A 139,209-nucleotide genomic window follows, 5' to 3' on the forward strand; every position below is an offset into this window, starting at 1 on the left:
TGCAGACTAATCCTTGACTATGTTACATGCCACAGCTGATCTTTGTCAGAGTTTGTAAGAGAAAATCTACAGATTGATGGCTCAGCTTTTTGGTTGTCTTCATTCTTTTTGGAAAACATTATTGTATTTTAGGTCTAGCTTAAACGGTAAAGCGTAACCTACAAGCTTAACCAGTTTTACATGTATCCAATGCACCACTCTCTGAAATAAAAGCTAAAATCAAGGTCAGGTAAGTAAGAGGAAGTTTTTCTTTTAAGGCAGTGAGAGATCCACATTTTGCCTAAAAAACAGTAGATGGTGCTTTCTTGGTGGTAGACAAAACATGGCTCTTATTTAATTATTCAAGGGCACATCTGCTTTTACTTATGGGTATTTTAAGAGTATGAACACCACCCACACTTTCTCAGGACGTTCTTGCAGAGTGCTGTTGTGGTTGCTTTAAATTCCTGTACTCAGAAACACAAATACACATCAAATACACCTCTTCTTCTTCTTCAGTTTTATAGAATCCAAATACAGAAAAGACAGATAATGTAAGATAATTGTAACTGTACCTTTCCAGGGAGGATGATCTGTTGATTATAGATACAGTATATGGACAATATAAGTAGAAAACCCTATACTTTGGGTTGCAGCTACTACTCTACTACTACTACTATTAATATTCTACCTTTAAGAGTGGGGAGGTGGGAGTAGAAGTTTGAGGAAGAGTTTAAATCATACAAATACATACAAATTAGAAAAATGACGTTAGTCAAGTCTGATCTGGATTATTTGGGATTTTTTTTATTAAATGAAGAAGAAAAAAATTCTGTCATGTGAAGAATGGTTTGAAATATTATTTTAATATTTGCAAAGACTATGGACTTCCAAATACTGACTTTGGTAATATATAAAAGTCTAAAAGCTTTGAATACATTACTATAAAGTGAAATAATAGCATTTATTTGATTAAGCTGAAGTGAAATACAGAAATATGAAGTTTAGTTCTTCAGGATTTTATTTTATGAATCCCTTTGAATAAAAAAAAACATGTAGATAACTCTCACAACTACCAAAATGTTACATTTAATATAGGTGAGTAGTGGTATTGCACTAATTACATGATAATAAATAGAGAAGTATCAACTAGAAAAGCATCTCTTCTTTTAATTTGTCTTTTAAAAGATTTTCCACACTTTGAAGCACAATCATTTGGATTGTACCCCTGAGATTTGATTTACAGTTAATATAAGATTCTCTTGTGGCACCATTAATGTTATCCTTTGCTACAGGACACCTGAGTCTTCAATCAGGTCAGTTATCTCCTCTGCAGTTCAATGAAACGTGATTAAATCGACTTCTCTGGAAGAGTATCGCGCCTATTTTCAGGCCATAATCACTACCTAAGAGGGTGTGTGTGTGTGTGTGTGTGTGTGTGTGTGTGTGTGTGTGTGTGTGTGTGTGTGTGTGTGTGAGAGAGAGAGAGAGAGAGAGAGAGAGAGAGAGAGAGATCAACACCATAGACTTGGACATCTGTTCTTAGCAGTAAACTTCTCACAGGAAATGTTTCCATATTCGTACCAGTTTGGGATATTTAAAAGATAATAACTTACTTGTTAGAGAGAGAATGAGGAGCACAAGAGCAGTGCTGGTAGTCATCTCCTTTCCGCTTCACTACGCTAAGTTGCTTCTTTGTAATGCCTGTCCTCTAAAAAATGTTTTAAATCAAATAAAAAAAGACCAGAAATATCTTGAATGTCAAAAGTGACAATTTAGCCCAACCTCGCGGCTTTCCCTATTACTTTTGTCCACACAGGTGCTTCAGGTGTTTTCTCCTTTGCTGGAAAACACGCAGAAACTTTGGCTGTTATGGTTTAAAAAATATATATATCACGTGTAAAAAGTGTCTATTTGCCAAAGGCAACATGATGGTCCTTTACTTCACAGCATCCTGCGGGAGTTGGGCAGCCCATTTTGCGCAGCCGCCTCAGCAAGCAACTCTCGATCCAAATCCAGTAGACTAGTCCACGATGGTGTCCAAAAAAAATCCACATTAAACGTGTTTTCTTTTTTAACTTAATCACCAATATTTGCCTTAAGTTTCTTTTGATGAAGCGCCGATAACTTGAAATTGGCGCAGTTGATGAGACTAGCGCGCATGCAGGCGGGACGCTTGCGCTACATTGACTCCTCGGGGTTAAACCTTGCAGTCAAAGTCCACAAAAAAATCAAGAGCGTTTTTTCCATCAAACTTCGAGGAGAAGCTACGATGAAAAAGCAGGAGGTCGGGGCTCGGAGGGGGAGGTGCGTGTCTCTCTGCTTGTGTGCTCCTCGCGCCTCGGACCGGAGCAGATACACACGTCACGGCGTGGACTTTTGTGCATCTGCCAGTCTCATCTAGATGGGCTCTTTTTCAGCCAGTGGCGCTTCCACAGCCTACTTTTCACAACACTGTGACTAACTAAACTTAAAGCGTTTAAAACCGTAAATCACCGCAAAGTGGCGACTGTAGACCCCATGTTAAAGAATCAAAGATGCAAATTTAAATGAGAAAATGCCATTCAAGTCAGATGAGCTCTGTCATTGTTTTGTACTGGCACACAGTCAGAGTGTAGACTAAACTCACAACCTGATATAGGTCAGACTGATGGAAGAAGACAGTCTACATGTAACGAACCTAGTGTTGCAGATAATCCAGCATTTAAGCTTCCTCTTTAGGTGGTCTGTAATGTATATAATAGTGTAGACATGGAGATCCTGGTCCTTTTAATCTAAGACAATATACATGTTAGGGTTTTATAACCATGATAATGTGTTACTAAAACGTGTCAGTATAGTCTGCAGCAGAAACACATTAGCGATGCAAATTATTTCTCACTGCAGCTTTGACATATGGCTGTGTGAAGACTTTCTTATCGACTCATAAATTCAAGTTAACATTATTTTACTTTAATTTTGCCTGTCCAAAAGGGGTTACCATGAGTTACAATGTTCTGGTGTTAAACAGACCATAATCATTTGTTTGATGGATGAATGTGACATTTTTAAAAAATAATATGGGATATAATGAGGAGAGTAATATAACCTGATGATTCAAGCTGATTTTGTAACTCAAAGAGGAGATAAGCCATTCCAGCTGACAGCACACCAGTGTGACTACACCACATCTTGATTTCTGCTGTGACATTCAGATGATAGATCGAAAGAAACACGTGGAGTAAACAAGCATGTTCCCTCTGACAGTTTTGACAGGTAGGATGATGGAAACTCTAGGTCCCCTTGCCACATTTTCTAAATCTTATGTCAGGAACCTTTGGATAACTTTTGACTCAGCTCTCACATTGCATGATCACGTTAGACTTGTGATTCTTGCTTTTATAAGAAACATTATTAGTCATGCTTTTGCTTCATCATTTACTTTTCTTAACAAAACCTCTTTGGAGCATCTGCAAGATATTCATAACGATCCTGCAAGGTTTTTAAAAGTCTTCTACTCACATGTCACACTGTTGCTAATTTAGTTGCACTGGCTCCCCATTAACTTAAGGCTCTACTTTTAAGATTCTGGATTTGACTTTTCGAGCTCTGAATGGACAAGCACCAGCATACATCAGCAAGCTTTTACACTGATACATCCCCAGCAGGTCCTGAGGTCATGTGGTCAGGATCTGCTGGGCATCATACAAGGTTGAGAACTAAAGGAGACGGACCTTTTGCAACAGTGGTCGCCAGACTCTGGAATCCTCCCCGTCTTTTTAAAAAATTTGATATTCTAGCATTTTTGTTATGAAGCACTTTGTGATATTTCGATTGAAAGCTGCTAGATAAATACAATTGTGTTTAATTCTATCAATAATTCAGGCTGATGGTGAATGGTTATTTTTTTCCTTTGTTTGCTTGCTTGTTTTACTGTTGATAGTTTTGTTGCTTTGTACCTGTGTGCCACATTTAATTTAAGTTGACTTTTGGACTGACATTTTGAATTTAGACTTCTGCATTAGTAAAATAAAGACTGGTATTTCTGGTACTCTCACACTCAGGTTTTGCCGGAGGTTTCTTCCTGTTAAAAAGGATGTTTTTTTTCTTCCCACTATTTAAACAAGTGCTTGCTCAAATGGGAGCCCATGTCTGTGGTTAACCTTAATGTCTGACCTCAGATAATACTCACATGTTAGTTTAGTACACGTGAATGTATTTTTATTGTTCATGTATTGTTCATGTGGCTATCACAGTAAAAGAATAATCACGTTGCAGCAATATTTAAAACAATGAAAGCCCGGGGTGGGAAAACAATCATATGAAGAAGTCATTAACATTCTGCTCCTCCTTTAGAAATGTATGCTTGTGTCTCATAAATAAACCACTGCAGATTCAGTGATTAACAACGTTATGATTGTTAATCACTGACTTGTCGTGGCGATTCTGGTCGTTTTTTTCCTTTTTGTATCTTTTTATAATCTCGAATTTTCAGCTAAGTTTGATACAAAGCATATGATTTTCTGAGTCCATAGTCCTTCCCACAATCCAGAAATATTCACGTTAAAAATAAAATGGAGAGATTTATCCAAGGTCTATCATTGATGCAGTTAGCATGTGCATAAATCCATCACAGCACAGGCCATATAACTAACACATTACTCCCTTACACGGCCCAGTGGAGATTTCAATCTGCTATAATGGAGGTGACTGTCTGCTTCAGTCAAGTTAACTGGCACAAGAGTGCCACGTTTTACAGCAATTCATAACATCCTTCCTCCCATGCTCTGCTGCTCCATCACTGCTTCTGTCTTACACAGGCAGATTTTAGGGTCATAAAAGTGCTAATAAGATATCTGAAAAAAATTATGTATTTACAGTAAAAGCACAATATTTATTAGAGGCAAAAATAAATCAAAATATTACACAAAGAATGAGTTACACTGTTAGTTTTACATTTTTATTCTTGGTTACTGTATGAGTGCACTGGGAAAGGATCTTCATATTCGTAAACAGACATCTGAGTGACGGCGAAGTTAGCCAGTGAAGAAACTAGTCAGACCATCAGTTTTAACCACTGATTAATAGGTTTATAATTATTTATTAACCAATAAGCTTTTTTCCTGTAATGACACCTTCTGGCCCATGTTAAATATCCCTTGGCGCCTCAGAACATATGAGACTCTAAACTGGACCAGTGATCAAAGGGAGCCTATATTGTGGTTATGATAACAAGAGAACAAGCAGAAAGGGGACTGTAAATACCTCCAGAGGTGTTTCCAAGTATATAACACTGACAAGATCCTAAAATAAAGTGGCTGTGGGAATGTGTTGTAGTACTATGAATGTTGTGTTCAGGAAAGAATCCATTTTCATAAAAGTGAGTCTGAGAGCCTTGGATGGAAGAGAAAAGTAGATTTGCTGAAATAACAATAATCAAACAAAGGTGAAAAGCCAATGAGTCTGGGACTGAGGTCTGAGGAAAGTAGGGTGTGGTTGTCTGGTTCACGGTCAAAACATTAGACCATTGTTTCTTGATGATTTTGTAATTTTTATGTCTACTAACACAAATGTTGTGTCTGAATATTACTGGACTGGTAGTTTTAGAGTTCAGTTCTCAATTGTGAGGAAGATGTTATTGGTGTCTTGCTGTTTTGTCACTAAATTTCTACATGGTGTCCAGATTCTTGATGTTTAAATCAATATTTTTAAAAAAGCAATAAAATAGAGAAATACTAATGTTATGTGAACATTTAAAAATCCAAAGAGACATGCATTATACATGCATTAATATGCTAATAATGCACAGCATGCTTAGACGTGATGGTATAAATTATGGGCAAGCACAACTATGAACACAATAAGAGTGAAAGCCCTGATATGTAACAAATATCACACAGCTTTGGTGTAAAGAAGGACATCAGATGCTTTTGTTTTTGTCCTTTTTAAATATGTGCTTACGTTAAACCTGATCCCACAAAATGTAATCAGCCCATTTGTATTTGATGAGATTTAAAGGCACATTCTTAAAATGTATCTATTTTCTTTACTGGCATGAAAGAGAAGGCGAAGAAGAAGAAGAAGATCCCAACAGTTCAAATATGAGAAAATAAACAAGAGGTTTGTTAAGCTATTTCATAAAACATCTATTAAAGATAAAAGAAAACATTCATCAAAAAAGAGAGTGTTGAAAATAGGCATACAAATTTGCATGCTTGTTTTGAGTGGGATATTTGTATTATTGATGTAATGAGCTACACCTGGGACTTAGGGGTAAATACCTATACATTTTAAATTATCTCACTTTAGTTGAAAGTAACTGTAAAAATAGAGAACCCAAATGATGTGTGCTCAAAGAAAACATCAAGCATTCTTTATTTGCCACATCAGCAAAACGTCATTATGCACCTTTGATAGAAACTTCCATAACCAGACATTGTAAAACAGTAAGTTTAATAGAGTAAATGGACATCAAACTATAAAACTTTAATTGTAAGCTTTAGTTAGGCCCAATTTTTTTGTTTGTTTTGGAATATCTGTCATCATATGTGGAACTTTTTCTTAAAAAACAATACTTCTGTTTTCCTTAAAATAATTTGCATTGCCACACAATCTAAACCAGCGAACATCACACAGTATTTTCTAGGTGTGGCTCCAGTGTCCTGTTCGGAAGCTTGCAATTTTTACCACCACTAGATGGCAATAGAGACTCAATAGATACTACAAAAACATTTAACGTGGAAATCCTGTAGTGTAAAGGGAAATCGTGTCATGTGACAAATGAGTCAATAATAAACATTTATTTCTGAGTTTCCCATAACAACAGTGTTACCCATAACAAGTCTACTAATTTATATGGAGGCTCATGTTAAGATTAACCTGCTTTACTGTGCAGTCCATGCTGTGGTACAAGAAAGGTAGTAACTTCTACAGGTATACCACCAGAGATCACAGAGTGGACTTTCAGAGGCCATTAGATTAGAGATTTAAAATTATTGCAAGTTTGTTCCAAAAACACACAACCTGTTTGTTTTATTATCCGATTCATCATTATTATATCATTATTTGTTGACATATTATGACATTTCACACATTTGTTGTTCCAGATGGTTTGCAAGGGAAAAAACGTTTTTAAAAGTTATTTTAAAATTCATAAATGTCCTAATATATCAATGTAATCAGAGAACAATACTTTTGTTTTTTAAATTTTTATATAGATATTTATTGAGATCAGCTGAAAACTATAGTAAATCAAGACAACACCTTCTATAAGAAATAAATGCCAATATGCGCATATATCTATCTCTATCTATCTATCTATCTATCTATCTATCTATCTATCTATCTATCTATCTATCTATCTATCTATCTATCTATATATATATTTTTTTTAAGGGATGTTCTTAAAATGTATAGATTATTATTATTTTTTATTTATATATATATATATATATAAATAAGAATAATTAACATAATTAATAAATAACCATGAATATCTGATTGTCTGCTTGGTGTAAGTAATAAAACATACATGTTTAAAGCTTGACAGAACCAGGTTTTTTGGCACCATATTTCTGAAAAAGAGTCAAGAAAACAACCATCATAGAAGATAAAAGCTATTAGTTGGTGTTTAGTGTTGAAGCACTTAAAAGAGAAAAGTGGTGCTTTAAAGTTATAATCTAAACCTTTGTTAAACATTAACACATATGTTACTTAAAAGAAAGCCTCACATATAGCTGCTTATGCAACTTAGAGTCACTGCAGGCTGGAGCCAAACAAATTTATTATTGCCAATAATAAACTGCCATTTATTATTGGATTATTGCCATGAGTTTTTTTTGTTGTTGTTTTTTTTAACAATACTGCATATAATGTTTATATAAAACTATGCGAAGGGAGAAAGGGCAAAAGTCCGCGAGAGTAGTTTTCTCCAACAGAAAACAGAAACTGCTTCAAATTTTAACTCTGAAATGTCTCAGGCACAAGCAAAGCATGACAAACTTTAGGACTGAGACATTTCAGAGTCAGGAGTTAACTTTCAGGAGTCTCAAACCCTTACAGCATCTGAGAAAAATATGGGCTTTTATTCTTAGTGGCAATGCTACCAAAACAATATGAAAACTATTACTAATGTTAACATATTAGAGAAGAAATGTGACTAACATTTCTAATCAGCAGATTTGATAGTATTTCCATAGATTCTGCTAAAACGCAATGCTGAGGTACAATGTCAATGTAATTTTATTTATAAATCACCAACTCAGAGCAAGAGTAATCTTAAATTGCTTTATAAAGACCTTATAATATTAGCAACATTAGAGAAAATCCCCTATAAGCAAAGACTTGGCAATGGTGGGAAAAAAAGAACTCCCTTTTAATAGGCCTGCAGCAAAACCAGGCTCAAGGAGGGTGAGTTGTCTGCCTAAACTGTTTGGGGGGTCAGAAGAAAGAAAAGAGAAGAGAGATGTGTTGTTGTGTGATGCTGTGTTTTCATTCCATCTCCTGTGCGACAGTGCAGCTCAACTTTCTTAGGATTGTCTGACGCTACACACACAACGCAAATAATGTTAGAAATGGTAACAACATTCCATTACACCAATATAATGTGGAATTATATAATGTAGCAGTTTCTTCCGTTTCTGTTCCTGGATCTATTGTGCGCCACGAAACACAGATTAAATTTGATTTTTTATTTCCATTATAGCTAGGCCAGCTGACCAATCACAACAGACTCCCCATTTCATCAAAGATGAGCAAAAACCAGTTGTTTCAGACAGAGGGTGAAAATGAGAGCTGCAGCAATGCACATTAAGAGAAAATTTATATTTGTTTGTTTTTATAAAGTTAAAGAAGTTTTTCTCAGATTAAAGGATTTGACTGACTGATCTAAATCATGCTAAACTGGAAAATGACACCTAAATAAATGCAAGAAAAGTAAGAGTTGGGAAGGATTCTGAGAAAACAAATTTTCTTCTTACCTTATTAGATCCAACAAGACATCCACTGTTGAGAAGGCTTCATCATCGTCATCATCAAAAACAGTGTCATCCCAGGCTTGATCACCACTACCAACAATATTCCTACAATATATAATAAGAGTTTTAACAGAGAAATAAATATTCTGCAGCAACAAAAACAATGCACTCTGCTTAAGCAGGTCTAAATTTATTAGTTTTGCCTCTGTAGACTATCATAGTGGATTGTAAATGAAACAATCAATATGGTGATCAATTACCTTATCTCAACCCAAAAGACCATGCTCTTCCATGACCATGTACAAAAACAGATATAACTTTTTACCTTTTGTAAAATTGATTGTTTGATTTATAATCCCCTGTGGTGGTGAACAGAGGCAAAAAAAATGTGTCATTGTCCCAAACATTATGGAGTGCACAGATATACAGATAATATTTTTGGGAAGTCTAATGCTTTAACATAGAAAAACAAAGGTCTTAAAAGATAAGCAAAGATTCCTGAAGCTAAAACAAAATTTCTCTTACCTACACCTACAGACAAAACAGTGGTTGAGACAAAGTATATTATCGCTCGTGCAGTGATTCTTCTGGATATGCCAACACTTACACCACAAACTCCTGTTAAAGACATGGTATAAAAATAATACAAAGAAAAAAAAGTCAAATTACTTTACAATACGGCTAAAGAAAATACAAACCATATAATACCTAAAAGAAGAAAAATAATACATTTTCCTGATCATAAATCTTTCTGTGTTGCGTCCACATTGAAACCACTGCAGTTTGTTTGATCAGTGAGCTGTGGAGTGATGTGTCTCAGACAACTGTCAAAATGTAGCTTTGTTAAAAATTTCATATAGGATTGTCATTATGTCAGTTTTCATTGTTAAATTTAAAACCGCAAGGAGAATTATTCTTAGATATATTTATTATTGATTTTTATCAGACATTTGACAAACAACCACTTTGGTCATTTAAAATCCAGGTGTAGAAAATGTGGGAGTTAATGTAATAGTTGGTAGGAAAAGTACTCATGGCTTATCCATAATCACACTTGACACAATGAGAGGAACAGTGACCAACTGAAGCATCCGCATCAGTATTTCTCCTGAGAAACCGATATACACTCAACAAAAATATAAACGCAACACCTTTGTTACTGCTCCCATTCCCCATGGGATGGACGTAGAGACCTAAAATTCATTCCAGATACACAATATAACCATCCCTCCCAAACAGTGGTCACAAATCAGTCCAAATGTGTGGTAGTGGGCACATCTGCTATATTGAGATAATCCATCCCACCTCACAGGTGTGCCACATCAGGATGCTGATCTGACATCATGAGTAGTGCACAGGTGTACCTCAGACTGCCCACAACAAAAGGCCAGCATACTCACCGGACATGTCACCCATTGAGCATGTTCGGGATGTGCTTGACCGGCGTATACGACAGCGTGTACCAGTTCCCACGAATATCCAACAACCTCGCACAGCCATTGAAGTGGAGTGGACCAACATTCCACAGGCCACAATTGACAATCTGATAGACTCCATGTGACGATGTGTTGCACTGCATGAGGCAAATGGTGGCCACACCAGATACTGACCGGTTCTGGGTCCCCAGACCCCCAATAGCGCAAAAGACTGCACATTCCAAGGTGGCCTTTTGTTGTGGGCAGTCTGAGGTACACCTGTGCACTACTCATGATGTCAGATCAGCATCCTGATGTGGTACACCTGTGAGGTGGGATGGATTATCTCAATATAGCAGATGTGCCCACTACCACACATTTGGACTGATTTGTGACCACTGTTTGGGAGGGATGGTTATATTGTGTATCTGGAATGAATTTTAGGTCTCTACGTCCATCCCATGGGGAATGGGAGCAGTAACAAAGGTGTTGCGTTTATATTTTTGTTGAGTGTAGATTCTTTGAAACTTTGTCAGCTTGGCGTAGGTCCTCAAAATTGCACCCATACCTACACCTTTGAGATACAGCAATACAGTTGGATCCATAAGCAATTGGACAATGTCACAATTTTTGTAATTGTCTCTTTATATAACACAACACTGAATTTTAAATCAAACAACCAAAATTCAGAGTTTCAGATTTAAATCAATAGGTTTCAGAAAGTTTTTTTTTTAATTCATTAACTAGGAATTACAGTAAGTTTTATACGTAGCCCCCATTTTCAGAGGCTCAAACATAATTGAATATTTGACTGAAAAGCTGTTTTCATGGTCAGGTGAGGCCTGTTCCCATATTATCCCATGAAAAATTAATCATATAAAAGATCTGGAGTTGATTCCAAGTGGTTACTTTGTATTTGGTATTTTTTCACTTGAACTCTCAATACAAGGTCCAAAGAGATGCCGATGCAAGTGAAGGAGGTCATCACTAGGTTTATAACCCAAATGAAATTAAAGAGGTAGCAAAAACTTTATAAAGTGAGATAAAGAAACTGTTTATTCTTTAATGGCCAAGTCAGTCAGCCAATCTCCACCCACCCAGTTAATGAAGGCAAAACTAAAGGGAGAGAGATCCACAAACAAGCAGCAACTGAAAGGCCTGCAGTAAAGGCCTGGCAGACCTCAGGGATACATTAGCTACATCATCCAAGTAAAAAAAAAAGTCTTTATATTTGTAGTTATGTTCATTTGTGGACAGCATGGTGTTGTGGGGGTTAGCACTGTTGCCTTATAGCACAAAAGCGCTGAGTTCGACGCCAGTATCTGTATGGAGTTTGCATGCTCTCCCTATGTTTGTGTGGGTCCTCTCCAGGTACCCCAGTTTCTTCCAAAAAACTTGCTGTTTGTGGGGTTAGGTTAACTGGTGATTCTAAATTGCCCATAGGTGTGGATCTCAGTGTAAATTGTTTCCCGCCTCTCTGTGTTAGCATTGCATCAGATTGGCAGGGTTTATGCTGAATTTTGTCCTATGGTAGCTGGGGAAGGCTCCAACCCCTGTGACCCTGATAAGGATAAGTGGAAGAGAATGAAGTGGTGTTAGTTTTTCCAACTTTTTATTTTACTTCTGATGCTCTGAGAATAAGAGATTTTCTTTAAAACTGCCTGTAATTCCTAAATAGTTAAAGCTTTTCTAAAAGCTGTTTGTTTGTTACAAATCAGACTTTTTCAGTCTTTGGTATAATATGATGGATAAAAATCAGGCACAATCCACGATTTCATCAATTTGAATGTCCGAACCTCCGCTGTACTTTAAAGCTAGCAGGTAGACACACATTGTTGTACCTCTCTCCTGGCCTCTATCATACATACTGACAAAAATTAATCCAAAACCTCACATTTTGATTCATACCACCATACAACCTGTTGTCACAAAGTTTCTGTTCAGTTCTTGTGTAATTTGGCATAAATTAACTTTTTGTCCCATGTTCCTTCCCTTAATAATGAGTTGTTTACAACCACCATTTCTGAAGAGACCTTGGCACACAGTATTTTTGCTTCTTCAGAACATAATGTTCAGATGCTGTTAATTTGCTGTAAATAGCTGCACCAACTATCTTTTCCCCTCCACTTCTACAGTTTTCAGTTTATTGATCATCCACATAATGGCTCTAGTTTTCTAAAGTCATCAATGTAGCTCATACAGGTTCATAAAGCTTGGGTTTTATTCAATGACTGAAGAAAACAGAATAATGTCATCATGGGCTATGTGCACGTTAAAGTGTCACAATTTTTGCTGCTTACACTGATTTGGTGGTCACAACCAAATCCTAAGCTATGTAGATCTTTTGAGTTTCACAAGAAATGTGTGGCTACAAAACAAAATGTGATCATTTATGTAAGCCTCCTTACTAAACCTATGATTGCAAGATAGAACACCAGGTGAAAAAATTAGATAGAGAGAAAAGGTGAATACATAAATCCACAAGAACGAATTCTAGCTTTGTTTTACACCCTTATTATGGTATTTACAATAAAGGAACTGTGTTCGTTGCACTCAAATAGCCCTTAACATGCCAAATGCCACATTTGTCATCTGCAGTCTCCTGTGTTCATTTTTTTAAAGTTTTATATTCTTATTAAAACGTAAATTCTCATAGCATTAACCCCCTGCATATATAAAGAGCCCACACAATCTTGCTCATCATCCCACATTTAATGGGTTGAAGTTTGATTAGCTTAATTCACTGTTAGTTAACAGTTAACACCCATAACTTCCAAAATCAACTTCAAATCAAGGAATGAACTAAATCCACTCTAAAAGAATTTAAGGTGCATTAAAACCCAAAGCCTGTTTGAAATATTTTTAAGCCCCCGTTTTCTTCCTGCTAAGGCTATACATTATTACTGTTTTAGTAAAATTTAACAAGTACCAAAATTAGCATTATATTAGCTCAATTGCTAACTGCTTTATTACTTGTATTTAAAAGTACTGTTAAAGTTTTTTTGCTAGTGTTCTCAAAATAACTTCAACCGGAATGTTCAAATTCAGTTCGGCTTTAATTATTTATTTTATAAAGCCAGTGTATAGAAGTGACCTCAAGATACTTCATATCATAAGTCAAAGACCCATTATAAACTTCGGGATTTAGCATACTGTAGGAAAATTAATAGCCAGCTAGCATTAGCTTTGTCCATGTACAGTTTATGGCCATAAATGGTCAACAGCTGTCGCTATCATTAATTGCAGTAATTAAATAACCGTTTTCACTTACCCAGGAAAACACCTGTCAGACTTAAAAGGGTTAACACATTTCTTCTGTGGATACAAGAATGCCAGCACTTTCCGCAAAAGCTTAGGATGCACTCCATTTTCTTATTTTTTGTAAAGAGGAAACAAATCAGCCAAAATAGTCAACTGATGTCACACCGAACAGGAGCGTAGATGGTGAAAGTACTTGAGTTACTTTGACCACCCTTCAAATAAGCTGTGTACAGCTAGTGCAGCTAGTTTGAAGCTAGTGCTCACAAATATGTAGACCTTATAGCCGTTATAAGGTGTTCAGATGTTCATTAGATCCGGAGGTTTTTGTTTTTTGCTGTCGTTGTTTCTTTGTTTTTTAAATCCTCAAATTACTCGTGACTAGGGAGCAGTGGCGGTCCTAGCCTGTTTGGCGCCAGAGGAACACTCCCTCTTTTGCTCGTTTCTCCTCCTCTTCTTTTCTATTTTTTCTAAACTGAGCACCTGATGGCTTTGAACTTTTCTTGTCCATCTTCCATTGGTTTTAATTTTGGACTCCAGTATGAACACAAATCCCCCAACTCGAGGATCACCACAACATAACCTAACAGACCTACACCTTAGTTCACAGATTCACTTTGTCTTAGGTGTATTTCTGGGATTTCACACAACCCATGATTCAAATCATGAATACATAATGGGCTTGGATTTACAACATTAAGAACCCGTTCCACGGGTTGTCTATGAGACATTAAATCATCAAAATATAAATTTTAAATTGTTATTGATCCCTTTACCCCGAGTCCTAAAGTGTATATTTATTTTCTTACTCTTCTTATATTTATTGTTTGGTTACTTGCACTGCTGTAACTGGAGCCTCGTCGTCTCTCTATATACTGGACTGTATGTAGCGGAGATGACAATAAAGTTTACTTTGACTTCAGCAGCAAGCAGGCGCAACGAGGGCTCTCGCGCTCACTTTTCGCATATAGAATTTCGAAAAAAAAATCGGTCCAAATTGTAAGTGTGTATCATAATGTCTGGTGTTTTCTTGTTTGTTGTTTTGTTTTTATTTTGTTTTATTTTGAGAGTTAGTTATTAGATGCTGCTCCAGCCAGCCACAGAATCCCCCGCAGCCCTGCCCTCTCCTCCCTGTGCCGAAAGCACAGGAGCAAACGGAGGGCGCCCTTACTCCCAGGAAATGGGCAATAGAAAACCGATCGGTGCCTATGCCATTCCCAATATGCACTGGCTGATGTCGGGGCAGCATGAGTACGAGCAATTTTTTTATTTTTTTTTGCCGATGCCCGTGATGCCGCCCCCCACCACGATGCCGCCTCGGGCAACCGCCCGTGTCGCCCGTATCAAAAACCACTACTGCTAGGGAGACTCTTATAAAAGCAAAGAAATACAATTTTAAAAACCGTAGAAAAAGAAAAGAAATGTTTGTTGTTAATCCCAGGACCCTAGGACCAGATCCTTGCCCAAGCAAAGGTTTAAATTAACCCCCTGAAAAAAAGAAACTAACATTTCCAAGGCCAAGAAAGCACCGTCTATGGTAAATGTGAGAAGTCACGTGGCTCAGGCAGGAGGATTACCTGGATTGCAGAACTGCACTGCCACCAAGAGGATTGTTGTAAAAAGCACTTCACTTATGTGGACAGTTCATTGGAGATGATAATTTACAGGATGAAGGAAACAAAATGCTGAGGAAAGAGTAATGATACCACAGTGTTTTAGAAGAGCATGTTATACATTTATTATTGAACCAGCTTTTGAAATCCAAAAGACAGGGTAAGGGATTAAAAAAAAATCATTGCACTACTTAATAAAGTATTACTAGTAACAACTCTCATACAAAATGTACAAATGTTTGTTAAAAATTTCATTATCATCATCAACAGACCTTCAAACGATTTTGGTTACAGATATAATACATAATGAAACTACTATGACACCACTTTAATGAAAGTTTCATAGAGTTTAAAGGAATATATATCAAACAACCCAACAAATTGCATGGAAAATGAACAGATGTACACTAAGCATACTGGTTGTGCCATTTTCTGAAAAGACATAAATAGTGGGACTGAGGTAATTGCTAGTGTATCAAGCAACGAAAAACTGTCCAACAAAAAACGATTCTAAGACACAAAAGGGATGCGTACAGAAATGAAGAAGAAAAACATTGATTCCCATTGTTTAAATAAGAGTTGTTGTCTTTTTAAAAACGTCTGATAACACTAAAGAAGTGTTTTGGATAAACCAATGTTCTTTCCAGATTCTGGAAAGCAGAAATCCACTTTGAATTAATGTTTCCATCTGATGTGGCAACAGTGAAGAAATACGAGTTCTACCAGGAGAAAATCAGATTGGATAAAAAGGCATGTCAGATGGAAGACACTGCAGGTGCCGCACTGAACTTCCTCTTTACTTTTTATGGCCCATGTTAGCTTGTCATCTTAAAAATATTGACCATTCGGGATTTACATTTGAAAGCCTGATTTGTGCTTGAGGTTTATTAGTTATATCATGACTGATGATCATTATTAAGATACCGAGAATGAACACCTTTGGAAATAAACTGTGGGAATTTGAAAGAACTGATATATTGAGGGTGTAGTAAATACTGGAAAATGATGTTTGAAGAACATCTGTATTTTTTTATGCATTAATGCTTCTTTTTCTTAGAAAAGAGTGTGTATAGGTCATAAATCTACATATTAAAGTGCTGAAGTGAAAAATCCACCAGTGAACCAAAGTAGATTTAACGGTGACCTTATAAGACTCTTTAAACTTCTTCCCCGTGAGTGATGGGGAAAACACTGGAATCGCTACCTGCCAAAAGTATAGAAAGGTACCAAAAACAGACAGTCACATTTTAAATACCATATTCCCATTAAAATTATAATATACTGAGGATTGATGAAATTGTTGAGTTTTAATTAATTCAACCATATTTATCAAATATGTCTTGGAGGAGGAGCTTACTGAGCATGTTGAGATGTTGATAAATATATTTTCTGTTTTTTAAGGGGAAAAAACTAAACCTATACTTGTTTTAGAGAAGAAGGAACAGATGTAGATTCAAAGGTCTAATGTGTGGTTTAAAAAAGAAAGACGCACTGTCAGCTTCCCAAGAACCTTGGTTGTGAAGATCTGAAGTTACCCTTGACCTTCACTGGGTCTAAATCAATCTGAAGTAGAGTGGAAACAATTTAGGAAGTAAATGCACTGTACCACATAGGCTGCATAAATTCTACAGGAGGTGTAAAACTCACATCCCCACAAGTGAAAAGGCTCACACTGCTGAAAAAACACTCGCGCACAGACACTCGGATAGAGAAAATAAAGTGTATTTTTTCACTGTTCCAAAGTAGCTCACTCTTTGTCACACAGTGTACAGTATCTTTGTTTCACCCTATACAGACTGCTCAGAAACCAAGGAATGCAAGAATACACACAGAGAAATTAAACTGGCTCATTCTGCTGCACAATTATAATGAGTCTAGTTAAAAAGGTCAGTCTCTGCACACCAAAAGTGGGACTGCTTAATTATAACCAGAAGAACAATAACGAAAATATAATCTTTGGACTGCCAATTTCCCCCCTCAGTGTTTGTTAGTACAACTATACAGGTGGTTTTCAAATAAGCCTGTTCTTCTCTCCACTACCAGAACTTAACAGTTCACAATTCAGAAGGGTTCATAATGCCTTTTTTTTTTTTTAAATACATACATATATGTCCACCTGCACATGACACTGTGTCGTGGGTGTGTTTTTAAAGGCCATTTATAGTGAGCGTTAACCATCAGAAGAAGGCAGGGTAGCAGGGTCTAATAGTCCAAAAACGGAAGGCCTATGAAGTCCAGTGATGAAGTAAGCACGAGTCAGCAAAAAGTCTCCACACTTCTATAAATGCTGATCCCAGGTGAGAATTACCATTCAGTGTCTGGTGGGATAGAGTGAAGGATTAATGAGCACTGGTCCCAGTTATGTGTAAGCAAAGGCTTGTGGTAAAGGGGTAAGGAAGTTCACTGATTGGTTGGTGGATCCAACAGGGAGTCAGGGATTGTGGATATTTATAGGAGGTCACTCAGAGTCCCGTTGTACCTCAGAGGCATCGGCTCGACAGATAGGACAGGTCCTGTTAGCCTGGGAGAAAATTAAATAAAGAACCTAAATTATTAATGTACCAAATACAAACAGCGCAGCAAATAAAGTGTGTAATTTTTCTGTTTACTGAAGTGATTTACAAGTCAGGAGAATGCAGGCTGCTAGATATAAACACGAGTGAGGCAATATCTGTTTGGAAGTTCAGTTGTCAGTTATTTGCTGTGCCATGACTGCCCTGCCTGAGCTTCACAACCTCAGTGGAATTTATTACCGTTATCCTAATAAAAGAATGTCATCACTCACCTTAAGCCACTTGTCTACACACTTGGTGTGGAACTCGTGATTACAGGGTAATACTCTCAGAAGCTGGCGTGACTCGAAGTCACACATGCACACCACACACCTGAAAGACAAATGTTAGGAGCGTTTTTTACACATGGTCTTGGGCTAACATTTTAAATTGCGCAAACACCTGCAACTGCTCACAAAACAAAAGAAAATCCACGCAAAAAGGTACTCACAGTGTTTGCTCAGATTGATGGTTGTTGGGGTTGAACCTGTATGATGGAAGCTGTTCTATATCTGCTTTAGTTAGACCTCTGGGCTTGGCCTCTCCCAGACGCTCTGCGAGGTTCAACAGGGCCTGAAGATTTCGAAGATAAAGGACATGTTTACAAAAAAAAACAGTCATCATATTAACTGTCGCTTGATTCTACGATGCAGTATTTTCAAACAAAATGAAAAATGTGACAGCTCGACAGCAGTTTGTTCTACCTCGTAGTTCTCCACCTCTCCATCATCCACATCCAGTTCTAGACTGATAGCAGGGGCCACATTTGGAGGCATAGGAAGCACAGACCTGTGGTGGATGAAGAGCATGAAGAAGTTTAATACACTGCATTCATTACCATCCTGAGGTACACTCAAATCTCTTGCAAATTCAGCCACGTAGTTCCAACAGAATTTTTTTTAAGAAGGAACTTACAAGAAGTAAGGCAGGAAGCTGGGGTGGTAGGGAGACGGGGGTACTGCCTGTTGAGAACGGTAACGCCGGCTTGTGAATCGCCGAGGCATAAAGTGAGGATAGGGCTAAGACACAGCAAAAGAGATGGAAAAAATGTATTACACTATGGTTAAAATTTTCATGTTACAAAAATCCTACATTGTAACATAAATGAACATCTGATTTGACAAATCTACTCACCACTGTAAAAAGCTCCTGTGACAGGGGGTCGTGGTGTGAAAGGAACTGGAGCGGTGTTGAAGGCGCCAGAGCAGAGGGCGGCTGGTGGTGATGGTGGTGATGGTGGGCATAGCTGAAACCTCCACCCACTGAAAGCTGCTCTCCCAGAAGCTCAACCTCATTTTCAATCCTCTGTAAGGGCTGTGATTAAATGACGAAAGCATGCCAGGCGTTATGGCGGGTTAGACATGTTTGCTGTCCTATTTTTTTTTTCTTTGGAGATTTCAGCAAAATCACAAAACAGCATATTTTAATAACACAATTTATAACTGATGGCTTGACAGTTTAATTAATATTAAAAGTTGTAACTCCAATAATTCGACTACTCTTAAAGAGACACATTAAGACATGTAACATGTAAAATCTTAATATTTGTAACTTGAAGAAAAAAATAAAATGTACACGTCTTGTAATGTGGAATAAGAAACAGAAAAGAACACCAATTTACTCTATAACTTCTCATCTGTAGCTAAATAAAACACTTGGACAAATTAAACAAATATACTGGTCTAGTTTTAGCAACATTTCTTGTATTCTACCTTTAGTATAACAAACAGCAACAGCAACTTTGGGCAAATAACACACCTGTGTTTGACTAGCACTGACACTGTTTAAAGTCTTTATAAAACCGGATATAAGTCACTGCATGTATTGCACACAGCGATATAGGTCATTGCCAGTAAAGCTGATCACGTACCGAACGCGGCTGTTGTGTCTGGAAAGGCAGGAACTGTCCGGGTGTGGCGAGGTGGGGCGGGTGGTGAGACATGTGAGGTGGAGGGTGAAGCAGGAACTGAGGATCACTGGATAGCAGTGAGGGAAAGGCATAGGGCACCGGCAAATGTTGCACTGAACATGCCTGTATCATCTGGAAGAGAGTGGAAGAGAAGAGAGAAATAAAATGGTGGTCACTGTAATATGTAGTCTCACCACAAGGTGGCAGCCACAACTGAGAAAACTAACTAGTTTCCTCAAACAGGAAAGGTTTTGGCACACTTTTGTTGCTCACTTTAGTTTTCTTTTAAAGAAACTGCACAGAACAAAGTGTTTTATTTTTCAAATCAACAAAGAAACCCACACACTCCTACTAACTTTTACACTGTTTTATGCCTCTCACCGGGTGGTAGTGTTGTCCAGTGCTGAAGACCACGCTGCAGGCAGGGACCTGTTGTTGTGAGGAGCAGGTAGGTGGAAGATGCTGACTGCTACACAAAGGCGCTGTGAGACCGTGAGTAGGGACTGGGGTCACCGTGTAGGAGACAGGTACAGTGCCCTGCTGCAGCTGATGAGAAATCACACCAAAGTTGAAGTACAGCCTCTCTCTCTCTCTCACACACACACACACACACGCAGCTTTCTATCATTTTCCACAGAAAATAAAATATTTGCAGACTGACCTGTTCATGCAAATCCATTACCATGGCTCCTTGTTGCTGTTGCGTTGAATGATGCTGTTGCTGATGATGGTGGTGGTGATGGTGGTGAGTGGCCGGGTGCAGTAGTCGCGATGATAGGCTGGGGGGATGGAAAGCTCGAGGTTCCTCTGAACCTACTCCTCCACCCCCAGACGTAGGAGGCTGACTGTAGGCGCTGGGAGTGTGTGTTGGGTATGTCTGCGGAGTGGATGGATGGGGGTTGTGGTGGTAGTTTTCATCCTGGAGCTCGGATGGTGACAGACGAGATATGGGGCCTTGGGTGGGGGGGTGGTGATGAGGAGGCAGGTGGCGAGAGGGTCTGGAGAGACGGCCACGCTGACGTCTTGCTGGTGGACTAAAAAAGGGATAAATAACAGTTTTATATCACAGACCCTGAGGTAAGTTGTAATAGTGGAAGTGTAAAAATAAATAAATAAATAAATAAAAATCTGGAAACTGCCACCTTACCTGCGTCTGTGCCGGGCTGGAGTGAGGCATCTCTCTTGGTGGTAATGTGAGTGAGGATGAGACTGTCTCCGACTTTGGGGTCCTGATTCCCAGGGGCGGATGGGAGGAGAAGGGGTGGATGGTGGGGGTGCAGATGAGGTTAGCTGTTCCAAGACGGACTGACTGGACAGCCTCTGGCGCTTTGGACTGGGGCTTTCCTCACTCTGTAGAGGGAGGGGTGAAACACGGAGGAGGAAAGGGGAGAGGGGAGAAGAGGAGAGAGGGAATGGATATTGTGGTCAGTGACCCATGGAACTCATATCAAATAAATCAATTTCACCATGCTTTTCAGTCCCTCTAGCCTACAATCCATACCATCACATTAGACATTATGTTCCTTTGTGACTAACGGTACTTCCTGTATATTCCATGCGAGCTTACATACTTTGCATGCGTGCATCTGTGAAAGAAAGCATATTACACCACCAGCTCTCGAAGGCCCTGAGGGTTGAAAGTCACTTCCTCTTGGCGCGAGGAAATGCAAACAAAACAAGCACTCACAAGCCCATGTGCGAATTACGAGAACACTCCCTAAATTGGATAGCTTGACAAATTCTTTCTTGCGAAGTCAAAAAAAGTCAACGATACATACACAAAAACAGAGACATAGCTCAGTTTATTAGTCATCCAGGTTTAGACTGACTAATAAGTTATACACCGCTTCAATCCTACCAACTCATCTGTGAGTCACTTCACTTACTGTCAAACAGTGACTCGCACGCTTAGCACTTGGTGAGGCAAGAACACACACATATCCATGTGTCAGTTCTTAGTCACTCTTTTACGAGGACCTTTGCTGTGCTCTGAAGAACACATGGATTCTTTAAGAAACACCACACACACACACACACACACACACACACACACACACACACACACACACACACACACACACACACACACACACACACACACACTTCCCCATAGTTACCCTCTCAATGCTCCCCCCCCTTTCTACTTATTTGATCCCTGCTTCCAGCTCCCCTCTTCGTGGGAGAGACACGTTGTTAAAGTGTGATAAAAATGACTCAGCGGCTGTGACTTTTTAGCACACATACACACAGACACACACATACACAGCTCAGCAACCTTGAGAGCAGTGTGATAGCTAACAGGAAACAGCTGGAGAGCAGACTGCAGAAACTCACACACACACACGCACACAGTTATGGAAACGCCTGCAGACATGCGCAAATTCACATTCACACATGGGCAGCTGCCACCGTTTGAGTTCTACAGCCTATAAAGAACAATAGCTTCTGAAGTTCTTTAGAGGCAAACTCTGCTGTTCAAGAAAGAAAAAAAATGTTCAAAATGTATTCTGACTGCAGGCCCAAACAGAGTATACACTAATGGCTTGCCCATAATATTGAATGTGACCTGGGCTTGACAAGTTTATGGGAAAGGCAAACAATAACTACTACCAGGCAACAAGAATAACAAAAGAGTCATCTCCATACATCTCCATATGTTTAACAGAAATGGTGATGCAGGCCGCAGTTTTGAACTTAAATAGTTTGACCATAAATACAAATACCTTTAAAAAACAACAGTTTATTGGTCAGCTCCCTTTCATTAATCAGAATGTTGGTGATTCAACTCCTAGTCTGCATTAGGACTGCCACGATTAGTCAACTAGTCACGATTACGTGGACTATCAAAATCGTCGAAGACTAATTTAATAGTCGACGCATCGTTTGAAGCTTTGTAAGCTCCCAAAAGACGCAGGAATAAGTAGTAGGATTTAGGAGTGTAATAACAGACTGAAACAGAAGATGGCAGCACTGCATGTACAAGGATGCCAGCTGCCGTTAAACCCCGAAGAAGGAGAAGCGGTGTCCGGTATCGTAGCTGTGTCAGGAACCGCATCCTCTTGTGCCCGCATTTGTAGGCCGATTACGTTACAGCGACACGACGAAGACTGTCCAAATTTGAAGACTCCGACAAATGAGCCCTTCATTTCCCCAGATTTGAAGGATGGGTCCGGGTGTGTACTTCGTGGCCCAACCTATCCCAGAATTCATAGCACGGCCCAGCTTACTTTCCAACAATGGCGGCAGCTAGTTAGTTTTAATATTACTCTTGTTATACTTTCTGTGTCACAAAATAAACGTATGACATATTTTCAGGTGAGAATGTAGCTGTGTAAACTGCTCAGTTTATCAAGACACCACATATTTTCAAAAGCGCTCCAACGTTTTCGGAGACGTCTGTTACGATAGCTACTTTACTGTAATCACGCCTGGTAAAGTTAGTTCTTTACCATCCCTAGTTACAACAGTGTTTACAACAGTGTTTACAACAGTGTTTACAACAGTGTTTACAACAGTGTTTCTGCCTTTCATCACTGGAGGGCTGGTCTGTACAGTAAAAGCTGGTTAGCAGCTAGAAGCCAGGCTAGAGTAAACTTGTGCACACCGTCATGTTCAAATGCAGTCAATTGAAATCACATGTAGATGGTAACCTGTGTAATCTCCCCATTAAGCATATTTGTTATTTAGAATAGTCATTTCTTGAATATTACATAAACTGGTACCAATATATCAAAATTTTCTATTCTGCCCAGCCCCAACACTAACTATGGTTTCTTTAGTATTGCATGTACAATATTATATCAGCGGACTGGAAAGAAGGAAGGATATTTGATGAAAAAATATAGAAATAAAAAATAGAAATACAGAAATGAGTGTGACTTTGGTATTTGAATCTGTCCAATCAAAGGACTAGAGCAACGTGAGAGAATCAGGGCCCCAAATGAGTGAAAAAATGTGGATTTGGGTGTGCCTCTTCAATTTTTTATATGTCATGTGACTCACCATACACCTTATCATTTGGGTCCAAGATAAACAGAATACAAGCAAGTATGTTGTAACTTCTTTTGAAGCCATGTGATAGCTGAGCAAATCCTTTCCGCCTTATCCCCTGTTAAAATTCATTCAGAACTCTATTTTTAAGGGTTTTCTTCAACAGGTAAGGTGGAATGAACCAAACATTTTGAAAAATAAATACATGAATAAAATGGACAAGGTGCTTTGAGATGGCTTTTGCTTCAGTCTTGTTTTTGTATTACCGTACTACTCTGTAAGTCGTTTTCTAGAACACATCTCGTATTCGGTGCTGTAATGAATTCAGTTTATCTTCAAAGTACGAAATTTTCTTTCGTCAAACAGGCGAACTCGAAACAAACTAAACAAATAAAAATATGAGCCTTGACATGACGAGAAGACTAAGACTTCAGTCACACAAATATGTTTTCATTTTAAAACAAATCTCTGTACATACAAGCAGTGTTTTAGAGTTTTACAAATAATCTCTTGTCTGTACTAACAAGGCTATGAAGGCATATTAAAATGACGACACACATGCATGCTGGGCATGATTGTGACACTGTAAACAAGACAAAAGGGATTTTGGCTTATAGAAAAAACTACAATGAACGAAAAGCAAAAGGTACAAGAAGAAAGGACCTGGACCAAAGATGAGGAGTCGCAAAGCAAATATGACAATCTATTAAAGCAGTACCATAAGCATCATAAATTGGTACAGGAAGAAATGGCAATGGGGGGGAAAAATGCCCACACAAGAAGGATGAAATGCCAAGCTATAATGTTTTGACCCAAGTTAATTAGCAAACAAAGCTCAAACAGAAACGTAAGTCTTTTCTGCCTGCTGTCCAGGCTAAAACATAATCCCAGACTGTTTTTGAAACTAAAATCGGTGTTTTTAAATTCTTTTTTAGGATGGACACTTGGCATATATGAAGTACACATTAACAAATTAAACTTATTCCCACTGCTTTGCTTTTGAAACACATTTTTAATCACATTTAAAAGTCAGCAGATTCTTTCGGGAGACGCAACACAACATATGTTGAAGTTCAAGTTGGAATCGGAGTGAAACAGTGAGGATAGGTTATTTGTTACATAAGAAATGAAAAATAAGCTTTTCTCCATTTCATTTTATCAAAACCAGCAGAAGATACTACAATACACCCATTACGGCATTGGATGGAGGGCACTAGTGGTCCACCCCCACCCCACTTTGAGACACTAAGCTCCTCTCTTCCAACCCAACACCCCACAACCTCTCTACCAGCCTCGCCCCAACCCCAAAACCCTAGGGACATCTACTGTGCCCATTTTCATATCTAAGCCAGTCTCCTCTACTCCCCACCCTTCCGAATAACCTCCTACCATCCCCCCTTTCCTTCCATCAGATAATCTAAACCAATCTATGATCCTCTTCATGTGCCCCCTGCTTTTTCCCTGTCTGCCTGCCCTGTCCAAGACCCTTGCTTAAAACATGAGGCCAAAAAAGGTTCTTAGACAGGACATACACATCTTAACAAATGCAGACTATTGCCCATTACTATGAAAGTTTGATGGGCCTGTCTACCCACGTTAGAGGGAGGGGAGCACTGCCAGACAAAGGAGTGTGTGTGTGTGTGTGTGTGTGTGTGTGTGTGTGTGTGTGTGTGTGTGTGTGTGTGTGTGTGTGTGTGTGTGTGTCCTAAAGCAATGTGTTATAATGTGTCCTCATGTTCTAATTGAGTGCCCGAACTTGTGAACTTATACACAGACACACACATCTGGTCCAAAAACTAAAGCTAGAAAATATGAGAAGAAAACATTCTGACACAAACAAACTGACACACTGTGACAAACTGTGAATCCATCTATGGCTCACACACCCTCATATTCCTTCTCACAGCATCCACAGCATGTTCACAGACCAGAGTGGACAGACATCCTGAAGCAGAAGTGCAGACACACCCTTCCACATTCTCTTTCACCATGTCTACATTTGGGGTATGCATGTATCCACTCTCACCCACATACACATAGCAACTCTGGCCAACAGCTGTTATGGCTTCACTGTCTTTGCTGAGAACCAAAATAAAAGAGAGGCCCAGAGACTGCATGAAAATACAAACCTAAAAAAAATACAATAGAGACCGGGTTTCTCTTTCCTGCCATGAGAGTCTGTTCACGAATTTGCACACTGAGCAAATATGGTCATTTGCTTTTACAGATTCATTAATATTTTGCAGACATGCTCCCACTAGCACTCAAACACTTCTCCCTCCCCCACTTATTTTCTTTCCATCAACAAGATTTCAAAGCCCATTTTGTTTCCTCTGCCACTGTTCCTCCCTTCCTTCCCCTCCTTTCGCTTCTCTCACTCCAACCAAGTTCCACAGCTGGAGGTGAAATCATTAGCAATACCCCCTCCCTGTTTTTGGCCTCGCCTCTCTCCCTCCCCTCTTTTCCTCCAAGCTTTCTGCAACACCTTCCTCAGCATCCTGTCTCGCCTCTCCTCCTTTTTTTACCCGTTTTCCACTTCATCTGTTAGCTTTTAACACACAACTTCACTTGTGATGATGACTATCATTTACTCAAGTACACTTGTATACTGAAATATTATCAGTAGCACACACACAAACACACAAGGTTTTTGTTTTGTTTTTTTAAACTGGTAGCGCAAACATATAGTTTCTGAAACAAAAAGGATACGCACCCTTAGCAGAAAAGGGAAACTGTTTTTAGTGAAAACACTGCAAATAACGGAAAGCGGCTAAATGCAATATCCAGTAATCAGATTAATCTGCTGTAAACAACTGGACATCAGCTGGTTATTCAAAAGCATGGTATGGTATGCTTCATTACACAAAAGTAAACAACAAATACATGAAACGATGACAGCCTAACTATTTGTAAAGAATAAACTTAAACAACAATCTGCAGTCCTCTCTCACAGATGTATAATGTGCATACAGTTATGTACCACCTCTTAACATACTTTGGCATTTATGAAATGTAAAGCAGAGGCACTGCTGTTTGAGTTTCTCAAGGAGGCAATTGGAGGCAAATGTCTACACAAGAAGCCTCATTGCCTGCTGCTGAATACTAAACACCATCAAGCACTTCTCAGAGCTAAAGCTTCATCTCTGGGAGAGGGGTCATTAAACCAGTACATTTTAAAAGTTTTTCCATTTTCCAGAAATTCTGTGAAAACTTTAATAAATGTCTTTCTTACCTTATCGCTCTCCTCTCCATACGCATGGTCTGGGTGGCAGTGGTAGGACCCGCCAGAGGCTCCTGTACAAAGAAGGAAAGAACATGTAAGGCTTGCTACAAACCTTTCGAAATGAGTAGTTTTTCCTTATTATACCACTTTCAAGTCCATTTGAAGGTCACAATTGATGCCCCTGCATGGTCACAACAAATGGAGGGCACTCAGACATCCTTACTAAGCCATCTCTACACTCCTACGACTCTTTTTCCCCCACTCAGACCCTTTTGGATGCAAAAAAAACTACAGCAAAAAGTCTTAAATTGCCCAGAAATCGCCATCATCTCCGCTTGGTAAGTTTAACAAAATTGTATTTGAACAAGCATTATCAGGCCAGGCTAAAAAGTTTCTCTATGTATTTCTCATCCAAAAATACAGAAGCAGCTCATTTCCCTAAAAATACAACGCAAATAGGCATCAGTTTTTCTTATGTACACGGCCATGAAAGTTATTTTTTTTCTGTGGTGTACTGTGTATCATTTTACAATATAAACTACAACATAAAAGGAATACCTTTTGGCGTCATTGACATTATAGCCATCATTGTTTGGAGACCTCTATTATCTCCATTTAATCCCTTTGTTGTTATTATTCTAACCCAACTTAAGGCTTTATACACAGCAGCAAAAAACAATGACAACATGTTTGTTTGTGAGAACGCTTGCTGACCGTGTGTACGGCAAAAAAGTGACTGAAACACATATGGCATACTCTTGTCTCACATCAGAGGCAGTAGATGTAGGCACACATGCAAAAACACACACACACAAAATAAACACAGTAATCCTGGATTAGAGAAGCTTTCTGATGATACCGCCGCTTCCATCACAGCTAAGACTTTTACTCTTTTGTTTTTCAACAATCCTTTCATCTTTTTATTGTCTTTCCTATTTATTCTGGCTTTTATTTTTCCTTTGTCGTGGGGACGTCTCTCGTCTGAGACGTCCTCACCACAGATGGTGGCAGTGGTATACACACCAAGGATAAGCACTCCCAAGGGCACTCCAGACAAGACTACCTTTTCAATAAAAATGAACGAATCAAAAGTAAAAAGAAATAGATGCACAAAAAAAAATTACAAAGGTGTTTAAAAAGAGAATTTTTCACCTATCGGCTGTTTGTTTGTGGGATTTTTCCTGCTTACAGCCAGCCTCTTTGAAGAGAAGCTATGACTGACAACAAAGGGGGGGAAAAGACAGAAAGAGGCAGAGTGAGGTTTTCACAACTGAATTCCTCAGTCCTTAAAAAGCATTTCCTTTCATACTTCAATCCCTAGAGCAGGACAAATAAATGGATTGAAAAGGTTGAAGTAAGTAAAGCTTATATTAGTGTAGTGAAAACCAGGCTAAAAGGCTATTTCCACTGAGATGATTTGGGACAGAATACTGGTGAAGTATATTCAGGGAGCTCGCCGGCTGCATAGCGGCTCGTCTCTGCAACACTCATTCACTGATCACAATAGGCAAAAATCCAGCTCCCTCCCTGAATGTGGTCTCACTTGCACATTGTCAGAATCCTGTAAATTGACTCAGAAACGAGTCATTCAGTTAGAGTCACTCTATAGAGCACAACACAGAAGCTACAGAGCAGGTTTAAAATGTTGCAGTAACATCGTGTTCACTGTTGGACTAACAGACTGTGCACAATCTTGGTTCTGCTGTTAGGGCACCGAGAAAAGCCGAATGGTGGGATTTGCAGTATGAATTACAATGTGCGAGGAAATGGCAAATTCTTCGACAATATCTAGGACGTTTTAGACAGTACAAAACGGATTTCATGGACACTGAACTACTGTACGAAGGACTTTGTCACATGAACCTTCATTGGCAAGCCACGGACTCTGCAAAGGATGTGACCTTCTTGAATCACCTTTTCCGTGTCTTCAGTCATTTTCGCAAATCCAATGAAGTCCCCAACTTTTCTTGGCATGTGAGGAAGCAGTGGGGTTGAACGTTAAACTGTCTTTGCCCCACCAAGTAAAAAGTCTATGACAAAGAAATGAGTAATATAATCAGCTGCTACTCAAGTAAGTCTCCCATTATAAATAAAGATATAGATAAAGTCCAATTTTACTGTTTTGGACTACAGTTGGTGATGGTTAGTCTTATTCTGCTGTGGAGACTTCAATGAGATTGTTGCAGCAGCACATGAACCAGTTCTTCACCTGGTTTGAGTGGCCCTCCCAGCTCACAGCAATTTTCCAGGGTAAAACAGCACCAGTCCAAGATAGCAGAGTTGGTAGTCAGTTGGTGACAATGAGCATCTTCGGAGAATAATAATATCTTGGACTAAAACAAAAGCAGTCTGGCCAATGAAGCAGTCAGTGTACAACTACAAGAGGCTAGGGTTAGCTGGAAAAACAGCTAACCTGGTTAAAAGCATAATGAACCAGTATTTGTGAAGTAACATTTACATACATGTGGGAAAACAGCAATAGGCTGCAAAGTTTTCTAAACTTAACTTTCAGGTGATTTTGTGTTTAAAAGTGAATTTTGCATAGCTATCTGAACAAGAGGAAGTCGGACACAGTAAGATATTTTGTTGCTAGAATAATAAGTTCAACACACTGCATCATGATGGAGAATTGGGTTTTTTTGACAATTAAATATCTGCCGTGTGAAGCAGATGATATGAAAAACTATGACTCATAATACTAAAGACACAAAGTACTGCTTTAGAGCACCACAATTCATCTCTTGTCTCTTTGAAAGTCACAAAACAAACTTTTGAAAAAACTTTTAAAAAATGAACTGAGTGTGCAGTAACCATTTCCTGCTGTGTGAAATTTAAAAAGGTCTTATCTAAATGAAGGAAAAATGATTGCAAGCAATGCCAGCTTAAGTAACTATGTGGAGAATGAATAGTTTGCAGGCCCCGCCTTCCCCGTGGCTGCAGAAAATTGCCATCGACTTTAGTTGTTTGTTTCACGAAACCAGCACAACAATGTTGGCAGGAGAGGGTGAAGGAGGAGAGAGAACGAGAGAGAGAGAGAAGTGTGGGTGACAAGAAGAGGGCAAAAGGGAGGTGCAGAAGAAGAGGACAGGGCTGGAAACATGCATGAAAAGGTGAGACCACTGAGGAGGAAAGGGAGACAGGAACAGACACGGAGTGGAAGAAGAACGAGTGGAGGGAGAGAGAGAAAGAGAGAAGAGCCAGAGAGAGGGAACAGGGTGGGGGTTGTGGCTTCCCCTCTTGACTGCTATTGATTTTCTGTAAGCCTCAGAGTGCATCAGCTATTTCTATCCATTTCCTTCACCTCTCCCTCCCCTTCTCATCCCTCCCTCCCCCCCCTGCACTCAGCTCAGACACCCTCCTTACACATCCTCCTCCTCCTCACACTCTCCATCACTTCATCACCATCCCTCCCAGCCACCGATCTATTTCCCTATCTGCCGGCCTGTCTCCCTCCCATATATTCCTGAAGCTTTATCGCACGGCACCCACATTTCCTCTTCTTGCCCTATCGCACCATCTCTATCCATGATCTCCATCAGCCTCTCTCTTACCGTCTATCTTTATTCAACTACATCTTCCCGTTTCATGTCCAAATGGAAAAACACAGGAGAGAGTGGGTGAACAGAAATGATAGATGAAAGGATAGATGATAGATAAGCAAAAGGTTTACTTAACAAATCACCAGCTCAACAGTAACAACCAGCCACAGAAGGCTTGCTGCAGAACTTGTATGCATTTACATAGCATTCACAGAAAGCAAGCAAAACTGAACATATGTATATCACACACATACACACGCATATACACACCTCTCACATCACCCCGCCTCCTGAACACATGTCAGAGCACACTTCACACCCTAGCGCAAAGCAGTCAAGTAACAAGCTGATATCCAAGCTTAAAATAGGCGGGCATGTAACGCTTGCCCAACCATTACCTGCTTCACACGCGCTTCATGGCAAAAGAGTGTGTCACGTATAGAAATGGGACTGATTCTACCGTTCTCCCACTTCATTGTCCTCCTACATTTCCTTCCTCATTATCTTTCTCATTATCTTTTTTTGTGTGTTCTGCTGCAGTCCTTGAGGTTGCTCCTCCATCCTGCATTTCTTCTCAAGCCTGAAAATTTACATCCCACAGTCTGCAAGCGTGTGCAGGTGGTTGCACATAACATACTTGAGTGCGAACTTGTTGTGAATATGGGCAACAGTGAGTAACTCACACGTCTATGTTCTTTTTTGAAACCTCATCTCTGCATGCCTACATCAGAATATTATGTCGTGTATGTATAATAAATAGTGTTTGCTGAAGCATCTTTCAATGTTTTTGGACTTAAACTTTTGCCATGGTGAAGTTTGCATGCCTTTGTGTGTGTGTGTGTGTGTGTGTGTGTGTGTGTGTGTGTGTGTGTGTGTGTGTGTGTGTGTGTGTTTGTTTTACCAAAAGTCCAAAATAGCCACAAAAAAACCCCAAAACAGTTTAGAAGTTTAGAAGCATGTTTCTTTCAAATTACGAGTCACTGAGTTCAAATATTAATGTAATCCATTCAAAAATCAACATTGTTTATTCATATTTATTACATACAGGTTAACACACAGATATTTTTTTGCATTGTTTAACTAAAGGGGAGGTTTCTCCATGCTCACCTTAAATAATAAGTGACTAATTTCATGGCAGCTACTTTCTAAACCAGTACATTGCTAGTAAACATAGTTCCAAGTCTGGTATTTTTGTGAGTATGCCTGTCCCAGTACTGTCTACGTGAGCTCAAATACAGGCTAAGTTTAAACATGAGCACAGTCCAAGAAATGGCCTATGGCTTCTTCCGACATGACAAAATGTTTAAAACTGGATGTGTAAATGTATAAAGTACATTCTTTATGACGAGGCTGGTATTGTTTTGACCTTCTGCATCTTTCAACATAATAGCAAAATGTGGATCTGCAGACACACAGAAACTTTACTGTGCTATGCCATTTGGGTATCTTAACACCCACTGAAGTATACTTTGCAACTGACTTTCATTTCATTATACTACAATACAGGTCAGACTCAAACCCGAGCCACTGAACTCCATGCGGCATGTGGTCGCCTGCTCACCTACTGAGCTAAAGTGGTGCTCCACTACTACACTTTTTTTCTTTTTTGTTAAATCCGTCTCCCTGAACTATTACATCCATTAATTTTCTTGCTCTTGCTTTTAAAGTTTTCTGCTAACCAACTAGCACCAATACTCCCTGTACTCATACCAGCTTGCCCCGTGTCCCTTGTTCTTCTAAACAGAGCCCGCACGACTCTGAGTACTGGTTCAGGAGCCATAATGTCGATATAACCACATCCACAGAACAGAGGACAGTACTACCGCCAGCAGGTTCAATCCAGTGGAGTTGAGAGTCCATTCGCAGGGTACGAGACTCACTGGAAATGAACCTGGTCACACCGCTCCAGTATGCTGCTCTTCTATTATGTATTTGTGACACAAAAAATTTCAAAATTTAAATATTTGCAGAGGAGTTTTATTTCATAATTGATTTAAGAAAGCGCATGCGTTAGAAATAGTGGTCTAAGAACTCAATAGCGTTGCGGCTGATATGAAGCTGGTCTCTAGCTCGACTGTGACGTCATCCTGTCTGTATGCACATGTTTCTAACAGTCCCATTCCTGCTCCCAGCCCACCCAGGCAGCAAGTAAATAAGGCGTGTGCACTGACGCACCAAGTCAGTCGAGTTCATAAAAATACAAAATGCACACAGCGAACCGCTCTTTCACACTCGTTTTCTTTTCTCACTCTACCTTCTGTCTTCAGTCTTCCTCTCCACATTCCCCTCAGTGAAAGACAGAAGCCATCTGAGCAACAGCATTAGGACAAGGAAAGTAATGGGCAGAAAAGGAGAGTGCTAACTGTCTTAATTCTCTACTTTCCATCATAAATTTTGACACTAGTGCCACAAAGTGAGCTCTCAACTATTTGAACTACATTCTGAGGAGCCCATTGGAAATAGCTACTAATAAAATGTGCTTGCTCTCTGTCTTTGGGGCAACTAACACATCATTTATAAGCCAGGATCAAGAGTGTACCCTGGCTCTCTACTTATTAGAGCTGGGATCTGCTCCAATCCCTAACTTAAGTGAAACTAAGCCTCCTGGACATCTTTTATCTCAAATGAAAAGAAAGAAAGTGTAATATTATTTCATAAGCTGGAAGGTATAAATCTCACAGCCCCCAAAAAACCTCCAACTAGATACTGAGTAAATAAATAAGTAAATGAAATTATCTTCACATTCTGACCAATAAAACACCCTAAGTGCAATTAAAATATATATATATTTATACCAAAAACAAAACCCAATTTCCCATTTTTTTAAAGTTTTTTTTTTCACCCCTGAGAGCTTGAGAGGTGGCAGGAAAGGCTATCAAAACAAACACAGACAGAAGCTTATAGTTCACTGAAATATCTTAATGACTCTTCTCTACCATCCCTACAGCGTGTTCCACCTCTCTGCTGCCCATCTGTATGCACAGTATGTTTAAACAGTTCCTGTTTGCCAAAATACAGCTCCATGAAGCGCTGAATTTTCAATGGATGTAGCCTTTTAGCCATATGTTGGCAAAAGGATGAATGTTTGGAAAACACTCAGCATATGTGTGGACAGCAGAGAAGTGGATTATCCTGCACATGAGGTTTGGGGGTGGGAAGGGTTTTCTTACAGTTACACTTTACAAAACATCCAAAGCAAACTTACTACTTCAATCTACAACTATGCAGATTAAAATATTCAGTTCATGTAAATGAGCAGTCTTGGTTAAAGCAGTGAAAACAAAAGACAAACAGAGGTGGAAAGGGAGAAGGACACATTGAGGGGTAGTGTTGAAATGATCAACAAAGATAAGGATACTCAACTGTTGAGGCACAGAATTGCAACAGAAGCTATTTGAGATTAAAAAGAAATTTCCAAAGGCGAGAATAAGAAAATATAAATCATGAAGTTGTATTACACCCAAATTTCCCTTTGTAGGACAATTAAAGGATTATTCTATTCTGTATTAAGTTGGCTGGGTTTATACTTGTGCTAAGGGTTAATGGTGGCCCTATCATAGTACTTAAAAAGTACAACTTGACATAATATGCCATTTCCCAGCAGCTTACTGAGAAAGGGTTACATGAGCAGGAAAAGAATTTTACAAAAGAGGATATTTCTCGCAACAAAAGGGGAAACACAGGCTTGCAGCCATGATATAACAAAAAGGTACATCCAGAGGACATATGCAATTAAACTGAAAGCAACAGAAGGCCAACATGCAAACACCAGGAGCAAAGTATGCCTCCCTCCCATCCTCCTCCTTAATTCACTCACCATCCATTCCTTTCTGACACATACCTTTACCCACATTCCCAAAGTTAGTGCTTGTCTTGACTTCAGTCAACTGTTCTGGCCTCTTCATGCCTCCAACACTTTTTCAGTATCCACACCTCCTCTCAGGTTGCACACAACTGCTTTGTGCAAGAAAGACATGCTTCCTGTCTATGCTTTGCTTATGGCCGCACCCCTGACGTGCTACGTTTCTTCAACAGCCCTCTTCCTTATATTTGTTCACATCTTCCTTTTGTTATCACTGCCTGGTCTCAGCCTAATCATCTTCCCGTTCCTCATCCCCTGCCTGCAACTGACCTTCCTAAAACTTGTTCACTGTACTTGCTTAATGCAGTCCTATGACTACAAATTCCCACCACTGACTTGTTTTTTAACCAGCTATTGCAGTTTTTGCTCACTCATTGGCTTCCTTCTTCTCTCCTCATACTGACCTTTCTTCAGGAGTTAAGTGACCCTTTGGCATTCTCTCTTACACTTAGTCTCAGAAGCACCTTTTTTCCAAACCAGATCAGAGCCCTTTCCCTTAGATTCTGAGCTAATTTAAGGTCACTTTCCCCTATTCCAAGGATCCTCTCTTGCTGACCAAAGTGACTGCTTTGTTGTTTATTTGGAGTGACAGAGTAGCAGGGAACCCCTGCTACTTGGTCAATCCAAGTGAAAGAGTTTCTCTTCAAACTAGAGGGGGTTGCCTGGGCGACAAGACAAAGGAAAGCAAAAAAAACAGAGTGCATGTTTCCACTTCTGTTACAGACAGAAGGATGGAGAGGACAGGAGTGGAGTGGAGGGGTAGAGGTAGAGTGGCAGGATTGTCCACCTCTCTGCTGCTTTGGGCAATCCATTAAAACGATCCCTCCATTAGACAAATGTGAAGGAGGAAGCCGAAGAAAATGGACCGGAGGGGTACAGAAAGGGTTGACTGATTCAGACGGGAGGGAGAAGTGAATGTGAGTAACAGGACAGACTGTGACAGAGGTGGGTCGCAATCAGGGTAAGATATCAGCTGCTACAAAGGATGTTTTTATCAACTCTGACCAATTGGCAGCAGTCTTAAACATTTTGAGAGCTTTTCTGTGCTTCTCTTTTGCAACCTCAAGTCTTAGTTTTGCAGACATCAGCTCTCTTAAGTCTGAAAACATAATGATTTCCTAAAAAGTCATGTGAACTTTATGACAGATAAAAAAAAAGAGGAAAATACCCTTTGCACTGTGTACAATATGAAACAAGTATGAAAGAACAACACATAAAGAGGAAAATGGGAGCAAAATAATTACAACGGGGGACTAGGAGAGTAGAGGAGATGAGTGGAGAAAAGGGGAGAGGAGAGGAGAGTAGGGAGGGGACTGAAGAGTACAGGATATCATTATCTTTCATGTCCAACGCAGGTGACTAGCAGTGGAAGAATGGATTAAGTATCCCTCCTCTCTCCCAGCAAGCAAATCCCATTCTGAGAATGGAAAGAGGGTTTAATAAGAGGTGTGTAGTGGTGGGAAAGGTCCAGCTAGCCAGCTGCTTTACTCTTGTAGGAGTACGTTTAACTATAAAAGTACACCCCCACCCCACCCCCTGCTTCCTGCAGTTAACAATGTAAACAGCACTCAATTAAAAATACATAGAAATAAAACAATAACTTACATTATATTTAAACTGCAATATCTACTAAATGAAAGAAACTTTTATATGTGTGCATTTGTTCTACTGTTAGACTCATCATCTACCTACACAAATGCAGGAGAGAGTAAAGTACAAACACAAATGTGTACATCCACCTGTAGCCTTTCTGAGTATCTGTTCTTTTGTGGGTGTCAGGTTGTGTTGAAATTTGTCTGAACAACAAGTTGGTAAATTTATAGAATTTCTACCCAGGTCCTCCTCCTCTAAATCAAAATCAATTTGGATGGAAATACAATAAAGTCATTCCATTCATTGATTTGAGCTATCCACTTCACAGCGAAGCTACTATGATAGAGTACAGGCAGCAAGTCTCAGTGGGTCGATAAACTCTGAAGATAACTAGAAGCAGTTTGGTGAGACACTGTGACTTGGCAAACTAGTCTATATTTTTATTCTTATTCATATTAATTTGTCTTGGTTCTTCGTTCCTTCCTAAGAACAACATACAGAGACACAACTTTATTTCCTTGGAACTCAACACAAAGGCATACAAGTAACACACACACACTGCTTTGACAACCTAATGACTGAGTGTTCAAAAGAGGCCTCTCTTTGTTTATGTGGGTTCAGCTGTGTTCTTGCTCTCAGTCTTCCAAACAGGTAAATCCAGTCTCTCTAAAGACCTGCTCAGTTTTTTGTGTACACAGATATGCAAACACCTACTGTTTAAAATGTGACAGTTTTTTTGTTTTGTTTTTTTAAGTCATCATCATCTTCATCATTATTACTCTTATATATAACTCAAGCCGTGGACTTCAATAGTTTCATTTCACTGTGTATCTCGATGGTGTACCCAAGTGAGGACATATTTCGAAGAGGTGAGCAGAAGTAAGTACCTCCACAAAAAAAAAAAAAAAACTAGGCCGTCTGTCATATATGAGTTGCTTAGTGAGAGAAATGACTGCAGTCTTAGACATATCCCAAGAGGTAGAATCGGTATGAGTAATTTGTCTGCTGTAATGAGACCAAACCTAAACCCTGCTTTTCCCAGAGTCCTTACATTTTAATGTCAATGACTCAAATTAATTTGCAAAATAAAAACTTTATAAAGCAAAAGTTCCACTACATAACGTCTGTATAAAAAGGGGATTTTGTTTTAGAATGTTCCAATGTTTCTTTAAAATAATAATAATAATAATAATGATAACTAGTAAAATGTTTCCACAACACCCGTGGATACTACCAACTGCAGAAGCATTTTCAAACCTGTGAAGCCAGTTAGGTGTGCTATTAGCTTTAGTGAAAGGAAAACTTTCCCATAGCCTCAGTGAATGTGAAACTCTAGCTGTGCTGCTTCTATGTTATGAAGTTCACAACACTGCACTCACTGTGTTGTGTGAGAGTGCCCTCACATGTATTTAACACCCAACACCAGTCCACACATACTCTAACCAAGTTTGCTTTGCAATGGAGCAAAAACGTCACAGCAGAGGTTACCCAGGTAGCTGTGAATTAAAAAGAAAAGAACATTTGAAACGGAATACAACCTCAGACGGAAACCAAATATCTGTTAAAACAGAGGCCATGGCTAAGATTGTTTACCACTTTGCTCAGCTGATTCTCTGTCATAAGCACGTTTTTTGTATGTGTATGTGCATTTATAACAGTAAATGCTGACTAAATATTGATCTATTCAATATCATAATATATGAGTAATATATGAGGATATTTTAACTCTTGTTCACAACTTCACAACAAGTTGGGTTATCTAGCTACAATTGTCCCTCTAAGAAGCTTTGAAAAAGAACAGACCATACGTAGTTTAGTCAAAGGTTTTGCCTGTACACATTATAAGGCTTGTTACCTAGCTACATCAATATTTGTGTAATTGACTAAAAGTAGACATGCCACAGTGCCTAAAGAAATGCAGTCTGGTTAACTAACTATGCACAGCAGTTCAACTGGCTTGAGGCTACCCCAGTCCAGAGCACAGGCTGCTGTTTTTCATTTGCCTACTGTATGTGCTAACTGTGTATCACATCCACACTATAGCTAAGTGGCAAGAACATAAAACACCCCATCTAATTAAAATACATCAAATGTGTTCACACATGCAGAGACACTACAGTCATGCCAAGCCCAGGGCAGTCCCCTCCCTCTCTCTGTTAGCTTCTAAAGAAAGGTATTAGAACACCTCCGCTTATGTCCCTTCAACTCGCATACAGTGTGAAATTAAAAGTCTGAGTGGAGGTGTGACTCGCCTTTCCTTCTTGTTCTAAACCTACACAACCACATACACGTCCATTGACGATGACAAGTGGAGACGTTTACCTGCTGCTGGGATGCGGTGCGCTCCGGGAACAGAAGACAGCCTCTGAATGCCGGGAGAGGCGTTACTTCCTGGGGCTCGCTGCTGGTTCTCCGAGTGGATACTGTGAGTTCCAAGTGGTGCGCAAGCGGCACCGTTCTGCTGCTGTGGATGTAGTTGCTGCTGCTGCTGCTGCTGCTGCTGATGGTGGTGGAGATGGTGGTGGTGGTTAGATACCATAACTGCGCTGCCGGTCATTCCATTGCCATTTCCAACACCGCACGACTGATAATATCCAGACCGTGAGCGAGATCGAGTCCTTGGAGGTTCCATGGTCATTTGGTGGGGGTGAAGGGGGTGGAAAAGAAAAGAGGAGGACGCTTCTGGGGACTGCGGCGGAGAGCCGTTGGTAGATCCGGGCTGTACAAAGCCCCTCGCGCCGCTCTGGCTGTAACTATAGCCCCCGAGTCCTCTGCCCCCCTCCGCGCCCCCGTACTCTATTCGCTCCGCAGACTCTGTCGCCCCCGCCTCGTCGAATAAATCAGCCCCTTTAGGGACAGGCTCCGGGGTGGAGGGCAGCCGGGGGCAAACTCGAGGCTCCTGAGTCGTTGGCTGTCCAGCGGCTGCGATTGGCATTTCCTTTCGGGGGATTTCCTTCGTTTCTTTTCCTTTTTTGTTCCCTGCGTTTTCCTCTCGTTCCCCTCACCGAAGCAGCTTTTACACACTGTTAAAATGACAAATTAAATGAGTTAGGAAGAGTTAAATCGAGTTGTGAGGTACTCTGTTAACACTGTACATCACAACATTCACCAAGCTGGACTACCTACACAAACAAGTCAAAGCCATCAGTTTCTTTTGACATGCACGTGTGTTGTAATTTTGAGTTAACTGGTAGTTTGGTACTACAACTTTGCTATTTCATAAACTGGTTCATCAGCTTACATTGTGAATATTTAAGTTTTCACTCGATTATACTGTTTGGGAATAAAAATAATAATAATCTACAAGAATGTGACAGGGATACGATTCCTCTCCCGGCTCACCAGCAGCTTTAACTTCACAACAGCAACGACCACGGCTCGCTAGCTGACGGGAAGCTAGCGTTTGGGGGCGATGCTAACATTAGTGCGCATAGCACGCTGTGGTAAAGGCGTTATGATGCTTCTTCTAACTATATAACTACAGTGTTACCACACCAGCTCGCTTTCTCGGAATCCCAATTATCCTCGAACCGACTTTAAAACAACTTTCGCCACTTTAACCCACATTTAAACTTGTTTAGCCAGCCTGCGTAATGTCGTTCGCTAGCTTGGCAAGCCATACCAACCCCTCCTCCTCTACCGACCAACACAGAGAAAAATCCCATAGCTAGCCACCCACGCCTCGAAGCGCTTTAAAATATTTGGTTAATAGTAAGAAAACAAAACGGTGTTGTGTATAAACTTATTCGTGTGATTTCGCTGCGTTGGGATGAGCCGGTAGAGCTTTCCCGGTTGTATGGAAGCAAACAGCAAAGCGCAGACAGAAACATTAAAAGTGGCCGGTCTAAAATTACAAAGAAAGAACCACGGCTAAAATTAACAGGATCTTAAGGAATGACCCCGCCTCTGTGTCTAACGCTGAAACCGGGTCTATTTCCCCTGCTCTGAGTATTTTTTTAACAACTTACCTTCAACGCGCTCTCCCCGACTGTACTCCCAACTCGGATCTGTCGATAATATTGCGAGCCCTGTCTGTGAGAGTGTATGAACGCGAGTGTGTGAGCCCAGTGTTCGCTCGGTGTCAGCGTGAAATGTGACAGACCGTCAACGCTCAAGTCGGATTTCACCAGACCGGATCAATCGACGACAGAAAACAGAGTGCATTTGTAGTTGCTTCCCCCAGACACAATGCTGGTTAAGTCACAGATGGCAAAAAAACACAGACAAATGACTAAAACTGTTAATGTTAGTTTGTTTTTATAAATACAATTTTAAAATCCGGACTTTACCGGTGAAACGAACCAGTTTAAGCTCGGCAATCTATTAGTAGGGCTGTTAAATCAGAAGCCGTGGATAGCAGAGAGGCAGACTAAAAGGGGCTTTAAATTATTTATTTACAAATACCAAGCCTACCCATTGCAGCTGTTTCCTTTGGAGTCGAAAGTTCGCTTTAAAATTAAGTATTTGCTGTGTTTGCAGAAGTTACTTGAGCTACAAAATTACAGTAGCGAGAAAAAAAATAACTAGAACGTTATTAAATAGTGACAAACATAGAAAAATGGCGGGGGGAGGGCAGATTATTCAGCCGTAATCTAAAATAAATTAGGCCACTAGGATAAATGAAGTGCCTGTGTTTATCAGATCTGGGCCAAAGTTTTCACGTTTAAAAAGGGGTTTTGCATGTTTTCTCATAAGCTGGAGAAAAATGTGATTGAATGTTAAAACAAACAAACAAACAAACAAACAAACAAACAAACAAACAAACAAACAAACAGCTGCAGAAGCTTGAGACCATTATACCTTTTTTTGAAAAATGTTCAATGGTGCCGTGTCAAAGGTCAAGAACATGCCCTGTTTGAAATATTTATGAAAACTACTGTTACTGTGTGTGTGTTGGGGAGGGGGGGGGGGGGTATGGGAGCAAGAAGAATGATATGTGAGAGGAAAACTGTACGTGGTTTCTGATTGTCCTCTCATTCTCAGACACCCACACACACACACACACACACACACACACACACACACACACACACACACACACACACACACACATCTAACGCCATCTGAGTCTATCTTGCCTCCTATACCCTATTCCCTTGGTCTTGTTCTCTCATTTCACACATACTGAAGCCCAACCCATCAACAACAGGCCTAATACACACATACGCCCAACAGACACACACATATTCTCTCCTCATTACACTCCCTTTTCCTACTTTGATGATATGCAAATATCCCTCCTACCCTCCTTCCTCTCACTCCTCCCTTCCTCCCTCTGTGTCTCCCACAAGCAGCAAGCTTACACACACACACACACATCACACGCAGGCTAATGCGCTGTGGCAGCGTCCACAGACAGGCGGGGAGGATCAATTTTTCACCCAGTGTGCTACCGATATTCATAAGATAAGGCCACAGTAGACAGAGAAGAGAAAGAGAGGGAGGGAGAAAGGTGGGGGAAAGAAGGGAAACAGAAGAGATGGGGATAATGAAAATGGCGAGTTGGTGTAATGACGGGGAGGGAGTATAGAAGAAAGGAAGGGTGTCCAGGAATAAGGGTGAGTGAGAAGAAAAGTGAAAGGAATGGAGAAGACGAGGACCATGGAGGTACTACGGAGGGTGAGAACGGGTGAGAAAGTGGAGAGGGTGGGGAAGTCTCATGGGTGTGTGGGAGGGTGGAGGCAGGATGAGTAAGTGGGTTAGGGGTGGTATGAAAGGGGGATGGGGTGTAGAGAGGGCTCTGGGGGATGGGATTGGAAATGGATAGGGTGGTAAGGGAAACCGAGGGATGGTGTGTGTGTCGGTGTGTGTGTCTGTGTGTGTGTGTGTGTGGGGGGGGGGGGGGGGGGGTATTTTGCTGACGTGCTCTCTTATTGGCTTGTTCAAAACCTGGGGGAGGGGCAGCCACAAACCATACTCTCACCAGCTGTAGGGAAGAGCAGAGAAACAAAGAGAGAGAGCGAGAGAAGGATGGAGGGGGGCAGATAGGTTTTAATGTTGATATTCTGGTCTAATTAGATTCCTGTCTGAGTGGCGGAATGAATGGTGCTGATCATATAGGAACAGAGCAGAGCAGAAGAGGAAGCAGGCTTTGTTTGAGTTGGCGAATTCTGTTTTTTGTACACACAAGGGGCTCTTGATCTATAATTGAGACGCAGAGAGGAGCAAATTGTCTACACTGCCTCTTTTGGATACATCCAAACTCTCTTGCAGTCATGTTGAAAAAAGACCAAATGTCTTCTGTAGAGCAACTAAATTTTAGATGACGCGTCATTGCATTTATCATATCAGTGTTACCTAAGCATTATGCAGTCAGCTTTTGAAGGTTAGACGTGACAACGACGATATTTAAAACGACCTGTGTATGAGAAACTCCCCAACCTTAGACATAAATTTCACTACAAAAGTACGCATTTGCCCGTCTACAGTGTAACATAAAGATACTTGACTGTTTTTAAACATGTCCATAAAATTAAAAGAAGATTAAACAGAAAGCTTTAAACAGCACGGAGAAAGAAATACCATTCCAGCACACACAAGAAGGCAGATTGAGTGCCATGTGTTTGTGGAGCCCAGCTGAACCCCGCCTGCTAAACCAGTCCGCTGGCTGTGACAGACTGTCAGGCAGGGAGAGAGGGTGGTGTGTGTGTGTGTGCGTCTGTGTGTGTCTGTGTGCATGTGTTTGAAGAGAACAAGACAAGAAAGAGGGGAGAAAATGAGACAAAAAGACAGACTGACCAGTATAGACAAACATGAAGGAAAGAGACGTAAGAGAGGAGGTATATTGACATACAAATAGAAAGAGAGAGGGGTACATATTGTAGTACATATGATGAGAATGGGAGACAGAGAGAGCAGAGTAGAGGAGGCCAGGCTTTCTGTGGCTTAGCCAGACTGGAGCGGTGGGACTTGGCTGGCTGTGGACCCTTGGCTTCACTATTAAAGCAAGAGGGAAAAAAATCACAGTCAAAAAATGAAAAGGGCAACAAGCTATGCCAAGAATGCACAGGCAAGAAGCAACACATTAGGTTCGTTCCTTCTGCCTGCCTTACTGTTTCCTAAAGCAGATCTAAACAATAGGTGGGACCAGCCTTGAGAACCAAGCACTGTGCAGTCAGAACCCTACTTAGTGACTGAGAGCTCATGGCAGCTTTTCCCTTTGGGGTATATAGGTACTCTATTCTATCTATTTCTAACAGTTTTCCTCTTTTTTGTGCTAATAGGTAGCCAGTCATCTTAGGCCACCTGCTCTGACTGGATCCACAGTCTTTATTTGTCAGCCAGGTGATATTTTTATGTGAAATGTTTAGAGCAAAGACGAACATGTTTGTCATGGTTCCAACATTAAATAGAAAAGAAATATCTAAAATATCTTCTGCATCATTGTAGAGGACATTTTCCTAAATGAAATCTGGCCTATTTTGTAACTTTGAAAAGCATCCAGTTTCCACTATAATTTAAACTGAATTCTGTAATCGTGAACAAAGCTTGGTTTCACAGTGCTGGCTCAGAAGCTGGACACAGTGGGTTTTTTTGTTTTGTGTTTTTTACTACCGCTACTACAAAAGTTTCAAATGCTGGATGATTCATCAAACTGTCATGTTGTTGTAACAATACAAGACTAGAAGTTTAGGCATGCTAAAAGTTCTGTTAACCTGACACTACCCAGCAAACATGCCCACTCCAGGCCTGTGTGGGCCCCTGAGGGCAGACCTAAATGGCCCACAGTGGGTGCCTGTATGTGCCTCATTGGCATGGAGGGGCCAGTGAGGAATTTTTGTGCAAGCCTACAATAGGTTACCCACAGAAAACCTTTATGGGGACCTAAAAGGTAAAACCTTCTGTGGCCGCACACTGGTCTTCATTGTGGAAGTCCACAGTAGGCTTGCCCATAACCAATACTGGTGTCCCAAAGGCAAAACTGCCATGGGCCCCATGTGGGCACACTCAGTTTGGGCCTGTGTGGGATAAGTGTGGGTTTGCCCTGTCCACAAAGCCCTACAGTTCACCCACAGCTACTTACTGTGGGCCAACATGGGTATGTTTGCTGGGTAAATGTAATGTTTTATGGTAGTGGAAAACATTCTAAGCAGAGAGTACAGCACAGTCTGCTGGGAATGGGGATGGGGGGGGGGGGGGGGGGGTGTCAGGTATTTAGTTATGAACCAAATTTAGGTGCACATTAGAAAATTTTCTGAATTATTATTATTATTATTATGGGACCAGAGGAAAAATCTGACCATTCACCCTGAGATGGATATAAATATCTGCACCAAAATTTGTCTAAATCCATCGACCAGTTGTATTATTTTAGCTAGGCTATGATGGGACTAGAGAAAAAGCCAGCAAAGATATGTAAAGAAAAATAATAAAATAGAATAGAATAGCCCTTTATTGTCATTGTACGTGTACAACAAAATTGTAGTTGTACATGTAATCACAAACAAAATCATAAGCCATTCAACATTTATTGGGATATCTTAGGTTTATTTAAACAAAACGAGGAGGATCAATCAACTGACTGACCAACTTGTCGCTTACAAAGAAGAACATCATAAAAATCTGTTCACTCCAGTTTGTTAAACAGCTCTTGAAGTTTGCTATCACAACAGTTTTTGCTGTCTTGTGCATCATGTTCAGTTTTTGGTGAGTGTGTGTGTGTTAGTACTCAGTCTGTTGCATGTGCGGGGATGGCATTTTGGAAGCGACATTAGACATTTGGGGGACTGGTATTGTTTATAAGCCCTATGGAGAATTGAAAGCCTAAGCAATACTGGCATCTGTTCAATTTACTGTTCATGCACACACACACACACACACACACACACACACACACACACACACACACACACACACACACACACACACACACGCACACACACACACGCACACACAGAGGTTGTCACGAGCCCATGAATTCAGAGGACATTATAATGACTTTCTTTAACCTTAACCACAACTACTACTTTCCTATCCTCAACTCACTTTATACTCACCTTAAAACTACATTATGGAGATTTTAAACGTGCACACATTATGGTACCATAATATAAGTCAGTCGCTGATGTACACACAACAAAGACTCATGTACAAAAAAGAAAAACAACAGAATGAAAACTGACTGACCCAGCCACTCACATCTACTAATCATGTAGTAATAGTTGCCATTTATAATCATATCACTGCATAGAGGCATGAAGGGACTTATGGGCTTTGCCAGATTATGAGTGAAAAACAAGGACTTATTTTTCGGACTTTTCCATCCACTCGTACCCTTAGTAGAGGATTATAGCCTTTAGATTGTTTGACTCCATGAAGACTGTCACAGAGGGGGATATTTGTGAAAAACACACCCCAGGAATGGCTTACCACACCACAGTGCAAGCAACCAAAATATCCATCTGACTGTTCCAAATGCACACCAGAAAGGCTTGTAACAGCAAAGGGTGAGAGACTTAGTTTTGGCTTGGTTACAAAGGCGTGAGCTGTTTCCCTTTCTTTAACAATCTAGTGATTATCAAAGAGGCAAAGAAAATTCATCTTGAAAACTGATATTTATACATCAACAATGAAAAGAGGCAAGTTCAAAAACAAAAAGGCATTCTCTGCACCTCAAAGAGTTACCACCAACTAAATCACCATGTGGTCCTTTGGTTATCTTCATTTGTCAAATGTTTGAAATGCTGCTTGATTTTCTTTGCCATATGTCTTGTACTGTGAGGCTGACTATGTGTATGCAGTTGAGATGCAACCCTAAAGCCATGTCATATTCTGGGCTTTGAGGAGAAAGAAGGATGCCAAGAGCTGAAACGTGATGACTAGTGGGTGTGTGAGAGTGAGTGGGGAAAAAGGAATCCTTCCAAAGGCTCTTTTTGGCTGTGTATATGTGTGACTGTACGTTCATGTGTACGCACATGTGATCAAGAGTGCATTTATGTGTGGGAAGAAGGAATCCTTCCAGCCGTTTTCTTTCCTGAGCCTCTTCCTGTGTCCCCTCCACCCCTCTGCATACAATTCTCAAAGCTGGCGTCGGAGGGTTTGGCCTATACAAGATCCAACCCACCAGAGGACACAGAGGAGAGAAGCCAGTGTTTCTCTACCTCTCTCTCTGTGTCTTCCCAAGCTCTGTCTCTTTCCACCACTCACTGAATGTTACTGTAAATCCTTCACTTCATACACACCATATTCCCACATCTCTCCATCCAGTGTGTTGGTGTATCTCATATGACTTGGCAGAAGTGAACCATGCATATGTGCTTGCCAGTACGGGAATGTGTCTGTTAAGAGTTTTGGCAGTTTTCTCAGCATAGCCTCACCAAGAGATCCACTGGGAAATGTGGTTTTAACGCCTCCTCTCTTCTTTCCACTTCTTTCCTTTCTTTTCCTTAGTTCACAATTACATTACTTCTGTTTCTCCATGCTCCACTTCTGTTTTCTTCCTAATTCTATCCCCTTTCCTTCAGTATTCAATTTTCTGCAATTTCAACCTGTGGAAATCTTTTGCTTCTTCTTGCTTTAATGACAACGGTCTCTCTTTCTTTCTGCATATTCAAAATCTGCTCTCTATTAAAAGCACATCATCATTTGCATCAAAAAACACTGCATGCATACAGGCCTCTAATTCAGGATGTAGCTCTCCAAGCACTGTCCACACACAATGAATGCTGATGGAGAGACATGATAGGTTATCCTGTAGGGAAAGCTGGTCAGATGAAATACCTACTTGGTATTCCATCCCTCTGCAAAGCATGACACACAGGAGAGGGATGCCGGTAAATATGCAAATGATGAAATACATATATTCCATGGTTTTCAGAAGTTCATCAGCTGCAGTAATGATTTGCAGATGTTTTTGGCACGTCTAAAGGCTGAAAAAGAAACACTTACTGTAAAACATTGACTATGTATTGAAAATACATATGAATGCATGTGTCTATATACTATTTACTCTTGCATTATATTCCAAATATAGGACTTTTTTAATCCACAACATTTTTCTATCATCTAAATTGTGAATGTAGGGTAGAAAAGATGTGTTTTTGTCAAAATTATTGCAGAAGAACAACCGCAAACATATCTTACAATGCAACTTAACAGTGAACAGTTGTTGACTGTTAAGTTGAATGTGATATTTGGCCCTTTTAGCAGCTGCACATGTATGTATTATTGAACGGGGAGTAGGAGTGCGCTGCACAAAACACCCTTTTTTCTGACTTTGCACCTGCACTTTTTAATTTTCAATTTAAAGATATCACTGGAGAGAATTTGTCACATTTCAGTTACTCACTCTAGAGCTACAAAAAGCATCACTAAACTTTTTCATATGTAGCAGCACCCCCTAAGACCTTAAATAGATTTTCATGTGTATGCTGGTGGAATTCCCCTTAAGGATTAGAAACAACTAGTCAGTTTTATGGCATAATGCTCCCCGTGTCTGAAACATTTAGCTTTTAATTATTCCTAATTAACTTTTACTTAAGTAAAAAGTACATGGAGTTATTTTGCTCTGAAGTACTCTTAATTAACTAAACCATCTGAATAAGTCTTCCATCACCATAGTTTCCTGGATACTCCTTGATTCAGTTCAAGATTGAAGATTCAAGAGCTTTATTGTCAATACAACAGTATACACAGTATACACAGTATACACAGTATACACAGTATACAACGTAGCGAAATGCTGTTTCACCCCAAGCCCCTCAAGGTGCATTTATAAGTATATAAAAGATATATCTCCAAGAGATATAAAACTAAGAATTACAAATAAATAACATGCTAAATTTTGGTAAAATTAAGGGATAAAAAGGTACTAATTACTAACTATACAATACTATACAATACTATAGTAGTAACTATACAATGCTATAATGATAACTATAAACAAAGACAGTCCAGAGACAACACAAAGTGTATTGTGCAGTAGGTATTGAATACCAGGTTGAAGTTATTGTCATGATATTGTAGACAAGACAGGGCGAAGACATGTGCAAGATGGAAAATGTGCAAATATAATATAATTTAGATATGTGTTCAGCAACTATGAGACTGAGTGTAAAAATAAGCATATTGTTCCCAGGTCCAGTTTGTAGTGGATTAGCGGAAGTTTTTGTTGTTTTTGAGTCTTTTGGTGAGTATTGTAAGGTGTTTGCAGAGGTGTATGTGTATATCAGTCCTTTGGTGGTAGTGAGTGGACTGCTTGGGGGAAGAAGCTCTTGCAGAGTCTGGTCTTTGGTCCTTGATGCTGCTAAACATCTATTTCAGCCATGTATAAGCCCAGACAGTGATAGCAATCGAACCACACAGACATTTGCCTGTCTTCCACAGTGACTTCAGTGGCCTTGTTCTGCACTCAACAAAGTTCATCACAGTTCATCGTCTTTGTCCCCGCTGAGCTGTAGTTGGCTACTGTCTCCAACCTTGTCTCGCTCATCTCTCCTCACCCCTGTCCCTCCCGAGGTCTGCTTCCATCACCTATCCCTAGGGGATAACTGCCTCCGCTGCCCAGCCCCATCTGTCCCTCCACTAGACCAGCCTCACCCTGACTCTCCCTCCGCACTTTGGCTGCAGCCTCTTTATGTGATGTCACTGAGCAGAAGGATGGCCTTTTTGGTGAGTGCATGTGTGTGTGTAAATGGGTGTATGGTGTCTGTGTGAGTCAGTGAGCGGGAGGTGTGTGTGAGTATTTGACACACACACAGAGGGAGAGAGAGAGAGAGAGAAAGAAGACAGACAGAAAGAAAGAAGAAAAGAAAGGCACAAGTGTCAAGTTTCCCTTTTCAGTTCAGGAGCTCAAATCCTTGTTTTTAATCTAGAAAAGAGGGTGAAAAGAGCACGAAAAGGGAGAAGGTAGCTGGGAATTTGAGCTGGTGACAGATGTTTTTTGTTCCTTCTTTCTTTCTCTCTTTACAGTGTTATAGATGAGTGCGCAAAACATTATATGAAGATATGAAAAGTTCACTGTAAAATAATGTGATTTAAAATATGTAAAATGATCAAATTATATACACACACACACACACACACACACACACATATATGAAAGAGACAAACTACCTGTCTCTAGTTTTTCCACTGATGACACCATTTACTGCTCAAATCTCAAAGTTTACTCTCTTCCTGTGACGTCTCACCACATCCTGGTTTTGACTGCACAAGATGCTGAGATGTCTACAGTTTAACGGTTTTCCTGTCACTTTTCAGTTCACACCCGTATTCACGCGATTTCGCTCATAGGACACTGTGGACTAAAAAGGTGCACACATAAACGCATATACTGATAAATAATTAGATACTATCATGGTAGGCTACTGTCCAATTTGCGGGAAGCCTGTCTACTTTGGTAAGTCTGACCTGTTTAATTTTTAAACTCGATGCAATTGTCTTCCTCTTTCTGTCTGGCACTTGCTTTACACGCTCTTTATCTGTCTGTCTACCATCTCTGTGGCAGATCAGTTTGGCATTGTCATAAAACTTGAAATCTGAAATAAAGCACAAATAATGAACAGGTGAAACCAGGTGTAATAAAATTAATAAAGGGCATTTTTTGGAGTTAACATAAGATTGAGGTTCACCTTGTGTTTTGTTTTCTTTCTGCAAAGTCTTATTATCTACATTAGACAAAGTGCAATGATATCAATATGTTCCTTAAATGCAAAATTGTTATCTATTTTCTTTTTAGAGGACAAAAAAAGGCATTTCACTCTTTCTTTTTAAGGCTTTTGGCTTTATTTGAACCACACATGCACACAAATGCACACACTCGTATCCATGATAACAACAGGATGTGGGTCTAGCCAAACGAGCATGCACTGCTCTTTGGGTTTCCTCCCTACCTCCCCTCTCTTTTAAACAAGTCCTTTTCCACATTCAGGCCTAGCCATTAGATCCACAAAATGACTCAAACCACCAGTTAGATTCCTCTTTGGTTGTTATTTTTGCTGTTAGTTTTTCTCGCCTGTTCATGCACCAGCTAAGTTCAAATTCTCTGATGTGACCTGCCCTACTTTTAGTTCAACATCACAGTCTCTGGCCTACTTGCACTGATGAGGCTAATAGTCTGTAACTTCTGAACCAGACACATGAAATCCAGACATTGTGTTATCAGAAATTGTATGAGATGCAAAATCCTTTTGACTTTTTAATTAAATATTAATAAAAATATCCGATCCTGCCTCTCATTAAGCTAGTCCATCTCTTCCTTTGGTGCAGGTGAGAAGAAGAGGTCCTTAGGGAGAGACTACCATCCTCTGTGTCTGAAGTGTCAGAAGTGTAACAGACAGCTCACCCCTGGACAACATGCTGAGGTATATAAGGACAACAACTGAGTCAATTAAGTATTCAAGGAAAGTAATATGAATGCAGTTTACTGAATGAGTAGGATGATGCTATAAATATGTGTTACTCGTTGTGTTTCAGTATGATGAGAAGCCATACTGTACACACTGCTATCTGAAGATGTTTGGACCGAGAGGTATACTGCCATCTCAATATGAAAACACAAACACGCACAACTGGCCAACCACACGCTATTTCTGAATGCCTTTTCTCTGTGTAAATCTTTCTTAACAGGTAACAGGTAACTGACGTCGGTGTGGCACAGTATATCCCCTCAACAAAAGCCAGGATGAGGCAAAAATGAACAAATGCTGACATTTAAAAGATCCGGTTTATATAAGGCAAAAGATAAAGGAGTGAATAAATAATAATGAAGGACCGGAATATACTGTAAACCTTATAGGACAGAGTGAGCTCTCTTTGTTCCCTTTTGACGAATTAAAATATTTATAAATGTGGTAGAACTAGGCAATGCTATGTATATGTGACTGTTCACTTTTGTAATGTAAATTAATTTGGATGTAGAAAAGTGTGAGTCAGTGCAAATAAATACATTTTTTGAATGTTGCAGCATCAAATTCTGGTAGATGTCTAAGTTTTTAAGACTTTGCAATCAGGGGCTTACACTTTTAGATTTCTGGGCATGCGGCATGATTGTGTTCCCTCACAAACTAATAAAAACTCTAATCACCAACAATACAGATGCATGTAAAAAATTAGTTGGGCTAGAGGGTTCTCCCTCTCTCCCCCATCAAGCCGCCAGGGGAAAGGAGCAGGAATGGATAAGAGTGGTTGCTGTTGGCAGGGTAAACTAGATCTTCTGCCAGCAGAATCTACTGGAATGGGTGCTACAGTGAGGCAAACATGGGGCTCTCTCTGTCAAACACACACACACACACACACACACGTGCACGTGCAAGCAGTGTGTCTGCAGTGTGCCTTCACTGCTGCAGGAGCTTGTCACCCAGTGGTGGGTGAAGTGCACAGTTTCGATGCACACGCTCTCGCTCTCTTTTTTTCAAACACACACTGGCACGCATATGAAAAAACAAAACAAAACAGAGATGTGGTTGATGCGTTTTCCTGTTGAGTGTCATGTGTCACTCCAGTGACATTTCAGGTGTTTGCTCTTGAAGGTGAGATGGATATTGAAATAAAGGGTGAAGAGGCTGAAAAAGAAATAGTATCGAGAGAGGAGATGGACAAAGGGAGAGAGGGTTTATTATGACATCTAGCAAAGAGTAAGCAGAGATATACCTGTCTAGCCTTCAGTGTGCCTTTAAAACTGTCCATCTCCTTCTCCTTTTTCCAGATCCATATTCTATCCCAAGCACACCAAGCCTCTCTCACCTTCCATGTCTCCTTCACCCTCTAACCCCCTACCTTGATAGATCACATGACTGCTGTGTTACCAGCTGGCTGACTGTTCATTTGCAAGTGTTTCAGCTACACTCCCTTATTAGAGAGACGGGTGGTGGTGGAAGGGCAGAATTATAGGTGGAAGGGGGGCAGAGGGATGAGTGGGTGCTATGCAGACCACTGGGTGATTGAGGGGCACTGACAGAACTGAAAGAAAAGAGAGGGAGCTTGAATTTATAGGCGAGACAGGAAGAGAGAGAGGGGAAAGTAAAACAGAGGGATGAAAAATTACCATATTAAGCCTTGCTAAGTTAATGCAGAGGTTATTCAATTTGCATTAATTCACCTTGGGTCGAAACTGGAAAATTGAGCTAAATAAAAAATGTCATTATCTTACCATGAGGTGGCAGCGGGAAAGGCCCATGTGTGGATCCAATATTAACTTCAGAGGCATTCTAAACCAGTAACTATGCTTGCCACACTTCAAACAATGACACTTGATGACGACTTGAAAATAGTATTTAAGTATTTTACAGTAACTTTTAAAAAATGTATAAAGACTAGACAATTTTTGCTTGTGAGGCGATGCGTTGCAACCATTTTCATTTATGTAATATTGTTGACATCTAGTGGCCGTGAATAAAACTGCTGGACTGCGTCGAGTCAGTTGAAAAGCCTGTACAGTAACCACTACAGTAACCACCAGAGTATTTTTGTATTAATAGCTTAGAAAATGCATTTTAATAAAACAAAAGAAATACTAACGTAGCCCTATCATGTGCCAATAATTCTAACTCAGTTCATGAATTTGAAATTCTTCAAGCACCGGAGAAGAAGACAGAAAGGACAAAACTATGAATATATTTGTTTTGCAAATAAATAAATAAATAAATGCCAGGTCAGAAAAGGATATCTTGATAGCAGGTCTACTTAACATAGCTAATCTCTAATAAATAGCGTAGGAAGGTACGTGTTTATAGACCGACATGTTCTACAGCCTAATTTGTATTTTTTTTGTTTCTGTTTCTGACTTTGCAAATTGACAACTACGTTAGTCACACGGTAATAACAGAAGTAATGATGTAAAGCTCTCGAGTGTACTTGTCAACCGGGAATTTGAAACACGGGGGCTCGCTCACGTCTTTGAATTTCTTCGGCTTTTCCAAGCTGTACTTGAAGGCAACTCATAGCCAGCAGCGTCGTTTTGTGTGGCGCATGCGCATCTAGCTAACTAGGAAGCAGAGGAGACGGTCTCCATGGATTATGTGGACATATCGTTGAGTGAAAGCAGTAGCTGTTTGATTTGGATACATGCCGTGTTCTTACAATGAAAAGCTGACAGCTCGAAACGAAGTTGAGTCAATACGATATATATTTAACTGTATGTATTAGGGCCTGAGTCAGAATGATGTCAGAATGCGACCTGACAGAGACAGAGACCGGCGAGCCAGTGCTGGACACGGGGGAAAGAGCGGTGCCAGTGCTGGAGTCTAACTTTCACTCCATAGACCCTCCAAAGGTGTTATTTGACAGGAACCGGATAGGTCTGACAACTGGGGCGAACCCCGGTGGTGCCATACGTATTTCGGACTCTTGTGAAAGCGTGTTGACCGAACTAGAGACAGAGGGCTCCGGCGAAGAGGCGCTGCTGTTACCGTGCTTAGCAGGAAGCTCGTCGTCTCCGAGAGGTGTAAAAGAAAAGCGAAGCAGGCGGTACAGGCACAGCTCGTCTTCGGATAAAGATGCTTTAGCCTCCCCGGGTAAGTGTTTCAAATCACGGCCTTTGAAATGGTTGTATATGAAACTAATAAATAGACAGCCACACTCAGATACTCATAGGGGTTATGTCTTTTCTGACATTTTGTTATTTGATGCATATGGCTCTGGAAAAATTCTGCCTACTCAGGCTGATTACGGTTGTGATAACAGGTAATGCAACGTGGTCAAATAGATATGTTATGTAAGCTCTCTGAAGTGAGCATTTCACGCGGCTTTTTAATGTTTGGGTCTCTCTTAAGGTCTGTTGAGGCTGTTGGAGAACCAACACTTTGGTTATTATTAGAATTTTAAAAAAGCACAAACTTGGTGTCACATTACATAAAAAAGTACCCGGTTTCTCCACAGCACTTGGTGAACTGAAGGCTTGGTGTGCAGTCTGTATCGTGTCTGTATTTTCTGCTCAATTTGTCATCACCCATATTTTAGTCTGACAATCAAGACAGAATCAAGGCTACAAATATGATGACAAAAAAGTTTTTAAAACAACAACAACAAACAAACAGTTTATAATACTTCCAGGATAATAAATAAGTCTGCCTCATCCATTGAACTCTTGCCCACCTGGTTGACATCATTGCCTCCTTCATCCAAATTATCTTTGTTCCTCAAGCTAGGAGGTTTTTGAACATTCTGGTCTGTTGTAAGATGTTTGTTGTGATAAAATTATTTGAGGCTATGCTGTGAACTAGATTGTCCAGCAGGAACAACTAAAGTTTCTGTCAGATTTGTTTTGGATGATGAGAAGGGGGGGTGGGGGATGCAGGGAAAGACCAAGAAAAAGGTGACCTAGTCGCTATGGAAGCGGCATAATCTGACTTAAATGCTCACTGGATTTAACAACACTCCCCCTCATACCGCCCACCTTTTGTTTTTTCCTTTTTTCCCTCTGCAAAACAAATTCTGAGCATTTGTATTCATTTCTGTTATTCAGCCTCTCCCAACAGAGATCTATTGTTCAGATCCATGTCCTATTATGGCCAGAAATCTAGGCCACAGGTAGAGTCTGAGCCTTAAATGGCAAGTGTTGGCATCCCATTACTTGTGGCCTTTGTAGAACAATAATCTTCTCCTCTAAAATTACAAAACTGTTTTACAGATTATTGTTAGAATACTGACTAAGAGCCATTTCTCTTGCACTTTGTGCCATTTAAAAATATCATGTAAATTAATTGTGAATTGTAGCTCTTAAATTCTGCTTTACGTGTCATGGGAAATATTAACCAAATAGCAATAGTGCTTTTTTTTTTTTTAACAAAGTAATTGGTAAAAATTTGCATGCGTCCATAAATGTATTCTATTTTTCATCACGTATGCCATCTTTTGCTGCCTTCTTTGTCACCAGTCCAAAGAGCCTAGAAACAGCACGCAGGGTTTATTTATAGTTATAGTCTTTATGTAAAGTTCATTTTGATAAACTTGAGTAAGTTGAAGCATTTTATCATGTAACTGTCAAAACTCGAGGGAAACAGTTTTAGCGTTTAAGACAAATTGTATCAATTTTATGCGCTTGCTGTAACTTAAATATATAGTTATAGAACACTTTTCACAGTCCAGTGTTGTGCCATGTCACACACTTTGTGCTCTGCATGTCTATTGGAGGTCTCTGAAGTTATAAGTGAGGTACACTCCTGCTGTGTGTGCCCCATTAGTTGACCAGGACATCTGAGAGGCTGATATTAAATATGCATAATGCCCCTGTGCTAGCAGACACACTTTGTAGTCCAGTACAGTGTTTGAAGATGATGAAGACGGAAATTGAGAGAAAGGAAGTACTATATGCGCATATACTATTACTTTGGCTTTCTACAGGTTGAAGCTAATGGGAAGTGGAAGACATACAAGGCCCATTACTGCCATCTGCAGCAATACACCACAGTGATCTTATCACAGACTATAAGCACCAGGGTTGCGCACAGGAAGCGTAGATCTGTCATCATACAAGATGATAGATTGAGCACACTTTGACCTGTTGTTGGGAATTAAATGAAGATAAAATATTGCATCACACAGAACTGGATTACAAACTCCTTACAGTAAATCAGAGATTTACTGTTTTAGAGCACAATCTAAAACTATGTTAAGATTTTTATACTAAAGTCAAAATGGAGCTATTTTTAAGTCATTACTTTTGGACAGCTTTTCCAGAGATCAGAGTTACCTTTATGGCCAGACATCTTGTCCCAGTGTGGTCCACATCCACAAAAACCACTCAGAGCTTAGCCTTCAGAGATTGTGCACGTACAGCATGATCAGAAATTTATGGGAGTATTTACCCAATAAAATTGCTTAATATTTGCAGCACAGTTTAAATTCTTTTTAAAGTAGGATGTTTGCTTTGCAGGTACCAAATGGAGCATGAAACACAGGTGCAGCCTAGCTTAAACCTCTGTTTCAAATAATTCAGTTTTAGTTATATAGCACCAAATCACAACAACAGTTGTCTCAAGTTGTTTTATTTTGCAAGGTAAAGACTACAGTAATGCGGAGAAAACCCCAAGAATCCGATGACCCGCAGAGTGGTATATAAACGCAGAGTGAAACTTTGCAGCATTTATTGAGAAGATACAAGGAAAAGATCAGTCTGTCTAAATTCTTCTTATTATTGAATTATTGAGTTATCTTACAGCCACAACATGATAAACACCTACCTAATCAGAATACTTTATTAGTAATGCTTTTTGGTAATCTCAGTCTCTAACTGAACGTGCTCCTGTGACTGACCAGCATGTCATGGAGTGGGTGGGAGGAATTATCCAACATTGTCTTCATCTTAATGTTGGATAGCTCCCCACTGTATCACCAAAATACCTTTGACGCATCAAAGTAATGCATAGTATGCTACCGGAACATTAACAGATAATTGGCTGCAGGGTGCGAGTACTGTGCTGTAATGAGGAGGTCTTGGTTAGTCACTTTACTTTCTGAACCTCCCCATCCATCCATTCGCTTATCCTTTTCAGGGTCGCGGGGGGCGCTGGAGCCTATCCCAGCTGTCATAGGGCGAGAGGCGGGGTACACCCTGGACAGGTCGCCAGTCTGTCGCAGGGCCAACACACAGGGACAGACAACCATTCGCGCTCACATTCACTCGCACATTCACACCTAATGGCAATTTGGATTTTCCAATTAACCTATCCTCTCAAGCTGCATGTCTTTGGATGGTGGGAGGAAGCCGGAGTACCCGGAGAGAACCCACGCAAACACAGAAAGACCCCGGCCTGATGTTGGAATTGAACTCAGGACCTTCTTGCTGTGCAGCAACAGTGCTAACCACCGTGCCACCGTGCTTGCTTCTGAACCTCCCCGTTAAGTTAAATTGAGTTTGACTTTTAACATATGATTCTGGGTACTTTTCATGTATTTGTTCAGGAGTAATTGGACCATACTAGGTCAGACTAGGTTTGACAAGTATTCACTGTTTTAAACAATCCAGATTAATTATGTAACGTTTGCTTATCACTCTTTCTTTTCTTCCTCGTGTTAATTAGGTTCTCTTGGGCCCTACAGTTAAACTAGCTTTGAAGCTACCTTTGTTACTCCTTATCGGTCACCCTTGGCATGTTGACTGTCCTGTCCCTGTTTTTATAGCACCTACCACATGTCTGTGACTTTATCTCTCCTTGCATCCCACTGTGACTTTAGTGCGACTGATACAGAGCATGGGTCTCTGTCAGCTGATCGTTCTGCCCTGTGCAAGGAGGAGAACTTATGATCTGCCATGTCATGTGTTTGGACCTTTATCAAAATAATAATTGGCACTATTCACCAGAGAGCAGTGATTTCAAGAGAATGACGTTTGATCTGCAAGGCAGTAGAAAATGCCAGATTTTAACAAGTGGCGGAATCACTGGTTTAGACCAATTTTTTTTTAAGTTTAGTTGGTAAATTCTCTGTGATAGTGTACACACAGTCAAAATATGGGCATGCGATTTGGAATTCCTCTTAAATGTGTGTTTGTGTATTCCTTTGTGGGTGATTCCTGTGATAGACTTGGCCACCTGTTTTATCCCACCCTTTGCACAGTGTGCAATGGGAACACTTCCAGTTTCCCACTGCCTAGAACAGAATAATCAGGAGGTGAGATGGGTGAGGTAACGGACAGTTTACAGTAGTCTCTGTGAGGGAGATTGCAATTATTATTTTTTACCACTGATTTTTCAGCATGTATAATGTAAATAACTCATTCATGATCATTTCAAAGGTATCTGATGGTCCTAAACACCAAAACATAACACCCATGCAGAGAAACCTCTTGATGTTTACTTAATGCCATATTTTGCAATGGACATGTAATTGTAAATGCGATCTTATTGTTCTAGTTCTTAAGAAAATACATTTGTTTAATTGTAGCAAGTTCTGGTTGTATACAATGTAAAAATAAATCAAAGTAATCTTGAGTTATTCCCCTTCTAGGTACCAACAGTGGAGATTTCAACCATTTCCCTGACGACCCCGAGTTTGCCGATATTATCCAAAGGGCAGAGCAAGCCATTGAGAGTGGCGTCTTTCCAGAGAGGATTTCCCAGGGCTCAAGTGGGAGTTACTTTGTCAAAGACCCAAAAGGGGTACGTTTGGTACAAATGACACAGATTCATGACAAGCGAAGGAAGGTTCATGGGCTAAACTTGGAGGAAGAATATAAATCAGTAGATTAGCAACATTTCCAAACATTTATCTTTTCTTTTTTCAAAACATTAATTGCTTTAATCATAAGAGTTTGTAAATTAGGAAGAAGGAATATGGAAATCCACAGGATTATGATTCTTGTTTAATTATTCAAAAAGCAATGGTTCAGCTGATAACAGCAGATCACTGGCATCTACAGGTAATTACTGGGAAGATGGTGAGCCCAAGATGTCAGACGCATTCCTCACGCTTTACATTTGTTGCTTATAGTTACACTATTAGTCTTTGGCTTTTTAATTGTGCTTGTAAGGAGCTTGAAGCAACACTAATATGCGTGGTAAAATTAGTTCTCACTCTTTCTGTTTTCTGACCTGGGCTGTATGTCAGATTGCAAGTTTAGAAAAAAAACAAATGTATCACTCTGTTTTGTTTTTTATTTACAGAAAATCATTGGTGTTTTTAAACCAAAGTCAGAGGAACCTTATGGTCATCTGAATCCAAAATGGACCAAATACTTTCACAAGGTACTTTCTGTCACATGTATCACCTTTTTTAAACATCTGAAAAGTTATTAAGATATATATTGTCATTCATTTTACTTTAATGGCTGCACACAGTGAGTAAGATTAAACAAAAAAAAAAAAAAAAGTAGGGTAATATTAACACCTCATCTGTAAAACTTCCCCCATGTCTGTCTCTGTTGTTAGCTTTGCTGTCCATGTTGTTTTGGCCGAGGGTGCTTGTTACCTAACCAGGGTTATCTGTCAGAGGCTGCTGCTTCACTGGTTGACACCAAACTCTGTCTTGGTGTGGTGCCAAAAACCAAGGTGTGTGCTTTTTTTTTTTCTCTGTAGAGTTTTTGAATTAATAACATGTAATCTCCAAAACCCAGTATAAGTAAACACTTGAATTAATCTGGATTTGATTAGGGTCTCTGTGCTCTTCTTTCTGTTCAGCAGTGGTCACAGTTTCAAAGTAAACCAGTGTTATCTAAATTTTATCAGGTGGTGTATTTGGCCAGTGAGACATTCCACTACAACGCCATAGACAGAGCAAAGTCCAGGGGGAAGAAGTACGCCCTAGAGAAAGTCCCCAAAGTGGGGCGACGCTTCCACAGAGTGGGCCTCCCACCCAAGGTACCAAAGACTTTTAAACCGTCACAGTCTAACGTCACCATTTGTTTACTATAAGCAATTCATGAGGAGCTTGGAATCTTGACCTTTCTCTTGTTCATTCCTGTGTCGTTTCCTCCTCTTGCTTCCTTGCTTTCTCTTTGTATTTGTGCAAAAACACAGCCACATACAGGAAAACCTATACTCATACTGGTTAAAACAAATTCTAATCTTCTTGTTTCAATATTTGTTAATAGGTTCTTTGTCAGATTTGTTCTATTCATATGTACACTGACTGCTTCTCTATAACATACAAGAGTTGTTGCATCAGTGAGTGGAGGGCTGAGAATAGCCACTGATGGTAGAGAACGGTAAAAGGAATCATGCCACACTATTTTTGTGTTGAAGAAGAACAATGTGTTTAGATAAAAGGCCATCAGAACCATAAATGTTGTTTCTGCTTTAAGCCATGTTCTTTTTCAGGAGCTGTAATACTTACTGGATATATTTATCTCTTGTATTGTGAACTGTAATCGTATATCAGTTTTGTCTTTTAATCAAAAACATGTATAACAGGTATTTCATTCCTGGCTGTTTATTACGTGAGACAGTCTTGTGGGTGATCTAAAGATATGTGGATGTTAAGATGATGTGAAAACATAGCTGAAGTGTCTTCGAGGAAGTAAATATGAGGAAACTGACTGCATATTTTCAACTGTCAGGCACAGCTGACATTTCAGCCTTTCGACATTACAGCTTCACTTGTAATATCACTGCACACCACATCATTTCCATTTAAACTGTCTACATACTGTTCTCAGAGCAGTGAACATTGCTATACAGTGTTTTGTTTTAATGGGTATGTTAGTTGCATTCATGCCATATGCGCCTCTGTGTGTTACCAGGTGGGCTCATTTCAGCTGTTTGTGGAGGGTTATCGTGAAGCCGACTACTGGCTGCGACGCTTTGAGGCAGAACCACTGCCAGAGAATATCAGGAAGCAGCTGCAGTCGCAGTTTGAGCGGCTGGTGGTGCTGGACTATGTTATCAGAAACACAGGTAGGCGTGCACGTGTTAACATTTCGATAAATGGTTTAAATTGAAGTGATCCGTCATTGTAGTCTCATTACAGTGTTGGCAGCTTTATTTCGATTTAGTTATACACTGGTTATGATAAAAATTCCTTTGATCTTCATATTTATTTTAAGTTAGTATATGCTTGCGCACAACAGCTGTTTGCTATCTTTGACATCGCTCTGTCTTCCCTCTCATTTCTGCGTATCAAAACTTGTTTCTGTTTGTTTTCCTTGTTAGATCGAGGGAATGACAACTGGTTGATCAAGTACGAGACACCAGGAGAAGGAGAGGGAGAAGAACAAAAGGTGAGGTAATTTACCACATGACAGAGGTGTGTTCAGACTGTTCACCAAGCACGCATTCACCTCGCTTAACTCTGTTGAAACACATGAACACTTATAGTCAAAGGAGCTTGCAAAAGAAAAGCGTCTGGACTTCTTTAAGTTGCTTGAAGACATTTCACCTCTCATCCGAGAAGCTTCCTCAGTTCTAAGGTCAAATGGTGGAGAGTCCCAGATATAAACCTAGTGGGAGTAACCCCCCACAGAGGGACAAAAGGACCCCCTGATGATCCTCTAATCGCCTGAGCCAAGGTGTGAAAATGGGTGTGGGTCCCAGTCAGCCAGAGTTTCGGGTGAGTTCATTGTGAAACCTGGCCCCACCTTATCACAACACAGAAGAGCCACCTCCACAGGACAAGACTCAGCAGTCCATCTGCATCTTAAGGATAAAGGACACTCTTTCGAGGATGCCGATGTTCACATTTTGGACAGAGAGGACAGATGGTTTGAAAGAGGAGTGAAAGAAGCCATCTATGTCCACTGTGAGTGACCATCTTTGAACAGAGGCGGTGGTTTACGACACCAACTGTCTGCCATCTATAATCCAGTTTTGAGATCCCTTCCCAGACGCCTTAACGCCCACTCACATCCTGGGCCATCTGATCTCAGGAATTCGCATGATAAGGTGGGGCCATGTTTCACAATGAACACACCCGAAACTCTGGCTGATTGGGACCCACACCCATTTTCACACCTTGGCTCAGGCGATTAGAGGATCATCAGGGGGGTCCTTTTGTCCCTCTGTGGGGGGTCACTCCCACTAGGTTTATATCTGGGACTCTCCACCATTTGACCTTAGAACTGAAGAAGCTTCTCGGATGAGAGGTGAAACGTCTTCAAGCAACTTAAAGAAGTCCAGACGCTTTTCTTTTGCAAGCTCCTTTGACTACGATGACCTGGATGACTGAGAACCTTCACAGACATGAACACTTATATATTTTTAAACCAGAACACACCTTATGTTGGTTTTGCTTCTGTGTATGTGCAAACTAGACTCACAAATGCATGGAACAAACTTGATGTACGTCTTTGTTACCTATCATCAATCATTATTTTCGATTTGCCGATAAATGACAAAAGTTGTCATTTATGTGTGGCAGTAATCACCCCTCAATCAATAACCAACTTGGTCATCAGTCATTAATAATTTACTCACTTAATGAATTTGAGGTCTTTAATCTTTTTCTCCCTCATGCTGCAGGATGCAGAATGGACAGAGAACATTCAGGACTCCTGCATCAAGATTGCAGCAATTGACAACGGCCTGGCCTTCCCCTTTAAACACCCGGATGAATGGAGAGCCTGTATGTTTATCACTTATTTCACTTTTGCTCACCATCTCTGTCAGTGACAGTAATGAGAGGGCCCCTTTACATGTGCGATTTCATGTAAAGACTCATTAAAAAGACTCATTGCACTTGTAGGAAAGGGTATTGTCAACATAACCTTCTGAAAAACACAAAGTGAAAAGGCACTTTTATTTGAGTGTTTAAAGTATCTTTCTGTGCCACAGTGATTGATGGTTGACCCGGCTCTTTGTTCACATGGGCTTTAGGAGATCTCTCTTGCAAAATGTGTCACAGCTAAAAGTCTTACTCTCATTACAAATCAGAACCAGGCACTGTGACTGCATGCAGTTTAGACTTGTGCTGTGTACTGAGTGATGCACAAATGCATTTATATTGCACCACAAGTTTCATTGTACTTGAAGACAAAACATTGAGATACCATGAAATTACTGGAGGGGACTGCATGTCTGAAAGGGGATTTATTTGCATACTTTTTGAGATGTATACTACTTTTAGACCCGCTGTCCAGATTAGACAATACAATTAGCTTATCTTAGTACCAAGGTTGTAAATAGGAGGAATTTACTAGCTTGGCTTTTTCCTGATGTAAAACTAACGTAAGAGCTTGTAAAATTGTACTAATCTGTGAACTTGATAAAGTGTTGCAATTAGTAAGTTGTAGATGTGATGGTATGATTTTTACCTTTGGACACTGCCACAGACAGTTCCTTTAATTTTCTGATAATCTCATTGCTATTGGATGATTTCAGTCCTTTTCTTCTTATGGTAGAATCTTGTCATCTGTGTTCTGGCAAGAATTAAAGAATTTTTTACAATAAAAAAAAATAAACTGTAAAGAAAAATTAGGCCACTAAACAATCCTACATGTGGCCTTATTATCAAATACAATGATAGTTATAGGTTCAGTGACAGTGAAAGGCTATACAGACGGAAACATTTGTGTTGTCCCCCTAACAGATCCATTCCACTGGGCATGGCTTCCTCAGGCCAAGGTACCCTTCTCCCAGGAGACCAGAGACCTTGTGCTGTCCCGCCTCTCTGACATGAACTTTGTTCAGGATCTCTGTGAGGACCTCTATGAGATGTTCAAGGTATGAGATGTTCTCATAAGCTTTCCTTTTTAATCTGTTTCTAGATTTTTGAATTCTTAATTGCAGGATATCAGCTAATATCAGTCGTTTTCTGTTTTCAGACAGATAAAGGCTTTGACAAAACCATGTTTGAGAGACAGATGTCCGTCATGAGAGGACAGGTGAGCTTTTGTAATTTATTTTTTATTTTTAATGAGTACTTTAATGTTCCTCTAGTCATTTTTTTTTAACTTTGTACTGTTCTGTCCTCTATTTTATTTTTTTCTGCCTGTTCCTTTTATATCCTACCTTGTTCTCCTTTCTCCTCTCATGGCCTACTTTCTGTCACTTTGTATGCTCTGTAACGTCTTCACCACACATTTTACCCTAATTTTGCATCTGCAGCCACTGTCCTGTCTCACCTTTCAGTCTTTCTATTCTTCTCTCAGCAAGCAGTTAATAATAAAAACATGTTATATTAGTGAACAATACTGTGCAGGATTTGAGTCATTCTCAATTCTTTGTATTTTTGTTCTCCTTCCCTATTGGAATTCTTTAATATGGTTTAAAGTGCTTAAAGTCATGTCCTTAAGAAAAATGAATAAATCCAACAAAGGCATAACACAGGACCCAAGGACCTGAGATAAACATCTGACCCGTCAATTGATCCATCTACTGTTGTAAAGATGCCCTTCTTAAAGAAGGGAAAGAGGGTGAAAAGGCAGAGTTATGCCAAGTTACACAAGAACTGGACTTTTGTACAACAACCTGTTGTGAACAACGGGTCTTGTGAATTTTGAATGTAAATTTAACATTTTAAGTTCTAGTCAGTGTCGTTGGAGTGTTATGGAGGACATCAGTAGAGAGGTACAACAGTGAATGTGTGCAGCATCTGTTAAATGTGGTAGAGGCTCTGTCATAGTTTGGTGCTGAATTTCCGTCAGTGGTGTGGGGGATCTTGTCAGAATTGATGGAATTATAAACGCAGAAAAGTACTGTGCAGTACCATCTGGAAAGCGCCTTGATTGGCAGTAGCTTATTTGCAGCATTACATTGACCTCAAACACACTGCCAGTGCAGTGAAAGCACACCTGGGTAGAAAACGCATAATAGAATGCTATCAGTTATGGATTGGTATCCTCAGAGCCTGGACCTCAATATTATTGAAGTAGTGTGAGACAGAGGCAGGAAACAAATGGATGAAAATCAGGTAACGTCCAGATTAGAGCTTCAATGTTAAGAAGCCTGGAGAATTATTCCTGAAAACTACTAAAATAGAGCCTGTTTTGAAGAATAAAGGTGCTTGTACTAAATTTGCAAGCTTGTCAGAATTTCACCATTTCTGTGTTTGCTTCATGTGCTATTTCCACACATGTTTGCACATTTCACTGATCACTGCACTTATTTCCCATTTTCCAAGCAAAATATAACAAAATGAGGGATGGCTCAAGACTGTCCTGTAGTGCAGTTGTTTTGTAATTTATTTATTTATTTTAACTTTTAGTTAATTATTTAACTTTTGTCAGATATTAAAATGACCTGGCTGTGGAGAAAGTAGCTAATAATAACTGCAGTTTTTATGTATTACTGTCCTTTATCAAAGCCATGTCACATGCATAATATGTAAGCACAGACTGTTTCATATTTCCAATAAGTTGTTTGCATATTCTCTAAAAACTTCGAGTTGCTTTTGCACAACTAATGCACCGTCTTTTCCCAGGTGTTGAACCTGACCCAGGCGTTGAAGGACGGGAAGAGCCCCCTCCAACTGGTTCAGATGCCTCGGGTGGTAGTGGAGCGCAGCCGCTCAGGTGGCCAAGGTCGTGTGGTCACTTTGGGGAATGCGTTTACACAAACCTTCCACTGCAAGCGGCCATTCTTTTCCTCCTGGTAGTCAGAGAAGGATGACGAGGGGAGCAGAGGAGAAGCATCTGCTTTTTGTCCACACATCACTCCTGACGTAAAGAAAGTGAGAGAGAAGCTTACACTGGAAACTGTTCATATTTGTCCTCGGCAGGAAGGAAGTGAAGAAGGATACGGTGATGATGGAAAATAAGATGAGAAATATTTTGTGAGGAAATTGACTTGAGGCCAATTCCTCATTTGAGGAGAGTGCAGGGAACCGTGGGAGCTGGAGAGATTAGCATACCGCCGTCTCCTAGAGAGACCTTGGGGCTGTTTGTGGTTACTGTATGGCAACTTGATTAGATAATCAGCTTTTTCACAGAGGTGGGCTTTGTTTATTGTTAGGAAGCTGAAAGTTGTTGTTTTTTTTCTTTTTTTTTCAAACCACTCAAGCTACCTACTGAAGGTCTCTCGATAATATAGTGCGTTGATGGCCAAAGAGCAAGCACCTAAATACCACAAGCTAACAGCACAGTGGTCCTGGTAGTGTTTGGGAATCTTAAAGAAGTTTCTCTTGGTCGACATTATTCCTCATCTGGGATAAAGTCCAAAATATTTGCTTTGCCTTATAGGATTACTTAGTGAAATATAGATGTGCACTTACACTGCTGGAAGTGTTTGACCAGTTCCACCCAGCTGGGCCAAAACACACTTTACCCAGCTTTAAAACCACGTGTTAAACAAAGACAGTGTCTTCAATTCTCAGTGCTGCCAAAGTCTTTGTTGAAGGAATATTGAAGAGCTTCAAGACAAGAAAATTGTTGAAACTTGAATTTGTAGGAAGTGGAGGACTGCGAATAAACACTTCGCTTGAATGTAATCTGTTTACCGTTTATACACAGAATTTTGCTCCTAAACATTTCAGTACAAGAGAATTCTGTAAGAAATAGACTTCTCATTACTATGAATGTATTTGTTGTTTGACTTGTATTTAATTGCTGGTAAGCAGCTTTCTCTTGAATCTTCTGGCATGGGGGGGGGGTCGCAACTCTCCTTGCTTTTTATATTGTACTCTGTGAAGAGGAAAAACTAAATTGAGGAGACTTGCTTGATGCCATTCTGTTTTCTTATGTATGCATCTTGAAGTTTTTATTCCAACTCTGCAACTATATGGGATAAGTTGTATATTTAACAGATTAAAAAAAAACAATAAAATTTGGCAAAATCAAGTATTTTGTAGTTGTCACTAGTACATGTTCTAGTTTATAGGAAAAGGCTAATTTGAAGGCATAAAGAATGAAGTGCACCAAGCTGGAGTTCAGCAGTGACAAAGGTATGTTCAGCAGAGCTCTATCTGCAGGATGACAGTTCTCATGCACCTGATTAATGCCTATTGACTTTAAGATTAAAGATGTCAACAGTAATTCCCACCCAACCTGCTAAAGCCCAAAGATATCCAGGTAATAAGGATGAAAACAAAAACAACAGATCTTCACACGCAAAATATTGAAATCAGTGAATTTTTAGCTTGAGAAATTATTAAAAAGGTTATCAGCAATTAAAGGTTTTCTGAGAGAAACTTTGCCGATTGCAAAGGTACAAGATCTAAACCAGAGCCATGGAAAATGTTTAATAGTGTGAAAGTGACAAAGGGAGTGGTTTAAGATTACAAGCTAATGGGGCCTTTTGTAAAGCAAAAAAACAAAAAGGTGCCCGGGTTCATCTGACCAATCGAGAATGTCAGTGATGTCATTCAAACGAGAAACAGAATATTTCCTACAGGTGTGCCTTGAAATTGTGGCATGTGTTCTTTGTATAGCAGAGGTTTTCAAACCAATATACACCAAGGTGGTGGTAGATGTGAAGCACAGCTGAATAAGGTCACCACACATTCTCGCTAAGAAGTGACACACATCTGGAGAGGAAATAAAATGTGAAAAGAGCTGTTGCAATACTACCAGGATGTCTCGTCATCTTAGCAGTAGTGTGACACGGAGCCTTGCACAACAGTGCCCTCATGTGGAAAGTTTTCTTTATAACCTCAGGTTAATGGGTTCAAGTCACCACAAAAAAAATAGGCAGTCTTCTAAAATAGAGTACCAGGTCTTTTAAAACACTATAATAACCAAACGTATGATTCTGTACTCTGCTTGTGTGTGTATATAGCTGTGGTCAAAGGTTTACATACACTCTTCATGGGCATGAATGTCCTGGTAATTTGGGGCTTTTTTAAACGGCTCTTTATCCACGGTGGAATGATTGTACAGCATACACCTTTACTGACTTCAAAAGTCAAGTTTGAGTTTATTTTTTATTTTTATCTGATCCATACTGGGTCAAATATATACACACAACCCACTAATATTTGGTTAAATGTTCCTTAGCAAGTCGCTCTTGGTTGCAATCAACAAACTTCTGACATAATTTTGGCTGGATATTTGGTCGGTTTCCTGGAATAGACTTGGTGTTTAAGCATAATCCATACATTTTCAATTGGCTTTAAGTTGAAGCTTTGGGAGGGCCATTCCAGAAGCTTGATGTTCACCTGTTTTATCCATTCTAAAACTAGTTTGATGTCTGTTCAGGGTTATTTTTCTGCTGGAACACTCAACTCTGTCCAAGTTAGATTTCTCTAAGTGTTGATTTGAGGTGAAGCTGAAAAATTTGAAGAATTCCCCCCGGAGCATGATGCTGCCACCATCATGTTTGAGGGTTGGTACAGTGTCTTAGGTTTGTAAGCCCCACCTTTACCCCTACAAACATGCCTCTTGTCATAGTGACCAAACAGCCCAATCTTTGTTTCATCTGAACATAAAACTTTCCTCTAGAAGGCATTAGGCTCATGCCTGTGGTGGGAAAGTGAAAATATCAGTGATGACGTGTCGATTTTGAAGCAGGGGCTTTTTTTTCTGGGTTGGCAGTCTCTCGTTCCATGGGGATGTAAAACTTGCTTTACTGTGGACAGTGATGTTGGAGTTTCAACAGTTTCCAGTTCACGCTTTAACCCTGACGCTTCCTGGGCTGTTCCAGAACATCCTAACCAGTTTATTCTCATCCCAGGATGACAGTTTGGATCTTCTTCCAGATCCTGGCAATGCGGTGACACGTCTCACTAACTCATACATAGATACAGTAACTTGAGCTAATGGTTTTGTAATCTGCAGTTTTTTCGTAATGGCCCTGAAAGACCTTCCTAAGTTGTGTAAATCTACAATTCCGCTTCTTAAATTGTCACTGAATTTCTTGGGCTTTCCTGTTGTTCGAAGTATTGCTCAATCCAGTGAGTACTGGCAAAGGAAAAACAACCAAGTAATCAATCATGAACACTAATGAAAATTTAACAGGACTTTCATTTGTCAAGTAAAAGTATAATGTAGAACCTTCAGCACTGCTTATTAAAATATTTAAATAAATGTACGTCTATATCTGAGCCTGTATCTACACTTTGTGACTTTGCAAGAACTGGAGAAAATGCAAAATTAAAAAAAATAAAGTGCACCCAGTTCTTGGTTTTTTGAAGATAAAGACCGTTTCAAAGGAATCAGAAGCCCAAACTACCAGGACATTCATGCCCATGATGAGTGTATGTAAATTTCTGACGTGTACAAGCTTCCCTGCAGTTATGTCTGTTATGAGCTTTTGTTTCCACTAGATGGCGCGCAGTATCTGTTTTATTTTAGTTGCCTGCCGTCGGAAGTGCACTTCAAGGCGATGAGTTTACACCACTTTTGAGAACGACTAAAGTCACAAGGCTGTAAAAATATGCAGACATAGACGGCTTGGCTTGTAGTCCTTTTTAGCCAGAAGAGCCACGGGAGATTGTACTTAGATTACTTTTTAGTTCTTAAAGAAGCAACCCAATGTTTTCAATGTAGTAATTTAATATGATTTTGTGAGGGCATATATATATCTATATCATATTTATTTAAGCTTTCTGGCACTATTGACATGATGCAGCTCTTTATATTTGTGGCTGCGTTTTTCTTTGCGCACGAAATCACCGAAGCCGTTCGCTCTGACAAGTGCACCTCCCGGTGCGATGTGAGCTCGTGCCCGAGCCCCAGCTGTCCCGGTGGCTACGTTCCGGACAGATGTAACTGCTGCCTGGTGTGTTCCCCGCGTGAAGGAGACCCCTGCGGCCGCAAAGACGACCTGCCCTGCGGGGATGGATTGGAGTGCAAGTTATTCGCTGCGGGGAAGCGGCGAGGCTCCAAAGGGGTCTGTCGGTGTAAGATGGACCATGAAGTGTGTGGGAGCGACGGGAAAACGTATGGAAATGTGTGTAAGATGAGAGCAGCCAGTCGGAAAACTCTACTCAAGGGGAGACCCGCGGTCAGCCAAGCGCACAAAGGACCCTGTTCGCCTTTAGGAGCAGGTAGGGTTGCTTTAAGGTCGCCACAAACCTAGAATGTACAGGGTAGAATAGTTTTTTTCCCCGGATTTGGTATATATGTGTATATGTATGTAGGGGAGACCGGGGATAGTTGTAACGTGGGTCAGTTGTAACACTTCCAATTTCTCCAATCAGGGCTAAGTTTCAAATGATGTGACTCATCCTGTGCATGCCCAACTCAGTTCTGCTATCACATGTGAAAAATCAGCACATTTTGTCAAACACAGACAATTTAACATGAAAAAAAGTAATTTGTATACCAAAAAGTAAGTTTTTCTACTTTATTTCAATGTTTAATAGCATTATCTGCTTTGCAGTTAAACTCATCAAACTTAAATTGTGTTATTTGTATGTCTATGGGGATATATTCTGTGTAGGTCTTTAGTGCTAATGTTTTAGCCGTTGGCTGTAATGTTAGCTAGTTCATGGCTATAGGAGTCTGGGTCAGTTGTAACAGCAACAGTCTGGGTCAGTTGTAACAATAATGCAGATGTTACAACTTACCACACTATTACTTTAACTTATATTAAACAAGTTGGGGCAACGACATCAGCAGAGAGAGGTTCACTGGTCGCTTTTGTATATGCAGTTAATGCCATTGGCAACACAATTCCTCCACTGTTTGTGTTCCCACACATACATTATGCAGACCACTGTGTCAGAGATGGACCAGTAGGAAGTACTGGTAGTGGAAATAAGTCAGGATGGGTGCAAGAAACAGATTTCCTCATCTTTCTGAAGCACTTTGCAAACCACACTTGGTGTGGTTTGCAAAGCCATGGTAAGCCATGGTAAAAAGTAATGGAATTGCGATGCTGGTGAACAACTACATTTTTTCAGCTTCATTGTTATGTTCAAAATTGGTGCAAGAGCTGTAGTTTATAATGCCCACTGTGCCAATGAGGCCAAACTCAAGGAAGACCAACCAAAATTAATGAAATATTCAGTTGCAGAAAATTCCATAATTTGTCTTTTTTGGGGGGTTGGAATATGTTCAAAAGCTAGATTTCTGCATTCTGTCACACACACACAGCTATATAAATGGCTCTAAGTGCATTCATGTGTTGAATAAACAAAGATTACATGTTAATATTTTGTCAGTACCCTTATTTCATTGTGTTACATTTTACCCCAGGATATGTTACAACTAGATTAGATTAGATTAGATTAGATTAGATAGAACTTTATTAATCCCTCGGGTGGGTTCCTCTGGGAAATTCGATTTCCAAAAAAAGCACAGCACCGACAGAAGTTACAGAGTTACAGAATATTATATATATATATATATATATATATATATATATATATATATATATATATATATACACACACACACACACACACACACACACATATATATAAATACAGAGACAATATAAATAAAATATACGAAGGGGATAAATAGAATAAATAGGAATAAAAAATAAAAATACAAGTGAATTGCACATTTCAAGTATTGAGGTCTATTGCACTGTTGACTATTTACAAAAGTATTGCACAAAAGGTATTGCACAGTGAGGTGAAGAGGCACTACAGCTTAGTTGTTCCCCCCTCCTTTGTCCTCCTGTTTCCCCTCCCTCTCCCCTCCAGAGAGGAGTTAAACAGTCTGATGGCGTGTGGGACAAAGGAGTTTTTAAGTCTGTTAGTTCTTGTCTTTGGGAGAAGCAACCTGTCACTGAACAGACTCTTCTGGTTGTTAATGGCCGTGTGCAGAGGATGCCCAGCATTGTCCATAATGTCCATCAGTTTCTTTAATGTCCTTTTCTCTGCCACTGTCACCAGAGTGTCCAGCTTCATGCCGACCACAGAGCTAGCCCTCCTGATCAGTTTCTCCAGCCTGGATGAGTCCTTCTTTGCTGTGCTGCTCCCCCAGCACACCACAGCATAGAAAAGTACTCCAGCAACCACCGACTGGTAAAACATCCTCAGGAGCTTCCTGCAGATGTTAAAAGACCTCAGCCTCCTGAGGAAGTACAGTCGGCTTTGGGCTTTTTTATACAGGTGCTCTGTGTTGCTAACTAACCCAGACTATGGGGTTAACTGTAACATTTCACTCTTTGTGTTTGAGACCATACCATGCAATGGGTAATTGTGCTGCAGAGAAAATAGCTGCACTATTTAATAGCAGAGACATGTAAATACTTTGCATTACATTTTGAATCCACTACCTTAAAAGAGCTTCAATTTACAGACAGAAATGTCAAAAATGTTACAACTATCCCCGGTCTCCCCTATATATGGGTATATATACACATATATGTGTATATTTGTGTACACATATTTGTGTACACATATTTGTGTACTCATATTTGTGTGCGCATACGTGTGCGCATACGTGTGCGCATTCGTGTGCGCATACGTGTGTATAAAATATCTAGATTAGGGGCACTGAGGCAAGGTTGGTTTTTTATTTTTTGTTTACTGAAACATATTCCAATTATAGTTATTTAATGGACATAATGTGTAGGCTCTCAGCTTTCGTTTGAGGATATCACATTCAGGTTGGATGAGGGTTTTAGGAGTTTCGGCTCCTTAACATATGCCACCCTCTTTTTAACGGGACCAAAAGTAATTGGAAAATTGATTCAAAGGAAGGTGTGGGCAATTCCTTCATTATGTCATTATTAGTTAAGCAGATAAAAGTCCTGGAATTGATTTGAGGTGTGCTGCCTGCATTGGGAAGATTTTTCTTTGAACAGACAACATGCAATCAAAGGAGCGCTCCATGCAGGTGAGACAAGCCATCTGTAAGCTGTGAAAACAGAAAAAAAAACATCAGAGAAATTGCTACAATATTAGAAGTGGCAAAACCTACACTGCTGAACTCAGCAATGCAAAAAGACCTGGATGTCCAGAGAAGACAGCAGTGGTGGATGATCGCAGAATCATTTTCATGGTGAAGAGAAACCCCTTCACAACAGCCAGCCGAGTGAGCAAGACTCTCCAGGAGGAAGTTGTAATCATAAACCTCAAGAATAAAAAGGTTGGACAAGCTAAAAAAAAAAAAAAAATTCTAAAAAAGCCAGCAAAGGTCTGGAAGAACAGTCTTTCAACAGATGAAACCAAGATCAACCTCTACCAGAAAGATGGCAAGAAAAAAGTATGGCGACGCAAACCACATCATCTGTAAAACATGGCGGAGGCAGTGTGATGGCTTGAGCGTGCATGGCTGCCAGTGGCGGACAGGGACACTAATGTTTATTGAAGATGTATCTGCTCAAATCCAGCTAAACTGAGTCACATTGATTGGCCGGTGTTTCATAATAAAAATAAACAATGAACCAAAACATACAGCCAAAGCAAACCAGGAGTTTATTAAAGCAAAGAAGTGCAATATCCTTGTGTTGCCAAATCAGTCACCTGATCTTAACCCAACTGAGCATGCATTTCACTTGTTCACGATTAAACTGTGGACAGAAAGGTCCACAACAGTAACTGAAAGCTGCTGCAGTGAAGGCCTGGCAGAGCATTAAAAAGGAGGAAACCCAGCATCTGGTGATGTCCATGAGTTCAAGACTTCAGGCTGTCATTGCTAGCAAAGGGTTTTCAACCAAGTATGGGAAATTAACATTTTATTTTCAGTAATTTAATTTGTCCAATTACTTTTGAGTCCCCTGGGATGAAGGGATTGTGTTACAAAAATGCTTTAGTTTCTCACATTTTTATGCATCTTTTTTGTTCAACCCACTAAATTAAAGCTGAAAGTGTGAGTTGTTTCAAAAGTTGACTCTGTCCAAATATTTATGGACCTAACTGTAGCTATAGATAGATTGATTGCTGTCTGTATTAATGTTTTGGTGGGGTTTTCTTGTCAGTATAGGTCGTACCCTGATTCGTCTCAGCAGCCCTCGATACAAGTTCAACTTCATTGCTGATGTCGTGGAGAAAATAGCCCCTGCTGTCGTCCACATTGAGCTGTTCTTAAGGTTTGGATTGTGTATGTGTATAAAAATAACAAAAATTGCTTATTTATATTGTTTTATAGCATAATGGCTTGATTTGTCTGCTTTGATCTCAAGTAAGAAAAAACGAGTGCAACCTGTTTCCTCAACAGGCTGTTTTAGGGATATTGGGCCCAATCAAGTGCTGTTTGCCTGCTATTATAAGTAGCATAAAATTACATTCAAATTTAAGCTTAAAATTTAAATAAAATTCAAATCATGCATAAAATTAAGCATACAATTTAGTCCAAAGCACATCACATTAAGGCATAAAACTCTCCAAGCTGCCAAAATTACTTCTATATAGGGCAACCAGAATGTGAAATATATGCAAGAAAAGCACATTTTAATTATTATTGTTATTATTAATCATGTTCGCTTTAATAATTTTTCATTTACCCTCTGTTTCCAGGCATCCTCTTTTAGGTCGCCACATGCGGCTCTCCAGTGGCTCTGGGTTCATCGTGTCCCACTCAGGTGTGATTGTGACCAACGCTCATGTGGTAACCACAGCTGCCTTGGTGACAGGCAGGCCACAGCTGCGTGTTCAGCTCCACGACGGAGATGCATATGAAGCCGTGGTGAAAGACATAGACAGGAAGGCAGACATTGCTACAATCAAGGTCAATCCACAGGTAAGGGCACAAGCCCTGACATGCTATCATCATAAGCTTCTCTACCCTCTTCTCCTTTTCAAATATAAACACATGAATCTTTAGATTTTTTTACATCCATAAATCTTAAATGAGCCCACATAAACCACACAGCCCACATCCTGACACATTTCTTTGTCAACATCTGACAGTTTTCTGCTAGACATTAATAAGACTTTCATAAACACTAGCTCCGTGAGTCACAGACAGAGCGCTGATGTGTGTAATCTCACACCCCTGTCTGAAATACCTGGAGAGTTTTGTAAGCTTTCAACTATTCCTCTTCCTCTAAATGTCTTTTCTTCTTTTCATCTGTGTTGCTCTGACATACTCGCGTTTTCGCCTGTGTGCTGGTATTTTTTGAGTGGGTTTTTTTTGTGCTTGTTGTAGCAGAAGAAACTTCGCGTGCTGTCTCTGGGCAGTTCGGCTGATCTGAGGCCAGGAGAGTTTGTGGTTGCCATTGGCAGCCCTTTCGCCCTGCAGAACACTGTCACCACCGGCATCGTCAGCACTACACAAAGAGATGGCAAAGAGCTGGGCATAAAGGACTCAGACATGGACTACATCCAAACTGATGCTATTATTAACGTGAAACATTTTTAAATATCTCCATCTATACACATTGATTGCATTATTGAACTACATAATTGTCTTTTAATATTCCCATATGTGTAAGAATTACTGTTGTGCTTGTTTCTATTTTATATCTTCCATACTTGTGTCAAGTACGGCAATTCGGGAGGACCTCTTGTTAACTTGGTAAGTGGTGTTCTCTAAGGTACAGTAGATGATCCATTTGATTTTGGAGTGTTTTCAGTTTGGCCTCAAACAAAGAACGGAGTTTTCACCAACGCAGCATAAACAGTTATGAGTCACCAAATTGTCATATGAGCCTGAATATCACAAACGTATTATTCGCCAAAGCACAGAGGGAGCTTAAGTGTGATATACACTACAGACATTATACCTGATTTTGTTGTATGTATTGCAGCACATTTAAAGAAACTATTAACTGTCACAAATAGCTTTGTAGATGTGTGCATAACAAGGCACAGAATGCAAACAAAATGTGAGCTTTACCAGCTGAACAGTACTCCAAGAAGCACAAAGTTAAGAGTCACGAAATCCCAAAGAATCTAGAAAGAAGAACAAAGAACCAGGTTAATTCCAAAGAAAATAAACTGGACAGCATGAAAGGGAAGTGGAGGAGCACACACAGGAAATTCCAAAGATCAACAGTAAAAAGGGACGACAGGATTATAATTACGGAAAAATTATTATTGATGAAAACAGTAGGGAGAGGAGCACAGGAAGCAAAACTGACGCAAGACACAAAAGAAAGCAAACCTTCAAAGTAAAACACTAACAATTAACAAACGAACACACATGGAAACTCTTGCTAATATCAAAACACAAGATATCATAAAAAAATAAAACTCACGCTCTACGAGAACAAGAAATGAAAACAGGAAATCCAGATGTTCAACAAACACAAAATCAGAATCAAAACACTTTACTAATCCCTAAGAAAATTATGTGGTCACAGTTGCTCCAAAATAACAAAAAGAGTAACTATCTAAACTAGTGAAATAATACAGTGTATTGCAAGGCTGAAAAATATAGCAAACGAGCACTAATAAATAGAAACGGCTCTATTTCATAAATATAATTCAGTATATTACACATATTAAATATATATGGTTGAAAAAAAAATCTAAACTTCAAACATTAGAAAAATAAAACATGACTAAGACTCAAAAATACTAAGAAACCAGAATGCAGAACCAAAGCACAAAAACCTGCGATATGATACAGTCTTTGCTTGTTTTATAAACCCTCTTGTGTCCCATGAACTATGAACTCAAAATGGCTCAAAATTGATTTACAGATTTGTTCAAGCATATTTTCTTGTGGCCAGTGATTAACGGCTATAGCTGTTACTCCAATTCTGGAGTTCTACTAATATTAATTATAAAAAAGCTCAAAGTAGAAACGTGCAGTTTATTTTTATTGACTGCAGTAACACTGGGACACAATCGTGACACATCATGCGTCACATGCTTTAAAGTGTTCTGTGTAATGACACATTTATAACGCCATAAACGAGTGCACGTTTAAAAAGGCACATGCATTGTGTTTTTATCAATATATCATAGCAACTGTAGTTGTGCCACATGCTCGGCTCTACATACCAACTGATGCAGTTTTTTTTTCTGGAAATCTTGACATATTTTTCTCAGTTCTTACTGGCTGATATTTATGTCAGCATCAAGTCCTTTTTGGCAGCCATCATGTTGTGTTTGTCTTTCAACATGTGTTTGTGTTTCCTTCAGGATGGTGAGGTGATTGGAATCAACACTCTTAAAGTGACAGCAGGAATTTCCTTCGCTATACCGGCAGACCGCATCAGCCGCTTTCTCTCAGAGTCACAGATTAAACACAAGAAAGATGGTGACTTTTTTTTGTGAAGTTTATCATCTTATTATCTAAAATATCTTTAAATGACTATTTCCCCCCAGTATATGTCTCTAATTTTCATTGCCTACTACTCTGACTGGTTTTTGTTGTGACAGAAAAGAGACAGCAGAAAAGAAAAATGGACAAACCACAGTCTGATGCAGGTGAGAGACAAGACGTTTTTGTGCAAATATTATAACTATTTACATATATGGCAAAACATGCAGTTAAGAGTGTAGACTAAAAGTTAATAGATCTTTAATAACAAATGAAATCCTCAGGATTTGGACTATAATTTTAATGGCTACATTTATATTTTAATATGTGTTTAATAAAATAGTTATTAACTGTCTCCTCAGCTCATCTTTCCCCGTCAGCCCAACTTAGCCTTTGCATGAGGCTGTGTTTAAATTATGGTTATATTGTTGTGCTTTCAGACGCGTCCCTAGTTAAGAGACATTTTTTAGGCATCTGGATGGTCACCATCACCAAAGCGTAAGTTGTTACAAAGTCACACACATATTAGACTGTAAGGAGAAAATAAATTTTGCACTAATGTTCTTTAATACACTTCCTACTACAGATAAAGGTGGCATACCCAAATAATACTAAGAGCAACATTTGTTTTGTGAATAAATCATTTAACAAACAAACCGACAAATTCTGTGTTATTCTATGGGAAACATAAGTTGGCTTCAGGAGCTGGTATTGCTGCTTGTCTACTTTGTCTGTAGCCAAACAACTTTACCTTTGATTTGTCAGCAGGAGCTGTTTCATAGAAAATCAAATGTTTGCATGTCTGAGTATGTCCGAAAAGGGAATTAGTTTTATGTGATGCACTTCCTTTTTTTACATAATTGAAATGATAATGTGTAAAAATGTGTTAATAGCATTAATATTGTGTCCTACGTGTGCCACAGTCTTGTAGAAGAGTTGCGACTTCATAACCCAGACTTCCCCGACATCAGTAGTGGAGTTTTGGTGCGGCAGGTCATACCTAACACTCCAGCAGAAAAGTATGCTCACACACACCTGCAAAAAGTACACACACACACACACACACACACACACACACACACACACACACACACACACACACACACACACACACACACACACATTTCAAATGATATCACCCTGTTTCATACTTCCAGAAAGTGATTGCAGATTTATGGACAATGATGTCATTATAAGTCTGAATCTTCTTTTTCTCTTTCTGGCACACTTGTAGTAAACGGTTGACTCGAGCTTCTTTTCTTTTCCATGTCTTAGAGGAGGGATTAGGGAAGGTGACGTTATAGTGAAGTTGAATGCAAAGCCAGTCAGGACCACTGAAGACATCCATGAGGTGTTGCAGAGCGACCAGCCACTCCTACTTGAGATTCGCAGAGGGAACGATGACTTACTCTTCAATATCCACCCACAGCTTTTGGTACATTGAAAACTGGGAGAATTGATATCTTTTAGTTGTGAAGAGGCAGGACTCAATATGTCCAGTACTGATTTCTTATTAAAACAAGAGAACGGAAAAGAGCAGTTCCTTTCCCAACTAGCCTGATGATGTATGCTTTGGTAGAGTTTGAAATACTGTAGTTTAACACAGACTTCAAAATACAGCTCAGTAGAATCCATTGCACTGTATATTTAAGGCGCTTTAGAATAAAAGCTTAGAAGAAGGATCTGTGCAGTTGTGTGTTTTTCTGTCTAGTCTGTTCAGCAGCTGCTTTCCAGAAGGCAGCTTCCATTCCTTTGTTTATGTCTTCTCATCCCTCCTCCATCCTCTCTCTTGGAAAGACTTTCTCCTAATTTAAACAAACCTAAGTCAGCACCTCCACATACGGAACACAGGCACTATGAGTAAAATCCTGTTACAGGGAACAGCTGGTTGTATTCTTTCCTGTTTTGGAAATGAAAAATCTTCAGTCATAACATAACCTGAATCTTAAAGTCGCACACCCTGAAGTAGCCTGAAAGTACTTATACAAAAGCCAAATTAAATCAAGATGGCAGAAAAATATCTTTCAGTAGCTTGACATTTTGCACATACTACATATATGCTTATACTTTTGAATAGTGTTGTTTTGGTTTATTTATCATTCTAAAAGCCTTCCTCCATGCTGAAATGACCTCAGAAATGACCTTGTAACCCACTTGAACTCCCTGTAAGTCCACACATCATAAACTGAGCCCAGACAGAAAACCCTTCCTGTTTATTTAAACATAGACTCTGTCTGGTTACTGTTGGCTGGAACAAGCAGAGGCCAAGGAAGCAAAGACAAACTGGAAGAACAAAAAGGAAAGACTGGCTGCTGGGCTCACAAACAGGAAAAACAGGGAGGAAATGTAGCTAATAAGTGACTCCTGCTGTGAACAAATAACTACCATTTCAGCCGGTCCTCGCAGACTGATTTTAATATGGTTCTCTGTGCTGCACTCAGCGTGTGACTTGATGGAGCAGTTGTTGGAGTGTGGGTGGTGTTTTCTAGTCTTGCCAAGACAGATTGTTATAGCTGAGCGCCAGACTACTTCAGTAAGGCAGACAGAGGACACAGCTGTGTCCACACTAAAACAATATATCTAAGCCCACACTAAATATAAACTTTCACTCAACAACAAAGGCCATGTGTTTTTACAGTAAAGCCAGAGTTTTACAGATATCTCTGCATGCATATAAAGCACAACATATACTCTTCTGTACACTGTTTGTACTTTAGATTAGTGCATTCCCTATGCAACCCAGTCAGTGTGTTGCCATCTAGAGGCCAAATATAGTTTAGTTTGAAATAAACACAATTTATGATTCCCAAAGAATCCACTAGATGGCAGGTGGAGAATAAAGAATTTCCTCCCAACGTGGCAATTGCTCAAACGCTCATCTTAAAGGACTGCTGCACTATAGAAGTCTATATATAGCTCTGGTTTCTGATTGCATCCTTTTGCACTTAAAGCAGAAGAGACAGTTAAACATTTCAACAGCATGTAAGACTGTCAGAGAGACAATCGTGCAGGTGGAACTACACAGATGGAACTATTTTATTTATTGATTTTTTATATATAAGGTTTTCATAATATACAACCTGGATATCTCTAGGTGTATATTACCTCTCGCCCTGTGACACTTGGGATAGGCTAGGGATAAGAAAATAAGTAAATGGAAGGATAGATGAATTCCAAGTGCTAATCATAGTGCTAAAAACAATATAGGGATAATGTCTCATTTGCTATAAACAAAAAGAATTCTTTATTAACTCTGAGACATCACATGGGTGTAAAACATCCCATTTTTCCTCTATCCAATCCAAAGATTGTGCTTTTAAGATGTGGAAAAAATAGTTGATGTTGAAGATTTTTAAACACAACACTCTTGCATTATTCCAGATTTTGATATTCTTTATAACGCCTTGTATCTTAAACGTCAAACTTTCATGTATTGATCTGTACTGTTGCTGTATCTTTTCACTTTTATTTGTTGTTAAATAATTTCTCAACCACTTTCTTAATAAGATCAATTGTACACAGATGGAACTATTTTATTTATTGATTTTTTTATATATATATAAGGTTTTCATAATATACAACCTGGATATCTCTAGGTAGTATGTTACCTCTTGCCCTGTGACACTTTAAGAAAATGGAAGGTGTTGGGATTAAATAATTTACAGTGCCTCAGTAATGCTATGCTTTTTTATTAATAAGTGTTATAAAGTTATATAGTGTAGTATTAAGTGGACACAGCCCTGAAAAATAAAGGCATGAGACCATGTGTCCTTAGGGAGTAGAAAGCTGTAGACTCTCGCTCACGCTTGCTTGGGAAAATGTAGATAAGAGGGGACCATCTGTAGTGGAAAGTTACTGAGACACTGTTGTTTAGACTAGAATGAGCTTCTGTAATAAAACTGTTAGGGCCACACCACCATTTTGAGATCCGCGGCAACGTGTCATGAAGGACGCATGTCCCTTCTAGAAGTAATAAAGTGTTAAATGGTCTACTGAGCAGTGTTTTGTCTTCCATTGGATGCCTCTGAGGAATCAAAAGAACTCGGTGAAGTGTTGATATTTACAAAGGATAGATGGATTTCCATATTTGTGCTTTTGTCTGTGGTCTTCTGTTTTCTATGACTCAGCCGTCATCAGCATTTGAATCACAGTCTGATGACACGTGTGATGTAATGTTACCAAGGTGCTGTCAATCTAATCTGATATCTTGGTGTTGAAGTGAAATAAATAACAACCTCTCTTTTTTTTTCCAGCCATCTCACTGCTGCACATTTAACACGGGATATTTCACATCTTGGAGAAATTCTTAAATTTTCAAGGACTTTTTCAGGGATCTTCATCCTTGCCTCTTTTACTCTCTTTCCGCTCATTCCACACCAGGGTTTCATTCAAAGCCACCCACACTTTAGCTCCCATCTGTCAGTGTTCAGTTTATGGTAAGAGTCCAGGGTAAAGGCCCAGAGACAGAGACCTTAGACGTCCAGGAGAGGCAGCCAGGGGGAAAAATGGACCGTCAGCTCAATTACATGTTCACAGAAAAATGGTGATGATGCTTATGATGCTTTGTGAGTTAAGGGCTAACAGATATTCATATTAGGCTTTAATCATAACGTCCCTTATAATGTCAAACTGTGAGTCATCAGTGACCTCAGAACCTGATGGCATTTTGAGTCCCATCAGCAGCACTTAATGGAAGCTGAGCAACATCATCTCCTCAATGCTTGAAAACACACACAGGACCTTTATGTGCCACTCGGAATATCCAGGGATGAATTTATCTGTTCGTAGGGAATGTAACTGTTTAATTAATGATCTAATAATAAAAAGAAAAGAAAACCCTTCTGATTTTGGATTTGTGCATATCTGTGGGTTTTCGTCCAATCGAGGAAGTGAACTGGAGACGTCCGTAACACTAAACACTTGACAGTATTAGGTTTGACCTGTGTTACTGGCAACCTCTAGCAAGAGACTGCGTTTATAGTAAACTTTTATATTTAGAGGAAGTTTAAGGGTCAAGACCACAGATTGGAGCATTTGGCATAGACAGCTTGCACTGGCTTAAAAAAAAGAAACCCTGTTAAATTGTGGTGTTACAGAAGTACAGGCCCTAACTACACCCATCTGTCTCAAATCCTACTCTCTATGACTCATGGCTTACTGATCACTACTAACGTGGGCAATTTACTCTAAAAAGACAAAAAGACAAAGCTACCAGACTTTTACAGAGTGAATCTGTTAGTCTTTCGACCTACCTCCCACACAGGCACACAAACATCCTCAGCATGGATGATAACACAGCAATACACCACATTTTTCACACAGTGATGCTCCACAACTGGACAATTAGTGTTAGAAAAAAGTTAAATACACCCATGTGCTGTTGTGTTGAGCGTTTTGCTGAAAATAGACTTCTTGTTTCCTCTTCTGCAAACATATTAAGTTGGTTTATCACACAGTGAAGTGCAAAGCTATTCTTGGAATGACGTGCACTTCAGGACACTTCAGATTATATTTCCCAGAGGTCGGTTTTCTAAAATTTAATGAGAGCTTAAATTCCAAGCATTCCTCTCAAAGTATGGCCTGTTTTTATTGAAATCTTTTTTGGAAATAGTCCACAGTCACTTCAGAGTTGGCTTTTTCAGAGTGACAGGAGATGAGTTCTCACTTGTTTTTCTCTTTGTCTTGCTACACATACGTCCTATCAACCCATTTTAACAGTGGTTCCACGTGGGTTTAGTAAATGACAGATGTGCTGCTTTTGATTATACTAAAGGGGAAAGAGTGAATACACATTTACTTTCATTATTTCATGCATTTAACATATGCACATATGCCAGAGCTGCTGATGCCCTCCCTGTAACTCTTCTTTCTTTGACTTCTAGTTTGTTTTTCAGAAGGAAAATTAGTCACCAGTGTCTATTTTTCAGATGCATAGCCCTTAGGCACTAACTGCAGAGCTTATAAAACACTTGGAAACTGTGTAGGAGACACGGTGCCCTTTTCTGGAAGACCTCTCATTTAATATTTCTGGTTGTGAATGTGCTTGGCATTCCTACTGTTTGATATTGCAGTATTTATAAATATTCACTAAGCTTAAAACTTATGCAAGAATTGTTTTAATATCAGACACTCATGATAGCGGATCTGATATTGTCTGTATTTTGAACTCCCACTGTCAACATTTCAAGTTATCAACAGCTCCCAAAACTGGTATGTGAAAGGTTAGCTTGTAGTAAGGAGTTACATATGGACAGTAAAAGAACCAAGTATGCAGCATCTTATCTGCTCTATAACATTTTATGGTCTTTCCTGCTCATTGTTCTGGTTTTCAGACTGCGGCCACTATTTTTAGTTTGCTTTATCCTCTGTCATCAGTTACCCACACATGTTCTGTGTTGGGAAGGTTACTTTTAAAATGTATTCAACTACAGATTACAGAATACATGCCCCCAAACGTAATTCGTGATGCATTCTGTTGAGTTACTCAATGAGAGTAATGTATTCTGAATACTTTGGATTACTTAATATATTATCAAGCTTTTTACAACTACATGAATGTACTATTGTGTGATTTATTACTATTACTGAAGGCTACAAATACCAACTAGATTTTTTTTTTTTTTTTTGTGTCCCTTTAGGATCTTTAGCCATCAGAATTGTTGTCTTAAGGCCAAGAAAGATGCCAAGCGGATTTATTTTACCAAGTGGATCATCATGGCCTTGCCATATTGGTCCATTTGATTGACCTTTATTATAATTATGAATTTATTTTATTTTCAGTTGCTACAAACGGGACAGACATGACTAGGGGATAGGACAGGGAGAAAGAATGAAAGAAAGAGAGGGAGAGAAAGAAAACCAAAGGGGAGAAGAGACGGTGAGAAGGGGGGGAAGAAAGAAAAAACAAAACAAACAAACACCTGGATCACCTGTATGGAGAAAAAAAAACAGAAGAGAAAGCAAACAACAAAGAGCAACATAATAAAAAACCCCAAAAAAACAGCACCATCACAAAAAATTAGCTAGCAGTAGATAACAGTAGATACTAAATAATAAACGATATTGTGCAGCACGCAAGATAGACAGCGCACAATGTGCTTTGAGGCAGCCGCCAAGAAAGGTGTAGTCCACGTCTGTGAACACCCGTGTGTACACCTGTGTGCATACCTGTGTGGATCAGCATGCTTGTATTCCAAAAGGTTTACATGGTTACTAGATTTTTAAATCTTAATATAAAATGAGTAACAGTAGGGTGAACATAAGGTAAGGCTGCACTTTTTAAACTATTTCTGTATCAGTAATATGTTTCTTTCTGTCTGCTTTCAGGACTGCACGTGATTATTTGCAGCTAGCAGGTTGTTAATGCTATCCATCAAGTCTAACAGTTTGCACATATATGAACTAACCTCAGCTAACGCCAGCTAACAATGTTAGCTCGGTGCCGAGTGGCCTTCAGTAATAGTAATAAATCACAAATCGTACATCGAAGATACTGTGTGAAGTGGCAATAAACCAGGTAGCTACAACAACTAAAACAAGATAGTTGCAGCAGGCTAATATTAGGTTTGTTTGTTTTTTTGTTGTTTTTTTTAAAAAAGAACTTACTTCCAGATGTTGGAGGTGGAGTCTTTTGACGCTGAGAGCAGATTGGTTGCTGGCAAACAGAGTTTGCGTTGCACTGTCAGATTTCTCCCAACCCTTTCTTCTTTAAATATTTATTCATTCATTTATTTATTTATTTAGTTTCACACATGGTACAGCAGTAATTCATTTCCTATACACAACCTTCCTTTCAATTAAAGTATAAAGTGGTGTCGGAATTTCTAAGTAGGAAATGCATTCCTGCCCGTGCGTTGCTGGTTTTGATGTCCTGGCTCCGGGTCCATTGTGTAACTGACACTATCAACATTAACAGGACACTAACATTAGAGCCTCTCATTGCATGTTTTATTTGGGTTTCCACCAGTGTGGAATTTCCAAAATTAGAGAGGGGATAGAGAGGGGATAGAGAGGGGATAGCCTAACATATGAAACAGGAAAACGCTACCGTGTAATCTATTTATTTCAACAAAGTAACTTTGTTCTAATTATCACCTATTTAACCAGTAGCTGTAACAGAATACAGTTACTTATATTTTGTATTTTAAATACATAACACCAGTACATGTATTCCCAACAGTAAATGCAGACTGTGTCGGTAGTTGCTTGATTTTATAAACATGTAACAATGGGACTGAAAACACCTGACAAAGAGGTGTGACTCAGTGCCTTTTTCCATGTAGCGTTCAGGTTTAGGTGATAATTATTATCAAAACCAACACTTATAGCATTGTTACAGTGTTTTCACTTTATAATTCACTGTTATTTTTTTTAAAGAAAGAAAAATAACATAGACACTTCAGTGTTGCCATTACTGTGAAGCTGCCTCTTTTATAATATCTATATTTCCACACATGAATGTGTTAAAAGCTACACATTGTGCTTTTTCTGCTTCATTTTCATGCTATGCTAGGCTAACCCGCTTTCTGGGTGTGGCTGAATATTTGTGACTACGATGCGTTTTTTTCTACAATGTTGAATTGTCTCTTTAAGGCTACTACAAGTTACAATTTCACTTCATGCTTGTAAGAAAAAATATTTTAAAAGAAATATAGAAGGAAATATTTGCCTATGTTTAATAGACTTTGCTCACAAACAGACTGCCGCACACACAAACACTGAGTTACGCTCATTTGTAACCCAACCATACTATTACTTGACTTTGTCTCATTGTACCCTAATTGAAACCAAAAATTCATCCTAAAATCAAAAGAAATTGTCCCAGTATGAAGGCTGGTCTCCAAAATGTGACCGTGTAGCACACTGAGGTCCCCACAACATAAGCAATACAAGTACGCATAAACAAAACAGCCACAGTAAAGTGAGCGTTTTGTCAGCACTCCAGTGAGAGCTAAATCCTCTGAGCTCTTTTTATGTCTCTCAACTCCTGTTTTCTGGCAGACTGCTGACTCATGCATCTCCCCCTCTCGTTCTCTTTTTGTGTGTTTATCTGTCTTTCTTTGTTTCTTTGTAAATCTAGTCGGTGGACTTTTCCCTTGTCTCCTCTTGCACAAGCATTTCTCTGGATTTTGAATAATTCAGCTACATTTCCACATCTTGCATCCTCTGTGTGGGTGTGAGTGTGCGCTTTCATACTGGCAATGTATGTGGTGGTTAATGCCATGTGGTATCTTTATGTGTGTAATCAGTCGTTGTGTTCCTGCGTCATGCTGTAGCTGGATAGTTGGTTAAATCGCTTAATGAGAGTAATGCCTGCTGTGTTTGGGCACAGAGTTCAGTGGGTAAAGTTGGTGTACATACCTAAGGCAACATTTTACTGCTGTTTGAAAATAAAATCCTCTAAACTGAATGTTTAGCTTTTAGCATGGTCATTCTGTTATAGGTGTTTATCATCTGTGAAGCATCACTGATGTTGTTGACAAGATGCACAGTAATGAAGTAAATTTTTGGATGCAGCATCTAGAAATCCCCTTTCCAAATAAGAAACATCTGGAGTGTATCTTTGTGAAAATAAACTACTAGTCAGCCAAGGAAAATGGGAACTATAATCTTGCATAACTGCAAAGAAGAGAAACATATGCTCTCTAATGGTCTGGGATTCAAATAGAGTTTTCATAGCTAACCCTTGGCAGAGTGTTAGCAGAGAGAAATCAGAAAATGTGCTCAGTGTACACTCAACAAGAGGACACAAATTGACTTTATCTCTGCCATGGGCCTGACACGTTTAGTTTTCTGGAAGCCAAAACAGCACTGTTTGACTTTATCACAACCTAAACCTACAGGGTGATGCCAAGTCGAAAGACCCTACAAGTTGTCAGTTTTCCTGTCAGAGTTTTTTGGTGCCTGGCAAGAAATGCAAACACTGTGCAGATGGCAATGATTGAAAGCAATTAAAATCTTTCCTCAATGACACTTTCGAGGAACTAAGTCTGTAAATATAAGCATACAAACAGTTTTTGTACACACATTAAAATTATACAGAATTCTAACATGACTTGGGATGACTCAAGATACCCCAAAAATAATCTAATGACATAAAGGCAGTGAGTCAAAGTGCCAGTAGAGAGAAAATATATACAATTAGGGCTTTGAAAAACGGCACAACTTTTGTTTTGCCTCTCTAAACCACCACAGTAGATTCTTCTTTTAAATGTTTTCTAGCAATGACTAATCTGGTCTTTTCTTGCGTGTAACCAGACGTATCCACCGTGTTGTGAATTTGCAGCGCATGTTCTTGACTGTGACAGCGATATGCTTTTCTCCTTGACTGTGTTTTTGACTTGTCAAGATGTTGTGAAGCTGTTTTTCTTAATCCCGGAAAGAATTCACTATCAGCTACTGTAGTTGTCTTCTGTGGTCTTTCAGACCTTTTGGCATTACTGAATTTATCAGTGCATTCCTTCTTTTTAAGAAAGTAACATATTGTTGATTTGACCACTCCTAAAGTTTTTGTTATTGTCTTGGTCCCCGTGTCTTCCTGGCTGACCTAGTTTTGGGCCATATGTTTGCATTGTTATTGTTTTCTCTCTCTCTCTCTCCTTCCTCTCCTCTGTCTGCCTGAGCAGAGCTCATGTTGGGCTCCGGCCCTTGGCCCACGCACCTGGCATAATCAACCTGCCGCTGACCTGTGTGATTGCCGAGCCACTATTTAAAACAGTGGCTCAGTGTGCTTCTTAGCTGGATCATTGAGTAACCTTAGTAATCGTTGTTTCTGCAACCCTACAGTGGTTTCTGATTGTGCTCTATTTATGAATAGATTCCCAGACCTGTTCCTGTTTCCTGTCCTGTCCCCGAGTCTGGCAGTGTGGCGTGGAGTTTATTGGAGCGTAAGTGCCCGAAGAAGAGTTTGGAACAAAGTGTGGAGAGTGTGGGAGTGGAGTGTGTTTTGTGGACTCCTTTCCTTTCCTTCCCTGGACTTCCTGACCCGTCGCACTGTATATGTCTTCACCTGGTGTTTCTGTATAAATAAACTATTGACTTTTTTATTCTGAACGAGCTATGCTCCAGAGAAAAAAGGTTAAAAATACTTAATCAACTTAAAAACCTACAGGCAGACTGTTTTATTACAAGAGACTCATGGGCCTGTAACAGGTTTGAATGATGTTTCCTAATGTGTTTTCAGCCTGTTATAATTCTTGACAAAGGGGAGTAGCAATTTTAATACATAAAAATATTAATTTCACAATACTCGACACAGTTATAGATCCAGAGGGCGGATTCCTAATCGTTAAACTATCTATACTTAACGAAAAGCTATGTATTGTGAGTATAAATGGTCCAAATGTTGATGACCCCTCATTCTTCCACTGATTTTTTAGTACACTCTCTGAACACTTAGATTGCACAATCGTTCTTGGGGGTGACTTCAACCTGGGGCTAAATGGAAAAATTGATAGGCTCAATGCAGCAGGAACTCAGTGCAATTGGCAGTCCACAAATATAATCAAGCAGTATATGAGCGACTTTGGTCTTTGCGATGCTTGGCACTCCCTTCACCCCTGCAGTAAGGAATATACAACAGACTTAAACTTAATTATGATAGCGCAAAACATGAACAAAAATTGAGGAAGGCAAGGACTAAACTGGGAGAAAAACTAGAAACAAGTAAAAAAAAGAAAGCAGACGCCTAAGATGTGAGGAATGCCGCAAATGACACACAGATGATTCAGCAACAAACAGAGGAAGACAAAGGGCTTAAATACACAGAGGGATAATCAGGGAATGAGACACAGGAGGAGAGCAAAGCTGGGAGCAATCACACACAACGACACCGATAAGAAGCAAAACTGAAAACACTAACATGGGACATGAGACCGTCAAAGCAAAACAGGAAACAGTAGACAGCCACAGAAACACGGACTTGACGCTGAAACAAGGAGAAGCACAGACATGAAAACATAACTTGACTAGACGTGACACAAGGAACACACGGGAGGCACAGAGACAGAAACCTAAAGACCAGTCGCAACTGGTCGCAGCAGATGTCCGCCCCGCCAAAGTGCTTGCTCATAGGAGGTTATTTGATTGTTGGGTTTTTCTCTGTATGTGTTATTGTAGGGTCTACCTTACAATATAAAATGCCTTGAGGCGACTGTTGTTGTGATTTGGCGCTATATAAATCAAATCTAATTGAATTGAATTATAAATAAGCAGAAAACAATAGTGAGAATAAAAACCATGAGAAACAACAAATCCAAGAATATAAATTGATCAAAAAACACTGAGTCCCAGACCCAGTACTGTGACATGATGGCCCCTTTCACTTGCATTGACATCTTTTTGCACCTCATATCGATATTTCTAGTGAACTGCTCTAAAATGCTAATTCAACACTCAAAACCGACTCCAGATTGATCTTTAATCTCTTTAATTTTTTTTACAATACAATACAATGATGAATGATCATGTTGGTCATTTGTCATTACTTTTGAGCCACTGAACATGGGGAACCATACATAGAAGGACTGCAATTCAATAGTTTTTTAAAACCTTCTGAATTAAAGCTGAAAACTTGCATTGCAATCACCTCACAACTTTATTTATTATTTACTGTAATGATATACAGAGTCATATGAAAATTTAGCCTGTTATTAGTTTTATTTCATTTATCTCTATTTGTAAACAGTGGCTTTCAGATTGAATGGGGATGCTTGGCTTGAATATGTGCTTGCTGCACCAGAAGCCTTTAAAATCACCTTTGGCCCCCTGAGGCTGCATCACTATATTAGCTGATGTGTTGCCAGATTGCACATTTATTTAACTGTGCTACTGACTTGTTGTTTATTGTAGACTGTACTATTTTTTTGCTCTTAATTATGATGCTACAACACAACAGTTTTCCTTGTAGAATCAATAAAGTATCAATCTGTCTATCATCTATCTGTTGGGTGAAATCTAAAAACAACAAATAAATAAATATCTGCATCATTTTTACACTTATGTATGAATACATAGATCATAGATTTCACCTGAGTCTGTATGCTCTGACCTGGATACACATCATTAGAAGTAGTTTCACTCCTGTCCCCTCCTTTCATTAACAAGTGTAAAAAGAGTGACACCTTTAACAGTATCGTAGAGTCACTGTTAACATGTGACTCAGAGTGAAATAAATAGGAAGGTAGAAGAAGGAAGGAACAGGAAGACTGACAGAGAACCTTGGAGAAACTGATGGCCTGTGTGTATCTGGACATGTGAGTGTCTGAGTGAGTTAGTGTTTGTGATTGTTCTGTAGCTCAAAGGGTCACGACCTGTTCATTCACCCAGAATCTCACACTCCAGAAACAGTCACCCTGACATTTGGTTACAGTCTTTGTCTTCTTGGCAGCCCATCTCTTTTTCTCCTCTCATGACCATCAGCATCATTGCTGAAAAGTTATCACAAAGTAGGGGCATGCTACCAACACCACCACAGAGCGCCTTCCTCTTAGTCTTTCTAATGTAGAACTGATTTTAATAGAGCAGACAGATCAGGGTCATAGCTGTCAAAAAGGAGCAATCTTCTTCTCTCTGTCACTAGCAGCCTATAGTACTACACCAAACATAGTGGAATAAGCATGTATAAAAACCAATGGGTTTCATTTTAAAATAGGCCAAGTACACCTACAAGGATCCATATATCAGAATGATGGAACCTAACATAAGAGATAAGAGACTGTCCTTAAACCACTGTCACGGCATCACAATGAAATTTACTCGTACTCAAACAAAAAAGCGAAAACTTTTAAATAATATAAATACAAACTCTCAAACACTTGAATAAAAAATATTAAAAGGAATACATACCTCATATATACAAAAGACTTGTGTGCAGTAGTAATAATGAAGGCTACATTAACAGATGGATGCATGGACAGAAACTAAAAATATTGTCATATTTTATGGGGAATTAATAAAGATGAAGTTAAGGTGAAGAGAGAGCTCTGTATTATGTTGTTGACTGTGGGAACTGTGATGTTACGTAATGGCGCAGATACTCACAGCATCTCTCTCTCTCTCTCTCTCTCTCTATCTATATATATATATATATATATATATATATACATAGCAGCCAGAGGCAGTGGCTCAAGGTTGAGTGGGATGCCTGCCAGTGGGACTTCTTAAGTGCTTCCCCATCACTATTCTGATACTGGCATAACAGCTTCGCCATCCACAGAAGCCCAGTGAGAATATGAGATCACTTAGAGGGTTGTTTCTGAAGGTAATTTCTCCTTCTTTCTCTTCTGCTATTTCTCCCGATATTTCTTCCTTCTTCTTAGCAACTGAGAGGTGCTGGTTTTTCTTCACAGCAGTTTAGCCATTCGATTACACACTCAATAACAATAATACCACTGAAAGCAGCATGACAAAACACCAAAAGAAGAAAAGATATATCACTGGGGCTATTGCAGCACATACTGTAAATATGATCTTCTAGAAACCTGTTAATAATTGAATATAAATGTAGCCTTTGGGGACACAGAGGATGAAACACATGAAGAAAATAGGAAATAAAATACAGCCCACTTGCATGCCCTAAGATAACATAAACTGAATAATGTGTGCATAATGAGGAAAAAGATGTCCATCAGTCACACTCACAAGCCCGCGCATGTTTTTAGGCTTCAAACACATTGTGTTTGAACTGTGCTTGAACTAACTGTGCAGGCATTAGATTTTACATGTGACAGGAATTATCCATGTAACCTTAAATCAATGTTAGCACAGAAAACAGAATACTGCAGTTCAGTGCAACAGACCTGTCAATACTGCACTTAAAGCACTGTTATTGGTTTTCACTGAAGTGAAAAGGGCTTTTTTCTATGTCAAGATGGAGACATGTCATTATTGCCAAAATGAGAACAAACTAAGCCCCAGTTACAGCCTCTGAGTAGGAATATGTAATCAGGCACAGTAATGTAAACTCAAGCTTATTTCCACCAACTCGTTAAAGGGGTAATATTTTTCTGTTTTTACTGATGATTAAAATCTATCAAAGAGTTCAAATGGAAATACACTGCCCGTAAAGGCAATCTGAAACTGCACTGTGTATATAAAACAACAACCAGCATCTTTTTTTCTTCATTTCTCCCACACGTGTTCCTCCTCCCCCTCAATCCAGTTTCCCTTCAGCTTTTCAGGTTCCATCCGTCTTCTCTTAATTTGCCAGCTCTTCTGTCCTTTCAACCTGCCTTTGTAATCCATATGATCCGTAACACAGCATATGATGCTTTCAAGAAGTGTACTTAAATGAACATGCGGTGGCAAATGACTTCTTGAAGGTATTTGAGGACAAATCAAAAACAAATCAGTGCTAAGTAAGATGAAGTTCAAAGAGTGATGAAGACACCAGAGATCTTCTGTTGCTATGGAGATGTGTGTGTGTGTGTGTGTGTGTGTGTGTGTGTGTGTGTGTGTGTGTGTGTGTGTGTGTGTGTGTGTGTGTGTGTGTGTGTGTGTGTGCATGTGTGTGTGGTCCCGATATTACTCATGTTATGGGGACCCAAATCTGCTTTCACAGTTACATCATGGTGACAAAGGGTTGTTTGCTGAGGCAGGTCATTCGATTATAAGGTGAGTATGTGTTTCATATCTAGAATAAAAGGTTAGAGTAAGGCATGAAGCAGCTGTGGTTAGGATGAGTCAAGCTTTTCACACACACACGCGCACACACACACACGAAAAGCTCTGCTCTCCTTCCATAGTTACAGACAGCACAGCTGAGCTTTTCTTTTGGGATAAAAACTTAGAGCTGGATGCAAACACAACATCCTCATCTCTCACATTAACTCTTGCCCGCATGGATATTGTTCAAGCGTCACATGAGCCAGTCACCGACCGCACGTGCAGGGCGCACGGCATTGCCAGTGAGAGAGGAGGCGCCGGATAGTGCGCATGATCGCGAGTAAGCGCTGAGACCACCCGGCAATCTCGTGTTATCCTTTGCTCAGCTCTTCAATTTGGACTAAACTACTGTCATTAGTGGAGAAATCGGCGCGATCAGTAGTATTTGAGTTCCTAGAAATCTTAAACAACTTTTAAGTTATTTATCTCAACACTGACGTGAAGGTTTGTTGAGGCATTTCAGCACCGGACAGCGCTTTCTCTCTGCTTGGCTCACAAGTGCGCGTCTGGCACGTGGCAATGACTATCCGTCATAGCTGGTGGGGGGCAAAAGGAGAGAGCATGGCGGACTCTCCATAACATCCTCCCCACAGCTGCTGCTAACACGAACCACGAGATATGAGCATACCGGAGTTCCTTCTGGAAGTGTCCATTGTGATAATAGCTGTTGTTTCTCTGCTGACCAACTTGTCGGTACTGCTATGTTTCGTTCAGAGCAGCGATTTAAGAGCCCATGTACCAGGAATCTTTATGATAAATCTCTCTTTATCTAACATCCTCCTCAGTATTATCAACATGCCTGCCACTTTTCTGGGGGTGGTCAGTGGCGCAAACCCCTTGGGGGACTTGTTCTGCCACGTCGTCAGCTTTGCCGAGACTTTTATCACCAGTAATGCCATGCTGAGCATGGCGGCGCTGAGCATGGACAGGTGGATAGCGGTAGTATTTCCTCTGAGATACTCCAGCAAGATGCGCTACAGGGACGCTTTTCTGATCGTGGCCTACTCCTGGCTTCACTCTCTCATCTTTTCTCTCACTCAGCTGATGATGAACTGGGGAGGCTACAGCTACACTTACGCCTCATGCACAGTTCACCTGGACTTGGACCAGGTGTCTCAGCTGGGAATCTACGCCACCTTCACAGCGCTGTTCCACGGTAGCAGCTTTGCGCTCTGCCTCCTCGTCTTGTGCTTCGCTTACCTGAAAGTTTTGAGAGTGGCTAAGTCACACTGCAAGAGGATAGATGTAATTACAGTGCAGACTTTGCTTCTGTTGGTTGATATCCACCCCAGGTAGAGTGTTTTCTTTGAAAAAAAAAAGTTTGACATGCCTCTGATTTCAAAACAGCTTAATTGGATAAAATAAATCTCTACCAGTTACGCCATACTGAAAAAAACGGTTGCGTAATATTAGGTAACATGTTAATGAGTTTATTAATTATTAATGTCAGAAATTAATGTGGTTTTTTTTTATCAGTGTGAAGGAGAGGTGCCTAGCGCAACGGAAGAAGAGAAAGCAGCGCGCCACTAAAAAGATCTGCGTCTTCATTGGCTCCTTCATCCTCTGCTTTTCACCATATGTTATCACCAGGTAAGCCTTCCAGTGTAGTTAAGTGGAATGGCAGCATGGTACCAAGTCCGTTGTGACATTTGACTGAACTTTGTTTTAAAATGTGAATGTCTTCTATATTTTATAATATTAAGTCGCGAATATATCTAGAATGTATACATCTTCCTTAAAGTTGAGTCATTACTTCTGTAACACAGCATCATAATTAGCCCTAATAAGGTTTCATTCATTGTATGAATGTTGCAGTGGATTGCATTAGACCCTTTATTTGAACATTAAAAATATAAAACAACTTGCCTCTGAACCAATATAACAGGGGAAGAACCCCCATGAAGGCAACAGATGCCTTTTGTTGTTTCCATAACTTTCCATGCTATAAATACACATCCGGGGAAGTGGAATTTACTTTTTCTGTCTTACTCCCACAGGTTGGTGGAGTTGTTGCCCTCTGTGCGCATCCCTCGTTACTGGGGCATTGCCACCAAATGCTTGTTCTATGCCAAGGCTTCCAGTGACCCATTCGTCTACTGTCTTCTGCGGCAGCAGTACAGGAAGGTCCTGGTTAGTATTATCAGCCGAGTTGTAGGAAAAGATCACTACTTACTGTCTGTGACCAGTGCAAGCAGCACATTTGACACCACAGATGACAGCTGTCTTGCCAGGATTACTTGAGCTTGATGTGGTCATTTTTAAATGATTTAATGCTTTGATCTTTTTTGTAAAAGGTCACAGTCTTTAAAGTCAAAAAGGTCAGCAGATTGAAAGAAGTCAATGCCTTGCTCAAGGACTTTTTAACAAAGAACTGTGTCATGTGACTGTTAAAGGAACATTATTTTCCACTGGGAGAGCTGTGAAGGACACATAACAATTCATACTGAACGGCACCTCTCACGTCCGATGTGTGCCGAAGCCTTTTCAGCCTCTACAGATTGCTGTTTCCATATAGGGCTCATTAGTTTGCCTGGAGATGCACAACCACATGAAAACTGCAACATGTTTAGTACTGTGGAAATGTATCTATAAAGTGTGATAACACTGGATTTGTCCATTTGCTCATTTATTATTGTTTTATGCTTACATTTTGTTTGTGTTAATGACTGAAATAGAGTGCAAAAATAGATACAAAGAAGATGTGTGAAATTGTTATATCAGAGCACTTTCAAAAATAAACTCCACTGCCACAGATGAAAATCGAGTCTTCTATTTGAGTACTTAAAGTGAGTGTATACTGCAATACTGCATCAGTCTAGACTAGTGAGTCAAATATTATGATCGTGATCTTTTATTAACTGATATGAACTGAACATATTTTAAACTTATATTTCCACGTGTCTCTGTTCATGCATAAAAATCAAGAAGTATCCAATATTGAACGGTTAAACGAAAAAATTAGAAACCTGTGATCTAGAATCTTGTGAAGCTATCATACTTATTTTTGAATCTTTTGCTGCTACCTCTTAAGCCCATGGAAACTGCTGCTAAGCACTTTAAATCCCTGTTACAGCTTGGTAATGGCTTATTATTCTTACCAAAGCCGGGAATACGAAGGTCGGTGAAGATTTTCAGATACCCTAATGGTGCAAATCTATCCATACACTGGTGTGTGAACAGCCTCTGCAGCGCTATTATGTCAAATAATAGGCAGAGACACAAACTTTTCTTACTCCCACCCCCACAAGCCACGTTTCTTCCTCGTGCCCACACCCCACATACACACACATACGCGCACAGCACTCTGTGCAGTGAAATATGATCGGCACAGCCGCGCTCCTGGTTCGCCTCAGTTTTTACAGGTCAGGGATGCACCGATAAAACAAAGGAAGGAGGTTTCCGTCCTGTGGGTGGTAATTATCATCCAGCATAGAAAACGAAAAGTGGCAGCTTCAAACACACACTGCCACATCACACACCGAATTTTCTGGCAGCGCAAAGCACTCCAACATGCAGCTAGGACTTTTGGTAATGTTTCTTTTCTGGGCGAAAACTTCGTTGTGCGTCCCGCAGCAGAATTGCCATCCAGGAGACGAGTATTTAGGTAAGGTCATCTGGTCCAAACAAATACGCGTACCGTGCAAACCCAAACCTGTGATGCATGCTTAGAGTCCGTGGGAGTTAAACCATGTAACTTAACGTCCACACGGTTTAGCTGATAGACTGCTTTCGACTTCCGATGTTAAGTTACCCGGATACTAATTCAAATAATTTTAAGGCCTACCTATTCATTTTAATTCTCTGCTTCGAGACAGCTAATAGGCGCTTTTTTAGTCTGCATATTTCTCAGTTTTATTACATAATAGCCAAATTAGACTCTGCAGAGACGTGTAAGGGAGATTTAAGAATAAATGTGTGTGACAGACTCATGGCCAGCTGCTGTTTGTTTCTGAATAAACGGTGATTTTAAATGGAGTTTCTTCTTTGGATTGTTGTTACGATGTCTCCATCTAGCGTTCAATGAGCGATGTTTATATATTTTTGAGTTTGTATTATTTATTTTTTTTTCACAGGAAGATGCAGCAACAGTGCATATGAAGAAAAACGTATGTGAATTTTTTTTTTACTGGACAAATTTTTAACTGCATGGATTGAATAACGATTGGGTAAACCTAGCCGTGGAGCATGGCCTGACCTTTGAGTCAGGTAAAACAGAAGAGCTGTACCTAGAAGATGCAGCATGCATCTGCTCCAGATAGATGAGACAGATCTGTAATCTCTGACATAAAGGAAAAAAAATGCAGTACCAAGGCTCAGCCTGTATGGGAGGATTTGTGCTTGTCTATTCTGTGATGAGGTACTATATCAGACAAATCAGCAGTTTTCCCACAAAATCTTATAAAAGCAAATGGTGCTTCCCCCCCCCCCAAAAAAAAGTGAGTCCCATTGACTCTCATCCAAGAGACAGTGAACAAGTCATAACAAGTCAGGGCTAATGGCACATAACCATACAACATCAGAGCTCTGAAGGCTGGTGAAAAACTCAAACCATGTAATCCATATGAACTGTATCCAAAGAGATAAGGCATTATCTTCAAACTACTTGTAAATATGTGATTTACAGTATAGTCTTTATATTTGAGCACTGGCGGGGAAAAAAACATGTAAAGAATACTTAAAAATAATGATTTAGTCAAACCATGTGTGTCCTCTTTTTGACTCCTTATCTTTCTTTACATCTATTCTGCTCCAACAGCTAAATGCACAGAGCTGAACCTGGGCTATTGTAATGATATGGAATACTCTAGGTAAGTAACAGGGCTTGGCCAAGAAATCTGTGCCAACAAAAACTGTAACTACACAACGGTCTCATAAGGTGCTGTTTTTTTTTTTTTGTTGTTTTTTTTTTATTGTTTTACATGTTGATGTAAATCATGCTGTTAAAAATCATGTATACATTATATCCAGAACCATATTCCCTAACATCCTTGGTCATCGGACTCGTTTGGAGGCAGAGTCAGGGGCAGAGTACCTCCTCCTAAGTGTCATCCATGGCCTTTTAAATGGGGAGTGCTCCCCTGAGATTCGTCTTGTAGGTTGCTCAGTACTGGCCTCACCCTGCAGAGATGACAAGATGGTCAAACCCTGCCGGAGCACATGTGAGGCACTGAGGAAGGACTGCACACATGCCTTTGAGGCCATTGAGATGGCCTGGCCTTATTTCCTGGATTGTGACCGCTTCTTTGCCAGTGACCAAGAAGGCTGCTTTGATCCTCTGGCAGGGCTGAAAGGTAAAGGTCATGTTAATGCACTGTATACTGCCTGAGTAAGTCTGACGCTCTTTTGAAGCACTCTTCTTGGCTTCCCCTAAATCTTGGTGTCCCTCCTCCAGCCAGACAGGAGCAAGCACTGTCCAGTCTCTCTCCTCAGGAGCCCAGTACTATCATTCAGTTCACCTACACCTCCAATGCACAGATGTACAGCATCCTGAAGAGAACAGCAGCCAAGTGCTCTCATATCTCCCACATCTACAGCATTGGACGGAGCACTGAGGGCAGGGATCTACTGGTGATTGAGTTCACCAACAACCCAGGACAACATGAGCTATGTGAGTAAGGAAGGTTAATGCAAATGTATGATGTTATTTAAAAAAAAAAAGGTTTTACCTCTCTAAGACTTGGGGGAAACAAATGGTCAGATATTTTACATACAGCATTGCTATTTGTGATCTTATCAGCGAATAGCACCTCCTATCAGCTCTGCAGGGTTTTACCATTATTTAGCTTGATGTCTTAAATGCAAGATCCCTTACTCATCTTTATTCGTTTGGCTTTATATTAGCCCTCTTAAAATTGTTTCTAGCTTTAGATTTTCTACACTAAATATATATATTCTCAATATAGTGTCAGCTAACAAGCCAGGTGCTTTCTTTAAAAGTAGATAATTGACACAAACATACCTGAAAGGTTATTTTGACCCCCTCCCCTCCTAGGTTGTTTAAACATACACACACATTTATTAAATTCATCAGAACAACTACCTAAATACATAATTTGATTTGTGTTTATTGCTTGTTCTGCTCAAAATGGCAAAAGTTTAAAAAAATAAATAAGAGAATGCAGATTTAATGATTTGCACTTCTGTCCATGAACTGTAGTAGAGCCAGAGATCAAGTTGGTGGGCAACATGCATGGCAACGAAGTGCTGGGCCGCCAGCTGCTCATCTATTTGGCCCAGTACCTGTGTTCGGAATATATCCTGGGAAACCAAAGAATTCAGACCATCATCAACACCACTCGCATCCATATTCTAGCCTCCATGAACCCCGATGGCTATGAGCTAGCCGCCTCAGAGGTAGAGGATAACAATGACCCGGAGCTCATCAACCATGAAGTAAATATTGTTAACAGAAAAAAGACAAACTGTCATTATCCGATCTCAATTTATTAATTGATCTTGGTCTATTTAGTCTGCTCAGCTTCAGGTGTGAAGGTGGAAGAGTGGGTCAATCTGCTAAGAACAGCTAATGCACAGAGCTTTTCAATGTGGATTGTGGACTGTTAAATTTGAAACCTAAGAGGAAACTTTTAACTATTTAATACATAACTGTGTAAGCACAGAAGCTCTACGAAATGACTCCAGGCTTCCACCTCCTACCTCTTTCTTTGTCAGCCTGTCTGCTTGTCTGTCTACATAGTCTTGTTGCCCAGGGCAAGTCCACCTACTCCCAGACAAATGCATAAACTTTGATTTGAATTTGCCAGGGTTTCAACATTTCTGAAATTAAGTGTGCATACATATCATAGCTGGCAGTGGGAAATCTGCATGTACCTTGCTTCACTTATCTAGCCCGTTGAGCAGTTGTAGAAGTCTCTGAGCTCTGTTTATTCTGGCATGCATTATGCTGGATTCTCAAACATGGCGAGACTTCTGTGCTGGCATCTCTTAATGAATACTCGGAATAACAACACTGGTGGTGGAACATTTATTTGAAATGTTGCATAGGCATGCAGCCTTGATGTTGTGCCTCTGCATAAAAAGAATACACTGACTGTCTCCATGCTTTCATGTGTGTATCATCTGTTTGATACAGGATTGATAAAAAGATTATGAAGTCCACTGTTAGAACTGCCATTGTCATTGCATGTACTGTGCAGTAATTTAAATACAGCAGCACCCACAAACACATTTACTGCTCTGAGTGATTTATCCAGAGAGCATGATTTAAATACAAATGACAGTTTAGAGTGTATCACACATTTTATATCAATATGACCATATTTTAAATGTTATGTACTGCATGTAGTGTGGTAACTTTCCATTTGTATTTATTTAAAAAAGAGAGAGAGTTAAAACAGAATGTTGAAATATTTGTTCTGTATATGGACACATATACATAAATGTTTACAGCATGTAACAATTTAAATAATCCAAAAAAATAACTTTGTTGATTATTTGGATGAGATAAAGAAATTGTTGTGCTCATTCCAATTTTATTGCATGGTTGTGCTTACAATGACAATAATGCTTATCTCATCTCATCTTATGTTTAAGACTTAATGGTTTCTGCTTCTATTCGCTACTCTTTCTCTTGACGGATATATGATTTTGTCTTCATGTTAACAATAGAATTAACAGTCATAGTCTAACATGTTCCTTCTTGGATTCCTGACTAATAATCATAATATCTTGCTCTTAATATAGTCACGGCACCTACTAATGTCTGGACATGACATCGTTACAGTTAATGTTGTCATCAGTCTCAGCAGCCTTACACATTTTAATGCTTTTAGTGTGAATCTAAATGTTTCAGGGTCACTTGTTGAATGGTTGGACCAATGGTCGAACCAATGCCCAGAATATTGACCTGAACCGGAACTTTCCGGACCTTACGTCTGTCTTGTACCGGAATCGACGCAGCAGGCACTACCGTACTGACCACATCCCGATTCCCGACGCATACTGGTTTGGGAAGGTAAGAAGGCAGTACCAGAAAGTTGACTCTGTTCCTCTGGACGTAGAGATTTTTCAGTGGCAGAAACGTTTTGTCAGTCATCCAAATGACTTCTTCAGTCCCAGCGGACTGCAGGTTTCCCCAAACTTATTACCAGAACATTTGCATAATGACTGAAACTAGCAGTTTTAGTTTCTCACACTGAAAATGCTACATCCAGATGACCAGAAGCAACTTTTTAGGATTTCTGTACATGGATGATTGAGCATGCATCAAGACTTAAGAAGGTAGTACTAATTTACTAACAATTACCAGAAATAATCTCCAGCAGTTATTTCATATTGGCTTCCAAAAATGATTCAATCTTTTCTTTTTACTGTAGGTGGCACCAGAGACTTACGCAGTGATGAAGTGGGTCAGGTCTCTGCCTTTCGTTCAGTCTGCCAGCCTCCACGGAGGGGATCTGGTGATCTCCTATCCATTTGACTACTCTAGACATCCTCTTGAGGAGCGGATGTTCTCCCCCACTCCAGATGAACAGGTAGGGGAGTGGAATTTTATAGATAGCAGATTTCTAATAACAATCAATGTCTACCTTGGCCAATAATCTGCCAATGCTCAGGTCTTCAAGCAGCTGGCTCGCACATATGCCGATGCTCATGCCACTATGTCAAACAATGACACAGAGAGGTGTGGTGCCTCCTTTTATCGAACTCGGGGGATTATCAATGGGGCACTGTGGTACAGTTTTGCTGGTGGTGAGATACTTTTAACTCCACTCCTTAATTCTCACAGCAAAAGACATAAATCAAACTTCTTTGCGTAAATTTTTTTCCCCCAAGTTTCCCACAATGTGTGCACCTCTCCTACTTTTTGCAGGTATGTCAGACTTTAATTATTTACACACTAACTGTCTTGAGATAACCGTGGAGCTTGGATGCGACAAATTCCCCTCAGAGGCTGAGCTTTACCCAGAATGGAAGAGGAATAAAGAAGCTCTCCTCAGTTTTCTTGAATCTGTAAGTGCCACTTTTTTTTTCTTAACTGTGAATAAAAAGAAATATCTGTTCAAATAATAATATTTCAAAGTTAAACAAGATATAGTAGCATGTTCATAATCTATATGTCATATATATATATATATATATATATATATATATATATATATATATATATATATATATATACTATACTATACTATACTATACTATACTATACTATACTATAAATCATCGATGGTAAGTGAATTGCTAAATTATAATGTTGAACGCATGGATAATTACTCTGTTCAGGAAAAAACTACGCTTGACAAATCTTGCCATTGTATTCCTTTTCTCTAAACAGGTCCACAGAGGAATAAAGGGAATAGTTAAGGATGGTAATGGTAATGGAATAAAAGATGCAACAATTTCCATCAGGGGTGTTAGAAAAGATGTCACCACAGGTATACATAACTATGTCAGTATTTGATGTGTTGGAGTCTTACTTTTGTAAATGTGTAAATTAACCTTAGACAATACACATTTTACTGATTTTCTTCTTTTAACTTTCTTCACTTTCCCTCCCACCGTTCTGCGTCTACTTATTGCCTTTCTTCCAGCTGAAGATGGAGACTATTGGAGGTTGCTTAACCCTGGAACTCACATCGTGACAGCCACAGCCAAAGGATACTCCAAGGTCAGCAAGAGAGTTTATTTGCCTCACACCATGAGCAAGGCTGGACGTGTTGACTTTGTCCTGCAGAAGGTTTGTCTTCAAAGTCCCGCTGTACCCTCTGTACCACCTTCTTTTAAATATTACCTCCTTCCTCACCTCTGCTCTAACATTTTCACTCATGTCCTGCATCCAGGTTCCCGTGGAGCCCGATATTGATGACCACCTCTTCCCCACATCAGACACATGGGATCGATTTGACCCCTACAACCAGTTTGAGCAATACAGGGATCCAGATGTGGGTGATAGTGGGAGAGAGAGGGAGGAAAAACCATGGTGGTGGAACTACTTCTCCCAGTCTGGTATCTCACCTCCAACCTGGCTGCTGAGAAATGTGTAGACACATTTGGGACAATAAAGATCCTGATTACCACCTCCACCACATAAGGAGACTGGTGAAGGACCATTTTACATCCAGTCCCACTGGTGTTCTCAGAGGCGTTTATGTAGCAGGAGCTGTGACACTAACCAGCAGTAACTGAACACATTGCAGTACTTCCTGTAAGGATGTGAATTAGCATTTTTTCCAAGGGGCAACACATTTAATTTTGGGCTGTGAGTGAGATTTGGGGGCAGCATTGCTTTGAAGCAGCATTTACTGAATAATGAATGAAATATGGATGCCACAATCATCCCCTAAAACCTCATCACAATAGAGAACACAATAGAAGAAATGGGACTTGATATTTTGCTTACAGTTTTACAACACTGCATCTGCACACATTTGTGTACATTAAAAAATGAGTTGGGATTTGTTATGTTTATTTTTTTATGGGCATGTACAAGTAAATTTCTTGTAACATTTATCCATATTTCATACAATACACAAAAAATGTAAGCCCACTGGATCAGTAACAGCATGTGACATAGAGCTTGGATTAGCAGCAACACTGTGCCATCTCAAAACTGTAGAAAGCCTTGCTTTTCCCCCACAAGCATAACAAATAAACAGTGAATATTTCTGGCACTCATTTGTTTCAATGAATCAACTTCGGGGAGTGGTTTTCGCATTATGTCACTAGAGGGCGCAAGAGAACATATAATGGCATTTTCGTCGACTTCAACAATGAATTCTCTAATTAGCGTAAAGTCCATTTGTATTCTTCATTAAAGAGTTTATACATTTATTTATCCTAGTGTTTAGTAATTTGTTAAATGTTAGAAAAAACATTTCACAGTTCAATTAAATTTCCACACTTTGATTTTTCTGATTTTTCTGCGTTGAGTTAAAGCTCCATGCGAATCTCAGGAATACCCAGAAGAGAGGATAAGCTGTCACAGTGAAGTTGTTTTTATTCTTATGTTTTTAAGCTATCCAGCGGAAGAACATGTAGCGCTGGTGTGCAAGTGCGTCCTGTATCCTTGCGCCTTATCCAGGTGCTCTGTTGTGATTTTTAGCATTGAACGACAGTTGTTTTGCTAACAAACTCCGTAGTCATATATGTAGTACCACAGTTAATGCTGCCAGCTGCTCCGTACATTATTACTCTTTGCGTTTCTGAAAGGAGAATGTGAACTGACAGTTGGCAAGTTATTGACTTGTATCTGCGAGAAAAGCCCAGCGCAACAATGCTATTTTTCAGTTTGACACATGACTTTCCTTCAGGTGCAAACTTTAAGGTGATATAGGCTATGTTCACACAGAGGTAAGTTGCGCAATTCCTAACAATTTGTAGGCATATTTAATTCAAAACAGATTTAATTCTCCCCTTTCCAGGTTAAATGCTTTTCACCTCTGGGTAGTTTGGTTGAAGTATTGTGGGTTTTGTGGGAAGAGTTGTTTAAGCGTGCACTTCCCCTCCATTGCTCTTCTGTTCGGGCCTATAGCCTATAAAGTAGAAATAGTAAGTACTAGTGATACTAATACAGTGAAGCAACCTGAGTTGGGCTGTGTAGATTTTAGAAACACTCTTCTTCTGAGTCCTCACTGAACTGTGCTGCTGATATTAAAGCAAGAACACGGTTATACTAGATGTAAGTTTCTCTTTTTGAAAAGGCCATATTTGCATCATGCTATAATTTTTTTCTCTTTTTCCAAGGCGGTGTGTTCCCAGATGCCTCCTCCTTATGTTCCTGGAGTGAGTTTCCAGCTGGCAGTCTTCCACTAAGGTCTCTGGCCCTCTCTCTTTCTCTGGCTTTCCCAGTGCACCATGTAGTCACTTTCAATCTGACTGCATCAGTTTCTTCAACATAACACTTTTTAACACTCTGCATATATAATGCAAATGCCAAACCACTTTGCTCTGAGCTTCCTCTATCCTGCTCTCGTCCTCGCCTTCCTTTCCCTCTGCGTCAGTCAGTCTTTCATTCCTATAGCTACAGTGGGGCAAAAAAGTATTTAGTCAGCCACCGATTGTGCAAGTTCCCCCACCTAAAATGATGACAGAGGTCAGTAATTTGCACCAGAGGTACACTTCAACTGTGAGAGACAGAATGTGAAAAAAAAAAAAAATCCATGAATCCACATGGTAGGATTTGTAAAGAATTTATTCGTAAATCAGGGTGGAAAATAAGTATTTGGTCAATAACAAAAATACAACTCAATACTTTGTAACATAACCTTTGTTGGCAATAACAGAGGTCAAACGTTTACTATAGGTCTTTACCAGGTTTGCACACACAGTAGCTGGTATTTTGGCCCATTCCTCCATGCAGATCTTCTCGAGAGCAGTGATGTTTTGGGGCTGTCGCCGAGCAACACGGACTTTCAACTCCCGCCACAGATTTTCTATGGGGTTGAGGTCTGGAGACTGGCTAGGCCACTCCAGGACTTTCAAATGCTTCTTACGGAGCCACTCCTTTGTTGCCCGGGCGGTGTGTTTTGGATCATTGTCATGTTGGAAGACCCAGCCTCGTTTCATCTTCAAAGTTCTCACTGATGGAAGGAGGTTTTGGCTCAAAATCTCACGATACATGGCCCCATTCATTCTGTCCTTAACACGGATCAGTCGTCCTGTCCCCTTGGCAGAAAAACAGCCCCATAGCATGATGTTTCCACCCCCATGCTTCACAGTAGGTATGGTGTTCTTGGGATGCAACTCAGTATTCTTCTTCCTCCAAACATGACGAGTTGAGTTTATACCAAAAAGTTCTACTTTGGTTTCATCTGACCACATGACATTCTCCCAATCCTCTGCTGTATCATCCATGTGCTCTCTGGCAAACTTCAGACGGGCCTGGACATGCACTGGCTTCAGCAGCGGAACACGTCTGGCACTGCGGGATTTGATTTCCTGCCGTTGTAGTGTGTTACTGATGGTGACCTTTGTTACTTTGGTCCCAGCTCCCTGCAGGTCATTCACCAGGTCCCCCCGTGTGGTTCTGGGATCTTTGCTCACCGTTCTCATGATCATTTTGACCCCACGGGATGAGATCTTGCGTGGAGCCCCAGATCGAGGGAGATTATCAGTGGTCTTGTATGTCTTCCATTTTCTGATGATTGCTCCCACAGTTGATTTTTTCACACCAAGCTGCTTGCCTATTGTAGATTCACTCTTCCCAGTCTGGTGCAGGTCTACAATACTTTTCCTGGTGTCCTTCGAAAGCTCTTTGGTCTTGGCCATGGCGGAGTTTGGAGTCTGACTGTTTGAGGCTGTGGACAGGTGTCTTTTATACAGATGATGAGTTCAAACAGGTGCCATTCATACAGGTAACGAGTGGGGGACAGAAAAGCTTCTTACAGAAGACGTTACAGGTCTGTGAGAGCCAGAGATTTTCCTTGTTTGAGGTGACCAAATACTTATTTTCCACCCTAATTTACGTATAAATTCTTTACAAATCCTACCATGTGGATTCATGGATTTTTTTTTCACATTCTGTCTCTCACAGTTGAAGTGTACCTCTGGTGCAAATTACTGACCTCTGTCATCATTTTAGGTGGGGGAACTTGCACAATCGGTGGCTGACTAAATACTTTTTTGCCCCACTGTATCTAGCTGCTATGCCCCAGGAGTAGAGGCCTGCTCAATGTGGCAGAGATGATTTGTTTGCTTTGCAATTATTTTCCGTCAGTGGAGACAAATGGATTCATACTGCATAGACAAATGCACGCAGACGGGGCTGGAGTGACGAATACCATGGAACATATGTATAGCCCAAAGATAAAGAGGTGAGATGAGGAGTATAGGGATCCTTGGGTAAACTTTATAGACATATTGAGGGACCAAAAATATCTCACTTCCTTAAGACTGTGCTGTGTGTTGAAATGCATAACTGTGAGCCGCAACAAGTAAATGCACTATAATGTTTTAAAGTGACAGGTTGCTGTGCTATTCTAAATCATAGTTTGTAACCCCAAAATGCAATGTGTATATAAGTTTACCAGCAGTACTAATTTGGATTGAAGCTCTTTTTATTTAAATGTAGGCTTTTGTACCTACACGTAACTTTGTTAAAAATATATTATTGCACTGCTCATATGCAATTAAAAATAATTTTTAATGAAAAGTAATGCCTCCTGGATGATCTTTTTACAAATGTTGAAAAAACCCCATAGAATTAAGTGATATTTCAAATGAATTTGATTCTAATTATTGTTTTTGATACAGATGAAGTTTGAACTTTATGAAGATTAATGTCTGTAGTGAGCCAAGCTGAAACACAAGTAACCATGCTACACACACAAGACTCAGTCTGCAAGTCACTGGACACAAAAAGGCCCTGTAGCGCATTTCTTTACTTACTTGGTTGAAAGAACTGGTTAGTGGTAAGCTTGGTGTGATACAATTGGTAACAGACAAAAATTTTCAGGCGATTTTTAGTAATGGAGTAGCATAGATAAGTAGTATATCTCCATATTATATATAGTGAGCATGTGGATATACCTGCATTATCCATTCCATCCCATTTCCATCCGTTCGCTTCTGGTGCTCGTTATCCTTTTTCCAGGGTCACTGTAATTCCCCTGATAGGACCACTAGATGGCAGCACAGAGGATACGCCGACCCAGTGTGAGGGGGGCCGCTGGTAAGTGAGCCACGCAGCTTGTCATTATAGGGCGAAGGGCGGGGTACACCTGGACAGGTCGCCAGTCTGTCGCAGGGCCAACACACACGCAGGGACAGACAAAACCATGTCACACTCACATTCACTTCGCCACATTCACACCTAGTGACAATTTGGATTAATCAATTAACCTATCCCCACAAGCTGCATGTCTTTGGACACACTCAACAAAAATATAAACGCAACACCTTTGTTACTGCTCCCATTCCCCATGGGATGGACGTAGAGACCTAAAATTCATTCCAGATACACAATATAACCATCCCTCCCACACAGTGGTCACAAATCAGTCCAAATGTGTGGTAGTGGGCACATCTGCTATATTGAGATAATCCATCCCACCTCACAGGTGTGCAGTGTTGGGAAGGTTACTTTTAAAATGTATTCCGTTACAGAATACAGAATACATGCCCCAAAATGTATTCTGTAACGTATTCCGTTACGTTACTCAATGAGAGTAATGTATTCTGAATACTTTGGATTACTTAATATATTATCGTGCTTTTTACAACAACGTGAATGTACTATTGCTGTGTGATTTATTACTATTACTGAAGGTCCGCGACTCCGAACTGTAGTAAAGGGACCTCTGACTAATACGGTGGGGTCCCTGTCGGCTCATAGCCGAAAAATAGCTTTACTTTGTTGTGTGGGTCAATTTTTCTTGCGAGAGACAGAGAGAGGCGTTGAAAGACTGCTCCAACGGAACTTATTGTTTTCGGAGGAAAACACGAACACGGTGTACAGTCGAGTCTTAATAGCTTACTTACAACTGGGCTCGTCAGGCACTCTTCTTGGCTGCAGTGGTTATTATTATATTTACATGCTTCCAGCTCCCGTTTTTCCTCGACGACAACTCGTACCTTTCCACTCGCCTTTTTCTCCCTCCTCGCGCTCACAGACACATAACGTGTATGGCAGTCCATTCTCCCTGCAACACGGACTATACTGCCCATGATGCTACATTCTTTAGAGCTATGCTTGTAGCATTCTGCCTGTTAGCTTAGCACAACAACAACAACGAAAAGGCGCTCTCTCACCCAGGAAACACACAGTCGCAGAAAGAGAGAGAGAGAGCGTCGCCCTGTAACCATGGCAACCGTAACGCTGCCGCCTGGAACGAAAGAACGTAGCTGTCAAACAAAACCCAAACAGTCCTGACCCGCGACAAAATGAAACAAGAAAGTACCGCAGTGTAATCCATTTATTTCAACAAAGTAACTGTATTCTGAATACCACCTTTTTAAACGGTAACTGTAACGGAATACAGTTACTCATATTTTGTATTCTAAATACGTAACGGCGGTACATGTATTCCGTTACTCCCCAACACTGCAGGTGTGCCACATCAGGATGCTGATCTGACATCATGAGTAGTGCACAGGTGTACCTCAGACTGCCCACAACAAAAGGCCACCCTGGAATGTGCAGTTTTGTCTCACAGCAAAATGCCATAGATGCCACAAGCAATGAGGGAGCGTGCAATTGGCATGCTGACAGCAGGAATGTCAACCAGATCTGTCGCCCGTGCATTGAATGTTCATTTCTCAACCATAAGCCGTCTCTACAGGCGTTTCAGAGAATATGGCAGCACATCCAACCGGCCTCACAACCGTAGACCTCGTGTAACCACACCAGCCCAGTACCTCCACATCCAGCAGGTTCACCTCCAAGATCGTCTGAGACCAGCCACCCAGACAGCTGCTGGAACAATTGGTTTGCACAACCAAACAATTTCTGCACAAACTGTCAGAAACCATCTCAGGGACGCTCAACTGCATGCCCGTCATCCTCATCGGGGTCTTGACCTGACTCCAGCTCGTCGCCGTAACAGACTTGTGTGGGCAAATGCTCACATTCGATGGCGTCTGGCACGTTGGAGAGGTGTGCGCTTCACGGATGAATCATGGTTCACATTGTTCAGGGCAGATGGGAGCTGAGAATGTCCCAGTTCTTGCATGGCCAGCATACTCACCGGACATGTCACCCATTGAGCATGTTCGGGATGTGCTTGACCGGCGTATACGACAGCGTGTACCAGTTCCCACGAATATCCAACAACCTCGCACAGCCATTGAAGTGGAGTGGACCAACATTCCACAGGCCACAATTGACAATCTGATAGACTCCATGCGACGATGTGTTGCACTGCATGAGGCAAATGGTGGTCACACCAGATACTGACCGGTTCTGGGTCCCCAGACCCCCAATAGCGCAAAAGACTGCACATTCCAAGGTGGCCTTTTGTTGTGGGCAGTCTGAGATACACCTGTGCACTACTCATGATGTCAGATCAGCATCCTGATGTGGCACACCTGTGAGGTAGATGGATTATCTCAATATAGCAGATGTGCCCACTACCACACATTTGGACTGATTTGTGACCACTGTTTGGGAGGGATGGTTATATTGTGTATCTGGAATGAATTTTAGGTCTCTACGTCCATCCCATGGGGAATGGGAGCAGTAACAAAGGTGTTGCGTTTATATTTTTGTTGAGTGTATGTATATATATATATATTTTTTTTTTTTTGTGTTATGTTTTTTGGCACTGTGTTTTAGGTCATTGTTGTACTGGAAGATTCATATTCAGTCTTCTGTTGTAAGGGGAAGAAGGTTGTCATCCAAGGTTTTACAGAACATAGCTCTGTCCACTGGCCCTCAACGTTGTCAAGTCGTCATCTACCCTCAGCAGTAAAACGGCTCCAAATCATAATGTTTCCATCTCCATGCTTGACTGTAGGGATGGCATTCTTTGGGTCATACTTTGGCATACAAGTTGATGCCAAAGAACTTGATTTTGGTTTCATCACACAGCACCTTTTCATAACCACTGCACTTTCTCCCAAGCTTTCTGGCAAGATGGCAAGCTTAAGATAATGCTGTACACGTGCCTTCGTGAGCTGGGAGACCCAACTGCCTTTAGGTCATTAACAAGTTCCTCCAGTGTAGTTCAGGGCTGATCCACCACCTTCGTTATGATCATCCTTTCTTTGCTTGGACCTCAGCCTGAGGATGATGATGGCCATTTTTCATTTCTTCCATTTCCAAATAATCAAATAAAGCTTCCTTTGACAGCTTTTTGATCTTGCCCATGGTGATAGAGAAGTGAAATGGAAGAAATTAATTTTGTTGACAGGTGTGCCTTATACACAAAACAAGATAAGATCAGGAGAGTCTGTAATTTATTGATTGATTCTAAATGTTATGGGAGGAAGACTTCTGGCTGGGTTGCAGGGGCTCAAATACTTATGTCACCCAGCAACAGTGATGTTAAGTATCATGTAATTAATAGTGATTGTTCATTTTTTTTTTTGTAAGTGAGCAAACTTGCAAATTCAACTGGGGATCAAATAATTATTTCCCCCACTGTATGTTGGGAACCATTCAAAGTCTGTTTCTAGACTTTGGGGGAAAAAAATCAGTGAGGGTATTTCCCAAAATGGTGGAATTTTATAATAGTCAAATGTTGATGTGTCCACTGCAGATACTTCGTGTGGTTATCCACTAATCCAATCTTGCAAAGATCTTTTTAAGGGCTGATATATATCACAGGCTCAGTGTGTTCCTTAAGGTCGACACAGATAACAGTTACTGACGCCTTCTTCAAAATGCACCATTGTGTGAGCTCAAAGCAGCTCCATAAAAGCAGAAAAATCTTGACACGGTAAAATCCTTCATTACCCGTGGCTCATATCTCACACTGGATGTGTACACAGACTTTAGCAGGATCGTTAGGTGATTATAATTGTCAGTGGTTGCCAGTGGGAGGTAAGGGGTCTCTTCAGCGTATGCTTGTTTAAAGTTAGAGAATGGTGTAAAATTATTTCATTTCCACAAGCTGATGTAATTCATTTTGATATCCAGCGCTAACAGGACTGAGGGAACAGATGGTCTGCTTAGGTTAGCCAGTTTGAGGGCTAACCCCAAGTTAAACAAATGTATATGCAATGGTAGAAAATAATTCTTTGATCCTCTGCTGAATTTGTGAGATTGCTCACTTACAAAAAAATAAACAGTCTGTAATTGTTATGGGGGTTTCATTTAAATGGAGAGCGACAAAACATCAATCACAAATTCAGAAACAAAGCATTACATAGAATGTATAAGTTGATTTCTATGTTGCTGAGTGAAGTAAGTATTTGATCGTGAAGAAAAACATGACTACTTGGTAGAGAAACGCTTATTGACAAGCACAGCGGTAAGATGTGGTGCTAAATGTTTACACATATCTCATGAGGGATTTTGGCCCGAAGGTTGATGTTTGTTAACATGTGCAGCCCCAACACAGATTTTTTTAATAGGATCTTACCAGACTTGTATTATTTCCAGAATTAGATCTACTGAACATATAACACCTGTTCTTAAACAGCTCCATTGGCTTCCAGTTCACATCTGTGTCAATTTCAAGATCCTGCTTCATACTTACAAAGCCCTTCATAACATCGCTCAACCATATTTATCTGATCTTCTCCATACATACTCACCCCCTCGTACACTTCGCTCTTCTTCAGCTTCCCTTCTGTCTGTTCCACCTGGTCGCCTGACTGCCATGGGACTTGGAGCCTTTCGTTGTTCTGCCCCAAGATTTTGGAATGCACTTCCACCAGATCGCCGAACCACAAACTCTCTCACCACTTTTAAATCACATCTCAAAACACATCTATTCAAAATTGCATTCACCTGATTCTGTCTTAGTCCTAAGTTAGTTGTGTTGCTCAGCTTTTATACTTTTTGCTTTTTTTCTCTTATGTCTAAATTTTATTTTGCCTTTTTTTTTTTATATTGTATTGCGTTGTTGCTATTGTTCTTGTGCTATTGTAAGGTGACCGTGAGGGTCTTAAAGGTTCCTATAAATAACACTTATTATTATTATTATTACTATTAGGAATCAGGTCTGGAGACTGACTGGGCCACATGGCCATGGCCTTAATGTGCATCACCTGTAGCCTATGCTTTGTTTTTTGGCACTGTGTTTTAGGTCATTGTTGTACTGGAAGATTCATATTCAGTCTTCTGTTGTAAGGGGAAGAAGGTTGTCATCCAAGGTTTTACAGAACATAGCTCTGTCCACTGGCCCTCAAAGTTGTCAAGTCGTCATCTACCCTCAGCAGTAAAATAGCCCCAAATCATAATGTTTCCATCTCCGTGCTTGACTGTAGGGATGGCATTCTTTGGGTCATACTTTGGCATACAAGTTGATGCCAAAGAACTTGATTTTGGTTTCATCACACAGCACCTTTTCATAACCACTGCACTTTCTCCCAAGCTTTCTGGCAAGATGGCAAGCTTAAGATAATGCTGTACACGTGCCTTCGTGAGCTGGGAGACCCAACTGCCTTTAGGTCATTAACAAGTTCCTCCAGTGTAGTTCAGGGCTGATCCACCACCTTCGTTATGCTCATCCTTTCTTTGCTTGGACCTCAGCCTGAGGATGATGATGGCCATTTTTCATTTCTTCCATTTCCAAATAATCAAATAAAGCTTCCTTTGACAGCTTTTTGATCTTGCCCATGGTGATAGAGAAGTGAAATGGAAGAAATTAATTTTGTTGACAGGTGTGCCTTATACACAAAACAAGATAAGATCAGGAGAGTCTGTAATTTATTGATTGATTCTAAATGTTATGGGAGGAAGACTTCTGGCTGGGTTGCAGGGGCTCAAATACTTATGTCACCCAGCAACAGTGATGTTAAGTATCATGTAATTAATAGTGATTGTTCATTTTTTTTTTTTGTAAGTGAGCAAACTTGCAAATTCAACTGGGGATCAAATAATTATTTCCCCCACTGTATGTTGAGAATCATTCAAAGTCTGTTTCTAGACTTTGGGGGAAAAAATCACTGAGGGTATTTCCCAAAATGGTGGAATTTTATAATAGTCAAATGTTGATGTGTCCACTGCAGATACTTCGTGTGGTTATCCACTAATCCAATCTTGCAAAGATCTTTTTAAGGGCTGATATATATCACAGGCTCAGTGTGTTCCTTAAGGTCGACACAGATAACAGTTACTGACGCCTTCTTCAAAATGCACCATTGTGTGAGCTCAAAGCAGCTCCATAAAAGCAGAAAAATCTTGACACGGTAAAATCCTTCATTACCCATGGCTCATATCTCACACTGGATGTGTACACAGACTTTAGCAGGATCGTTAGGTGATTATAATTGTCAGTGGTTGCCAGTGGGAGGTAAGGGGTCTCTTCAGCGTATGCTTGTTTAAAGTTAGAGAATGGTGTAAAATTATTTCATTTCCACAAGCTGATGTAATTCATTTTGATATCCAGCGCTAACAGGACTGAGGGAACAGATGGTCTGCTTAGGTTAGCCAGTTTGAGGGCTAACCCCAAGTTAAACAAATGTATATGCAATGGTAGAAAATAATTCTTTGATCCTCTGCTGAATTTGTGAGATTGCTCACTTACAAAAAAAATAAACAGTCTGTAATTGTTATGGGGGTTTCATTTAAATGGAGAGCGACAAAACATCAATCACAAATTCAGAAACAAAGCATTACATAGAATGTATAAGTTGATTTCTATGTTGCTGAGTGAAGTAAGTATTTGATCGTGAAGAAAAACATGACTACTTGGTAGAGAAACGCTTATTGACAAGCACAGCGGTAAGATGTGGTGCTAAATGTTTACACATATCTCATGAGGGATTTTGGCCCGAAGGTTGATGTTTGTTAACATGTGCAGCCCCAACACAGATTTTTTTAATAGGATCTTACCAGACTTTTATTATTTCCAGAATTAGATCTACTGAACATATAACACCTGTTCTTAAACAGCTCCATTGGCTTCCAGTTCACATCTGTGTCAATTTCAAGATCCTGCTTCATACTTACAAAGCCCTTCATAACATCGCTCAACCATATTTATCTGATCTTCTCCATACATACTCACCCCCTCGTACACTTCGCTCTTCTTCAGCTTCCCTTCTGTCTGTTCCACCTGGTCGCCTGACTGCCATGGGACTTGGAGCCTTTCGTTGTTCTGCCCCAAGATTTTGGAATGCACTTCCACCAGATCGCCGAACCACAAACTCTCTCACCACTTTTAAATCACATCTCAAAACACATCTATTCAAAATTGCATTCACCTGATTCTGTCTTAGTCCTAAGTTAGTTGTGTTGCTCAGCTTTTATACTTTTTGCTTTTTTTCTCTTATGTCTAAATTTTATTTTGCCTTTTTTTTTTATATTGTATTGCGTTGTTGCTATTGTTCTTGTGCTATTGTAAGGTGACCGGTGAGGGTCTTAAAGGTTCCTATAAATAACACTTATTATTATTATTATTACTATTAGGAATCAGGTCTGGAGACTGACTGGGCCACATGGCCATGGCCTTAATGTGCATCACCTGTAGCCTATGCTTTGTTTTTTGGCACTGTGTTTTAGGTCATTGTTGTACTGGAAGATTCATATTCAGTCTTCTGCTGTAAGGGGAAGAAGGTTGTCATCCAAGGTTTTACAGAACATAGCTCTGTCCACTGGCCCTCAAAGTTGTCAAGTCGTCATCTACCCTCAGCAGTAAAATAGCCCCAAATCATAATGTTTCCATATGCTTGACTGTAGGGATGGCATTCTTTGGGTCATACTTTGGCATACAAGTTGATGCCAAAGAACTTGATTTTGGTTTCATCACACAGCACCTTTTCATAACCACTGCACTTTCTCCCAAGCTTTCTGGCAAGATGGCAAGCTTAAGATAGTGCTGTACACGTGCCTTCGTGAGCTGGGAGACCCAACTGCCTTTAAGTCATTAACAAGTTCCTCCAGTGTAGTTCAGGGCTGATCCACCACCTTCGTTATGCTCATCCTTTCTTTGCTTGGACCTCAGCCTGAGGATGATGATGGCCATTTTTCATTTCTTCCATTTCCAAATAATCAAATAAAGCTTCCTTTGACAGCTTTTTGATCTTGCCCATGGTGATAGAGAAGTGAAATGGAAGAAATTAATTTTGTTGACAGGTGTGCCTTATACACAAAACAAGATAAGATCAGGAGAGTCTGTAATTTATTGATTGATTCTAAATGTTATGGGAGGAAGACTTCTGGCTGGGTTGCAGGGGCTCAAATACTTATGTCACCCAGCAACAGTGATGTTAAGTATCATGTAATTAATAGTGATTGTTCTTTTTTTTTTTTTTGTAAGTGAGCAAACTTGCAAATTCAACCGGGGATCAAATAATTATTTCCCCCACTGTATGTTGGGAACCATTCAAAGTCTGTTTCTAGACTTTGGGGAAAAAAATCAGTGAGGGTATTTCCCAAAATGGTGGAATTTTATAATAGTCAAATGCTGATGTGTCCACTGCAGATACTTTGTGTGGTTATCCACTAATCCAATCTTGCAAAGATCTTTTTAAGGGCTGATATAATGGCCATCTCGTGATTTCCACATTTTCAATGAAATAGAAAATAACTGGATGTCTTTGTATCAAATGACTTTGTTCTACATGAAAATGACAGCAAAAATACAAGTTGTTTTCCACCATTAAACTTCTGCTAAGCATACTCACAGGCTGTGAGGCTCCTGAACTCTCTGCCCCCCTCTCACGGACAATAACCATATCCAACTTCTTAATAGCAATGAACTGGTCTGCATTGGTGCATCATATCTTTATTCTCTTCCCCCTCCTGCCCCCCCCCCCTCTTTCTTAAATAGATAACTATCATATCTGATATCATATCTCACAGTACAATAATATTGAATGGGTTGCACTGTTGTATTTTGTCATGTTTCTCAGGTCTTTGTCTGAATTTCTACGAACATTATTGCTAAGGATTGTCTTATTGCATTGGAGTCACACTGGGTTAAATATGTACACTTGGGTTTTAAGGGGTATTTATTTATTATTTTCTTCTTTTTTTGGGGTTGTATGGAAGCCCCAAACGCAATTTCATTGTTCTTGACAATGACAATAAATAAATAAATACTAAATACTAACATTAAGACTTTTCTAATGTGGCCCCGGTCTGGATGGGCCTGGGCCCCCTTTCCCTGGCGGGTCGCGGAGTATGGGGGTGCCTACTGGGGTCAGCGGGGGAGCTGGCCCCAGGGAGGGGTCACTTGCCCCTCCCTTTCCTCCCCATCTCCAGCTGCCTCCCCCTTCCCGCTCCACCACAACCACCCACACATGCAGGACCTTGGAGTAGGGGTATGTCACCAGGGTGCAGAGGAGGCTACCCCCCCCCCCCCCCCCCCCCCTCTGTCCCATTCTGGCTGCCTCTGCCTCAATTTTATCCCACAACTTAGACATTCACATTACTCACACTCTCATTACACATACATATAGGATCTTGGGGGTGGGCACGATACATGGAATCCAAATTACCATCAGGGTGTACACCTCACCCCTGGCGTCGTTGCCCACCTCTCAATTTTAAATACACGTAGACATTGAGGGCTAGCAGGAGGGACCATGCGCTTACCTGCTGCTCTCTGGCAGGTAGCTCCATGCCCTCCTGGGTTTTAAATGCACCTTAGAACACACATGCATCAACACTACAATGAGCGGGTGGAGGGAGGTTTGGAGTCTTCTCTCACCCCCATTCTCTGCGACCTGCTGGAGCGGGGGGGCTAGGAGGAGGAGTTGGCCGTCCGACTGCGGTCTGGAGTGTGGAGCCTCCCTGCTGCTGCGGAGTCGGGGCGGTCTGCCTCCCCCCACCGCAGGGAAAAGGGTAACACCACCTGGGCCTGGGTGCAGTTCCCCCCTCCAGGGGCAAGGGTACCTAGACCCGGTTCATAGAGTACGCTTGGGGAGTGTGATCGTGTGTACAGCGTCTCTTTATGTCTGTCTCCACGTTGGTTGAGTGTGGAGTAAGTGCATATGAGAGCATGAGGGTGGGAATGGATGTTTGTGTCTTTGTGTGCCTGTATGTCTGTGTCTATATGTCAGGTTGGGTGTCAGACGCCACTTCTCTGGGGACATCTCAGGCCCTCCAAGGTTTGGAGGCCTATCTCCCCCCACCACCACTTCCCCTGCCAGTGGCGGACTCCCTCAGACATCGGTGCGTTGGTGGTTCTTTGTGTCCGGGGATGGGCGTCCAGGTACACACCGGCTCACTCCTTGGCGGCCGCTTATCGGGGCCTGGGGCCTGGGGCTCGCTCGGGCCACTTCGGAGGTGGGGTGCCCCCGGCCTCTCGGCCTGGGGCTCAGTCACTCAGGCACGGCTGGCTGCCAGCGGAGCTCACGGGCGCGTCACTGCAACTCCCCCTGGCTTCTGCTCCGCGGCTGCTGAGTGAGCCCTCATCTGGGACTCTCCTCAGCTCTTTCTGGGACAGTGGCGCGGCTGCCCCTCTGTTGGTCTTCCTTGGTCTCTTGTGTTCTGGGGGCCTCTGGATGTCTGGAGTTTTGATCTCCTCCATACCTGCTTCAAGCCCTGGAGGACGGGGCTGTGGCCCCCCCACACCCTCTAGCAGATCATTACATGAAGGAACCTTTTAAAAAAACAAGCGCGTCCATGCTCACAGGTGTACACACGGGTGATCACACCCACAAACTACACCCTTTTTGGCTCCTACCTCAAAGCACACTGTGTTCTGTTGATCTTATGTGCTGCACAATAATGTTTAATATTTAGTATTTACTGTCATATTCCCATATATCATTGTGATGTTGTTTATTCTATTACTCTTGTTCTCTTCTGCTTGTTTTCTTTTTTTCTTTCTCAGCAGGTGATCCAGGTGATTGATATATGCATTTTTTTTCTTTTCTTTTTTTTCTGCCCATTCTGTTGGTTTATGTTTTTTGCCCTTCTCCCCCGTCCCTCTTCTCAGCCGTTTCTCTTTCCCTCTTTCTTTCTCCCCTTCTTTCCCCCAGTCAAGTCTGTCCCGTATTCAGTAAGTGAAAATAAAATAAACAATAAAAGGTGAATCAAATGGACCATTACGGCAAGGCTGGGATGGTCAATTTGGTAAACTAAATCCGTTGGGCATCTTTCTTTGCCTTTAGACAACAATTCTGATGGCAAAAGAGCCAAACGGGACAGGCAAAAAAAAAAAAAAAAAAGACTTTGTTAATGTCATAATCGAGTGTGGACTCAAATGGTGTCTCTGCTCAGCCCTCAGTTGCTGAACAAATACCCTGGTAGTTCATGCTATGGATACATAAGCAAATGTTTTTTAAACGTACACTTACCTACATTTTTACGATCGTAACAAGTCGAAAATGTCTAGAATCTTGAATGTATCACCACAGCATCGTGACTGGCTCACATATAAACATATTTTGGGTGTCGATTGGCTTTTAATCATTTCAAAATCTTCCATAAATTGGAATTCATAATTTTTTGAGTGACATGTTTCCTTCTTAAATAATGGTTCTTGTTTTTGTTAATCGTGGTTTGTATTACATTCTATATATTAAAGGAAAATGCCTTTCTGCCATGTTCGATAGTTTCATAGTGCCCCATCTACAAAGCAAAGCTTCTGTCAAACTGTCTCTAACAGTCTCTGTTCTATGTTGATGGTTTTTAAAAAAAACAAAAAACCCAAAACATTTCTATCACAAGCGATTACATGATTTAAGTTTTAAAAAGATAAATATAATATTTTCAAACCAAAGTCTAAAACAAAGACTGTTCAAATACTTTTAATCTTTTATCAATTTTGTTATCTATGTTTTTTCTTTATTTTTGATTTTTGTGAACATGTAAATATGAAAAAACAAGCACTTTAAAAAAATAAGTTTTGAGGTATACCAGCATTCACTAGATAAGCAGTTAAGAATTCTAATTTTTGCCTCATAACTTTTGCACTGTCCACTTCCTGCTGTGACAAAACAAATTTCCCACGTGTGGGACTAATAAAGGTTATCGTATCTTATCTTAAGAAAATGGGGAGGGGGGGGGGGGGGGAAGAGATGTTTAAGTTCTTCTTAATAATTTTCCCAGTAGGCATCACTGGGAAAATTTTCTTATTTAACCATGGTCACCCATGGTTAAATAAGAAAAATTGTCAACAAAGCTTTGTTGTAGCATCTCTACAATTCTCCCAAAGTAAAATATCAACAGTTAAGTAAACAGTAAAGTTTGAACATTCAGTGAAGAATCAAGCAGTCCGTGCTTGAAGTAGCTTTGTAAAGTCAGGTAGCCAGCAATTGTTTCCAGTTTGGTTAGTCTGAAAACACATGCCTGTTGTTCTGTATTGCTTAATGAGACTAAATAGCCAAAAAGGTTTAGCTCATACAGAACAATGATAACATAGCGATATATAAACAACAGAAAGAAGAGTTTTATTTTGCTGGCTTGGTGAAATACGCCAAAAATACGAATAAATGCCAATAAAATTGGTGGCAGTCTTGCTTTAGCACTGTTAAAGCTCTAATAAACAAATGAGAAAACATGATTTCTGTAACTATTTATTAGACCGTATGTAGTTATAGAATACACTGGAAATGTTTGGTCTCCTCTTATGCCCCCAATATAGGACACGCACAACTGGGCTGCAGACTTTTGTGTGTCTGATGAACTTTCAAACTATCCACAGTAAAAGAGATTAACCTTTTCCTCCCAGCTCATGTCTTCTTGGGTTTTCTTTTCTTTTGCCTTCTGTCTTCCTTTCTTTCATATGACCTTGTCTCCCCTTTTCTAGTGTCTCCGTTGACTATCGCTTGTCCTGTCCCCCCCTCCTCTTCTTGTCTCTCCTTTACCCTCCTTTTATATGAAGGGCAAGTTCAGGGGTCACCAATTACTCTGAGAGGGCTGAGAAAGTTGTATGGGCTTTGCCCTCGGGGCTGCCATGTTGCATTATCATCAGGGAGATTGCAGGTACGCAGCAGCCACTGGCTGCTGGCACAACCGCCACAACGTCAGCCCTAGAACCAGGCCATATAGACTTAGCCAAGTTCAAGCTGTCCTTATGCCTGAATGGCTGGCTGGCTTCTAGTCGTTCCCCCTCACTTACTGATCTGCTGGGCAGAACTAATATGTATGTCTAGGACCCCTCTACCAAATTGTTTTGGCTAGTTTTGCTGATAGGCTTACTTTTGTGCTGCATTGTGGCTTGTGCAGATTTGTGCCTTGAAGAAAATCTTCTAGTATAGTTAGTTTTATATCAAGTATCTCCAGGGTTTCTAGTTTAACACTTTCACTTGTGCTACTAAGTCTGCAGTGTTATAACATCTGTCTGTCAGCAGTCAAGTACCACATTTGCTTAAAGGTTTTGAGAACAAAAATACATGTCCCGGTTTTACTATCCTTTCAGATTGACAGGAAACGGTTATTTGCTGCAATGCGGGACACATTACCTGTTACGAACTTGTCGCAGATGCATCAGAACACATCGTTCTGGTTCACCATCCATCATCGTGATTGTTTACGCTTGTATTTTGTGCTTTCTGCTCATGAGTGGATCAAGGGACAGGTGTTTTGTAGCTTGATGTCTCTACCAAATCAGTAATGATGAATTATACTGTATCGTAGGGAGCAGAGGTGGCAAAAGTACAGACATTCTGTACTTGAGTAGAAGCACAGATATTAGTGTTAAAGTCCGGATTTGACTTCTTTACTTAAGTAAAAGTCAAAAAGTACCGGCTCTGAAATGTATTCAAAGTAAGAAAGCAAAAGAAGCTCCTTGAAGAACATTCCTACCACTTATTTATATGCAAAGGCAACTGAACCTAGTGCTATATTAATGTAATACTAAAATATCATTTGTAGATAGAAATACAAACTTCATTTTAGCCTACATTTTTATTTTAATAAAGGTATTTGGCTTATATCAGTAGAACATGAGCAGAGAAAAATAAGGAAAATAAAATAACAGCTCTCTTTTCTGTTGCCTACATTGTAGAGTGTGACTTTGCCTCTAAACAGGAAAATGTGTAGGGAAGAGGTCAAAGTGAGAGTCAGCAGGTGGGGAACCCTAAAATTAGTTGTAATGTCTCAGTGTGGGTAAAATAATCATAATGCACAATAATTTCTATTGAAAGCTTCAGGTTTTCTTAATGTACAGGCTAATAAGCAAAGGGGGCAACTTCCTCCTGCCTATTGTGTATAGGCTGAAAGGAAAAAGCAGAAGAAGAGTGAAAGTAGTGTGTGAAGTAATTTTATGCTACTTATGTGTCCAGTGCACAGCAACATGTAGACGCTCACCATGTGTTTCTGTTTTATTCTGTTTGTGCGCACGATGGCCTCCAGCTTGGCTCTCTGTATGGGAACCAGGTACTGTGGACGAGATCATTACAGCCTCATTCATTAGTCATCATTTAACTTCTGATTTGCCCTCTGTTCAGCTCAATGCCACTCACAAGACTTCTGCTGTCCCACATTAACACCCATCAACACACACAATCACATACACGCACACAGACAGCAGTCATCCTGCTCTTAGAAAACTTGTATCTTTTTGTTGTGTTTCTCTGTTTTTCCATATTTCCACATACCGTCCTGTTTCAAAATATCAAAATACTTCAAGGATCCAATTCACTCTCCAACACCAAAAAAACCCTCAAAATAAACTTTGGCAGGCCTTTCCGTCCTGAGCGCCCACATAATCAATCATAACCAGGGCGTACAAATTCATCAGCTTGGATCCATTTTGCCGTAGTTAGAGATCAAAAGGTTGCCAGTTGACTATAGGAAGTCCAGGTACTAACCCAGACTAATTCATCTAACATGGGAGAGATTTAGCCCCCTGAGGAGATGAGGACATGGTTTTTCTCCATCACACTGCATATCTTCGATGGGGCTCGAGGGCACTTACTCTTGCCACAGCATATCCTGTACACCGTTTAACATTCCATTGATCAGATTAATTGCAGTTGATTGTGTCCTGTTTGAGGAAGCCTGTGAAAGTACACGTTTAACTGAACTAATTAATAAGATGTACCTAGATACAAAACAGCATACCTGTTCTTCTTTTGGGGCCCCTTGATTATGATCTTTGTAAGACGGAAAAGAATGATACCAGTGTGATATATGGTTCATGAAAATAATTGAAATAATTAATTGTTCTATGAAGTCTTCACTTCGGTTTCTGTGGAAAATAGGGCTGGCCACCTTTCTTGCTTTGTACTAGATTTTGGCTAAAAAATTGGTTTTACTTCATTTCTTAGTTTTTCCTGCTGGTTTGCCAAAGTCTTTGAAGCCTTCTGTCAACTTTGTCATTTATTTGGGCTCTCTCTTGGTCTTTCTTGTTCTCTCTCTCTCTCTCTCTCTCACTCACACACACACACAGACTTTACATTTCTCTGCAATTATGAATAATTGTGACTGTTGAAATGCCCTGGTTCTCTTCATAGCTCGAGGGGGCAGTCACCTCTGCCACATCGGTTTCAAGTGTGCGTATGTTCTCACTCGTGCACACACATTTCACACGTTCAGTGAAAGGGCAACATTCAGGAAGTAGCAGTGCTTTGAAGACAGCAATTCATGTTTCCAAGCGTGGAGCACTTATTGGAGGTCAGACCGACGGTCTATTAGCGCCCTCATATTCATTACAGAGGGTTAGAGGCGAGAGTCCCAGGGAACGGCAATACCCCCTAGTTACCGTAACCTCTGGACTCAGGATGTTTTTCTGTTAGTTTTTGGTTGTTACCTCTTGAGGAAGAGTGATTCAGAGTTTGGGATTAAGTTCAGTAATTTGTTTTAGTTAAATCCCAAATTGGTGTTTAGGGGAAGACATTATTTTAAATGTTTGTTATATTATCTGATTTCAGGTTTAAATTTTTGTATTCTCTAATAACAGAATGTTGTGCCTGTAGTTTATAAACAAAAAGGAGCTAGAGGCAATGGCTATTTCAAGAATATTTGAAAGACTGTGATGAAAATCATAGTGATGATTATTGTCCAGACATGGAAGGAAAAGCAATTTTCAATTCACTGCCTGAGGATTAATGCCAGTGAGTATTTCCTCGGTGTGCTTTAAGTGATTGTGAATGTCTTCCAGCCTGATTTTAATGTACCATTACTATGCAGTAAAATATATCTGCACCAACTTTTTTGTCTCTGTTACATGCTTGCGAACATGCCAAAATATACAATGCTCAATCTCGCATGGCTACGGAAACGAAAATTCATACAGATCAAACATGCACACACACCTTCTGATCCCCTTTAGGGAGGTAATTCTACACCACAGGCCGGAGCACATATCCTTACTGATGCTGTATCACCTCGAAGTCTGTGTCTGTGTGTTAAGCACAGATGTCAGTTTAGACTAAGGTGATCGGCCCGTTCTAACGTAGCCCCGGCCCCACGGGGGTATCCCAGTGTCCTGTTGTCCCGGTGTGGGAAAGCAGAGTGTTGGATGGGGTATCCCGTAGCGCCTGACTGGCTCCTGGGCAGCAGACGGCTAAATCAGTCACAGATTGGATTATGAACGGCGAGTTATGAATACATCTTTCTTAGATTGCACACACAGGAAAACGCACACTTGTGAATGTGTCAGTGCTATTTATTATGACTCCTATTACGATGTAGCCAAAACATGCGTATCCGCACTGAGATTGTTAATGCCAGTTAACGCCCTTTCTCGGTGCTTTACGTATTACACTGTGTGTAATATTTATCTTTCTTTTATTCCCTGTCCTTGGAAATTTTGTCCCCTTCTCTCCATCTCTATTTCTTCTTTCTTTCTTTTTCCCCCTTTCTTCTCAGCCCTTGGGTCAAAGACTCAGTTTCAAAGTGTTGATCCTCATCTGAAATCTATTGCAATCAGCACAGGACTCGACATAAAATACATGCCTGTGAGATCTGATATGCGTGTGTCTGTGTGCATGTGTGTTCTGTGTTCAGCGGGCTTTATGTTACAATTTCAGTCCAATATAATCAATAGAACACCTCGTAGAGCAATTGTGAAACATGTAAGATGATACTTTGTTTCACATTTGCATTTTCTCTGTGGAATGTCATTTGATGTCTTAGATATTAATAAAAAAAAAAAGAGCTTCTGTTTTTAAAAATATATTTGTTTTGCTTGGTGACATTTACACAAACAAATTACGCAAGTAAATGTTAGCATGTATGCATTCTGAAACATCTTTACTTTGCAGTTAATTTCTTTAAAATCTTAAAATTTTAACAAGAAAACCAGAAAGGAAAAACAAAACTCGCTAACATTCGAGAGGTTTTAAAGTCGAAATAGACGAGCCATTGTTGGGTGGATTATTTCTCAGCAGGGCTATTTCAGCTGTCGTCAACCTCAGTAAGAAGTTATTATTTAGATTATAGTAATTTCTACATCTATAGTGTTTTTAGTTTGTTTTAATGTGGGTTTAGAAGCTGTATGGGTTTATTTGTGAGAGTGCCCCTATGGGGCTCTTATGCCCCATGCAGGGTTTTGAGTATCCGTCCTGATGACCAGGAGCTGATAAGGTGAGTGTAGTTGTTGTCTATCATCACCCGGGATGAAACATTCCTTTCTAATAGTTTGGATCAGGCTCACAGGCTGTTAACACAGGTAAGGTAAAGACACACAGACCAATGTTACCTCTGTGTGCACTGGATGAAAAAAATGTGGACTCAAACAATCTGCACTTTCTGTATTAGTTTTTGACCAATAGTATTTTCTTTATTCATAAAGTTAGAGAAATATTTTCTTCAGCTGATCTTTTGGTAAAAAGTATAGCACTTTCCTTCAACATGCAATTAAAGCTCTTTAACTGGTCAGCGATCCCTTGTCAGAAAAATAATCTTGACATGACAGTCTAATTCATCAATAGCGTCCCTGGCAAATGAGCTGTCTTGTGTTTCTAAAAGCACAAGTAGAGTTCTTTGTAGTCTTTGTCCGTGATCATTCGGCTCGTGTGCCAGCCAGGTTAGAAAAAGGCAAACCCGTTCTCTACATTGTTAACAACATTTAATCAAAGCTCAATCAAAACAGCTGCCTTTTTTCCAGTCCCAAGCCGGAGGTAAATTATGTCTATTGGAGGACGTCTTGTCTCTCTCTGCTGACAGACGACCAAAGAGAGAGCTCTGTATTCTTATCTTCATCTAACCCTCCCGTCAAATCAACCTGCACATGAAAGAGAGACTAGAAAAATACCCCCTGAACTAAATTGTGCTGTACTTTGTAGACTGTAGGAACTTAATAAGAATAAAAATGATCATAAAAATAATAATATTAAAAACAAATTTTAAGTTTTCAAATGTTTCTGAAAACTAAAATGTGTTTGGAATATATTTGGCATTTTGTTGGGTTCTTTTATTACCTTTATATAAACAGGAGAGGGCTCCTGGCTTAACCAGGACAGCTGATTACACTACAAATAAAACATTACTTTGTTTTTTGACACTGATTTTGAAGTTATACTTTTGATTTTCAGCTAATTCACTTCAGCACAAACAAGAAATGCATTGGTTTCATGGCAGATAGTATTACCCATATGGGAACGGTCAGACTTAGAGCTCGAGTTCCCAGCCCATATGCTGACCACTCCAAGTATCAATCACTGCATCTAAATGACTTAAAAGAACCATATTGATTACCAATAGAGCATCATAAATCAAGACATAGACACTGGGCTTTTTTTCTCCACTCACTGGTGTGCACACGCGCACACATTGGCTTGCACATACATGTACTTCATGAAATTGTAACAATAAATCTGGAGGATGGGTTTTATGGACATGGAGATGCAGATGAAGTAATCTGATAAACAATTAGAGACAAAGAATCATTGGAAATGTGTGATGAAAAAAGACGAATGGTTATTTCAGTATGTTGCCATTTAAAAGTCAATTTGCCACAACAGGCTAAGATCAACTGTGCTTTCATTTTTCATTCCGCATACAAAGCGATGGGTTTGTCTCCTTTTGCATTTGCTCTTTGTAATGGGACACATGTTCCTCTGCTGCTTGGCCAGAGGGCATACATGAAAACGCTGCAGCGATAAGTGCATTTCATTCTGGAAATGTGTTTTTCTCACTTATTTATTCATCCCCACAACACCCTTGCAATATTGATTGAGTCAAGAGTCGCATAATTTTTTTAAGAGCTTTTAGTTATCCAAAAAGGAGGAAATGTCTTTTTTATCGTTTAAGGTGAAATCCAACTATATTCACGACGGAGGGACCTTTAGTTCTTTTCTTCTTCTTCTTCTTCTTCTGGTGTGTGTACTATTTAAGTTGGGTTTGTTCTTCGCGTGTGTTTTCAGCTTAAATTTCACTTTCTCCTTTATTTTCTGCCTCCTGGTTTGCTGTGTAAGTACAGGCAGCGCATTTCTGAAACAACAAACATGACATGCACTGTGCAATAAAAGTATCCCATCTAATATTTATCACTAAACTCTAGACTCTGTGAATTGAGCTGTGTTCTGCCACTCGATTTAGTGTGAAGATGGAGAGAGTGCTGCACACAGATGGTATTTTTAGGTGTTCCGACTTGTTCAGTGTGCTCACTGGAAAAAGGCAAAGCAAGCTGAGATTTGACTTGTTTTGTGTGGTGTAAAAATGAGAGATTGTTTTAAACCAAACAAAAAATGACAAAGCTGGCCCCGATCTTTCTTATTGAGATGCACTAGTCCATTTCCTCTCGCTTTGCGTCTGCTTCTACTGAAGATAGCATTTTCCAAAACTGCAGTACATACATAAATGTGTAGTTTTTTTTTTTTAAACCTCAAGTATTTTATTACATAGTTAAGCACTTGATGTTAGTTAGAAAGGAGTAATGACTTTTTGAGATCCTGCCTTTAGTTCTATAAAAAGGTGCGTGGTTGATTTGAGTGTTCGTTTTCAAAATAAAAAAGTATGTTTCCAGCTGCAGCTTTGTATTGTTAATCATTTATGTTTCAGTCAAAAAAATAAATAAAAAAGGCTATATGAGGTAAACAGGCTAGATTTCAGCAAAATTAGCCATTTATATCTGTAGTCCAAAGGAAGTTAAAATAAATATAAAATAAGAGACAGTGGACATTGATAAAATAAAGAACGCAAACTAAAATGATCACAGATCTGGTTTGTCATAAACCTTTGAAAAACTTTCTAAAACACTGTTCACTTCATTTGTGACTCGGTCATGCAGTAACCTTCAGAGCGCACTAAAGTCCAATGCTTTTGTTTTTGTTCAGAGCTCTTTAAAAGATTCTGTGAGTGAAGAACGCGATTCCTGTTCGTAAGCCGGACTTTGTATTTTGTATTAGATGACTTGTTGACTCTGACTTCATTTATTTTTGTCTTATGTGTATTCCTGTTACATTTGATTTGATGATTTCTGTCATTTTGTAAATGTTTGCCTTCTCAGTCAGGTCTCTCTTTTTATAACAGATTAGAAAAGCCCCTGGGGATTAAAATCACTTTCAATCTGTAGGGGCTTAAATAAAGGTGGAATAAATAAAAAAAATATTTAAAAAAATAGGATATGTAAGCATTATTTTATTAGAGTTGGTGGCCATTCAATTTTTGTGCTTGTCTTAGTAATATCTTGACAGTAAGGAAAATATATATATTTTTAATTAATCAGCCAAAGAAAGGTCTCCTTCACCAGTTTAGCTCAAATTTAAGAAGATATTACATAAGTGTCATACTAGTTACTAAATATTTAAATGAATGACTTCAAATATGTGTTGTTTGGTAAAGCTGTCTGTTGTAAAAAGAAACACCGTCTGGCCTTTAATCATTAAAATAACTAAGAATGGCATTTAAATTTTTGGCTGTATGTAAATTTAAAGGCAGGCAAGTTAATATTGCTTCTCTAGTGTGGTTTGTGAACACTCTAGAAAAGACTGAGGCCTGGCAGCAGCCATGGGATGTAGGTAGGTGTGTTGGAGGTGTACTTACTTACAACTGGCACATCAGCCTGCTGCCAGACAGTGATAAAACAAAGTATCCAGAACTTGAAAGCCAAATGTATTCCCAAACTTATTTGATTGTCTTGCAGTTTATAAATATTGCCGAATTACTATTACAATACAGTTGTTATCTTAGGCAATGACATGTAATAGAATTTTATTGTGAGTAATTTTATGATTTACACTCCTCGTGTACAACTACCTTACAACTGTACTTAAGTACTGCAGTAAATACACCATGTTAATTTACACCATCGTTTCCAGATGCTAGAGGACATCTTTATGGGTCTTGTAAACTCATTGCCCAGCCATGCCTCAGTAGCTCTTCAGGCAATACATAAATATATATAAAATATAAAATATATTCAGCAGAGGTGGACATGATGTTTTGGCTGATCAGTGTGCTTTGTCAATCTACCTCACCCTTCTCTGACAATTGTATCTTGTTGGCACTTACTCTGTTTAATAGTTCCTCACTTTCTCCTCACTCTGTCAGTGGGGATGAGAGGATTTGGCAGCACTTTCTTCAGGCAAACAGAGCCAGTCTCATTAAATTTGCATTAAGTAAAAATACACACATGCTCCTCCACACAAGACCCACAACAGTGCGTGCACACATTTATAGAAGTCAGTATATCTGTCATGTGCTTGTATTTGCATTTCACTTTTGTGTTATGCAACATCTGTAATATCTCTTGCTGTTTCTATAAAAATGAATAAGCCTTTATACCACCATAAAGTCCCTAATAAAAGTGAAGAGTATTTCCAAGTTATAGACTGTTGCATTTATTGCTTCTGTTATTAATAAGACTGCATCCATTTCTCCAGTTCCTGTCTTGTAGTTTTCCTCCATCTGGTCTCTTTTACATCTGCTGTCCACCCCCCTCACTTTTCCTCTTCTCTCTCTCTCTCTCACTCTCTGGTTATACTGTCCAGGTCACTGCTCTCCCATGTGGAAATGTGAGAGTCAGTCACTCTTTTGCCTTTTCCTCTCAGTACTCTGCAAGCCTGCATGCTACAGTAGTTAAGGACAGTTTCAGTGTTGGCTTTTTTAAGGTGAAGGTAGCTTTGAAAATAGGTCTTAGTTAATGGGAATAAGAAATGTGAGGTGAGTTATTATCAACTACACAGTACTTATTTTGTATTGATAGTTTAAGCTTGTTGGTGTCAAGAACACATGAGTATTGATTTTAAAAGAGTTGTTCTGTCAATATTGGCATGATAAGCAGGTAATCTGACTATGCTAAAGAAAATGTTGTCATTAGGTCAGACTTTAAATTGTCTATAACAAATTTGTGGAAGAAGGAGTTGAATTGGGAAATTGTGAGAACGGCCCTCAGAGATTTTTTCATGATTGCACACAAATGCACCAGATGGTAAGTGATGTCACTGGTATAGGATTTACACACAAACAAACAAACAGAAAACATTTTTAACACCTTAGCCAATAGTAGGTGCTACATTTTTTGGGGGGGAAAATACTTGCACTGGCAGAATTGCTAGTGTAATCAAATACAGACAGTTAAAGTTGTAAAAATACATTGAAGTGTTTAGTTCAGTCTACTTTCAGCTGTTCCACATGTTTGATTTGGTAGAGTTTTTACACCAGATGCCCTTTCTGTGTCTCCGGACAGAATCAAAGCAGGGATCTTTGTTTGTTTGTTTGTTTGTTTTATTTGCCAAGCACACGTTAGCCTACACACCATAAGAGGCATGTGTTGAAATTGTTATTCATTTTTGATAAAACTGCACTTCTTAAATTAAATACACAACTAGTTTCACAATTTGTGAAGGTATTAAATAATGTATTAAATAATATGATCATTAAAAGGCAATACTCAAACACATAGGGTTTCGCATTTATATAACAGCAACAAATTGCTGCTATTATGGATAAAATTCAAGTATCAGATGATGGGAGACATTGTCATTGGTGGAGCTGTGTAAGGTTTTTGTGTTGTGTTGCATTAGTAGCACCAAATGGGAGTTAAGCCATCAGGAAGTGGTATGGTAGAAAGGGTAGAAAATTTGTGTTTGCACTTATGAGAATTACTTGAGCACAGGTCAGCCACTTTTGTTGTAATTCAGGCCAGTAGCATTTTTCCTTAGAGTAATTAGTTATATTAACTCAGGTTTTGTTTAGCAAACAGACAGACAAACACTGGCAAGTAGGCACACATACAGATGCCTACAAAAATACATAAAGTCACACACAGACTACAGAGGCAGATAGTCTGAAGACTTGTAGTCCATTCTATGCTCCAATTTAAGCGTCTGATCTGAGCAGAGCAGACAAGTGAGAGCAGTGTGCCCTAGAGTCATGTAAAATGCAAAGGAATATACTACTCTATTAAAACCTCCTGATAGCAGAGACAGGCTACACACACATAGACACACACACACACACACACACACCTATACAGACTCACGCTCGTGTTTGCACACACAAGTGGAATGCTCTTAAACTTACTGTTCAGTCTTCTGCATCATAACATCTAGACACTAGCACTCAGCAGTACTTGCTTATGAATGGAAAATATTCCCATTAACTGCCTCTAGGTTAGAATGTTGTAGTAGAAATATTAAGTGCTTTATGACACACTCGGTTAATCAGATCTGGGGACTTGTATGGTTGTTTAATTCCAATTACGTTAGAGGGAAATCTGTTTCCTCGACAGATAGAGAATTGACCTAAATTCAAAGCTGCAGTTTGTTAACCATCTTCCTGGCACCTCCCCGTCCCCACTTGTCATCTGGTATCTCCTCTCCAACACTTTAGAGTGCACTCCTAAGTGTACTTAACTCTAGCAAGTCCACATGTTCTTGTTATATTATTAAACCCTCCCAAAAGACTATCAAGTTTTTATTATGCCTGCTGCTAGAAGTTGGTTATTTCAAAAAATTTGTCTCAGTTCTGTAACCCCAAACGACACTTTAAAACACTTTAGTTATAATCTGCCCCTAAATCACAGAACAAAATATTTACTTCCAGACAGGGTTATTTTTTCTGTCTGACTGCAAGCGGCAAAGTGCCGGCAGTAGTTCGACTCTCAAAAGATAGATGACATCTTCCTTTATTGTTGTTGGGAGATCATTCTGTGAGACTTGAACATTATTATTGATAGACAATCTTGGCGCTGCAGGGCAAAAGTTGTTTATGTCAGCTTCAGTCTCCTGTTCATCCCTTTTCTGTCTGCTTAATTGGTGTGCAATGTAGTGATGAACATGGCATTTCAGTTGCCTCGGTGTGCCAGGGTTAACCAGGGTTACATCAGTGCTTTCTGGTGTTTAACGATTCATTCCAGACTGAATTAAAACAGAAAATTCACACGAGCATGCCCGTGCATGTACATATCATGAAATATTCCTTCAGGCAGGTGACCCAAACATACCTCTGTATGTATACAAACACAGTTGAGGCTGATCCCAGGTAACTATATAAACGATACATGCCTGAGCTCTCCTGAGATTTCGATGTAACTATTTTTGGAGTCTGTGCTCATCTCGGCTCATCTCTTCTGACTCTCCGCTTACAGGCGGCTCTCTCTGTCTCATGCTTGCCTAAAATGCTTCCCCACCCCAAGCCACTTGTTTATCAGTCTGTTTGTTCTTGTCAGGCACAATATGTTCTCCCTCAGCAGCAGTCTACTCAGTTATTCTTCATCTGGCCCCTGGGCTGTTCTTAGTCAGCCTGTGTCCCCAGACACCTCTCCGCTGACCAATGGAGTGCTTTAACTATTTATGGCTGTTAGGTGTAGGCTTCATGCAAATGAATTAGGTAATGGGGCTGTATAGGGGACTTCAAGGGAAGCCAAATGTTAAAGCATTTTGTAACCCCTTACTTTTCAGGGATTCGCAAGCATTTTAAACTTACATTTAATTGAAAATTACAGACACAACAAATGTAAAAACCTATCTTGGTTGTGATGAAAGTCCTAACTTTTGGAAACAACATTGTATGCATTATATATATATATATTCTGCAATCATGTTGAAGTCTATAAGCTTTTTGATGTACTAGAAAAATCAAGTAAAACTGATCCTAAAGGTATTTGCTGAAAGCATCTCTGCAGTATCCCAGTTGAGGCATCACAAATGGAACATGTTTGGAGGTTTCCGGACCAAGAGGAATTTTCCTTTTTTCATTTCCGTTCACTTGGGATGAGATTTCACACCATTAGCCCACCAATCCCCCAATACCCCCTCCTCACTACCACTAACCCACCTGTCTCACACCATCCCTGGACCATGAATTTTTCATACACTCAATCTATATTCATTATAAAACACATGCCCATTGCAATACGTGATCAAGAGGACACAGAGCTTTTAGTTATTCATCTTATTTATTTATATTTCTTTCCTGAGGGCCAGACGTTGGTTTCTGTCCTTATCTGCTGATTGCCAGCTATTACAGAGCACTTAGTGTCCCGAGAACTGGCCAGAAGGGAGCACAAGCCTCAAAACATCCACTCATTTCACAGCTAAGAGGTGTGTTGGGAGGCAACAGTGAGTTATCACAACAATTCTAACAACTACACTCATGTTGAAGAAAAATACAACTCAAACTGGATTAAAAAAAGGCTCAAGCTGTCCCGTACAGGATAATAATTTAGCTCCCATAACACAGCAGCTCTTCTCATATTCAACGGATTAGTTTTCATGCAAATTTAATATACACTCCACATATATTATAGTCTCTCAGCTCCTCTTATTTACCTGTTTTCCCTGCCAGTTACTGTGGACGTTGATGTTTCTGTGTTACATGATGTTGTTTTACAGGAATGAGTTGTTAGCTCCATGCCCAACCCTCTAGCTTGGAGGACCGGGTTCAACCTTTGTCTGGCTTCTTGCCTTTTACCTTTCCAGTCTGATTAGAGCTGTCATGAGCCAAAGCAACGGCTGACATAGTGCTCAGGCACCTCAAAGCAGGCAAGAGACTGAGATGGGTGGACACATGTTGCAACTTTAACGTTTCACATGGGACGAAGACGACTGGCTGTATATACATTATTTAAGATGCTTCTACATTCTTCACATACCTTGAATACTGTTTTGAGCTGTTGAAAGGAGAACTTCATAGTCCTTTAAGCATGTGATGTTTACTACACAAATAATCACATATTCCGATAACGATATGTCTGTGCACATCTTGAATTCACAAATAATGTTGAATTACACCGTTTTGCTATAACTCTTAACCATCTACTACCGAGGAACTCGTTACACACGGCTGTGTCCACCTTAACACCTGTTAAGCCAGCTTCACTGCTCTAATGCTTGTGCTGCTCTTTATTTTAGTGAACTTCACTCAAACTGGACTAAATGTAAAACTAGAAAATGATAATTATGTCCGAGTCTGCACCCAAGCAGATATCTGTTGTATCGATGTAGAACTCCACAACATCTCTAACTCTGAGATGGCGTTCTTACTGTTTGATAAATGTCTTGTCAATTTCATCAGAATAACAGCTAAACATATGTAATGCCAATAAACTTCTTTCTTAGTGTTTCTTCATTGCACTCACTACAAGAAGGCTCAGTTTAAACTCTAAAGGTACCAATTTGGTTTAAATGTTAGTTGCAACAAGAATTTATCTATGATAAAACAAGCGCTTCTTTTGTGTGAACTCTCTACATCAGCTAGTAAACTGGTGAGAAACACTCATAGGCAAAACACCAGAAACTGCTCCTCTAGGCTTTGTTGTTGGAGACCCAATGTGCCACAACATTAAAACTGGGAGAGCTGTTCGTCATCACAGAGAAATCAGTGTAGCTTGGGCAATGACAATGCCATAACTTTTTCTGCCTATGTATTTTTTTACTTAATCATGTTTTTATGTTCTTATTTCATGAAGTGTTTCAATGTAATTTTGCAGTGAAATTTAATGTAAGTATTTTCCTAATTGTGCAGTTAAAATTAATTCACATAATAAATTATATGCACATTGTTAAGTTATCAGAGCTGAAGTAGGGTGTCAGTTTCACAATATTTTTGTAGATACTATTGAGAGCTATCGACTCAACACCTCATGTACGATAATGTCTGCTCAACAAAGTGAGATCGTAAATTTTTTTTTTATACCTTTTTTTCCCCTGGAGTTAAATTAGTTTTAGTTATTTGCTCCTAGACTACATTGTACCAATTCTTTAAAATGAAAGAGTATAAAATATAACCATCTGGTATTCTTCAGTGCCAACTGTGCCAAATGCGGCCTGCTGCTTTTTTCTTTGGATTTAATGATGGCGCAGATAGCATGGATTAGTATATCTTGGTGTTCCCCGTCCAATGTTTGGATGTGGGTTTCTTAGATTGCCATTTTATTGCCTAAATTTTGTTCTTTTCGCTAGCCTCTTTAAGATCTTCATAGTGGTCGGTTGTTCTTTGGGGACTGGGTTTCATTGCAGCTGTTTATTCAGCATCATCAAGTGACGCTGTAAATGGCAGCAGGCCAGTTACTCCCTGGTCTCCTGGGACTTCTCGTGTGTCATGTCACTATAGAGGCACGCAGGTCAGCTCTGCTTCATGCACACTACATGTTCTGTTCTGCTTAGATCTGCATGACCGCATTTTGTGGTACATGATCATCAAGGTGTGTGCAGGAAGCCTGAATGAACCTCTCGGTTTAAGGTGTTATAGACCATCTATGTGTATGTATGTGTGCGCACGTAACAGGCTTTGGAACAGTTAAGTACAGCTCTTTGACATGTTTGGATAATATTTCTTCCAAAATAAAAGTTTTGCCAAGATTTAGGACATATCCTCACCTGTCTCATCATCTTCTACCAAGGGGAAGTAAAAAACAAAACAAAAAATATTGTTAATGCAGCAATCATACCTGAAAGAATACATTTGCAGTTAGGTTCATAAACTCTTTAGATGGTCTCATTATTTTGCTGGTTACCACAGTTCTATTATTTTCAATTTCATTTAAGCCCCTAAAATAAATGGGATGTTTTATTAATTGGTATAATTCCTATAATCTGTCAAACTGTAAACATGAACATGAATTAACAGGAGCTCTGGGGCTTATATGTGTTGTATATATGACAAATATTTGTGGCGCAAGTGTAGATCTAATGACATTTCAAAATTTTGACTGATTCAAACGGTTGTCTTGGGGAAAAAAACCCAGTAACTACCATGTTTACAATGTAATGTTGATAAGCTTCGTTTTAGCTGTCTGGGGACCAAAAACCAGGACACTGACAGTAACGCATAAACCTTTAATTAAAACCAAGGGATTAAACAGGCTTAAATATAAAATTTCATGAGTAAAATTAAGAATAAGGCATTGAAATGAAGTCCAGCCAGACTGTTGGTAATGCTGATTTGTGAAAAGATGGAAAGCAGGAAGAACGAGTTAAAAAAAAAAAAAAAGTTAGGACACTCTAACAACTGTATTTGTTGTTAATGGACTTATATTGACTACAAGCATGAAACCACACAGAGTATTCCATGTCCACACATAGAGGAGCTCATTCTCTGGGGCTATGGATAAGTGTTGATGCCCCCACTCTCACTCAGAGATGTCCCCCCAGACTCTGAATATCCCTGCCCTGTCTTCTGTCCTTTTCCTCCTTCCTTCTCCTCTTTCCTCTGCCTTTATCCTTCCATCGTACCTATTGATTGGCCTATAATGTGTTTTCAGTGGTAGATTAATGGCACATTATCCTGACAAGGGTGTGTGAGGGGACAGGACGTGAGGGAGAGTGTTAGAGATGATGTTCTTTAATTGATATGCTCTGGTGTGTGTGTGTGTGTGTGTGTGTGTGTGTGTGTGTGTGTGTGTGTGTGTGTGTGTGTGTGTGTGTGTGCGTGTGTGTGTTATATGAAACAGAAACATGAAATTAAAAACTCACATTTTTATTAGAAAATGGATGAATGGGCAGAGATTTTAGAATATTTATTTAAAAATCAAAATAAAACAATTTTTATAAATAAATGAGACATTAATCAGGATAAGGTAAGAATTTTTATGAATTTTGGCAAGTACCTTTTCACTTCGTGCAGAACCAGGAAGTTCCTTATCTAAAATCTCCATCCATTCATTCGTCCATCCATTTTCTTAATTACTCATCTGACTTGGGTTCTATCCCAGGGCTAAAGCAGACAACCACATACTCTCACACCCACACTTACAGTTACCTAACCACTGCAATTTTACAAAAAATGCATGTCTTTTGAGTGTAAGAGGAAGGAAGACTATTTGGAGGCGACCCACCCAGGCATGAACAGAACATGCAAACAAAGCAAGAATCATGTACAGACCCCAGGAGATGGAACCAAGTGCTAACCACTGCATCACCGTGCCATCCTGGAGGTAAAACTGAGTTAACAAATTGTAAGAAATATGTCAAGCCAAGTATGGCGAACACTGCAAATGTAATTAGTTCCCAGAACTTAAAAATATTACGCAAAATTGTTCTCTTTTAAAGTGCCGACTAAGTTAGGGCAACTCATTCATTGTAAGCATCTAATCACAGTGAATGAGTCATAGCACAGCTAGTTTGACTCGGGCTTTTGAAATGCAAAACAGAACTCTCAAAAAGCTGCAGCTAACCAGGATGACGCAGAGAAAACTGGTATAAATTTCAGTGTTAATGTAAACTTAAAACAAACCCATTTTCCAGCGTAGTGTCACTTAGTTCATTTAGTTCATGAGCGTTTTCACTCTCTCACTTAGCTTGGCTTACAATTAAATATTGGACACCTTCCAATGTGGTCTCGTCCTCCCTCATCCCTGCACTCTCTCGCCTATTATCTCTGTCTCTGTATCATTTGCTTTTATCTCAGTTCATCCCCTTCGGCATCATTCAATTTCCTCAAGCAATTTGCATTATGGAATGGGGGGTGTCTAAATAAGCAGATCAATAGGCCATCAAACAGTCCTTAAGTGTGACACATACACAGATCTTGTGTCTCAGATTTCCACCTCTAACTAATAGCCTTGTTGTTTACTTTACAATGTGCTGTGTCATGAAGTTTTTGTGTAGGGTTGCCCTACAGGGCATTGGGACTCCCCAGAGAATCCATTTGCAGACTTTTGCAGTGCTGACTGAGGCTGGAGAGCACAAATAAAAATACTCTTTTGCAAATATTTTCTTTTCTTATTTTGTTTTGGCAGAATTGTTGAATGCTCAGAGGCATGAATACTTTTTCACCGAATATTATTCTTCCCCTTTAGTTTTACTTCCCTGGAAAAGTGTTGAAAATGTTTGTGACAAACCCACACCATTGCCCTATGAAGCCAAAAATAGAATTTCAGTTAAAGAAAATCTCCCATGTGAAATCTTTTGGTGACAGTCTTTTCTGTACTTTAATGGATGGGCTCTCCCATCATCCTGGGCGATGACCTTTGTCAGTTGACAGCGAGAGGTCAACAGAGGTTAAAGTAATAGGCGAGCTAAGAAAGGGGCCCCTGCCTAGTCATGCAGAAAGGAGCTGCCAGAGCTTTACACAGGCATAATGTGCGCACACATACACACACTTGGAGTTGCTCTCCATCCAACAGAGACAGCACTTCCTCGCTCCTGACCAAACAGACCTCGGCTATAGAGAGGCACAGACCCATGCAGAAATACAAATGTGATCGTAGTTTTTCCAACACAAACACACACTCATCAACTGGTTCTGAGTGATCTCTCCCTCTCCCCCTCCATCTCTTTCAGTGTTACACACTCTCCTGCTCAGTCCCTCTCATTCAGTCACAGGCGCACACAGTCGGGCTTCAGTGCGCAGATTACTGTGATGAGCTATGACAGGGCAAGAGGCGAGAGGGAAGCACAGTAAGAATGGGAGAAGAGGACAGAGTGACAAAATGAAGCGAGTACAGTGGTGGAAGCAATTAACACTTCTTATGAGAAGTACTGAACTCAATTTGTGCGTTTATGTATGTGACACATAACAAATCAAGCTGATTATCAAAGTGTTTACTTTATTCTCTACAGTCCAACAGCTGAAAGCCTTGGTGCCTTGAAGACGGCATGATCTTCTCCATTAACTATGGCTTGAAGGTTAATAATATACCATTTGGCCACACCTCGTATCTTGACAGTCCGCCGTCATGTCTGAGCTGGTAGCCGCTGGGGATTGTGGGTACGGAGCAGTGTGACTCTCCAGCAGCTCTGAAACACGAGACAGCCTGCCAGACATAACAGGCCTCTTTTCTTCAGTGAACACACACACTCGATGGAGTCGATGTCTGAATCACACACAATGATAGATGTGAATGCCTCTGAGATTCCTTTATTTGCCACAGAGGATCGGTAATGAACACATAGTGGCCTGTTTTTCTCTTAAGTAACTTCATTTTAACTATGTGATTATACCTCCGTAGTAGATAGTATAGATTACTCGGTATGATTTAGGCCTATGCTATTATAAATGTGCAGGTTAAGTGTTTCAGCAAAGTGCCCCGTGGGGGTCAAAGGGCAGTACTGATAAGGTTAGCTCACTTTCAGCTCATTCAATGCAGAGCGAGAATTTTTGTTAGTGGAGAAAATGCCATTATTGTTTTTGACAAATTATTGTTTTCAATTATGTTTTCTTCTGTTGTCTGTGATGGACCACTTAGTCTAAGTCAAGGGTATTATGCTTGTGGCACGCTCAGACTCCCTGCGAGCATCAGTGAAATAACAAATTATCTTTGGTCTTGGGAAAATCATAAGATTTGAAACATCACAATGTTACCCTGTGAAACACCATCACAGTGTTTTAAGATATTTTGCAGACAAATGTTACTTGTTTTTTAGTAAAAACACTATAAATCTAGATTTAATTTTTTTTACATTATTTTGCATCATTTTTTCCTTTAACAGAAGACAAGTATTAGACAATGACTATCGTTTTATACCTTGTTAGGTATACCACAATGCATGCTTTAAATTCTGAAAATGCATATTATATCGCCATTTAAAAAACATGTTATTTGCTGTAGTTAGGGATCATTACCAGTTACTTTCTCTTTTTATTTTCCTTCTTGTTAGCTATATAATTTAAACAGCTAAGACATCTTATCTCAGAAATAAGAACTCCAGAAAGCAGATAGCCTTGTTTCTGTTTTGGGGGAAGTGCATTAATTCACTCTGGAGTCCTGGGTGTAAATATCCCCTTGCTAATACAGCTGACACAAAAGAAGTTAACTCAAAAGGAAAGAGCCTTGGCTTGGCTTCACGGGAGTGGGCGAAAAGCTTCCCATTGTGTATGCTTAAAGTCATGATGGAGATATGTGTACATTGGTTTGCACACTGAGCGCTGGACAGAAGGAGAATTTAGGTAGGCTTTCTGTCATAACCAAATGGGGAAGGAGGAGCTTCACCTCATATCTACATCTGTCAGCTCTACATCTTTGGGTCAAAAGTTTTCCAAAATATTTTAGTTTCTCAGCAAGTTACAAGATTAGTCTCATGTTATTTCTCCTCTGATATAGCACATCGTAACCAAGTGTAACCTGAAGTATTTACCTACAGAAACAGAAGGGAATGTCTGAATGTGTAACCACTTTGCTTCAATGTAAACAGTTTTTTTCTTAAGGTAAAACAGAATTAGTCTCACATTGTATTGCCAATTTCATTTACTGTCATTTGTAGTTATGCCTCTAATATGCCGTTTTTTTTTAATTCAGTTGAAGATAAAAGTGACACTTTTTTTCCCCAGACATACTGAGGTTGTTACTCCATGGTTTGTCTTTTATGACTCAGTATAATAATAATATTCAGCTGGCTGTAAGGTATTTAAAATGAATGTAGTATAAAGTACTGCCCTCCAAATTTAACAAATTATCTATGTTAGTGTGCCACTATTTTGCCTAAGCCTTGTCCTTTCACCCATAGAGGTTAGGATACAGCAGCCTGGTGTAATTTAAAACAAATTTACATTGAGTGGTTTTTACAGAGGCCACATGTTTACGCTTTTGCATGATTTACCTTTTTGCAGCTGTGTTTTTTATTTCTT

General features: G+C 39.9%; 7 protein-coding genes across 10 annotated transcripts in view; 5 read left to right on the forward strand and 2 right to left on the reverse strand.

Annotated features, from left to right (window-relative positions):
- Positions 1-2,340, reverse strand: part of LOC113023677 (neuronal acetylcholine receptor subunit beta-2-like) — a 12,922-nt gene extending 10,582 nt beyond the window's left edge. The window contains exon 1 of the mRNA XM_026169932.1: positions 1,596-2,340. Within this exon, the coding sequence (XP_026025717.1) occupies positions 1,596-1,641 (46 nt within the window). The 5' untranslated portion in view covers positions 1,642-2,340. The remainder of the gene's footprint in view (positions 1-1,595) is intronic.
- Positions 2,341-15,329: 12,989 nt separating this feature from the next.
- Positions 15,330-40,008, reverse strand: rnf38 (ring finger protein 38). Of its 2 annotated transcripts, XM_026169933.1 has the most exons (13): positions 39,856-40,008; positions 38,210-38,910; positions 26,903-26,964; positions 20,828-21,030; positions 20,342-20,714; positions 20,062-20,226; positions 19,642-19,812; positions 18,906-19,085; positions 18,687-18,790; positions 18,476-18,560; positions 18,223-18,344; positions 18,005-18,104; positions 15,330-17,740 (listed from the first exon to the last, which is right to left on the reverse strand). In XM_026169933.1, the coding sequence occupies exons 2-13, from the start codon at positions 38,820-38,822 to the stop codon at positions 17,678-17,680; spliced, it is 2,241 nt and encodes a 746-aa protein (XP_026025718.1). In that variant the 5' UTR covers positions 38,823-38,910; positions 39,856-40,008; the 3' UTR covers positions 15,330-17,677. The 2 variants fall into 2 exon arrangements, with proteins under 2 accessions (XP_026025718.1, XP_026025720.1); XM_026169935.1 differs by lacking the exons at positions 38,210-38,910; positions 39,856-40,008 and adding an exon at positions 32,687-33,206.
- An 8,894-nt stretch (positions 40,009-48,902) lies between these two features.
- Positions 48,903-50,799, forward strand: LOC113023679 (cysteine-rich protein 1). The gene is made up of 4 exons (XM_026169936.1): positions 48,903-49,226; positions 50,096-50,190; positions 50,303-50,357; positions 50,456-50,799. Exons 1-4 carry the CDS (start codon positions 49,184-49,186, stop codon positions 50,464-50,466), a joined length of 204 nt encoding a protein of 67 aa, XP_026025721.1. The 5' UTR covers positions 48,903-49,183; the 3' UTR covers positions 50,467-50,799.
- A 1,977-nt stretch (positions 50,800-52,776) lies between these two features.
- Positions 52,777-65,969, forward strand: pi4k2b (phosphatidylinositol 4-kinase type 2 beta). The gene is made up of 11 exons (XM_026169937.1): positions 52,777-53,340; positions 57,773-57,924; positions 58,429-58,509; positions 58,693-58,812; positions 58,990-59,121; positions 60,003-60,156; positions 60,412-60,479; positions 61,717-61,819; positions 62,783-62,916; positions 63,018-63,077; positions 64,616-65,969. Exons 1-11 carry the CDS (start codon positions 52,986-52,988, stop codon positions 64,787-64,789), a joined length of 1,533 nt encoding a protein of 510 aa, XP_026025722.1. The 5' UTR covers positions 52,777-52,985; the 3' UTR covers positions 64,790-65,969.
- A 2,482-nt stretch (positions 65,970-68,451) lies between these two features.
- htra3a (HtrA serine peptidase 3a) lies at positions 68,452-77,863 on the forward strand. Of its 2 annotated transcripts, none has more exons than XM_026169233.1 (10): positions 68,452-69,115; positions 72,954-73,059; positions 73,487-73,709; positions 74,121-74,315; positions 74,454-74,486; positions 76,061-76,178; positions 76,301-76,348; positions 76,622-76,679; positions 77,105-77,200; positions 77,457-77,863. In XM_026169233.1, the coding sequence occupies exons 1-10, from the start codon at positions 68,689-68,691 to the stop codon at positions 77,623-77,625; spliced, it is 1,473 nt and encodes a 490-aa protein (XP_026025018.1). In that variant the 5' UTR covers positions 68,452-68,688; the 3' UTR covers positions 77,626-77,863. The 2 variants fall into 2 exon arrangements, with proteins under 2 accessions (XP_026025018.1, XP_026025017.1); XM_026169232.1 differs by having other exon boundaries at positions 68,453-69,115; positions 74,118-74,315.
- A 14,244-nt stretch (positions 77,864-92,107) lies between these two features.
- LOC113023209 (G-protein coupled receptor 26-like) lies at positions 92,108-94,589 on the forward strand. Its single transcript, XM_026169234.1, has 3 exons — positions 92,108-93,136; positions 93,321-93,434; positions 93,842-94,589. Exons 1-3 carry the CDS (start codon positions 92,463-92,465, stop codon positions 94,083-94,085), a joined length of 1,032 nt encoding a protein of 343 aa, XP_026025019.1. The 5' UTR covers positions 92,108-92,462; the 3' UTR covers positions 94,086-94,589.
- A 277-nt stretch (positions 94,590-94,866) lies between these two features.
- Positions 94,867-102,478, forward strand: cpz (carboxypeptidase Z). Of its 2 annotated transcripts, none has more exons than XM_026169939.1 (13): positions 94,867-95,448; positions 95,918-95,950; positions 96,601-96,652; positions 96,813-97,135; positions 97,237-97,452; positions 98,002-98,198; positions 99,658-99,819; positions 100,181-100,339; positions 100,421-100,556; positions 100,678-100,817; positions 101,143-101,242; positions 101,399-101,544; positions 101,648-102,478. In XM_026169939.1, the coding sequence occupies exons 1-13, from the start codon at positions 95,355-95,357 to the stop codon at positions 101,849-101,851; spliced, it is 1,962 nt and encodes a 653-aa protein (XP_026025724.1). In that variant the 5' UTR covers positions 94,867-95,354; the 3' UTR covers positions 101,852-102,478. The 2 variants fall into 2 exon arrangements, with proteins under 2 accessions (XP_026025724.1, XP_026025723.1); XM_026169938.1 differs by having other exon boundaries at positions 94,869-95,448; positions 98,002-98,237.
- The last annotated feature ends 36,731 nt before the right edge of the window (positions 102,479-139,209 follow it).

Source organism: Astatotilapia calliptera, chromosome 6 (genome assembly GCF_900246225.1).
Source record: "Astatotilapia calliptera chromosome 6, fAstCal1.2, whole genome shotgun sequence".
NCBI lineage: Eukaryota > Metazoa > Chordata > Actinopteri > Cichliformes > Cichlidae > Astatotilapia > Astatotilapia calliptera.

Bases quoted from the DNA above. Each gene is read 5' to 3' on its own strand.
- rnf38 (XM_026169933.1), bottom strand. From the start codon at position 38,822: ATGCCAATCGCAGCCGCTGGACAGCCAACGACTCAGGAGCCTCGAGTT. The intron at 19,813-20,061 runs GTGAGAGGCATA...ACTCTCTTCCAG, and splicing joins CTGGACAACACTACCACCCG to ATGATACAGGCATGTTCAGT. The intron at 18,561-18,686 runs GTAAGTTCCTTC...CATCCACCACAG, and splicing joins AGCTTCCTGCCTTACTTCTT to GTCTGTGCTTCCTATGCCTC.
- LOC113023679 (XM_026169936.1), top strand. From the start codon at position 49,184: ATGGTAGGCTACTGTCCAATTTGCGGGAAGCCTGTCTACTTTG. The intron at 49,227-50,095 runs GTAAGTCTGACC...CCTTTGGTGCAG, and splicing joins CGGGAAGCCTGTCTACTTTG to GTGAGAAGAAGAGGTCCTTA. The intron at 50,191-50,302 runs GTATATAAGGAC...GTTGTGTTTCAG, and splicing joins CCCCTGGACAACATGCTGAG to TATGATGAGAAGCCATACTG.
- pi4k2b (XM_026169937.1), top strand. From the start codon at position 52,986: ATGATGTCAGAATGCGACCTGACAGAGACAGAGACCGGCGAGCCAGTG. The intron at 58,510-58,692 runs GTACTTTCTGTC...CTCTGTTGTTAG, and splicing joins GGACCAAATACTTTCACAAG to CTTTGCTGTCCATGTTGTTT. The intron at 59,122-60,002 runs GTACCAAAGACT...GTGTGTTACCAG, and splicing joins GAGTGGGCCTCCCACCCAAG to GTGGGCTCATTTCAGCTGTT.
- htra3a (XM_026169232.1), top strand. From the start codon at position 68,689: ATGATGCAGCTCTTTATATTTGTGGCTGCGTTTTTCTTTGCGCACGAA. The intron at 74,487-76,060 runs GTAAGTGGTGTT...TGTTTCCTTCAG, and splicing joins GAGGACCTCTTGTTAACTTG to GATGGTGAGGTGATTGGAAT. The intron at 76,349-76,621 runs GTGAGAGACAAG...TTGTGCTTTCAG, and splicing joins CAAACCACAGTCTGATGCAG to ACGCGTCCCTAGTTAAGAGA.
- LOC113023209 (XM_026169234.1), top strand. From the start codon at position 92,463: ATGAGCATACCGGAGTTCCTTCTGGAAGTGTCCATTGTGATAATAGCT. The intron at 93,137-93,320 runs GTAGAGTGTTTT...TTTTTTTATCAG, and splicing joins TTGGTTGATATCCACCCCAG to TGTGAAGGAGAGGTGCCTAG. The intron at 93,435-93,841 runs GTAAGCCTTCCA...TTACTCCCACAG, and splicing joins TCACCATATGTTATCACCAG to GTTGGTGGAGTTGTTGCCCT.
- cpz (XM_026169938.1), top strand. From the start codon at position 95,355: ATGCAGCTAGGACTTTTGGTAATGTTTCTTTTCTGGGCGAAAACTTCG. The intron at 95,449-95,917 runs GTAAGGTCATCT...TTTTTTTCACAG, and splicing joins TCCAGGAGACGAGTATTTAG to GAAGATGCAGCAACAGTGCA. The intron at 100,557-100,677 runs GTGAGATACTTT...TACTTTTTGCAG, and splicing joins GTGGTACAGTTTTGCTGGTG to GTATGTCAGACTTTAATTAT.